Genomic DNA, 118,215 nt, shown 5'->3' with positions numbered 1-118,215 from the left:
GCTTGATCTACAAAGTGAGCCCAGCACAGCCAAAGCTACACAGAGAAACCCTGTTTTGAAGAACCAACATAAATAAATAAATAAATAAATAAATAAATAAATAAATGAGAATATCCATGTAGGGGCCAGAGAGTTGGTTCAGTGGTCTTGCACAGGATCAAGGTTCAATTACTAGCATCCACATGGCAGCACGCAACCATCTGGAAATCCATTTGCAGTGGATCTGATGCCCTCCTCCGACCTCCTCAGGAACCTGACGCTCACATAGTCCACATAAGTACATGCAGGCAAATACATTGCCTTGGTCATGGGGTTTTGTCAGAGCAATAGAAAAATAATTACTACAGGGAGGTAGAGGCAGGTGGAGCTCTAGGAGTTAGTAGGTTAGCCTGGTCTACAGATCGAGTTCCAGAACAGCAAAGGCTGCACAGAGAAACACTGTCTCAGGGAGAACAAAACAAAGCAAAAGGCCTGGTCTGGGTGTAGGCTTGAAAGAGCTCAGGTGATAAGAGTTTACACCTAGTGTTCATGAGGTCCTGGGTTCCACCCCTGTGCCACATAAATGAGAGCTGATGCAACATGCCCGGGATATCAGAACTTAGGGAGAGGCAGGAGGATCAGAAGTTACAGGTTATTTTTGTTTTCATAGTGAATTTAAGGCCAGCCTGGAATGGGAGAGGAAAATTAAAAGAACTAATGAAAATGGGAGAGAAATTTGGCAATTATTAGCCCTAGAAAATACCAGAAGATATGGAAAAGATGAAGCATAAAAGCACATATATTACACTACCTGTTATTGCTTGTAAATAAGGTGTTTGTAACTAATTCAGGTAAGCTTTACTCTGAGTCAGTTTGGTAGCTGTCTTTTGTTGTTGCTGTTGCTTTAGTTTTTTGGAGACAGGGTTTCTTTGTGCAGCCGCAGCTCTCCTGGAACTTGCTCTATAGACCAGGCTGAATGAACTCAGAGATCCGCCCACAAGTGGGATTAAGGCACGTGCCACCATGCCTGGCTAGTTTGGCATCTTTTTATTACATTGTGTGTGAGTGTGTGCGCGCGCGCAGACGTCAGAGGACACCTTTAGTTCTTCTCTTCTGCCCGGCGGGTCCCTAAGATCTACCCCAAGCGGTCAAGCACTTTTACCCACCGAGCCATCAGAGGGAGCCTACAACCATGTGTACTTATTTTGATCCTGAGGAAGAGGGTCTCGCTGTTTAGTCCGGACTAGCCACGCACTTGCTCTGTATCTGAGGATGATTGTAAACTCTTCATCCTCCATTTCCCAAGTGCTAGGACCGCAGGCGCGAGCCATCATGCTCAAACAAAGCTTTTTGATTTGATGGTAAGAGTAGCGGGACTCCAAAGGCGCTATGCAGGGAGGGTGACCTGATGTGTTTAAAATTTAATATTCAGGCCATCTCGTCGAGAATGGACTGCCAAGGCAAAAAGTCTATTGACAGACAGTAGGAATTGCAGGCCAGGCCAACGATGACCTGGCCTTGCTTGTGGCTCTAGACGCCAGAGAAATGCAGGAATATTTGAAAGGCAGACTGAGGGACGTGGTGACCGAAAGGAAGTGACAGGCAGGGCAGAGTCGAGGATTTTCTTAAGGATTTGTCTTCATCCCTGGGTGGCCCTAATTAGGAACCACTCAATGCTAATCTGAGACCCAGATCAGAGAACTGACAGGAAAGAGCTTTCGGAAGCGGAGGATGAAATCGCGTAGTGCGACCAAGGTACGGCGTTCCGTTTCACAGATGGAGAAACTGAGGCACGCGAGACTAGCGCATGGAGTCTGGGCCCCTAGGTAGGTCTGGGTGTCGGCGTGCGCAGAGAACCTAAAAAGCGCCTCTGCTCACCGGGTCCCGCCCCTCGGCGGCTGTTCGCTCCCGAGGCCCAATAAAGTTATTGAAATTGAAGCGGTTGCTAAGGAAGTGGGTCGCCGAGCCGAGTTGCTAAGGAAGTGAGCGGCCGCGTTCTCTCCCCATCCGGGGCAGCGGGGAATGGCTGAGCCCGGGGTTCGCCGCCGCCGCCCGCTCTCGGCTGCGGCCGCAGGTGAGTTCGGGATGCGGGGTCCCCGCGGGGCGCCCAGCGTTGTCCCTGCGTCGCTGCTCCACGAGGGGCAGCATCCTCTGCCCGGCCTCTGTGGTATCTCTTCCACCCGGCTCCTTCACGGGCGCGGCCGGCACGACCCCCTAAGTCTCGGCCGCCCCTGCTTGGTCCTCACGGCCGGTTTGGGGCCGTAGTCCCCAACCCTGGCTGCAAAGGCAGCCCAGGAAGCAAGTTCGTGAGGGCCGAGCCTCGGGGCCGTGCCTGGCTCGCTGTGTGACCTTGGACAAACCCCTTGCTCTCTCTGGCAGCAGCAGACCTGTCTGTCCAGTGGAGTCCTGACACTTGCTGAGGAGATGTGAACGTCAAAGGGCGCCAAGAGGGAAGAGGGAGGATGGCCAAGGGTACTCTACGTGGGGTCCAAGAGTCCTTTTGAAGTCTGAGTGCTTGAGTTTGAGGCTGCATCGCGTGGCGTTTGAGTCTTCTGCTCATCTATAAAGTGGGATAATGGACAGCCGCGGAAGCAATTGGGGCAGGGCGTCTGAAGTAGCTTGGCTTTCTTTTAAATAACATGTTAATTGCACATAATAACGGGTTTCATTATGTGTTTCATTCGTGTGTATAATGTATTTTGTTTGTGTCCCCCTCCCACTGACCCAGTCCCCTCCTTTTCTATCCCTTCTAGTTCCATGCCGCTAGCAAGAACTTGGTGATGGGTTCTTTTCAGGAGCATGGTGGTTTACCAATAGCTACACTACAGAAAAAAATGCCTCTTACCCCTCGGTCACTATTTACTCGAGTGGAGTGTGGGGGGCGACACACCTCAGGAATGGGCGGGGTCTTGTGAGCCCCTCCCCCTAGGAACCGTTAACTGCCTATAAATCCTCGCGTAGGGGTGGGTCCTTGTGAGCCCCTCCCCCGCCACAAAACACGTGGTTAGTGCTTAACACATTATGGTGAGGTATTTGAGGTATTTGGAATGGGTGGAGCCTTCCAGGATGGGGAAGATGACTTGGGACCAGAAGGGCTTAGGTGTGCGTTGCTTGCCAGCTCATTTAGGTATTCCTGCCACCCTGGTCATCCCCCATCCACAGTTTCCCTTCGTGTTCTGCTCAGGGGATGGGAGTTGTTGACCTCCCAAGGCGCTACGAGGAAGAAACCCAGAGACCAGGTTTTGTAGATGGTGGGAGTCATGGTTTCGTTCTGTGCTTGTGCCTTGTCCATCACCCAGTATGTTTATAACAAGAATAGGGGTGTATTTATCTCTTTCGGGAAGTGCTTAGAGCAGCAGGGATCACCTACAACTTGATGATTAAGAAGTTTTTTTGAGGCGTATTATCTCATTTAAACTTCATAGACTTTGTCAGGCAGCTGGTGATGTCACCTGACTTGTAGATGAGGAGCCTGTGCCTAAGAATCTGAGGTTTGCAGTGTGATGGAGCTGGACATACATTTTATTCCCTGTTCCCAGATGTCTCTGCTTTCTCAACAGTAACTGCTAGAAGGCCACAAGGGTATTTGGGTTGCTTCTAATTGCTTTGGCTAGAGGTGGTTCTCCCAATGGCATGGAAACAAGATCTCAGAAAAAGCTTTGTTTGTTTTAGTTTGTTACTAGCAGATATTCCTTTTATCTAATAAATTTCATTGACATTTAACAATACTTATCATTACTGCAGTTTGTGTGTGTGTGAGTGCCAGCGTGTGCTATGGTATGTGGAAGTGAGAAGTCAGCATTGTGGAGTTGATTCCTTCCACCTTTGGGTGGGTCCTGGGGATCTTACTTGATAAAATCAGGTTGTCAGGCCTGTGTGGCAAATGCTTTAACCTGCTGAGCCATCTCCCCTCCCCCACTGTAACTCTTCCATTCATGTATATAATTTGTTTTGATCATATTCACCCCTATTACCCATCACTCCTGCTGACCTCCTCTCTTTTTCCAAATAGTTCCCTCCTTCCAGATTTCCTCATTTCTTTGATGGCACAGCTAGTCTCATTGGGATTGCTTATAGGAGTGTAAGTGAGGAGTTATTTATAAGAGCACAAGCAATTCTAGCATTTCCACGACTGAAGGAAGTGCCTGTCCTTGAGCAGCCATTAACTGCCTATAGGTCCTTAGGGAGCACTGGGGCTTAGGAAGCCCTTCCCTCTCTGGGCTCAGTGTCATGTCCTTCAGCACAGGTAAGCATAGCTGCTGAGAGTTCATGGGGACACAGCCATGTCCTCCCCAAAGACAGCATTCCACAAATTCCACTCTCCTTCCTCTGCCTTGTAAATTCTTTCTGCTCCCTCTTCTGTGATGTTCTCTGAACCTTGGAGATGGTAATATGTCCCCATTGAAGCTGAACACTCAGCAGTCTCTTACTTTCAGCACCTTGGCCAGTTATGAGTCTCAGTAACCACTGCCCACTTGCAAAAGAAGCTTCTGTGAGCAAGGCTGACTCTGTCACTAATCTGTAGGCATAAACCGAAATGTTTAGAGAGGAGTTTGACAGATACATCATGTCCATTTAGCAGTACAACAACAGTGGCTGCCCCACCAGGGTCTATGTCTTCCCCAGACATGGGGTTTTGACCAGGTTGCAGTGCCAGAGGGGAATTCTTCTCTGTGGAGAAGACCTCAGATCCAAGCAGAAAGCTGTTGGCTGCCCTATAACAGGCATGCCACTATTACTATATTGAGCACATCTTGCTGGACAGGTCATTATTGTAGGATGAAGCATCCACAGCTAAGTGACACTGTTGATGATTCTTCCCTGGCAGGCTGCATAGCACTTTCAGCCCTATGAACACAGCCATCAGGGAAGCTTTCAGCTCGGTTTTAGCTTAGTTTTTCTGTGTCATGAAACTGAAGTTTGTGGTGTCTTTAGCAACAAGTTCTTTTGTTGTTGTTGGTTTGTTTGTTTGTTGTTGTTGTTGTTTTTGAGGCAGGGTTTCTCTGTGTAGACCAATAGGGTACCATTTACCAACAGTGCATGGTGAGGTAGCCTAACTCACATTTTCCTATAATAATGGCCTTTTGAGAAAAGCATCATTGAAATAGATAGCATTGAAAGTATGAATTCTCCCAAAATGCTAGAATGCTTAAAAGTGGCATTTTATATCTCTTGGTCCCTACTTTAGTGAGGGATTTTAGATAGCTGATACTAGCAGCGCCATCAGTGCTGTTTTAGTTAAGTACGTAGTTATGCTGCTGGGTTAAAATCTTGGTGAGCTACTTTCACTGTATGCTGCCCAGCAACTGCTTTACTGTTTGTGTCATAGCTTCTTCACCTACAGAGCAGATTACTCTGTTTTGTAGGGCTATTAGGAAGACTGACTTAAGCCTGATCCATGTGAACTGCCTGGCACATTTGGTAAATGTTGGCTGTCATTCTTTGAGTTTAACCTGGCATGGTACAACATTTCATACTCTGTTTGTGGTTGGTGAATAAGTGCAGTGTGTGGTCATAATTGTGGCATTATGTACATGTTGGTATTCTTGCAGGCTTTCTGGAGGAACCAGGATTTCCATGCCAGGATGGGCTGTAAAGAAAGAACTATGGGATGAGGAAGGTGTAGCTCACTCGGTAGAATGCTTGCCTACCATGCACGAACCCTGGATTTCACCTCTAGTGCCACATAGACACTGGCATGGTGGTGCATGTCTGTAATCCCAGAACCCAGGTGCTAAAGGCAGAAGGATGATAAGTTCAAGGCCACCCTGGCTATATATCAAGTTTGGGGTCAATCTGAGCCACATGAAGCCCCGTTTTTTGTTTCTTTGTTTTAAGGAGGAAACTGGTCTTCAGTAAATGTTTATTACATCTCTCTACCCCAGAGATGTACAGGCTGTTGGACCTCCATGACTTTCAAGGAACCCAGAGCACACTTTGCAAATAACTCCCATTCCGTGTTAGGGATTTACCAGGGCACTGTGCATGCCAGGCAAGCACTCTACTAACCAGCCCCAGCTCCAGCCTCTTGGGCTTTGTTTAAGGTCGCCTTGATGCTCTGGCCAGCTCAAGTGAGCTTGTTGCTTTAGCTTCCTGAGCAAATGAGACGGTAGGTGAATGTCAGCACACCTGACTAAATGGATTCATGTGTTTGTGCTGCCAGAGAAGAAAGCTGCTGCCGTCTTCTGCTGTGTCCTGAGCTTTCTGTTAGGCCCCCAGGGAGTGGGAGCCGGCCGGAGTGGTGGGAGTGGGGAGCCCCAGGCTGCTCCTCTGCCTCTTTCCTTCCTTGTTAGCTTTCCCTTCCCCCTTCTTTTTCTTTTCCTTTCTTGTCTTTCTTTGTTTCCATTTCTTCTTGTCTTTCCAGGGTCTTGTTATGTAGCCCAGGCTGGCCTTGCACCTGCTCTCCTCCTGCATGCCAGGTTCATATACACATTTCATCTATGCATCTTCAGGTCAGTGAGGAAGAGCCTTGTCTTATAGTTGACACACTGCTGTCTGTATGGATCTTGGTGGTTTTGAGTTCTGAAATGGGTCTTTATTTGGTCTTACTGGTACCCTTGAGGAAGGAGGTACAGATTAAGCTCTCCAGCGAACAGTGGGGGAACCTACACCGTGACACCTTCCTCTCAGAAGTGCAACGGGAACCATGGAAAACTTCTGAGAGGAAGGTGTCATGGTGTAGGTGTTTGTGTAGTTGTTGGTTTTTAATGTGTGTGCATGTTTTGCCTGCATGAATGCCTGCGCACCACTTTTGGCGTGCCTGGTGCCTACAGAGGCCAGAGGGGACTGTCACATCTCTTGGAACTGGATTTACAAAGGGTTGTGAGCCACCATGTGGGTTCTGGGACATATAGAAGAACACTTACGGAGTCATCACTCCAACCCCTAGTTGCTGTTTTAATTAGTTAACTTTTTGAGACAGGATCTCATGTAGCCGGGGCTAACCTTAAGCTCTCTATGTGGTCAGCTAAGGATGGACTCGGACTTCTTTTGTGTACGTCTGTGTAATGGGGTTATAGGTGTATGCCACCACAGCAGCTCACGTAGGGACTAAATTCAGAATCTCGAGTACGCTGAATAAGCCCTCTACTAATTGAGCCCATTCCTGGCCCCTAGCCTTTTGTTTTGTTTTTCAATCACTCGGAGGTGGACGGTGAGGCTCAGTGAAGTGTGCTCTTGTAGTGTGGTTATACCCTTTGTTCTGTCTCCAGGATGTGAAATCATTCTGGCCCTGTGGTCATGATTTGAGAGAGCTTTAAGTAGTAGCTAGAAGTCTAGGTAGGAGGTTAGTAGGATGGTGGCAGCCTTCTAGTGTGCTGGCAGGGGGAGGCCATGTTTTGGAGGTGGCCAGCAGGGTGGGATGATTAAGGATGGTTCCTAGGTTTTTGGCCTGAGCAGTTAGGTAGATGTTAGAGGTGTCATCTGCCTCTAAAGGGATTAAGAGGACTTCTTGGTGAGGTGCCCTGAGAGGAACAAATGAACTATTCCAAGAGGCCCATAGTGCAAACAGTACCTGAGGCCCTTGGAAAAGAACCCCCCAGCTTCTTCGGAAGGAAGACAGGCCAGAGGATCTGAGAGAGCTCCACTTTGGGCACCCAGAAGGCCTGATTTTTCCTAGGCTGGCTCTCTGCCAGTCTTTGGACAGTACGTGGGGACTCTGCTAGGGTCGCGCTCACCTGTCTCTGGCTGTTAGTGTTGCCAGCCTGACTTGGAGATCTTGGCTGATGGAGGTTGGAAGGAGCCTGGCCAGCTCTCGGGGAGAGCGTATACTCACTAGCACAGCTCACTTCCAGCACCTCAGATGGTCATGCTCTCCCTGCCAAAATGCCTCTTTCCTGGCTGCTGAATAGTAGGTCTCAAGGTTCAGAGCTTTTTAAACAGGAGAAGGTTTTGAAAAGCTGCTGTATTCTGCCAGAATTCCTAGAGGACTCTTGAAAGTAGTAGCTTGTCCAAGCAAGGGATCCAGGCCTCATTTCGCATGTCTCAGTAAAGACCTTTGTAAAGTTGGCATTCAGTGATACATATTTAGCATCATGGGACTTATGACCGCACTGTCTGCTACGGGTAGCTCTGCTGTTTATGGTACTCCTTCCTGGGCTCCTCATCAGCTGATTCTCACTCAGTGGTAGTCATGTGGAGTGTGGGTTGTCCCCAGTTTTCAGGTAAGGACATTGCGATCCTGAGAAGTCATTCCTGTTTGCGAGTGTATTAAGTAGCTGCTAAGTGTTGAAGTGGGTAGACTCTGTCTGTTCCAAGTGTGTTGTGCATGACAGAATTACTCTTGTTATTAGGTGCTTCTTAAAAAAAAAATCTTAAAAAAATCTGGGTCTGGATTTCACTATGATCCATAGGTCCATTCACTTAAGTGATTGCAAGTAAAACTAGGGTCTTCTTCCATTTCCTTCCAGTCAGGCCATAGTAGCCGAAAGCTGTACAGCCATGGCCAAGAAGAGCTACTGGAAGATCTGAGGGTGGAGACAACAAAACAGCTGGATGAATTGAGGGTGGCGCTGTTCAAACAGCTGGATGATCTGAAGGTGGCGCTGTCCCAGCTGTAGGTCGCTAAAATTAACTCTTGTCACCATCATCTGTATATCCAAGATCTGAGTTGTCAGATCCATCTCCCCAGTGTCATCTTCATTACCCAAACTCAGAGAGAAAACCCTGTAAGGGCAAGAAGTACAGCCCCTGACTTCTAAGGCCCTAGAAGACAAGAGCCATGCACACCCCTCCCACCCCCTTCACCATGCAGAGCTGAAGACAAAGCAGCAGCTGCAGAAGGAGTGGCTGTGCCTGCTCAAGGATGAAGGAGACAGTCAAGGCCTGAGGTCACCTCAACAGTAAAACACAAAGCTGACTTAAAAACAAACAGACAAACACCAAAACGAAACAAAAACCAATTCCTAGGACTTGGTAGTGATAACAGTAAGCTGACAGTATGTAGTAACCGCTATGGTTTGCTGAGCCAAGTGCTTGCAAGCCCTGCTTTCATTTGGTCCTCACAGCAATCTTGCACAGGAACTGTTCCTCCCAGTTCCCAGAAAGGGATGTAGAGACAGTAAGAGTCAGAAACATCTCCACATATGCTGATCTCAAGTCGACTCTCAGCATACAACTTGCTTTTCTCTAAAAAAGTTCTTTGTTTATGTGTGTGTGCGTGCGTGTGTGCACGTGTGCGTGTACATGGTATCTGTATTTATGGGCATGTGTGCCATGGTGAACCTGTGGAAGTCAGAGGACACTTTTTTGGAGTCATTTCTCTCCTTCCACCTTTATATGGGTTTCAGGGTCAAACACCATTAAGCACTGAACCATCCAACTGGCCCTCTCCTACCTCCCTCCCTCCCTTCTGTAGAACCCAGAGCCTCTTTGCATGTAAGCACATGTTCTACTACTGAGCTACATACATCCTTGGCCCCATCTATTTTACAGGTAAGCAGAGACCACAACATCCTTGAGGTTTATCAGAAGATTTTCTCGACCTTACTCAGGCAACTCATTTGAAATGCTAATAGGGGCCAGGTGCAGTGCACTTGGTTATAATCTGAGCATTCAGGAGGTAGAGGCAGAAGGGTCAGGAGTTTGGGGTTAAGGCTACACAACTCCTTTGAGGTCAGCAGGCATTATAAGAGACCTCTAACAAAGAAACAGACCAGAAAGCGACTTCAAAGGATGTTTGATTAGATGGGAAACTCCTTGGGCTGTTTTAGAGTAATGATGAGTCTCAGTGTTTGATGATTGAGGCTGCAGACAGCCCCAACTTTGGGTGAGGTAGGCTAGCCCTCATGCTTGGTAGTAGTCTAGTTGCAGGCCTCACACAGCTGAAGCTGGAGCCTCAAGGTCTCTTCTGAACCACTTAACCCTCAACTCACTCTTGGTCCTGCTGATTACATCTACATGGGAGCGAGGAGGGCCAGGGAGTCCAGTACCTGTAGAAAGCTTTTCAGCCAAGGCTGGTAGATGGCTTAGCGGATGCCTGATGACCTGAGTTCAAGTCCAAAGACACACATGGTGGGCAGAGAGAGCTACATCCTCCCAGTTGTCCTCCAGCCTCCCCAGATGCACTGTAGCGTTTACCTATGCACACACACACAATAGATCAACACAATATTAAAATAAAAAAGCTGTGGTGGTGCATACCTTTTAGCTCAGTACTCAAGGGGCTGAGGCAGGTGGATCTCTTGTGAGTTCAAGGCCATCCTGGTCACATAGTAAGTTTTAGGCCAGCCAGGGCTAAATGGTAAGGCCCTGTCTCAAGCTCATCCCCCCAAATTTAAAAATATGTAAAAAGATCAATTGGCCAACCCTATGGTATCACAGAAAATCTGGCAGGATTTTAGTAGAAATTCTGCCACTTATATTGGGACATGGGCAAAAAAGTCACCTGTCTGGTCCTCAGTGTCTATCTGTTTCTTTGTCTATGTTTATGTATGTATGTTCATAGGTGTATGCACAGACATATGACTGGGCCGTGAGGTAGACATTTTCTTCTCTTTTGGTTCCTCTATAGGCTTTCTTCCAGGTCTTCTGGATGGAAATTTCAGGGCACATTTCTTAGAATATGCAGTCAGTTCCTCTTGTCAGGACCACCCATCTGCAGTGCATCTTGAGATGGGGATGTTTAAGGATCATTTAATCCTGATGGCACATTGTGTCACCTCACTTTGTCACTTCATTGCAGACACTGAGCTCTTCACTGCTGGCAGATCTATCTTTAGTATACTGGTGTATGTAAATCATAATTTGCATTAGTGATCTCTCTTCCTCCCACTGGTGGTAATGGGGTGAGGTTGGTTTGTTTTTAAGGTTTGGGTGGGTGTTTACAGCACTTTCATTTGGTCCAGGCGCAAGAGAAAGATGACTGAGATTTGGGACATTAACTGGGGTTCTGCACAGCACCTTCAGCACTGGCGTCAGTGGGGCTGTGTGGGTTTTGTGTAGCAGACAAGCTGGGCAGAATAGGAGCTCCCAGTCTCTAGCAGCCATTGCTCAGTTGTGATTCAGGACCCTGAGCACAAAGCTCACTGGTAAGTTGTGGAACCTAAGTGTCAGCCCAGGACTGAGGTAACTGGGAGAAGGTGCTCTTCGGTTTTGCAAGGTGAGCAGTAAGGAATGGGAGCCGCTGTGAGAAAGTGTCTCCCCTAGTGAGAGACTCAGCAACCTTTTTAAAAAGGGAAGATTTTCCTGTTTAAGAAAATAAAAGTTGTGGGACAGTAATGGCACACGCCTTTAATCCCAGCTGTTGGGAGGCAGAGGCAGGCGAAACTCTGAATTTTTTTTTTTTTTTTTTTGAAACTCTGAATTTGAGGACAGCCTGGTCTACAGAGGAAGTTTCAGGACAGCCAGGGCTACACAGAGAAACATGTCTCAAAAAGAAAAGGAAGGAAAAGAAAGATTATTTCCATTGAAGAAAAATCAAGAAAATCATGTCCTGCGACCTAGAAATAGCCCATAACATGTTAACTGCCCATGTGCAAATGTGTTCCAAAGTGTATTTTCAAGATGTGCAGATCTTGCCTGCTGCCCCTCTTGTCCATAAGGATGTTTCCAGGGTTTAGAGACTATAAATAGTGCTAGTTGTGATGGCAATCCTCATGTGTTCTTTGCCCACATTTCTGGGTTTGTTTGTTTGTTGTTATGGTGTTGGGAACTGAAACTAGTGCCTCTTGCATACTGGCCCACTGATCTGAGTCCCCAGCCCACTTCTTACTTTTATTTTGAGACAGGGTCTCACCAAATTGCCCTTGAACTCTATCCGGCCTTAACTTTCCAACATTTTTGCCTCAGCTTCCCCAGGAGCTGAGTGTGCTACTGTAACTGGTAGTTAGTGTTTATATTTTCAGCCACAATTAAAATATTTAGGGAAAAGCCACCGGCCAGCCCTTCCCATTTTGGAAACCTCAAACACAGAAGGTAGAACTGTGACCCATCACCTCCAGCCTATGTCATCATTAGGCAGTCCCTTCATCTTCACCCAGCGCTTCTCAGCCTGTGAGTCACGGCCCCTATGGGGGTCAATGACCCTTTCACAGGGGTCACATATAAAAGATCCCACATATCAGATGTTTACATTTTGATTCATAACAGTAGTAAAGTTTCAGTTAGGAAGTAGCAATGAGATAATTGTATGGTTGGGGTCACCACAGCATGAGGAGCTGTATTAAAGGGTGACGGCCTTAGGAAGGATTTAAACAGTGCCTTAGCCCCATCTACTGTACCCTGGTTATTTTGAAACAAATTACAGGTCATAACTTTATAACTTTATCTGAAAATGCTCGTATCTTCAAACTTATTCTTAAAATAATTATTTTTATTTTATGTGTATGTGTGTGTGCTTGCATGCATGTATCACGTGCATACGCATGCCTATGGAGGCCAGACATTGTCAGACCTCCTGAAACTAGAGTTACTGGTGGTTATGAGCCACCTAATGTGGATGTTATGAACCAAATCTGGGTCTTGTGCAAGAGCAGCAAGTACTCTTAACTGCTGAGCTATCTCTCTAGTTCCTCTTTTTAAAAACATTTTGTTTTTATTTTAATATATATATAGTGTGTGTGTGTGTGTGTGTGTGTGTGCGCTGCAGGTGTGTGCAGGTATGGTCAGAGGACAACTTGTAGGGGTTGGATCAAGTTCAAGTTGTCAGGCTTTCAGGGCAAGTTCTTTATACCACCCAGCACCTCCCTGACCCGAGAAACTTCATATCTTTCCTAGAACAGTACATGGAATGAAAAGCTTTTGGAAGAGGCTTTTCCAGAGCAGTGGGGGTTCAGAGGATGATTCCAAATGTCAAGTGACATGGGGAATGGGGTGCGCTGTGAGTGAGAGGACAGATGGTATAGCCTGGAGAAGGGACAGGGCGGTGCCTTCTGTCAAAAAGGAATGTGTTCAACATTTTCTCCTCTAGGAGTGGCTCTTACCGGTTCCTTTTGCCTGTCCTCAAGGTCTATATCCAGAACAGTTGTGACAGCACTGTTGGTATTTAGCTGATGAAGCACTCAGGGCGATCTGTCCAGGGGTGTGTAGTGAGAAGAACTCTATTTGTATACTTCTGCCTGAGTTACTGTTTTTCATAAAGAAGTAGGGTGCTGGGTTGGGAAGCTGGCTAGGTTAATAAAGCACTTGTCATGCAGCCATGAGGACATGTGCTCTGGTCCAGAACCACATACGACCCTGGGCATGCTGGTGTAAGTGCTGCTAATTCCAGTGTTGGGGGTGTGCTGGCCAGCTAGTCTAGCAAATCAGTGAGATGCCTAGATTAAAAAAAAAAAAAAAAAAAAAAAAAGAATAAGATGGAGAAGTACCTGAGGAGACCTCTGGTTTTTATCCTACCCCACGCACCACCCCCTACACACACACACACACACACACACACACACACACACTAAGTAGGGAATAAACCAGGCATAGTGGTGCACACTTGTAATCTTAGCACTTAGAAAAAGAATGTGGGAAGGTCAGGAGTTCAAAGTCATCCTCAGGTACATAGCTTATGATACAGAGCTAGCTGGCCTAGACTACATGAAACTCTGCCTTTAAAAACAGGAGAAAGAAAGGTGAGTTGGATATGAATTGTATGAAATTTATGAGTATTTCACTATTAAATACAAAATGGTTTCTGCTCCACTTCCAAATAAATGCTTCTGTGATAGCAGTCTGGGTTCAGGGCAGGCAAGCATTGCTCATCTCATTGGGCCATGTGCTCTTTAAGTTTGTTCTCTGAGAATGTATCTGTCTTCAGATGCTCAAACCAAAGTCAATGTGCTTGTCTTGTTTTCCCACACAGAGAATGGCTTTATTGCTTCCTCTCACCTTGATTATAAAAAAAAAAAGCACAAACCCACCAAAAAGTCCAAAGAACAGAAAAACATACATATATACATACTTGTAAGCTCACTAACCAGAGAACAGTGTGGCTTCTGGTCCTGTTGCCCCACCCATGGGCACAGTTCTTCAGGGCATGCTTCTTACCAGCCTCACTTGACAGAAGAAATGATGACTTTGCTTTTTAGACAGGGTCTAAAGAGTAACACTGGCTGACCTGTCACTTCCTATTAGACCAGGCTAGCCTCAACCTCCCTGGGATCCACCTGCCTCTTCCTCTGCCTCTGCCTCTGCTGGGATCAAAGGTGTGTGTCAGCCCTTTTCATAGGATACTTAAGACAGCTATTGACCTCTAAAGCTCATGCTTTGATTTTTTTTAAGATTTATTTATTTTATGTATATGAGTACTCTGCATATATGCCTGTAGAAGAGGGCACCAGATCACATTATAGATGGTTGTGAGCCACCACGTGATTGCTGGGGATTGAACTCAGGACCCCTGGAAGAGCAGACAGTGCTCTTAACCACTGAGCCATCTTCCAGCCCCCATGCTTTGATTTTTTTTATTACTGTACACATTTTTTTTAGATTTATTTTTATGTGTTTGAAGGCTTTACCTACATGTATGTTTGTTTACCACGTGTATACTTGGTGCCTGCAGGGGTCAGAAGAGGGTGATGGATCCCCTGGAACTGGGGTTACTTATGGTTGTGAGCTGCTGTGGATGCTGGGAACTGACTTAGCTAATCTGCAAAAACAAGTGCTCTTAACTGCTGAGCCATTTCTCCAAAATCCTGCCTACACTTAAAATTTGTATTTGTATTTGTATTTGTATTTGTGAGTGTATGCCATTTATATTTAGTTGCCCAAAGAGGCCTCAAGAGGGGAGCCAGTCCCCTAAAGCTACAGTTACAGACATTGTAAGTTGTCATTTGGGTCTTGGGAACTGAACTTGGGTCCTCCACAAGAACAGGAAGTGCTCTTTACCCCTGAGGCCTCTCTGTAGGTCCCTAACTTAATTGTTTTAACTGTGTAATATATTAACATTATTAAAAAATGTTTTTGTTTCTGAGATAGGGACTCGTGTATCTTCTGTATCTTAGGCCAGCTTCAAACCCTGTATAACGGAGGATGACTTTGAATTCTTGACCTCCTTGCCGCCACCTCCCCAGTGCTGGCATTAGAGCTGTGTACCATGTCTTGGATTATTTGGTGCTGGGGGTCAAACCAGGCTTTCTTCTATGCTCAGCAAGCTTCTACCGACTGAGCTGCATCCCTAGTTCATGATTTTAAAAGGTTGACTACATAACATATCCCACATGATTTAAAATCCAATAGTATAAACGTGCACACATTGGAGTTCTCCTGCCCTTGACCCACAGCCCCCTGGCTCTTTTCAGGGGAAACCAGCCTTACCTGACAACCGTTATTGCTCTGACTCTTGTATCTCCCTCCTATGTTTGGAGGTTGGGTTTGTTGTTACTGTTGGTATTTTTGAGATAAGATCACCAGGTATAGTCCAGGCTGGCCTTCAACTCACCATCCTGTTGCCTCAGTCTCTTGGGTGTTTCAATTACAGGTGTATGATACTACACACTACACCTGGCTGTCCTCCACATATATTCTATTTACGCATGAGAAAATACAGAACTAGCCAGGTAATGGTGGTATACACCTTTAATCCCAGTACTTGTGGCAGAGGCAGGCGGATCTCTAAGTTTGAGGTCAAAACTACAGAGTGAGTTCTAGGATAGCCAAGGCTATACAAAGAAACCCTGTATTGAAGAGAGAGAAAAGGAAGGAGAGAAAAACAGGGAGAGAGGGAGAGAGAGAATGCAGAACTATTCCCTCAATGCAAATACCATGTTCTTTTAAATATTCTGCAAGGTAGTGATATTTTTTAACTAGAGATGAATAAACTCTTTGTGTGTGTGTGTGTGTGTGTGTGTGTGTGTGTATACCTTTATTTTTCAACCAGTCTTACTACCTTATACTAGTCTCAAATCCCTGGGCCCTGGTGATCCTCCCATGTCACCTCCCTAGTGCTGCAGTCACAGATATGAGTCAATGGTGCCCATCTGGAAATCTTGTAACTCTCATTGTGATAATGTCATCTTGGGAACCAGGGTGAAAAACATAGTTGCCAACTAGTATGCTTCAGGATTTTGGAGTCCTGAGAGAGAAACTGATGCTCACCAGGTGAAGTCTGCACATAGAGGTAGCTTAGGCTGGCTGACAGCACTACTTTTCCCTCCCTGTGGTGCATATGCCCTATGGCACAGGCTGCATTTCAGGTATGCTGTCCTTGAATTCTGGGCTGGGCAGTTTGCAGGCAGTTTCCTGGGCCCTTAGAGGACCCGAGTTGCCGCGTATTGATTAGAGATGAATTAGTATGCACTCTGAGTCTGCAGCTGCTTCTGCCAGGGCTCCTTCTGTGAAGCTGCCAGACACTTATTTTTATCCCCTGAGAGAAAAATTTGGAAAATGCAGATATGTTGAAAGTGGCCAAAGGTGGGCCACTGCTGATGTTTTGATGAATATTTTATTTTTATGTAATCATGATGACATGAAGCCATTCAATTTTATAAATGGCCTTTTTACTTATAATGATTTTCTAGTCATTATAGAACCTTGCTAAATGTCCATTTTTTCTTCTTTAAAATATTTTTAGAATCTTTTTGAAAAAAACAGGTACTTGTGAGACAAAATAAATTTTAAGTCACCATTATCTTTTTGGGGGGTGAGGGGGTGAACTCTCACTGCATTCCCTAACTCTTAAACTCAAGATCAAGAGGCCTCTGGCTCAGCCAGTGCTAAGCGCCTTTTAAAAGATGGAATAGTAGCAGGGCAGTGGTGGTGCACACCTGTAATCCCAGCACTCAGGAGGCAGAGGCAAGAGGATCTCTGAGTTTGAAAGAGGTCTGCAAAGAGTTCCAGGAGAGTCTGGGCTGTTACACAGAGAAACCCTGTCTTGAAAAACAACAACAAAAACAAAAAAAGAATAGTGTGGTGAGCTTTTCTTTCTTTCTTTCTTTTTTTTAAGATTTATTTATTTATTATGTATACAGTGTTTTGTCTGCAGGCCAGAAGAGGACACTAGATCTCATTATAGATGGTTGTGAGCCACATGTGGGTAGTTGCTGGGAATTGAACTCAGGACCTCTTGAAGAGCAAGCAGTGCTCTTAACTGCTGAGCCATCTCTCTAGCCCACAATTTTATTTTATTTTATGTGCATTAGTATGAAGGTTTCAGATTACTTGGAATTGGCATTACAGATGGTTGTGAGCTGCCATGTGAGTGCTGGGAATTGAACTTGGATCCTTTGGAAGAGCAGACAGTGCTCTTAACCACTGAGCCATCTCTCCAGCCTGGTGAGCTTTTTTTAATTTTTTATTTTGGAGACAAGGTTTCACCATGTAGGTGTGGCTATCCTAGAATTTATTCTGTAGATTAGGCTGGCCTGGAACTCATAGTGTTCCCTCCAAGTGCTGGGGTTAAAGACTCTTATTTGCTTACTTCAGTTTTAAAAGAGAATCAAACAATAAACTAATGTAAGTTAAGTTGAATCTGTTTCCCTCTCTAATTGCATTTTCTCACTTGTTTCCTCCATTGTTCCGTTTGGGCAGCTGATAAACATCATCTGGTGTGTATCCTTCTCTACAACCTGATGTCGGTTGCTTGGTTTTTTGGAGACAGGGTCCCACTTTGTAGGTGAGTCTGGACTAAAACTTGCCAATTCAAGGATTGGCTAATTTTTTTCTGCAAAAGTCTACATGGTAAATATTTTGGGTTTGTGGGGGCTTATTTTCTCTGTTGCAGCCACTCCACTCTGCATTTTATAGTCACTGTAAGTTCTAAGCATATGCAAAAAAGGGTTATGGCTATGTTTCAGTTAAATTTTATTTACAGGGATGGATGAGGGCCAGATTTGGGCTGTGGCTTGTTTTGCAGACCTCTTATTTATTGCTTTACTGACTGCTGTACTGGAGTGTCTGCAGTGTGGACATACTATATTTTAATGTTTTATCTCCCCATAAATGGAAGTGTGGGTGTCTATTTTGCTTTCTGTTATAACACTGCTGGGGGCTGGAGATGTAGCTCAGTCGGTGGAGTACCACCTACACTAGGCATGGTGGTGTATGCCTGGGATCCTACAACTTGGGAGGTAGAGGCAGGACAATCGGAAGTTGAAACCAGCCTCAGTTATATAATGAGTTTGAGGCCAGCCTGGGCTATGTGAGACCCTGTCTCAAAAACAAAAAAGAAGCATCTTGCTGTTTGTTTCTGCACATATGCAAGGTTCCATCAGGGACTGAATATGTGGAGAAAGAGCAGTTGCTGGGGGTTTCAATGCTGCAGACTGAGTCTGAAATACCCACATGCTGAGCACAGCGGTAAGGAGCCTTGTCTTTTTATCCTTCTGTTTGTTTGATTTTTTTTTTCTTTTTTCTTTTTTTAAAGACAGGGTCTTACCATGTAGCCCTGGCTGGAGTAGAACTTACTATGTAGACTAGGCTGTCCTTGAACTCACAAGCTTCAGCCTCCTGAAAAAAAAAAAAAAGCTATTAAAAAAATAGTTACATTTATTTTTTGTGTATGGATGTTTGAGTGTGAATGTGTGTGAGTGTATGTATGTGTGCATGCATGTGGCTGCCATTGTGGATGTGTGGAGGTTGAGACAACCTGTGAGAGTCCGTTTTCTCATTCTACAAGAAAGGTTCCAGAAATTAAAACTAATGTTGTCAGACTTGGCAGCAGGCATCTACCTGGTTAGCCATCTCACTGGCCCTCCCTTGTTTTGATTTATTTATTTGAGACAGGTTTTTAACTATGTAGCTCTGGCTGATCTGGAACTCACTATGTAGACTCATAGAAATCTGCCTGCCTCTGCCTCCTGAATTCTGGGAAGAGGTGCATCACCATGACCAGCCTCCCTTGTTTTGTTTCTTATTTATTTGTTTGTTGAAAGTACCACACAGGTCAATAAAATGTAAACTGAGTGCTGGGACTGTGGTTCTGTGATAGAGCACTTCCATAGCATATACAAAGCCATAGTCTCAGTGACCACACATACACTTTAAAACAAACAAATAAAAACATTTCATGTAGAGTGTGACCAGTCTGTGACCTCTCTCCTAGTATCCGATAGTTGTTCAGAATGTAGTCCACACCAAATTCTAGACTTTGAGGTGAATCTCCATGACAACCAGCTTGGGCAACATGAATCAAGAATGAAGTACTCAGCAAAGAGTGTGGAAGACTGTGGCTCCCCTGAGAAATATGTAACTGATCTTCTCAGCAGGCACAAGCCACGAGGTTGGAGAAGTCAGCCTTGCACAGCCAGCCAGCCAGTGGGGGTTGACCTGGGGTGCGGGTTCTAGCAGAAAACGCTCTTGGGATGCAGGCGGCAGGCTGCTGACCAACCTGCTGGATTTCTCTCAAGATTCATCACTCTGTGGTTAGCCTTGCGGGAGAGCAGAAGGAAGGTAATAGAGAGAGTCCAGCATCCCCTGAGAATGCTCTTTTTGCTGAGGAGGGCCCAGAGCAAGGTTTGAAGCCCCGGAGGCAGGAAATTGAGTCGAAATAGAATTAGTCTTCCTGAAGTAAAACATCAGTAATACATGCCTATCAGCCCAGCTGGGTGAGCTCAGGGAAGAAGTGTGTTCAGAGTTGAGGAGATCCAATGAGAGTTTTAAAGATGAATGGCTGCTGGGTGCTGCATCTGAGGCCTTACCAAAGTAGACCCTGGGGCCAATGTTTCCCTTTGTACCCACACTGGCTTTGTTGGAGGAGTTGTGGCATGTCCTAGTCTGCTTTGTGTTGCTGTGATAAAACACCGTGACCAAAGCAACTTGGGGAGGAAGAGAGATTATTTGGCTTACAGGTTACAGCCCAGTTAATGCGGTTCATACACTCACAGGGATAGGACCATCCACTAGAGTGTGGATGACCTACCAGGGGCCGTACACTCCCAGAAAGCCAACTCAGGCTCCCCCAGGAACCGTGAACTGTCTTGTCCAAGATTTTACATTTTCTTTGCCCCTTCCTCCACAATCATCTCTGAACCTTACACAGCGAGTGGTGGTGTAGATATTCCCATCTGTGGCTGAGCACCCCACAGGCACTTATTGTCCACACTTGACCACGTGTGAGTTTCTGCATTAGCCACCACAGAGGAGCTGCTCTGATGAAGTCTGGTTGCTGTACAGATGTATGGGGTAGAGGTGCCAACCCAGAGTGCAGTTGGATATTATGCCATTTATCCAGCAGTAGTAGTAGGTTCACTCCTGGGATCTCTGAGCTCCCTGTCCATGGGTTCTTGGCCAGATTTACAGTACTAGGCATGCATTTCCTCCTGTGGAGTGGGCTTTACATCCTAGCAGAAATCAGCTGGCCATACACATATTAGTCATGGCACTATTGCACAAGCTGCCACACCAGTCATTGTCGTCTGCAGGACTCACAGCTGCGTAAGGCTGTTGCTAACTCCTCATCCCACCTTAGCAGCCTGTATGGCCCCTTGAAGGAAGCCTCCTGATCAGGAGGAAATCAACTTGATTTCTCCATCCCTGTGACCAAAGTGTGTGGTGTCTTCAGCATTATGATCTTACCATTAAGTTCTGGTGGGCAACCAAGAGCAGTGACAATAATATTTAGTATCTAGAGGTCTCTGGGACTCCCCTGACTAACCATGTAAGGGGAGGCGTCCTGCATGTGGCATTGGACTTTTTCATTTGGCAGCTTAGGGCTTCTGGGAGGAACACTGCCTTCAGGCTAGGATAACTACAACTCTACCAAATGCATACACTCATTGATTCAGCAACTCAGCTTCTAAGAATATATTTTTACAGGTATATTTATCCACACATGAAATGATATGTGTCCTGGGTTCTTCACAGTGGACTATCAGTAACAGCTAAAGTTTATCTATTGTTTGAGACAGGTCTTACTATATAGCCCAGCCTGGCCGCAAGCTTCTAATCCTCCTGCCTTCGCTGGGTAAGTGCAGGATTACAGGTATACACCACCACATCCAACAACGCAAGTGCACCTGTAGGAAACAAGTTAAATTAGTTACCATGTAGCTGTACAATGGGACATTATGCTGCTGCCATAAAAGATAAGGCTCTATTTCCTGAGAGAGCAAGCCTCATGATAGGCTGTAGTAAGAACAGTAAGACACAAGCCATTGTGTACTACCGCGCATGACATCACATTATTAAAATTATTAGATTCAGCATCTAATAATGGAACTAGAGAGATGGCTCAGTGCTTTAAGAGAAGTGACTGCTCTTTCAGTGGACCTGGGTTCAATTTCCAGCACCCATATGGCAGCTCCTAACCATAAGAAGTAATTCCAGTCCCTGGAGATCCAGTGGTGCCTTCCAGCCTCTTCAGGCACTGCATGCATGGGATGCATAGACATATGTGCAGGCAAAACACCATATACACACAATAGAACAAACAGGGAAAAGATCTAATAACGTCTGTCTGTGAACAGGAGAGCTGGGCAGCTGGAGAATGGCAAAGGAGAGATGTCTGTCTCTTAAGAGGGCTTTAGAATAATTTTTTTTTTTTTTTTTCTGAGACAGGGTTTCTCTGTTTAGCCCTGGCTGTCCTGGACGTACTTTGTAGACTAGGCTGGCCTTGAAGTCACAGAGATCCACATGTCTCTGCCTCCCTGAGTTCTGGGATTACAGGTGTGCACCACCATACCTAGCTGATAATAATTTTTAAAACATAATCACCTATTTAAAAAACATTTCCTACACTGAGGTTATCGGGAGCTTGAGGTCCTTGTGTCCCTTGGCTTTGATCTAGTCTCTCCTAAGAACACATCCACTCACCTGTTCTTTGCCTCCTGGGTTTCCCAGCAGCAAGTGAGCTGTTTTTTTCTTTTTTTAATTTTTAACCTTTTACTCTTTGTACTCAGAATCTATCAACTCGATGGCTAAATTCAGTGCACTATTCCACATCCTCACTTATGAGCACATTTTGCATAAGCCATCTGTCTCTTATTGATCCTTTCACACTGAGAAGTATCCCCACGCAAGCTAAGGTATTCAAGCATCAGTGCACAAGGGGTCTCCTCTAGACTAAAGTGCCCTGTGGCCACATAGCTCCTCATCAAGGCTATGTGATACTGAATGTACAGCAAACGTATTACAGGTATGCTCCTATTTTGTGGTGCTGGAGGTACAGTGGTAGCTTGCCATGTACCCTGAGCTACCTTAAATGAGGTCTTGTTCTGAAACACAGACTGGCCTATAACTCAGAGTCATCCTTCCTGAGCCTCTCAAATGCTCAGAGCACAGGCTGCCACTGTAACCAGTGTCTCCCTCTCTCCTGTTTGCTTCTTTACCTGCTCATTCTCTTGTGTGCCACTCATGTGCTTATTGTTGGTGCTAGGTTTGATCACGGCCTTCGTTTGCTAACATGTGCACTATGGTTGAGCTGCCCTTCAGCGGGCAGTTTTCATTAGGGTTACCCACGTCCTTTGAGAAGCTCACACTGTGTAACCCACACGCTCTGCTTTGCTTATTTACTTCATAGGTCTTTGTGTGAATTTGCTTAGATAAACATTAAAACTATTCCAGAAGCCAGGCATGGTGGTGCACACTTTTAATCCTAGCACTTGGGAGGCAGAGGCAGGCAGATCTCTGAGTTCAAGGCCAGTCTGGTCTACAGAGTGAGTTCCACAACAGCCAGGGCTACACAGGGAAACCCTGTCTTGAAAAAACAACAACCACAAAAATTTACTGTAATCCTCTGTGTAGGAATATATTTAATCACTCATCTCTTGATCTGAACTGGAGTTAATCCCTTCTCTCTTGCTATCACTGTGTCACAACAAATAACCTAGGAGAGATATGTCTCTATAAAGACCTTTATTTGTTGGGTGAATTCTTAGGATTGTTAGGTCAAAAGGTCTATACAATGAAAGGTTGAAACAGTTTTTATTACATTTTATTTGTTTGTATGTATGTGTGCACAAGTTATGGAGTATATTAAGGTCAAAGGACAACTTACTGGAATTCTCTCCTTCTACCATATGGGTCTTGGGGACTGAACTCAGACCCTTAAGTTTGGTGACAAATACCTTTACCCACTGAACCATCTTCCTGGCTCTTGTACATTTAAAATTTTGATAATTTCAAGTTGCTGTCCTTACAGATTTAGGAGTTTATAGACTATAAGGTCACCTAGGATCTTAAAAGATATCCAGTAAGGGCTGGAGAGATGGCACAGTGGTTAAGTCATTGATGTTCTTCCAGTGGAGTGGAGTTGAGTTTCCAGCACCCCTGTGGGGTGGCTCAGAGCCATCTGTAAGTATAGCTTCACAGGATCTTACATCCTCTTCTGGCCTCCATGGTTATCTGTACTTGTGTACTTCACCGCACAGAGACACACATACACATAATTTAAAAGTAAAATAAATCCTCCAGGGTGCTGGTGGTTAATGTCTTTAATCCCAGCACTGGGGAGGCAGAGGCAGAGGCAGGCAGAACTCTGTGAGTGTGAGGCCAGTCTGGTTTGGAGAGTGAGTCCCAGGACAGTCAGGGCTACACAGAGAAACCCTGCTTTGAAAAGCCAAAATCAAACCAAAACAATAACAACAACAAAAGCAAGGTATGGTACTTCATGGTTGTAATCCTAAAACACAGGAGATGGAGGAAGATTAAGAGATGAGGCTAAGTTCTTTTCTCTAAAAAAAAAAAAAAGAAAGAAAGAAAAGCAAGCAAGAAAGCAAAGGTAAAAGCTTCCTGTAGCTTCCGCCTAGAGTATAAAATCAAATATTGATTGAGGGTAGATAAGAATTAATATTAGTGGACTAGAGTCTTTCTACTACTGAAGCTGGTTAAGGTCCCATGAGGAGAGAAAACTCAGTGTACTAAAATGATTAAAAATGGCTGTTGGAAGGTTAGCAAGTAAAGAAGACTTTTGTGCCTACTGCTATACCGTGTCAACTGTACCGTGCTCACTACTTTTGTCTTTTTTCTAGGACCATAGCATCCTGAGCCATTTTGGATTCATATCCCTCAAGACTAAGCTAGTCAGTTCATCATGTCCAAGTTAAAAAGCTCAGAGTCAGTCCGGGTAGTTGTTCGCTGTCGGCCTATGAATGGCAAAGAAAAGGCCGCGTCCTATGACAAAGTGGTAGATGTGGATGTGAAGCTGGGACAGGTGTCTGTGAAAAACCCCAAAGGCACCTCCCATGAGATGCCCAAGACCTTCACCTTTGATGCTGTCTATGACTGGAATGCCAAGCAGTTTGAACTCTATGATGAGACGTTCCGGCCGCTTGTGGATTCTGTCCTGCAGGGCTTCAATGGCACAATTTTTGCCTATGGACAAACGGGAACTGGGAAAACCTATACCATGGAGGGAGTCCGTGGTGACCCTGAGAAAAGAGGTGTCATCCCCAACTCATTCGATCACATCTTCACCCACATCTCTCGATCGCAGAATCAGCAGTACCTGGTCAGGGCATCTTACTTAGAGATCTATCAGGAAGAGATCCGAGACTTGCTCTCAAAGGATCAGACCAAAAGGCTGGAGCTCAAAGAGAGACCTGACACAGGAGTATATGTGAAGGATTTGTCCTCCTTTGTCACCAAGAGTGTGAAGGAGATAGAACATGTGATGAATGTGGGAAACCAAAACCGGTCTGTCGGTGCTACCAACATGAATGAGCACAGCTCACGGTCGCACGCAATCTTTGTCATCACGATCGAATGCAGCGAGGTGGGCCTGGATGGGGAAAACCACATCCGAGTAGGAAAACTGAACCTTGTAGATCTTGCTGGCAGTGAGCGGCAAGCCAAGACCGGAGCTCAAGGGGAAAGACTGAAGGAAGCAACCAAGATCAACCTGTCCCTTTCAGCTTTGGGTAATGTTATCTCTGCCCTGGTAGATGGCAAAAGCACCCATATTCCATATAGAGACTCAAAGCTGACCAGGCTTCTCCAAGATTCCCTTGGTGGCAATGCCAAAACTGTGATGGTAGCCAATGTGGGGCCTGCCTCTTACAATGTAGAAGAGACTCTGACCACTTTGAGATATGCCAACCGTGCCAAAAACATTAAGAACAAGCCAAGGGTCAATGAGGACCCAAAGGACGCTCTGCTCCGAGAATTCCAAGAAGAAATTGCTCGGCTCAAGGCCCAGCTGGAAAAACGTTCCATTGGCAGGAGGAAGAGGCGAGAGAAGCGGAGGGAAGGTGGTGGCAGTGGTGGGGGTGGGGAAGAGGAGGAGGAGGAGGGAGAAGAGGGTGAGGAGGAAGGGGATGATAAGGATGATTACTGGCGGGAACAGCAAGAAAAGCTGGAGATTGAGAAGCGGGCCATTGTAGAGGACCACAGCTTGGTTGCAGAGGAGAAGATGAGGCTGCTGAAGGAGAAGGAGAAAAAGATGGAGGACCTGCGGCGGGAGAAGGATGCTGCGGAGATGCTGGGCGCCAAGATCAAGGTACTATCCCCTTCCGTAGGCCCTTTGCCTTTTAGTGCCTTTTCTTTGATCAGGACATTACATAGTGGGGGCTTGGCATGGTGACAAATGCCTTTAGTCCCTGTACCTGGGAGGCAGAGGCAGCTGGATCTCTTATGAGGCCTACATAGTAAGTTCTAGGACCGCCAACTACAGAGTGAAACCTGTCTCTCCTCCCCCAATAAAAGCCAAAACCAAATAATTGCCATGTATGTGCACTGAATGAAGATCAGCAATAAAACTAATAACCCGGTATTATTGCTGCCAGTAAGGAATAAGAAGCCCTTTTTCTTCTCTCTGTCTGTCTGTCTGTCTCTCTCTCTCATAGGTTCTGGTTTTAAAAGTATTTTCTTTGGGGTTCCTTAAGCCCCTCCTTACATTCCAACCCCCAACCCTAGGTTAGAAGAGAAAGAAGGTTATAAGGGAAAGGGGACATAGACCTCTTTAGACTTAGTTCTGGCTGGTTAGGGTCATCGTCAGGTTCTTTGGGAGAATACTAATCTCAGTCTTCAGGATATCTAGTGGTTCAGCAATGGCAAACAGCAAATGCAGCGTACAAGCAGCCTTCTTCCTCTGACAGTTTGCTCTAAGCCCCTCTGTGGGCTCTTGTATTTATACCCTCTCAGAGTCCTCAGAATTCTACTATCTGCAGCTGGCAAAAACCACACCCCTCACAAGGCAGTTACCAGCTGTGGATAAACTAAGGCCATCCCATATCCCACACTTAGGATTAAAACAAAAACATTTACATAACATAACTGAGTTTTTAAAGAAACCAAAACTTCCACTACACATTCTCTCTCGTAGAAAGTATGAGTTTTTAAAATTATTTGTTATTTCTGCTTGTTGGTGTTTTTGAGTCAAGGTCGTCCTGTGTAGTCCAGTTTGGCCCTGACGGACAGTACTTCTCTTGCCTTGGCCTACTAGGTAGTAGGATTCCAAGTGAGCACCACTATTCCCATGGTTTGTTTTTTTTTTTTTTTAAGGCAGGGTGTCATATAGACCATGCTGGCCTTGATAGTAGCCAAGAATGAGCACAGGCATGTGCTACCATGCGTGTTTTATGGGATTGGGATCAATGCCCTGTATTGTTGCATGTGGGACAAACACTCTACCAATTAAGCCACAACCTCAGCTGCCATTTCCTTAGCTGCTCCTGTGTTCACTCCCCCAAGGGTAACCATCTTTAAGCCAGTGTTTGTTCTGTTGGTTGTCTTTGTTTTAGCTCATCTGTCTAGTTTCACATGGGTGTTGCTGTCACAGTTTGCTTTTATTTACCAGTGTTTTGTTCCCAAGAGTCTGTACTGATGCCTGTATTTGTGTCCGTCACTGTTAACTGTTCTGAATCTTCTGTGACGTTCCATTCTCCTCCTAATGTTTCCTGTGGCCATTTCTTGTGCTTGACTCAGGAGACTATGTGCATGCTTCTTGCTGGCACCCTTAGGTTCTAGAGTGAATCTTTTGAAGCACCCACTTTACTTCTCATCCTAACACAGTCTAGCTTTTGAATCCTGGTGGGAGTAAAGCAGTGTTGTGGTGTGATTTTAGCTCAGTACCCTGGTTGTATAAACTCAGGTTGTACTGTGGCCCAGACTGCTGGTTGGTTCTACCAGCCCCAACACTCCTCCCCACCTAAGTTCTCTGTGTTGCTTTTCTCCAAGGGGTCTCTGAAGCCTATGTGCTGATAAGCCTCCTAGTGTCTGGCTTTCTTTTCTTTGGGCTGGTTGACATTCCAGAGTGTGAAGACTTTTCATCGTCATTTGTCTCCATCTAGTGCACTGTACTGTTTCCTTGGGTGCCCAGCTTTGGGCTGCCAGTGGGCTTTAATGGCCAAGGAGACTGAAGAGGTAGTCCCGGAGGTCTGAGATGGTCATCAAATTGCCACAAGCCAGAATTCCCCTGAAGTATTCGGTTCTTTTCTTACTGAATTTATACAAACTTTAATTCCTTCTCTAAAATATATCCACATTTTCTCCCCTTCCACATAGAGATATGGTCTTACTGTGTAGCTCTGGTTGGCCTGGAGCTCCCTATGTAGATCAAGCTGGCCTTGAGCTCACAGCCCACCTCTGCCTAATGAGTGCTGAGATTAAAGGTGTGTGCCACCACACACCCAGTCCCAGTTGGGGTTTCTTAAGAGCAAGGCCATGAAGGTTTGGGGTTGTGGCCTTTGTTCCCCGGCCTCAGCTGCATCCACCTGCTGATGCTCTCAGAATGTACAGCCCATATCTGTTTTCTCACACTCAGGCCCAAAGCCTTCTGCCCTCAGCACAGGCTTCAACTGTCCTTGCCTCAGTGACACTGGATCCCTAGGAGTTGTCCCTGCTTGCTCTTCTTCCCTTGCTTTTTATTGTCTCCTGAGTCCCAAGGCCTTTTGCTCTTGCCTCATGGGGCCTTTCTACTTTACCCTCCCCAACTTCCTGCTGCTCAGCAGCCTCTTGCCTGGGGTTTATCAGCTGCCCTCTTCCAGGAATTCCTCCTGTTGCTGGGGTGTGATCTTAAACAGTCTGACTATGCACTCACTTGTCTGTGCTCCCTGAGGCTCTCGGGATCAAGCATGCTTTCCTAACACAGCTATGAGGCTTTTGCACCAACTTCTACTGGCTTTGTCAACCTCCTTCTCCCACCTCCTTGCTAAAAAAGAGAGTAGGATTTTTTTTTCTTAGCAAATTCTTATTTTTTACTTTAGCTTTTTGTGTAGCTGTCTGTCCCTTCAGACAGGAAGCTGTCTCCAGCTTCCTATGAAAGTTTGACTCCTCTCTCTTTGGTATGCCTCTCCCATTAATTCTTCAAACTTTCCTCATGATGGCATCCCACACCATCTGGTTAAAGCCTGTTTACCTGCCTGTGTCCCTTTGTGGACTCTGAGCCTTGTAATCCTCATTGATAGTAATATCTCTGATATATATATACCAGATATGTTTAGTATGGCTAGAGTGGGATTAATGCTCTGGATAAACAACCCAGTAAAAAACCCTGAAAGCCACATATGTCTCAAGCAGCCAGGCCTTCAGTATCCTCAGAGTAACGTCCCATTCCTCTGTGGCCAGAGTGCATTCATTTTCCCCCAGAGGGGTTTATGTTTCTTTGTTTTGGGGGAAAAAATCTTTTTTTGACAGGTCTCAATATGTAGCCCAAGCTAGTCCATAACTGATAATCCTCCAGCCTCAGTGTCAAGAATGTTGGGACCACAGGCATACACCATCATGCTGGCTAAGCATGAGTCTGTCCTCCAGGTCTTCCTGTGAGGGGTTATGTTCTGGGAGAGACCCCAGGATGGATTTTGCTTTGTTTTTCACCCAGGCCATGGAGAGTAAACTGCTTGTCGGAGGGAAAAATATAGTAGATCATACAAACGAGCAGCAGAAGATATTGGAGCAGAAACGCCAGGAGATTGCAGAGCAGGTAACTTTGTGTTCTTTTATGGGAGGAAGGCGTGGACTGACATGACTGAGGCCACAGAGCAGACACCTGTGGTATGAGAGCAGCTCCGGAGGGAGCGGACAGGAGCTGTCAGCCCCATGCTAGCCGGAGACCGACTGGGATCATCCAGACCCATATTGTGTAGACATGGTCAATAGGGCAAGCTGATGAATTTTGTGGTATCGCTCAGAAACGCCGAGAAAGAGAAATCCAGCAGCAAATGGAAAGTCGAGATGAGGAGACCTTGGAACTGAAAGAGACTTACACCTCATTGCAGCAGGAGGTAGACATCAAGACCAAAAAGCTCAAAAAGGTAGGAGACAGAGGTGCTGGGAGCCATGGCGGGGAGCGGGAGAGGCACACCTTCTTTGGATGGCCTTTCTTATCCTCTCTTCCCTTGCTGCAGCTATTTTCCAAGCTCCAGGCTGTGAAGGCTGAGATCCACGACCTCCAAGAAGAACATATCAAGGAGCGTCAGGAGTTGGAGCAGACACAGAATGAGCTCACTAGGGAGCTCAAGCTCAAGTGAGTACCTGGCAGATAGATCCCTGCCATTGATGCCATTGACTACGTCCAGGAAGGACCATCCTGTGGACAACCTGCCTGCTTCCTGCCAGCTCACTCTGCTCCTCCTCTGTCCCCTGCTTGCTCCTGACAAGGGCACTTTTCACTTCAGTCTGTTTCTGTGAGGTCACCACACAATCTCCCCATTTCTTCACCCTTAACTTCTTATCTTTTTGAGAGGTTTTGGGCTCACCTGTCACTCAAGAGAGAATCTTTTATTGCCTTTTTGTAAACTTTTTTTGATTGAGCAAATGAACACTTGAGTACTCATCAACCAGAGTATTTGTTCTCATGAAGTCTAGGCATCTTTTTAAAAATACATTTATTTATTTGTTTAATTTTGAAATGGGGTTTCATGTAGCCCATTCTGTCTCAGATTTGTTGTGTATCGAAGGATGGCCTTGAACTCTGGATGATATGTGCCATCATGCCTACTTTATGTGGTGCTAGAGATAAAACGTAAGGCCTCATGCAAGCACTCCAATTGAGCTGTGTCCCCAGGCCCCTGAGCAATGTATTTTTTTAATGCTCTATAGGTGATGAAGTGTACCAACATATGTCTGTCATCTCAGCACTTGGAAGGTTGATGCAGGAGGATTACAAGCTCAGCCCAGACTATATAGTGAGCTCTTGTCTTAGAAGCCAATAACAATGAAAAACCAGCTCTGTAGGTGATATTACTGTTTCAGTCAACCAACAAGCCTTTCCTTCTTTCTCTTCTGAAACACAGTCTTATGATGTACTCCTGGCTGATCTGGAATTCACTGGGTAGACCAGATCAAACTCACAGAGATCCACTTGCCTCTGCTTCTGCCTCCTTAGTGCTGGGATTAAAGAGATTTTCAAAAGGTTCTTTTTTTGATCAAGTTTTAAGTTTAGAAAGGAGCACTTAAAATTCAGTGTGTATAAGGAAGCTGGAAAGATGGCTCAGTGGTTAAGAGAACTTGTTGCTCCTACAGAAGACCCACTATGGTAGTTTACAACTGTAACTCCAGTTCCAGGAAGTCTGACACCCTCTTCTGGCTTCTGTGGGTACCACAGTGGTGCCTAGACATATATACAGGCCAAATAAAGAAATAAATAAACAAATAAATAAAATCTCATACACATAAAATAATCTAAAAAACCTCTGTGTGGGGGGCTACTGAGATGGCCCATCAGGCAAAGGTACTCCCTGTGCAGCCGTAGTGACCTGAGTTTGATCATTAGAATGCATGTAGAGGTGGAAGGAGTGAATTTACTCCACAAAGTTGTTCTCTGACCTCCACACATGCACTGTTGCATTAGTGCACACACACACACACACACACACACACACACACACACACACACAAATAAAATTGAAATTTCACTATAGCAGTCCGCTTTGTAGGCACGTACTCCTAGAAAAAAGACAAAAGAACAAGAATTGTCAAAATACTAGTAACAGTCATCACTAAATACTGGAATTATGAATAATTATATTTTCTAATACATAAGTAGAACCTTTGTAATCATGTTGTGAAAAATAGTTCTTAAAATACCAAACAAAAGAAAGAGAAAATGTCACATCCTCAAACTGTTTGAGGAAGCCATTTTCACTGTTATAATCTCCCTCTCTTTTTTAAACATCTTCTTTAGCACCCTGTACTTTCTGAGGCATTTGGCCTATTCCATCCCATAGTAACATCTCTTTGGCATTGTTTTTCCTGAGGCTTTGGAATAACAGAGGCAGATTCAGAGCAATCACAACCATAGAAATAACCTAATGGGTTCCCATTTCCTGTTTAATATTTTTCTTTTTATTAATTTTGCTTAGTAGCCCAGGTTGGCCTGTAACTCATTGCATAGCCCTGGCTGATCTTGAATTGATGATCCCCCAGCTTCAGCCTCCGAGTCCTAGGACTGCAGCGTATATAACCTGCCAGGCTGTCTGATGCTCTTCCTGGCCACTGCTTAGTCAGAGGCTCTTCTCTTTATTTTTGGTGTTCAAAGAACTTCTATTCAATCTTCTTACTAACCTGGATGCTTAGAATACACAGTATTCCAGCTTGGGCAGCAAGCCATAGGTCTGAGTGAGCCATCTGGGTGAGCCATTTCATCTCTAACCTACATTCAGCAGTAATAAGAGATACTTTGGGTAGCAAATGTTTGCCCAAGGATGGTTTCGGTCACCCCCTCACACCACACACACAAAAACTTTGTTCACTCACATCTTTATTCTGCTCGAGCCTGGGTAGGATTGACATTTATATTCCTGGGACAGACCATTGTTAGCACCTATTAGTGCTGTACTAGTATCTCTTTCTCAGGTGAGGAACAGGTGTCTTTCATGTTTGTATATCTGTGTATGATATTGGCCTATAGTACTTGCGCAATAAATGTTTGCTGAGTGACTTGACTCTTATCTATTTTCTCCATACACTCATGTTCACTGATAAACAACACTGATTTATTTTGTTGTTGTTTCTGAAGAAAGGATCTCATTCTAGCCCAGGATGGCATCATAGACTCAAGGGAACATCCTGCCTCAGCTTCCCAGGTAGCTGAGATTATAGGTGTATGCCACTGCCTGGCTCTGTGTACATTCTTCATCTGTATTCATCTATGTGTATTCTTACAGGCATCTTATTATAGAAAATTTTATTCCATTGGAAGAGAAGAATAAAATTATGAATAGATCCTTTTTTGATGATGAAGAAGACCATTGGAAATTACATCCTATAACCAGACTGGAGTAAGTCACTGTTGACCTGAAGTAGACTTCAGAAAGAATATTGCAGGATCTAACTGAGTCACTGGGATCTGGGGAGAGTGCATTGAAACTTGGAGCTGGCCTACCTGATTTTGTGGCAGGCACAGGCCCAGGGGTTACAAGCTGGGTACCAGATATGATGCTAGAAACTGGGAGGCTTCATCACCTGTGAACTAGTCAGTTATAGCCTTTCCCATGATCTCAAATGTTTCTTTTCCCTATCAAGTGAGGTATGTTAGGCCACAGACAAAGCAGTTATTTTGTATGTCTGTCTAAACCTGGGCCATTCTGGGGATATAGAGCTGTCTGTCAAGGATACAGGAGTAGTAGCGCTGGTACCTATGTTTGTTGGCTGTCTGAGAACAAGACAGTGATTGGGATCCCTTCCAGGTTAAAAGAAGTGTGGGGCCCACATTTGAATCAGATGTCACCTCCAGCAAAAAGCCTAAGCATTTAGCACCCAGCTCCTGTCAGCCTTAGTCCAGGAGTTACTGTCTTGAGTTCTCTCTCTGGCTTGAAGTACTTATTAGAGTGTTCTCTGAATACTTATCCCATTAGCCTCTCCCTGGGCCGTGGGGTATATTCCACCAGGGCCTTAACCACTTTAATTCCTTCTCTAAAATATATCCACAACTGTCATCTGTTTTCAGGAACCAGCAGATGATGAAGCGGCCAGTCTCGGCTGTAGGATACAAGAGGCCACTGAGCCAGCATGCACGGATGTCCATGATGATTCGGCCGGAGCCCCGATACAGGGTGAGAAGGCCGTTTGTGAACTTTATTACATTCAGTTTTTAAATGTGTGCCTGTATGGTGGTAGGGCAAGGAGGCATATATGCACACGCCATAGCAGGTATCAGAAGAGAACTAGTGGAAGTTGGTTTTCTTTTCCACCGTGTGGGTCCCAAGGATCAAAGTCAGGATGTCAGGCTTGGCAGCAAACATTTTAAGCCTCAGAGTCATGTCACCAGACCCAATGTTTCTTTTGTGTGATATTTTTTCTTTCAGAGGAGTTTAGGTTTGAGAAATCCTCAGACAACATTATGCTGAGTCAAAAGGTGTATACATGTACAATAATTAAACAAATAATACATGAAATAACAAATGGATGATGACAACTAAGTGGAAAGTCAGGGCTTGCAGGTGGCCTACTTGGTAAAGTACTTGTCTTTTGAGCAGGAGGACCTGAGTTCAAGCCCCCAAAACCACATTAAAAAGCCAGGTGTCGGGGCTGGAGAGATGGCTCAGTAGTTAAGAGCACTGACTGCTCTTCCAGAGGACCAGAGTTCAATTCCCAGCACCCACATGGCAGCTCACAACTGTCTGTAACTCCTGTTTCAGAGGACCAGACATCCTCACATAGACATACATGCAGCCAACCACCAACATATATAAAAAAAAGAAAAAAGAAAAGCCAGGCATGGTGACAAACATGTTCTTATTACATTTTATTTTGAGTAAAATGTACACACTTAGAGGTCAGAGGACAGCTTGCAGAAGTCTGTTCTTTCCGTCTACCATGCTCATCCTGTGCATGAAGTTGACAGGCTTGCTGGCATGCTCCCTTCCTCACAAGCTATCTTGCCATCTCTGGTGTTGTGCCCTTGTAACCCCAATACTGGGGTCTCACTGGCCAGCCAGTTAGCCTAATTGGTGAGCTCTAGGCCAGTGAAAGATCCTGTTTCAAAGGAGAGGGGGAGCATTCCTGAGGATAATGCCTGCGTGTGTTCTCTGCCCTCCATGTACATACACCTGCATTCTCACACACAGATTGAAAACAAGAAAGGTAGAGTGAGATACAGACCTTTAGAACAGGCAGGAGTGGGGAACACACGCTCTGTCCACGAAGACCAGTAGACATTAATAGCTAAGGAAGTGCAGACAGTTCTGTGGGAACTTCAGAAAGATACAGATATTTAGTGGTTGGATATGGACCTTTCCTAGGAAACTACTACTCCCATTTAACATGTGTGTCAGTTGCATAATCACTTAAGATGACAAAATTGAGCACTGTCTAAGTACCCAAAATACCTTGCAATAAAATGCTGTAGATTTTCTGTTTGTCAATACTTCCTGAGTGCTGGGCCTGTACCTGATGTCTGATTGCCCTCTCTGATTAAACTCTCCCATCTTATCTTCCCTGTGCAGTCAGTCCTGTTGTTTAGAGGGCAGGTAGCTGGTAAGTGATGGACTGGGAGACATTATGTATTACTAAGTTCTAAAACAGATGACACACATCTGCAATTCAGCATGCAGAAAGTAACTAAAGGACCAGCCTGGTCTATATAACATGTTCTAGGCTTGCCAAGTTTACATATAAAAACCTTATCTCAACAAATACACAAAACAAACAAAATTTTAAAAAGTTTGTACGGTGTATGAAATACATGAAAACATGAACTGCTTACCTCTTATTGGTAAAGGTATACTCAATTTAAAGTTCCTTCACTTTATATAATTGTATTTTGCAACTATGAGCAACCTGTATTATTTTTGTACTGAAAGATTTTCACTGGATCATATTCTATAGCTCAACCTGGCCTAGAACCTGTATGTAGCCCAAAATATCTTCAAACCTAGGCAGTCCTCCTACTTTAGTCTCTCAAGCACTGAGATTACAGGTGTGAGCCATCATAACTGGGTTCAGTTAAAAAATTTTTTTTAAAGTTCATCTCCCTTCAAGCGAGGGCCAGATGAACTGGGTACTCAGTCATGTAAAATAGAGAAAGAAGAGCAAAAACTGCTGTTGTGCGGGGTTTACAGGGAGGAAGAAGGGCGGGGGTCAGGCAGAAGCCTCAGAAGCATTTTCTAGCAGTTTCAGATGGTGCATAACTTGTAATTAAGTAAAAAAAAAAAAAAAAAAGTTTTAAAAAAAAATGCACAAATAAATTGTGTGGCTTTCCAGGGGACAGACATGACCAAAAGTGGAATTGAAAGCAGTAAGTCTTAATGCTTAGTAATCAGCCTGTCTCAGTGGAGAAATTCTGTGCCCTGTCTGGATATTTAAACTAATAAATGGGCCCCTCCTGGCCTCTGGAGCCCTGGGGCTAGGCTTCCTGGAGGCGGTGGCCAGGGACTGTGGAGTGGTGCTGCTGCTCTCTCTGCACACTTGCCTTAGGAGGTAGGAAGGGCTCTTTCATGATGTTCCATGATGGAGGCAATTCACAAACCAGGTATGAAGCAGGCCCAAAAACTGCTCCTTCAAATGAAGCACAAGCGTATACTTGCCCTGCACCTGCTGCCAGGAGCACACAGAAGCTGCTGCCTCCCAAAGCGCTGGAACAACTGTGTCAACTATTGATGACAACTGTTTTCTTCTTTATATCTTGTACGAGACATATTTATTGCAAAACAAACAAAAAAAAAAAAGCAGAAAAATTCATAAACTCAGGATAGAGAATTAAAATCACCTGTCTTGAGTGTGATGACTCACACCTGGGAGGATGAGGCTGGAGGACTGCCATGAGTTTCAGGCCACCTAGAAGGAGAACACAACCCCCCAACACACACACACACACACACACACACACACACACACACACACAGAAAGAGAAAGGGAGAAACAGAGAATTTAAGACAGCTAAAATGATCTGTAAATAGCATAGAAAATGAGGGGAAATTGTTCTTTGATAAAGAACATTATATAATCATAAAGGTTCCCATAAGATACTAGCACTTACTTACAATCACGTGTACTGCAAAGCCTAGAAACATGAACCAGACTCAGTGAATTGAGGAGAGAAACAGGTCATATAGTAATTGGCGGTTTCACTACTACAGTTTCAAGTAATTAACAAGGAAATAGATTTGAGCAATGTAAGACAAATCTAACACACATCTGTAAAACACTCCATCCACCAAATAATTCAAAACATGCATTACCTTAAGTACACACTGGATGCTGTGTTTACACCAAAGAATTGAAAATATATGTTTTCTGAGTTAGCTCCAGCCTAGCATCATCTGAGAGGAAAGCTTTGACCGAAGAATTGTCAAATTGGTCTGTGGGGATTTATCATGATTATTAATTGATGCAAGAGGGCCCAGCCCACCGTCATTGGCATTATCCCTAGGTAGGTATTCCTGGGCTGTATAAGAAAGCTAGCCAAGTATGTGCCAGTGAGTGAGCTGACTGGCCAGCAACATTTCTCCATGGTTCCCACTATACTGCCCTGCTGTTAATGTGTTCCCTGGTCAGAGCTAATACTGCATGGAATAGTAAGCAGGCCTGCCTTCAGGTTCTTGCCTCAACTTTTTGCTTTGATAGACTTCCCTCCATGATAAACTATAATCTGAAGTATAATATAAAATCTCCCCTCCCCTGACCTCGAGATTGTTTTTGATCATGGCATTTGTTGCAGCAACAGAAAAGAAACTAGGACACATGTTTACACAAAACCTTGTATATGATGATTGTAATTGTGGCTTTTTGTTCAATATTCAAAAGTCAGAACCAATCAAATGCCCATCAACTGATGAATGACCATGAAATGGGGTATTTATGCAGTAACTTTTATTGGCCATAAAAAAGGGAATGAAGAATTGGTCTAGATTGCAATACAGATGACTAATAAACATAATATTAAGTGAAACATCTGAGTTTGAGGCTAGTCCCATCTCCATGGTGAGTTCCAGAACAGTAGGGCTACACAGAGAAGCCACCAAACAAAAAATTAAGTGAAAATACCAGACATCAATGGCCATATGTGACACATCTTGAATGGACCAACCCATAGACACAGAAAGCAAGCTGGTGCTTGTCATGGGCTGAGTGAAGGAGAGATTTGGGTAAATATGTCAAGATACAAGATTTTTCTTTAGGAGGCGATAAAATATTCTGGAAGTATCTTGTGATAATTGTACAGAATTATGAACATACTAAATACCACATTTTAAGATGGCTAATAGCAAGTAGCATGTTTAAAAGTAAAGCCAGGCAGTGATTTCCCAGGCCTTTAATCCCAGCACTCAGAAGGCAAAGGCAGTTGAGTCTCTTGAAATTAAGGCCAGCCTGGTCTACAGAACGAGTTTCAGGACAGCCAAGGCTACACAAAGAAACACTGGGGGGACCAGAGGGAACTCAACCAAACAAAACCCAAAACATCACTTTCAATCCCATCAGGAAAAAAATCATAAGAGATATTTTCTGGGGCTGTGGAATTGGTTCAGTTGGTATCCATACAACCATGAGGTCTTGAATTCAAATCCCAAGTACTCATATGAAAAGCTGGGAGCTGTAGCATGCACCAGCAGTCCCAGTGTTGAGGTAGGCAGGAGGATTTTCAAGGCCTAAAGCTCAGCTAGTCTAGCTGAATTAGTCAATTCGGGTTCACATAGATAAACCTGTCCCAAAAAATAAGGTGAAGCTTGCCATTGTGGTGCATTCCTTTAACCCCAGCCCCTGGGAGGCACAGGAAGTTGGATCTCTGTGAGTTTGAGGTTAGCCTGGTCTACATAATGAGTCCTAGCTGAGCTAGAAATTTACAGGGAGACCCTGTCTTAAAACAAAACAAAACACAAGAGCTGGAGAGATGGCTCAGTGATTAAGAGCACTGGCTGCTCTTCCAGAGAACCCTGGTTCAATTCTCAGAACCTACATGGTAGCTCATACCTGCCTGTAACTTTGGTTCCAGGGCATTTGAAATACATACATGCAGGCAAAACACCAATGGCACATAAAAAGTGAGCAATAGAAAACATTTGGCTTCCATACACATATGTACAAATACAAATATATATACACACAACTATTCTAGATAGGCTTCTTTTAAACTTTTTTCTATTACATTTATGTGTGTGTGTGTGTGTGTGTGTGTGTGTGTGTGTGTACGCAGATCAGAGGACTTGTGCGAGTCAGTTCTCTTTCTACTATGTGTGCTCCAAGGACTGAACGCAGGTCATCAGGCTTAATAGCAGGCACCTTTAATTGCCAAGCCATCTCACCAGCCCTCCTGGGAGGCTCTTAATATCGAGTAGCTTGCAATTCTGTTTCAGAGGGTGTGTGGCTTCCTTGTACTTGCTGATGTCTGCTGTGCTTCCGCAGGCGGAGAACATCATGCTCTTGGAGTTAGATATGCCCAGCCGGACGACCAGAGACTATGAGGGCCCAGCCATTTCACCCAAGGTCCAGGCTGCACTGGATGCAGCTCTGCAGGATGAAGATGAGATTCAAGTGGATGCATCATCCTTTGAAAGCACGGCAAACAGAAAACCCAAGGGCAGGTGAGTGGCTTCTGGTAACCTGTGTTTGAAAGGACATTTGAGCCAGGTGTAATATTGAATACTTTAATCCCAGCACCCAGGGGGCCATGGTCCCAGCCCTTGTTTATTTTGGCCTGCACTTGCTGAGCACCCAAGCCCCTCCTTTCAGGTCTCACACATCTCCTGGCAGGTGGGTTAGCTAGGCCCAGTGGGTCATGCTAGTCTAGTCTAATGGGTTTATACAGTTCAAAGAATTCTGGTTTTCAGGCTATTGAAGAAAGGCCACCTTCAGATGTGCATGCCACTTGGTAATGTCCACATGCATTTGACTTTTGCAGGCCCAAGAGTGGCAGGAAATCAGGATCTGCCTCGTCCTCCTCAGGAAACCCTGCATCTCAGTTTTACCCGCAGTCTCGGGGGCTGGTTCCCAAGTAATCCAGCACCCCCTCCCAGGGTGGGAACAGCATTGTCTTCTGAGAGAAGAGCGAGCACAATACTGCAGAGATGATGAGCCTAAACCCTGAACCATCCCCCCGAGGAGGAGTGATGGCCTTTTGCAGAATTGCCAACTTAATCTGCCCGAACACGCTGGTCCTGGTCTGGCACTAGCTCCTCTGGGAAGTGCCCTTTAATTAGCATCTCAGAAATGCATGGGTAAGGTAAAGTGCAAAGTTCAAGTGGACAGCAAGAGAATGACCATGACCTTGCTTTCCTTCTTTCTCCCCTCCCCACTCTCCCTCCCTCTCCTTGCCTCTAGCTTTGTCTTCACAACCAAGCTCCCTTCTTGTTAAACAATGTGGAGTCGAGGTCTCCTTAGGACCATGTGTGTGGAGCCTCAGTGTAAAGTGACAATGGAGCTGAGACGTGAAACCCTAGAACTCTAATAGGTGCCTGCTTTTTTGTCAGGTGAAATGAGAGATCTCACGTGGAGCCAAGCCCCAGGATGGCACAATCAGTGGTCCATCTTCCCGGCTCCTCAGCAGGGGTAGATCTGCCTGTGGAACCTGTTGAATGGGGCAATGGCTCCTACTCCAGAAGGACTTGATGTTAGAAGCAATAGAAAAGACATTCCCTTTGTGTCCTGGGAGAGTTTGGGGAAACAGCTTTTTTAAAACCTCAAAACCATGACCATCTTTGTTAAAGACCTAAGTCTATAAACCAGTGCCATGTCCATCTACCACGTCACTTTACTCTTCATTTATCACCGTCCTTCCCCAAGTACACATGCTCTGAGTGGACTCATGTAGACCCACCTGCAGTGTGTGCCTACAGAGTGTGCTTTGAGGTGGGCCTTTGTGTGGGAGAAGGGAAGCTGGCTCTGCCTCTTCTGATGGGACTAGCATTGGGGGAGGCATCCGGAAGGGCACTTCTGAATTCCCCATTGGGTCCATACTATCACGGGAGCAGAAGAATGAGCAGGCATATGTAGAGAAGGAGGAAAGAGAACACAGAAATGGCAGCCAAGGAAGCCTGTCTGCCTGGAGCAGAAACCCACTGACTCCTAGAAGTATGACTCCGTGAGGAGAGCCCTGGGTGCTGACAAGAAGAGGCTGTGAGTGCAGAGGGTCAGACTAGAGTTCACGCTTCCCGTTTACATAGAGTAGTTTGGTTTGTGAGTTTTGGTTCTTCATAGTATGGCACCTCCAGCTTTGTTTATGTTGGACATTAGGTGATAGTTAACTCATTTTCCTCAAGAGAAATGCATGAGTGTGTGGGACTGTGCGCGCACAGCAGCACCTGTGCTCTGGATGTAAGAGAGACTGAAAACCTTCGCAGTTTGAGAAATACGCCAATGTTCAGTCTTTGCCTTTGTCTATGTTAAAGGCCGACAGAATGACTAATCCAAGCTAGCAGCATGCCCCATGTTGTGTCTGAGTCCATGATCCAAGCCTGAGGGGACAGTCTGAGTCCCCAAGTCTGTCACACTGGCGCACCTTGCTGGCATGGTGCCTCAGGAAGATGGCAACTCAGGTGGGCCTTGAGATATGTTTTAACTCAGCTGCTTGTCCTCCAAGTACATTTCTTGATCAGAACCCATGGGAAGATGGGGGTACTAGGTGCAATGCCTTGACATTCTGTAGAATGGAGATCTGTGGTGGTAAGCATTCTTTCTGAGCCCAGAGCCCTACTCAGCAGTTCCTTGGATGTCATGGAACTAGTCCTCATCTTTTCTTGGGCTCAAACCCTGCTTCTTCCTTATGTACTAAGAACTTGCCGTTTTGAATTGGAACCAAATGATGAGATGTATGGTCCAAGATGGCTGTCTGCTGGTGATACTGGTCTCTCTTGCCACATTTCCTCACAGCTAAGCTGAATTCTATAGGCCGAAACATTTGTGCAGCAAAGAGAAGGATTGCAAACTTCAGGTAATGTCATACCTTCATACTAGTCTCTGATGTTGGGGGCGGGTGTTAAGTGACACTTAGCTTAGAACTTTTCCAAGAAGACAAAAAGAAAAAAAAGCCAGCCAGCAGACATGTTATTAAAGCAAGCTTGCCCTATTCTCAGCTGTGTTCCTGAAGTGGTCTGTGGACACCAAGTAGAAGGCTGCCCATGTGGCGATGAAGCTGTCCCTCCCCAGGCAGCCTCTGGTGCTTTCTTCTCAACATGGATCCGATACTGAAGATAGCAAATGGTAAAAATGTCTTGCTGCCCCCAGAATGCTGCTGTTTTGAGTTCTGAATTGAGCCAAGAATATAGAGGACATATCAAGCTCATTAAAGGACCAAAGCTTTATGTTGATAGTTTTCTAGAGTGTTCTGGGATGCTGGAAGAACTTCATGCCTGCAGTAGCTACTGTAGTCTAGAAGCAAGTCTTTTGAAGGATCTAAGAAGCCCATCTGGGAAGAGTTTGAGGTTGCACATACAATCCTCATCGGACATTTTTCCTCTGATCAGTAGAATGTATCTGGCTTCAAATGATAAGTTTCCAGACCCTTACAGTCAGAATCAGAGGCCACCAACCATAGGCATGAAGCACTTTCTTAAGACTGACATACATTGAATTGCTCCCTGTCTGATGCCTGCATGCTGCTTGACTTGCTCCACCTCCACCTCCGTGACCAAGGAGTACGGTACAGCTCGGGCACGGGCCATTGTCTGCTCTTCCTGACTCTTATTAAGTCCTCCCTCACTGAATGTAGACTCTGCCAAGTTTCTGAGAAGTGTCGATTCCCTGCTAACATAGGCTATAAGTTCTGCCTCACTTTTGCCTCTTGAGTTTGAGGGGTACTGTGAACACCTTGGACCATCCAGACGCCATATGTGGACGAAATGGGGCTACTAATGTACTCTAAAAGCCATAATGACACAGCTCAGAGGGAACTAGGTGAGAATAGCATGCCCCCACAGTTACAAGTCTTGGTCTGGTACTTTCGATTGTAGCACCTTCCTCTCTGCCCATCTCTTGAATGAGATGCTTCTGAGGTTATTTATGAAAGGAGTGATGTAGGCAAGCAGGAGCCGGGGGCTTGATGGCTCTTTGGAGTTACTATTGATCTTGACCTTCTCTTTGGCTGTCTTTAGATAAAGGATATGCCAATACTTGGGACTCTTTAAGTTTTACAACTGATATTTATTTGTATTATCTCTTTGTCTAGCGTTGTAAAAGTGATTCTAAATAAGATGTGTAATAAAAATCAATCAGATTTATTGTATCTACAAAAAGGTGTCCTTGTAAATGATTAGTGCCTTTCAAAATGACTTGCCCATAGCTGATATGCTGTGGTTTTCTTTCAACATTTAGACTGTTCCTAGTTAGAGGAGAACATCAACATTGGATTATAATACCGACATTTAAAAACACAGCTAGGAGAGTGACAAAATGAGGACAGGGCTGGAGGCATGCCTACCGTGTGCAAGGCCCTGTCTTTGATCCCCTGCATCACCAAAAGGAGGGAAGGACAGAAGAAAATAAAGACAAAAAAGGTGTGTCATGTTTGTAGCAGTTCCTGACCTGAGGTACTTGGACCTGAGCAAGAGGCATGGACATTTTCAACTTTGTATTTTGTTTTTTAAAGTTCTTTTAAAGGTATTATAACATTATGCAATTTACTTTAAGATATACCTGTGTCTTATCTGTATACCATCAGGAAGCCAAAATATTACAAATGGGCCTTATGTCTTCTGGATTCTCACATTCCAAGGCATGCTAGGTGAACCTCAGCAGGTTGAGCACCTCCTCCAGAGAAATGGAACCAACAAGAGGAACCTCAGATTGTTCCTCATCTGTTGCTATGATAAAATTCAATGGCCAAACACAACTTATAGAAGAAAGAGTTTATTTTGGCTCACAGTTTCAGAGGGTAGGAGTTCATCATGGCAGGGAGGCATGGCAGCAAGCAGCAGAAAGCTCAGAGATCATATCTCAACCACTCGGGAAGCAGAGAGGAAGAACCGGAAGTGGGCAAGCTATATCCTTGTAAAGCCCGCCCCCAGTGATGTAACTTCTTTCAGCAAGCCTCAAAGTTCCACAACCTAAACAGCTGCCAACTGGGGACCAAGTTTTAAATTTATGTGCCTATGGGGGATGGCTCTCATTTAAACCACCAAAACCCCAGTGCTTGGACTCTGAGCTGGGTTTGAATTCTACCACTGACTTGGTTCTCTAGCACTGCAAATATAAGGAATTTAATTTACTTCTCTAGATTTTGGAGCCTCTATCTGTCAGGTGAGTGAGAATACCCTTTCAGAGCCCTTCTGAGGATTAGCAATATAGTGAAAGCAATCAGCATGGTGTGTGCCAGAGCAACGTTCAACAATGTCACTGCTACTACGATAAGGCTGTGTGTTTATGAAGATGTGATGAACAATCTGTATCACAGGAAAACAGGAGTCAGTACTGAGCAAAACAGCTTTACATTTGATATTAGCCAAAAGGCTCAGAAGCCATCTGGAGCAGGCTCTAAAGAAAAGCAGATAGGGCCAGAAAGATGGCTCCATGGTTAAGATCACTGTCTGCTCTTTAAGAAGTCCTGAATTAAATTCCCAGCAACCACATGGTTTACAAACGTATATACTGGGATCTGATGGCCTCTTCTGGCATGCAGGTGTACATGCAGACAGAGAACTCACATATATAAAATAAATCTTACAAAGAAAGGAAAGAAAGAGAAAATCCTGCTAATCATTTAACAATTATCATGTGCCTGCTATGTACCAAGCCATTTAGGTACTGATGTAACAACACTGAGATTGTTCCTGGCACATGGAAAAGGGACAGTGCTTGCACTTTAAAGGGGAAGTGTTAAGCAAAAGCATATAAATATAGGCTCTAATCTGAGTGCTCAAGAAGCAGAAGCAGGTAGATCTCTGTGCTATTAAGGCCAGCCTGGTCTACATAGGAAGTTCCAGGCCAGCTGAGGCTGCTTAGAGACTGTCTCAAAAACAATAAAACCCAAAGTATATAAATACAGAGTTTTCATAAATCCCACGAAGTAGTATGATAATATAAGAATAGTGAGTTAAAGCTGGGCGTGGTGGCGCACACCTGTAATCCCAGCACTCTGGGAGGCAGAGGCAGCTGGATCACTGTGAGTGCAAGGCCAGCCTGGTCTACAAAGCAAGTCCAAGACAGCCAAAGCTACACAGGAAATCCTGACTAAAAAAAAATAAATAAATAAATATAAATAATACTGGGTTAGTAAATAAAGAAATGGCACCGACTGTGAGATCTAGAGTACAGAGTGAGCTGGATAAGGGAAGAAGTTTGTGACAAGCTGGGAAGCACCTGTGAAGGCCTTGTAGGAGAGACTCACGCGCAGTCCTGTACCCTCACTGGAGGGAAGTATGCAGAACTTCTGCAGAAAGGTTATATAGTATTGGGTTCTTAAAATACCAACAAGAAATTCACACATCAGCTGGAGAAGTGGCTCAGCAACTGAGAACACTGGGTTTGATTCCCATCACTCAAATGGCGGCTCAGAACTGTAACTCTAGTTCTGGGGGATCCAATGCCCTCTTTTGGCCTCCATGGCCACTAGGCACACAGACATATATGCAAGCAAAACACCTATTCAGTAAATAAAGTAAATAAAAAATTCCCACAGCACCAATGACTTGAGTGACTTAGGCAAAGTTTTTGTTCATAAAGTATACTCAAACTATGTGTAGTATGCCTTTCCTTCCCACCCCGTTCTACCAGGAAACTAGAAGCCTGCCTCGACTTAATAAGTATTAGTGGAAAACAGTCAGAATCCTTTAACTGGAAACCAACTACTTAAAGAGTGATTTGGATTGTGTTTTATTAAAATATATTAGAACTCTTGAGTTGGACCAGGGACTATCTCAATGATGGTATAGATCCAGGATAGGGGAACCAAGTGGATATTCATGCCAATTTAGTTGTATTTTCTTTTTCCCTTTTTTCTTTTGGTTTTTCGAGGCAGGTTCCTCTGAGTAGCCCTGGCAGTCCTGGAACTCTCTCTGTAGACCAGGCTGGCCTTGAACTCCCAAGTGCTGGGATTAAAGGTGTGTGCCACTACTGCCTAGCTCAGTATAGTTGTATTTTCATCTTTGGTATTATTTTTAAAAAATATTTGAGAAAATCCTAAATCTTGGAAACTGCTTTGAACTTCACACTGAACATTTAATCTTGGGACCTGTGATTTTGGCAGGTCCTCTTGAACTAGAGTTGCCATTTGGTTGAAGTTTACTCTGAGCATGTTGTATCCAAGAATCATGTGGTGGTCACATCTGCCAGTGGAGTTGTCGGTGACATTTGTCGAGGACCTAACTGTAGTTCTTGCAGCTGTTATCATTGCAGCCTTGGTTTGTATCACTGGGTTTGTGGTTAACTGGTCCCCGGGTACTTCAGTTACGCGAGCCAACTGGGGACTTGCTGGCAGAGTGGTCATGTGCAGGGGCAGAGGTCTCTTGCTGCAGCTCTGGGGATTGTGACCCTCTGTACCTGTGTATACCTGTGTGCTAGGGGTCGTGTTGCCCAGGACACAGGGAGAGGAAGTGAGATATATTATGACCCTTCTGAGCAGGGGTGTGTGTGTGTGAAAAGTAAAGGGCTTTGAGTACTTGGTACCTTTGCGGTCTGTCCCTTGCTTCACACTGCCTCCTTAGACCTTTGAGACCAGGTGGCACAGCCTCCATTTGGCTCCTTTCCTGCTGGCAGTTTCATACATGTGCTCTCTGCCTAAAACCATTCTTTCCACCCTACATGGATAAATTCTGGTGGGTTTTTTTTTCTCCAGACCTTTTAAGTGTGGGTATGTAGCCCAGGCTGGCCTTAACTTGAGAGCCACGCCTCGGTTTTTAAGTACTGGGACCTCAGGTGTGTGCAACAATGACTGGCCCTCAGGAACCATGCTTAGTAACTTTCACAGTCGTCTTGGTTTTCTCCCATTTCCTCTTGGCTGGAGGGTCTCTCATAACTTGTGCCCTTCTTTGTCCTTTTCCAATTTTGCATCTGTGTATTTCTTGGCCACATTCCTTGAAGAGACGACCTGAGTGACTTAGGCAAAGTTCGTTTTTGTTCATAAAATATTCTCCATGTTTGTACCCCAGTATGCTCTCCTAATGAGCCTTGAATACCATTATTTCCCTTTGAGGTTACAGAAAGCAATTCTGTTAAGTGTCTGCAGTAAGCCTATCTGCCATTCATGCGTATTTGGGGGGGCTTGGTTGGCAAATTCTCTACCAGGCATTTTCTCTGGCACTGTTCACTTTCCAAGGACTGTCTCAGCTTGACACTATGGTCTTGGAACGGGGCCAAACTACTGTAGAGCAGGGCCTGGGAGGTAAGTCCCTTGCTGGGATTGAGAGCAGGCCATTGGCTTTGAAATGTTCCTTGTCCAGGCAAACAAGATTTCCAGCTGCCATTGATAACTGTCCTGGGCTCCAGCCATGGACCATGCCCTTCCCAAGCTGACGGCTGAGAGTAGTAGCACTGATACAATCTCAGGTTTACATAAAGGGCATTCTTTTTGCTTCTTTAGGTTTTCTTACATAGTCCTGGATGGCCCAGAGCTCATGGTGTAGACCAAGCTGGTCTTGAACTTACTATGTATCCCATGCCAGTTCTGACTGTGATCTTTCTGCCTCACACCACCATGCTTGGCTCTAAAGGGATCACAGAGTGATTGCTGCCTTTGCAAGTTTACCCCAGCAGTAATGAGAGCAGTCAGGGCTTGGAGGCAGGCTCATGTATTCACAGTGAGCAGTGTTCTATGCTCTGGCACACAGGATGAAGCTTCTGCACAGAGTGTGTCACATCGTGGTGAAGCTTGGCAAAGTCAGTTGCAGAACTGTGCTAAGTGGTCAGGAGCTGGAGGGGAGGCCCCAGGGCCCCTCACAGTCAGGCTCATGAGAGCTTGACTGAAGTGCAGGACTGCCAAGTGATGGCTTTACTCTGCCAGATGCAACGTGAAGGTGGCAAATCTGTGTAAAAAGTTGGCGGATAAGACGTAACAACATTCTCATTTACATACTACATAGTATGTATGCTTAAATGTACAATCTATATTTAAACACTGCAATCAGGCCAAATGCTTACAAGATGGAGATGTCAGGCCATGCTGAGGAGCAAAGACTCAATAAAGGTAGTATGGCACTAGATCAGCTGTGCCATTAACAGGGAGTTCTGAAGCCACAGAAGCCTGGGTTCATATTATTACCCTCAATAAGCCATAGCACCCCTCTAGGTAGAACAGATCCTGCAGAGATGCTGAAGGGATTAGGCAGCCATCCTTCAGGCATGAAAGAGGAGGCATATAATACTAAATAGCATATGGTGTGGTAGTGATGCCACATTGGTAAAGTTCCTGTGTACCCAGGTCTGTGTCCAGATACTGATATGCCCAGAGTAGTCTAACTTCCTGATTCTCGGGGATGTCTCATCTCTATAGTATTGAGGGAGTGTCCAGATGTGGTCCTCTGCACCAGTGTATCAAAATAGTGTACATATGTGAGGCTCTGGCCTCATATATCCTGGGCTCCACCTGGAACACCCAAAACAAAACAAACACATGTTATGTTCACAGTACATTATTGCTTTCTGTAATAAGCTAATGTAAACTTACTTTGTTTTCCTTCCCACCACTGTAAACTTATTTTTAATAGACACCTTACAACACCTGATTGCCAGAATTTAACAGGCTTGCTGGTCACTGAAAGGGTTACCAGTTTTTAAACTATTTTATGCAATGCTGTATTAGCAACCTCAGGCACAGACTACTATTTATTTATATTCCCTGGGGTTAATCCTAAGCATACATCACAGGATATCTGTTAGCTGTATCTATCTTCCAATCCCATTCTCCCCAAACAAGCATCATTCTGTTACAGATTGTCAAACTGCCTCCCAAAACAACTACATAAGCTTTGGCACCCAGCAGTAATTTATGGTCATCTTCATATATCCTTGATAAAAACTGAATTCTGCCAATACTTCTAACCCTTGTCGTCTGACCCATCACCATTTGAGCTATTTCTATTAAACTTTAAGAATTACTAAGGCAAAAAATGTGGGTGGTGGCAGCACATGCCTTCAGTCTCAGCAGTGGGGAAGCCGAGGTAGGTAGATCCTTATGAGTTCGAGGCCAGCCGGTCTCCAGGGTGAGTTTCAGGACAGCCATGGCTATAGAAAAATGCCCTGTCTTGAAAAAAAAAAAGTTTATTTCTATGCTTATATGTGTATCTCGGGGGATAGGGGGGCATGTGTGTAGGTGCCCATTGAGGCCAGAGAGGACTTTGGATCCCCTGGAGCTGGAGTTCCATGTAGTTGTGAGCTGCCGCAAGTAGGTGCTGAGAACACAATGGGTCCCTACAAGAACAAGAACAGCGAGCACTCTTAAACCATCTTCAGCTCCTCCTCCAGTTTAGCATGTCACTCTCATTGTGCACTACATTACTTCCACACCAGCCACTTATCTGTTCAATAGTTCTGTCTGCCCTTGCTGAAACTGCTCCGTTGTAGCTACCTAATATAGTTTAGTATCTGGCTGAAAGAAGCAAATCGTTAATCTTGACGCTTTTCTTGGCAGTAGAGCAGAATGGCTGAGCTTATGGAGCTTATGCTCGACCTCTGGGCCCTTGAGCTGGTTTGTTTTCTTAATCTTCGTGTTAGTAATGATGGCCCTTAAATCTTATGATAGTTTTCTTGGTAGAGTTTCTTAGATGGCACCTGGTTAGGTCATTTTGGAATAAAAGTGATGCATCTATTTTCCCAGTTGAACTTTTTTAGGATCATTTTGAGAGTAAAACCACTTGGGGTCTTCGCTGGACTGCATTTATGTGGCAGGCAAGTTTTGGGAGTTAGAGGAGTTTTCATTTGAAGGCAAGTGCCAATCTCCACTGACTCAAGGTTTTATCTTTTTTTTTTTTTTTTCCAGTGGGGTCTCACATAGCCCAGGCTGGTTTCCAACTTTCTATATAGCTAAGGATGATCTTGAATTTCTGTTTATTAATTTACTTTCTGACCATAAACTTCTGATCATCGTTCATCACTCTCATGAATACAGGAATTACACACTTGTGCCACCACATCCAGTTTCTTCATTGCTGGTGATCAAACCCAGGACTTTATTTTCACTAGGCAACTATCAAGTGAACCACATCCTGGGATAGCTCATGTCCCCATTATTTTCTAAAGGAATTATTAGTACTATAAGGGAGTTATTAATATTAGTATTATGAAAAGGTGATTGCTTTTTATTTGGGGTTGGGGAGTCTTACTAAAATGCCTAGGCTGGCCTTGAACTTGAGATTCTCCTGCCATTGCATCCTAAGTATCTGGGGTTATAGGAATGTACCACTTCTGGTTTGGAAATTAATTTTCAGATGTTTATTTTGCCCCCAACGTAATGTAACTGTTAAGTTAGGAGATAATTCCTCTCTCACCCATACTGGCCACGAGAAGTCTCAACTCCAGCAGCAGGGCAGATTTCTATAAACAAAGTGCTACATGAGCTTGCAATCACTTTTCCTATGTCCATGCACTGCAAGGATTGTGTCCACATGTGCTGCAGGTCCCCAGGGTTCAGCACTCTGCTCCCATCCCAGGAGAAGGTTATCAGTGGTTCATGTTGTACTCCTGCTGTTTTGTGGGATGGGGCAGCCCTTGCTAGGAGGGGGAGAACAAGGCAATGACTAAGTCAGTTTCTGGCTTCATCAGGCTGACAAGTCTCATTTGCAGCAGACAATGAAATCATCAATGTTAAGAGTAAATTGGGTTTCCCTAATTATATCTTGAATGGAGGCTTTAGAGAAGGCAAAACACAGTAAAAATTCAGCTAGAAAAATATTCCAGGAGCCATCTTGGATAACTCTACAACGTAATATTGCTTTTTCCTCCACACTGCAGACCAGCGTCAGCACCCAGGGTTGTGTCAATGATCATTCAGCAAAGGCACCTGCTGTGGGCTGGGGAAGAACACCTATCTGAGCTGTAGGTTCCTGGGTGTTACAAGGGATGCTTTCCTCTACTTTTCAGGGCTCAGAGGTAGAACATTTATTTTTAGTTTGGTTCCCAGCACCACACACGCACACTAGCCACAGTGCTTCCACTAGACTGCTGGCCCTGCTCCAACGTTTGCACTTTCACATGTATAAACCACTCCATTGTGCTCCTGTTCCTAGAATTTCCCAAGTCACTCTCTTGTGAAGCTTGCAAGGCCCAGGATAAAGTATCAGCTCCTCATGAAGGTCATCTGTGTTTGTCACTACTTCCTTTTTGTTGTTCTCTAAAGAAACATTTTTGAGACAGGGTTTCTTGTATCACAGGCATTATGTGCCCAAGAATACCCTGAATTTATCCCCTGCCTCCTCGTCCCAAGTGCTGGCCTTATAGGTCTGTGCTACCACATCTGGCTTTTTGTGATACTTTCAATATGCAGTTAAAGACAGCCTTAAATTCATGGCAATCTTCCTACCAAAGTGCAGGGATTACACAAAGTGCTATTATGTGCAGAGTTACCAGTTTCCATCTCTTAGGAGCCTATTAGACCAGGAGGCCCTTGAGGTAGTGCCCTTATTTATTTTATTTAGTCTTTGTGAGCCCATAGAAATTACAATAAAAATGGGACCACAGAAATGTAGACTATATGATTAAAGTGCAGGGCAGGGCAGTGCAGTGCAGAGCTTTAGCTAAAGCACTCTGGAAGTAGGCAGATATCATTGAGTTTAGGGCCATCCAGGGCTACCTGATGAGATCCTGTTCTAACCAAAACCAAAACCAAAACCAAAACAAAAACAAAAAACAATATGGCAGACAGATGGAAGGAAGGGGTACAGATTACTCACCTGAGAGCAGTGGTTTGGACCTTTCAGCTAACATGGAAGCAGAGCAGGAAGGTGGGCAAACAGTTTAAATCCCGGATCAGGACGGAATCCTGGAACAGAGACAGGTGGGATATGTCTTGTTACAGCACTAGGGAACAAAGCCTGGCCTTTAAAAGGCAAATGCAAATAAATGTTCTGCCTCTGAGAGACACTCCTAGGTCTGGACAGTGCTCCTCTTTCCTTGAACTCCAAGATAAAATAAAGCACCATGCTGTGGCTTGCTACTCTCATCCACAGGAGCTCCAAAGGATCTGGGAACACTCAGTTACGAAATTGTGTGTAAGCCCTTGCCCAGGGGGCAGTCACAGTAACAACAGGGTGTTACTAGGTATCAGCTGGTATGTAACAAATCACCTCAGTACTCTTATGACATTGAAAAAAACCATTATCTCCCAAATGACGTTAACTAAGTATCTCTGATTCTGTAGGCTCAGGAGCTAGCTTATTTGGGTAATTCTGCTCTAGGCTTCACATGAGTTTGCAGTAAGCATTGTTGGTCAAGGCTGAACTCATCTGAAACTTGTCCTGGGTGACTGACTGTAGCTCTAAGGCTCTTGGAGTGTTCTTGTGTACATGGTGGCAGGCTTCCCTGAGTGTGCAACCCCACAGGGCAAAGAGCTGTGATCTATCTAACTATAGGAGCCACAGTAATCACACCTGGAATCCCAGGAGTTGGAGGCTGAAGCAGAGGGATTGCTAAGCCAGCCTGTGCTACTGAGTGGGATTCTATCTTCAAAAAGCAAAACAGCCGGGCATGGTGGCACATGCCCTCAGGACACAGAGGCAGATGAATCTCTGAATTTGAGGCCAGTCTGGTCTTCAGTAAGTTCCAGGACAGCCAGGACTACACAGAGAAACCCTGTCTCAAAAAACAAACAACAGAAAAGGCAAAACAACATAAGCAGCCCCAAACAACAAAATCACTTAAAGTGGCCCCCCATCATTATAGAGGAAAGGGCTTAAATATGATCAAAAGGATCTATGTAATTCTAAACATCTTTTATTCAAGCATTAAGAGAGATTAAAAACTGGAATGAGCCTTTAATGAAGTAATTTCTACCAGAAAACCTTAATCAGTTAGGTAGCTGTCATTTCCCACAATTTTGATAAAAACTGGCTTAAATCTCCCTTCAGGGCCATTCTAAGGGGCCCTACAATGCTAACCAAAGTGGGAAGAGGGATTTATTACTAAAGATGTTCGTCCACTATTGACTGATATTAATGAAAATTTTACTTTTCCAACATAAAGGAGTATACATTCCAGATTTGGAAAATGTAAAGGAAAAATTACCATATTCACTATGATATCACTATTATCAAACTGCCACCTTAATATAAATGTTCTATTTTGGTTTTGAAATGAAAAACTTTTTAAATTAAAATGTAATGTTTTGTATGAAAAAATTACCAGTAAACTTCCTGATCTTACACAACCTAGAGATAACTACTGTAAACATTTTGGTAATGTAATTTTAATTACCCTTCCCAGAGTCATGGGAGACTGAACAGTAGACTTTAGAGATGGTTAATGGCACTTGAATTCAGATTTGACAACTCAGTGACAGTGGGAATGCCAGGAAGTCTCTACTTACCACTCGTATCAATCTGTTTGGGTAAGATCTTGTCTTAGTCCCCATCTGTCTGTCTGTCTCCCTTTCTCCCCCTCCCCCCGCAGCACCCCTATGAGTAAGTTCCAGAAACTGTTTGAGAGCATTCAATAAGGAGTCATTCCTCAGACTTTATACAGCAAAGGAGTTATTGAGATTGGCTTATATACCAATAGTTTGGTCGCCTACTACATGCCAGAGACTATGGCTGGTATTTGGGGACGCAGGAAACAAATCCAAACAGCACCGAATGCAGTCACCAAGCAAAAGTCACACAAGTAAATGCAGTATGTGAAGGGGTGGCAGAGCCCCACCTTAGCTGGCCGCCTGCAAAGCTGAAGCTGGACAACTGTCACCTCATTTATCCTTTAGAGATGGGGTCTCCCTGTGTTATCCAGGCTCTTCTCAAACTTCCGGGTTCAAGCGCTTCTCCTGCCTCAGCCTCCCAAATAAGCAAGTATGCACCACTCTGTCCAGATCACCCTCTGAATTTTTCCTGTACCCTCTTGTACAATGACAGTGTTGTGTTACTGAAGTTTTGTAACTTGTTCAAGGCCACACAGCTGAAGATAGGCTACAGAATTTCAAACTCAGGCCCACTGGAGTCCAGAACCAGTGTTTTTCAACTAAAAAAAAAACAAACAAAACAAACAAACAAACAAAAAACCACACACAAAAAACTTGTATACAATCTTGGTGTTCTGCCTGCATATATGTCTATACAGCATATGAGAGAGCTGTGAGCTACCATTTAGGCTCTAAGAACTGAACCCAGATTCTCTGTAAGAGAACTTAGTGCCCTGCTCCAGCCCAGAACTAGTGCTCATATATCACACGGAGGATCAGGGACTCTCTGTCCTTTTGTGTGTCTCTGGTGTTTGTTGTTTCAGTTATTCTTACTTATGTACTTTGTTCATTAATGTAAAAACAATGACTCATCCCCAAACTGGCAGGGTTGAACAGCAGTTCTGTTTATCTTACTAAGCCCATAGCACCAATGTTAACTTTCAAAGGTGACTTATAATAAAAGTACTGTGATAAAAACGACTTAAAAGCACACTAAAGCAGAGCTTGGATGGGCCTGCTGCTTCTGGTAATAAACGCTTGTGATTATTAACCTGGGAAAAAAGCCCACCACCTCCAAAGTCTCTTGAGGCTTAATAATCAAATTTAACCTTCAAATATTTCTCCTCTCCTTTCTCTTGTAGAGTAAATCTCATTGTGTATTGACTGGGCTTCACACACATTATGTAGCCCAGTTTGGCTCTGAGTTCAAAACCTTCCTGCTTTCACCTCCCAAGTGATGAAATTAGACATGAGCTGCCTCACCCATTTCCAGTTCCCTTATACAGTTCTTTCTTATGCTTAACGATGACACTATCATTAGTTTGATTCTACTAGGGTAGGGATCTTGAAATATCCACATGTGGATTTTTCCCACAGCCTGACTCACTTGTGAGAAGTAGACAGTGTTTGCTGAGACAAGCTAATGGAGTTGCCAGTGTCTGTTAGTCTTTGTTAGCTCTAAGAAGTGAACAAAGAAATTGTAGCTTGAAGCACACATTCAGAAATGCCTCATACTTCTCTGGGCCAGAAATCCAAATACTGAGTGGGTTCCAGTAGTTCACTGCTTCAACCTGAGGCTGAAGTCAAGGTTTGTATTTTCCCTTTGTGGAGACTCTTGTTTCTTAGTTCAGTTCCAATGGGTTGAATGACTAAGGTCCCTAATTCCTTTTTGCTGTTCGCAGTTTTCTTAGTCCAGAGGCTGTTACGGTTCTTTGCTTTCTGCTGCTTCAAAGCCAGCAACACTGAATTGTTTCATGTCTCCAAAACACCTATACTTTCAGGGACCCGTGAAGTACAGTGGCTCACTCACAGAGTCTAGGACAATCTTCCTATGGTCCTAAATTTGACCTGCAAATCTCCCTTTTCCAGTGAACAGAATGGAGTTCTGCCAAGAGTAGTGTTCATGAATGAAGAGTTGGATACTTTTGGGTAGGAACTGCTTTCCACAGTGTCCATACTCTAACCACGAATATTCAGTCAGATCTGGTGGCACAGTAGGGTTGGGGCAGAGTGACTGACTTGTCAAGGCAGCCTTCGTGACTTACTAAGAATCTGTCACAAGCTAAAAAGGGCTTGGAAGGTAGATTAGTGGAAAAACATCCAACACACATACAGTGCTGAGCTCAATTCCCAGCACAGCAACACAAAGCCTGCATTTTAGAGTGGATCATACCTATTCACTCCTCCCAGTGTGTGTGTGTTTTGGAGATATGGAGCACGTTGCAAGATCTGAAGCAAGTTTCATTATCCTCTCAGAGGTGACTGTTTCAGCTGCACACTGAAAAAATATTTATAAACAAAACAACTAAAGGCCAGGGGTAGTGGGGAGTGTATTTTAATCCCTGGCGTATTAATTGCAGACAGAGGAAAGAGAATAGTAGCCTGTCTGAGGCCAACCTGTCTATATTGTAAGATTTTTGTTTCAAAATAAAAAAATAAAGGGTGCTAGGACATAGCCCAGTGATTGTGTGAGGCCCTCATTTCTATCCCCAGCACACAACCACCCCCCAACAAAAATCCTAATATATACCTTTAATCCCAGCATTCAGAAGGCAGTGGATCTCTGTGAGTTCAGGCATAACCTAGTCTACATTGTGAGTTCCAGGACAGCCACAAGTACATAGTGAGATCCTATCTCAAAAAGCAAAACCTAAAATGTCAAAACCAGTAACATTTTAGAAGTTATTCCTTCTCTCCCTGTTATGATAAAATCAGAAGGGGTGGTGGTGGCGTAAAAATGTCTAAATTTCACCTATAGTCTATTCACTATAGACTTTTGCTTACTGGATTTGCGTCTTGGGTAAAAGGACTGCTGAGGTGGAAGGGTTAGACTGCTCGTGATGGCTTTGTCTCAGTACTGGCTGCACATGTTGCTAACACCAGAGAACATAGGGTGTTTCCTCACCCACAGAAACCTTTCAAAGACTGTAAAACCCAGCTCTTTAAAGTTTCAAAAAAGGTCCACTAATCCAGTTCAAGACTGATTGTAGAAATATTTCTGGACCTTGGTCCAACAAATACATAAAACTACTTTATGTTCTGGGTGCTCCAAATCTCATTCCATCTAACACTGCAATCAAGGCTGAGAGGCTCCATTGCTCACTGTCTGTGAGCCTGTAATAACAGCTATCATTCTATGCCAGAAGCCACATTAACATGAACCTAAAAATATCAGGATCCTCCACCTTCTGTCTCAATCTTCTAGATACTTCATGCTAATTTGTACCCCATCAATGTTGCAGGGTACTAATGCTAACATGGATCAAACTGAGGCTCAGTGGGGGGGTTAAGAGGCATCAGGGAGTGACATCAGGACATTACTCTCTCTAGGGCATTCCCTCTAAAAATACACTCAAGTGCATTTTGATTTAAATGGATGGCCCTTAAACCTTTACCTACCACCAGATCACCAAATTCACCTGGCAGCAATTCGGCTGTGGACTGCAGGTGCACCCTCTAAATACAAAGCGGCATGAAAGTACAAGAGGAAATGGGTAACCGTCTAGGGCAGTCAGCCGTGCAATAACCGTTTTACTGATATGAGTGTTTCTTTGCTTATGACTACGCGCCAGTTGAGTCATTTAGGGGTAGGCCAAAAGGGAAAGTCCTGCTTCTTGTCACCCATCATACGTGCAGATGAAAGCTGTTTATTTAGGGGGGGAGTGCCAAAAGTGGAAGCGGGTAGCGGACTACCAACTCAGGATCTTCACCCTCACTGGACCCGCCCCTAGTACCCAAAAAGCATGGAACGGGTTAACCGCGGCCAGAGGGAGTCCAGCCACCGCCCCTTCCCAGCAACACCTCCCAGAAACCCTCAGGCCTCCGATAGTTCCCGAACCTCGCGAGACCCCGCCCCAACCCTTCCTTACCAACTTCCCGCCCCCCCTTTTTTCTTTTTCTTTTTTTTTTACCGAGCTGGAGCTCAGCGGGGTACGGAAGAGAGTGGGCGGAAAATACGGTCCCGGGGCACGCCGGGAAATGTGGTCCAAGCCCTTCAGGCAGCCATTTTCTTCCGGAGCGGGAGAGGCTAAGGCTCCAGTAAGGACTACAAATCCCAGCCGTCCTTTCGGTTTGTTTTTGTTCAAAAAAAAAAAAAACCCCACACTCCCCCTCCTCACTCTTCTTTCTCACACACACGCGGGCACACACATACACACACATACCCACGGCAGACACGCACGCATCCGAGCGTCGAAGGGGAAGCCGCGTCTCGCCATCCCGGCACGCCACTAGTCCGGTCTCGGTTCCCCTGCAGCGCGGGAAAGCGGAGGCCGGAGCCGTGACCTCTGACCCCGTGGTTATGCGGAGCCGCCGCATTCCTTAGCCATCGCGGGGGTGCTGCCGCCGCCGCTGCCACCGTGGGCGACTGACGCAGCGCGGGCGCGTGGAGCCGCCGCCCCTCCCCCACCGCCGCCCTCGCGCCGGGTCTCGCGCCAGCCGGTCCCGGTGCGCCCGCCCTCCCCGGCCGCGCCCGAGTCCTCGCACGCGCCGCCGCCACGCGCCCCCCGCCGCTGCCGCCTCCGCCCCAGCCCGGCGCCGCCACCGCCCCAGTCCGCCCCGCCCGGAGGTCCCGCGTGGAGCCGCCGCCGCCGCGGAGGAGGATGAAGGACAAACAGAAGAGGAAGAAGGAGCGCACGTGGGCCGAGGCCGCGCGCCTGGTGAGGCGGGCCGCCCGGGGGGCCGCGGCGGGGGGCCTGGGGGGTGGGCTCCCGCGCCGCTCCGGGGCGGGGGAGGGGTGAGGCCCTGCCCATCGCGGCAGGGGGCGGGGCCGCCTGGGTGTCGGGCGCCGGCGGCGGGCCCGGGTGGGCCGGGGCGCCGTTCCTTCGCACCCCCCTGAATTCCTGCGGAGGGGCGAGCTGGCAGGCGGCTCCACCCCTCGGAGCGCCGGGGCTCCAGGCTCCCCTCCCCCACGTTGGCAGCAGCAGGGGGTCCCGGGAAGCGCCGTTTGTTCTTTTGCGGGAGTTAGGTTTCCGGGAAGAGTCGGAAGGGCTTCCCTCTCCGTGGGCAGTGGAGTGGGTCACTGGACACCGCGGGGGTGGCAAGGCACCCCTGCTTTCAAGGACATGGGAAGCATTTAGAGCGTTGGCAATTTAAACCAGGTGTGTGTCGGGAAGCAATTGTTAAGGGCCAGTCTAAACCCTGAGTAGTGCTTCTCAAAGTTGAGTGCCCAGTGGGAGTATATCTGGGGACTTTGTTTAAAGCGGTGTTTCTAGGGCTCATTTAAACACACTGAACCTGCCTTGGAAACAGTACTTTTGCCAGCTGCGTAAGTGATTATTATGCAGGTGGCCCATGGACATTCAAATCACACTGAACCGCCGTGACTGCCATAGAGGTAGGCGCTTTGCAGAGGAACTGGATAATGTCTGTTTGCAAAGAATATCTGTTGAGGCTCCTTTCAGAGGGTTAGCCAAAAAAAAGGAAGGAAGGAAAGAAAAAGTAAATTGATTGTGCTAGCTGCCTGCCCAGAGGATTTCTGATTTTCTGTTTTCCAAGCTTCAGTGGACTTGTGAGAGAGCTTCCTTTTGGACTCAAAAATACAAAGCCAAAAGCCTTGAGGCATGTTCTTATAAAATGTTGCTGATGACAGTCCTAATAGGTTATACTTCTCAGAAATGTCACGTCCTCAGGCGGCCACCGTGCAGGGTTATGGTGCTTAGTACTTGTCTGTTGACGCCCTGTATTTTATGTGTAGGTTTTAATGATGGAGTGAAGCTTAGCTTTCTAATTGTTCCTTTTACTGGAAAGTGACTTCTGCCTCCGAAGTGTTCGAGGCTGATAAGAATCTAGAGTGCACCCTTTCCTAGGAGTCTGAGAAAGCTTGTTATTGATTTACCCGGGCTGTCTGAGCCACCACGGTTTGAATTTCTACTGGTGTTCCCATCCTCTTGTTACCGGGGGAACAGAAACGGAGGTTGTTTGTGTGAAGGTTGTAGTTTGGTTCCTTTTTTGCTTGGCGTGTAGGAATTTGAAACTCCAAGGTGGTCTATTTTTCCTTCTGTGAGTCAATCAAAACTAGAACCTTTGGCTAGTTTTTTATGATCTTGGAACTTGGGATGTCTTCATTGATGCTTCACCTGGAGTCAAATTGAGGTCTGAAGGCGTCTAGGAGAGAGCTGAAATGCAGCGTGTTTTATTATGGAGGTCGAGTCTTGATGTACATTGAAATTCTGAGTTTCTGTGTGCAGGTTAAGGCTCTGGGCACCCAAAGAAACTTTGCTTTCCAGAACCTGCTTGTTAGAGGTAGGTGAAAGCGCCTTCAATCCTGTGTTATGTCCTGACAGTTATAGAAGCTTCTTGTCTCAAAGCTTTTTGGCTCTTATTAGTTGAAAGGCTCTAGCAGTTTGGAATCCACTGTTATTTTAAGCCTCTTTAGATTCTTAAATTTACTGTGGCTTCCATTCTAAGGTTAAGGTTGCTATTTCTATTTTATCATTGGCTCACCTTCAAGCACAGTTATCTAAGTAAGTTATTTCTCTTTTTCTTCTGTGGCTCTTCAGTTAAAAATAGTAATCTGAACAGAAAATTTTTTTTTTGTGGTGTAGTTGTATGTTTGAAAGAGGACGTGTGGGAATGTGGTATGCAATTTTGCACATCTTTTATGTGGTTTGTGTTTTAGAATTTTCTGTGCTTGTGGGGGTGGGAGACTGGAGTCTTCCCATTTAAAAAAAAATTGTGTCACATTGAGTGCTGGCGAGATTATTAGCCTCTACTGCACAGAGGGATACCTGGCAAGCAGTGAGCTACAGTGTCAGGGCAGTTAATTTTGTCACAGGATTATTATCCTTAACTACCTTTGGACAGTTGAATTTAGATTGCTTGTAGTGGTGACTGCATGTGCTTGTCAGGTGGAAGTTTCTAATTGCTCCTGGCCTCACTCAAATTGGTGAGTAAATAATCACCTTCTACACAGCATTTTGGTGTAGGAAAGTGGAGCGAATTCTGGAGAATTCCAGTAGAGTAGCATACTCTGGAGATGGGTTTTTACAGTTGTTTAAGAAATGGACAGTCTTCTCTCAGATGCCTTAGAGTGTGTTGGTGTTTCTATCTGTCTAGAGGAGAGGGTTAAATCTGCCAGCTGGTTAGGAACAAGTTGGGAGAAAATTCTTAAATAGATTCCTCTGGCTTTTGAGAAACACTACATTGCATGCTTTATTTTTGCTCTGATTCTCTCTGGCCATTCTATATCAAACTCTTTTTTTTTTTTTTTTTTGTCCTTTCAAGTAGTAGAGATACTTTTTTCTTTCCTTCAGAAATGTGCCATCTAGAAAGACTGGGCCTATAACAGTGCTGGATTGTTCTGAAAGCCAGCAATTTATATACAATTTTAATGAAAATGAATACTTTGTCTCTTTGGATGTAACTTCACTTTAGAAATTTTCTTCTGTTTTAAGATTTTCCAGCTCCTTACTATTTAAATAATTGGTAGATATTTTTTCAGTCGCACTTTATTTTTGCAGATTTGCTAACTCAGATGGTGTCTGTGACAATGAAGATCAGTAACCCGCTCACTGTAGGTTTGTTGACTAACCTTGTCTGTCTTGGCACTTGGGTTACCTCAGAGTATGAAGAGGAGGAGCTGCTGGTCTTCTGGGGAAGCTGTGGGGTTCAGATGGATGAAGAGAACTATAGGCTTACATGTCACTGGAGATGCACAGTTTCTGTCTTTTGTTTAGAAATAAGGATGATGAATTAGTTCCTCACTTCTCTTTTAAGTATCCTGGTTTGGGAGAGAATTCCTTTTACTGTGGGACAGTGGGAACATTGAAAAAGAGATTTGATTCTGCTTGGCGTAGTTCAGGGAGTGCTTCCAGAGGAAGGTGCTTTCTGAACTGAGTCTTGAAGGGTTAATGGGATGTAAGTAGGTCTCACAGAGGAGGCCATACATGCAGAAACTGATGAAAAAAGAATGGCTGAGGGAGAGAGAAGAAAGCTACGTGGATTCTAATATATTTGCAGAATGCCAATGGTGTGGAACAAAGAGCAATGGCTGGGACAGAAGTGAGCGGTGCCAGTGAGGCTGTGTGGTGGGGAGATGGAGAGGTGATTGAGAGGCCCTGGGTGCCCAGCTCTTAGCGCCCACAGGTGCCTATTCATGTTCTGTTTGATCTGAAAAGTGACTCGGGAGGAAGATCTCCAGATACTTGCAGAATGAGGTCTCCTTTGGCTCAGTTTGGATCAGTACTTGCTTCACTTTGGGAGCGTAGAATTTGAACCTTGTCCTGTGGCTCGAGAGCCTGTGCTTTAGTGCTGGGTGGGTGGGTTCTGGAAACTTACTTTCTGCTGCATAGAGAAACAGGCAGAGTTGCTGAGCATGATTTTGAAATAGGAACAAACGTGATGTAGACAGACTCTGGATTTCTAGATTTGGGCTTGGCACAACGCAGGTGTTCCTAGTGGTTTTAAATGAGGGATAACCGCAAGTAGGAATGGATTTGAGGAGAACAGAGCTGGACTTAAGGGTATAATTGATGGTGCTGTTATGTTGTGTCACTGGCTTTGGTAGTGAACCAGGTAGGTGAGAGTGAAAGATGCCACTTATGTGTTGCTAAATCAGGTGATTAGAAAGGTAGAAAGGTTCCGACCAAGGTAGGGAATATAGGGGAAAGGGATGAGGTTGGAGAGGAGATAGACTAGAGTTGCTGAGATAAATTAGAGAACAAATTAAGAATGGACAGTTAGACAGGTTGAGTCCTACAGAACTGCTTGAATCTGAATGAAGCTTAGAAGTCAGATCTAGTGGTAAATAGGATTGCAGTGTCTGTAACTGACATAATCCAAGCAGAGGCTAAGGAGGAAAAATGGGAGTTTTGTTTTAGTATTTTTTCTTCTCCAAACATTGATTTCCTTCAGTGACAAGGTCTTTTGTAGCCTTACTTGGGAACTTTCTGCTCCCCCACCCCCCTTTTTAAATGCCAGGGAGGACTTGGGTGTTGGACTTGTTAGCTTGAAGTACCCACAGCTGCAGCAGAGGTTAGGGAGTAAGAGAATGACCTCTTTCTTTTCCTTCCTTAGAGGAGGAACATTACCGAGACAGCTCAGCTTCCTAGAGTGAGAACTGCAGTTGCAGAGGAAGTGCTGACTTCGTTATAGATGAGCTAACACAAGCAGGACATTGGTTTCCTCAGTGTTCTAAGTTAGTCACAAAAAGAATGTAGCATGAGCCAGGCAGCGGTGGCGCACACCTGTAATTCCAGCACTGCAGAGGCAGAGGCAGAGGCAGGTGGATCTCTGCGAGTTCGAGGCTAGCCTGTTCTGTAGTGTGAGTTCCAGGACAGCCAGAGCTATTACACAAAGAAAGCCTGTCTCAAACAAAAGAACGGTGGCACGATGTTGTCAGGTGGCAAAATGTAATGTGGCAGTTGACCCCAGAATTTCAGGGTAAAAAGGAAAAGAACTGAAGCTGGGCATGACGCACACACTCTTGTAATCCCAGCACTTGGGAGGTAGAGACAGTGGGGTCAGGAGTCCCAGTTCATCCTGAGCTACGTGGCAAGTTCAGAGGTGGCCTCAGTTGTCTCAGAACAGAACTGAACATTCAACTGGCTGACAATAGTCTACATGATGAGTTCTGTGCCAGCTGGGGCTTGCTTAGTTAGACTGTATCAAAACAAAAAACTACACCTAAACACACATACCCAACCCAATATGGGTACTAGTAAAAAAAAAATTTTTTTTTTGAGACAGGGTTTTACTATGTGGCTTGGCTGGTCTTGAGCTCAATATATAAACCAGACTGGCCTTGAACCCACAGAAATCTGTCGGTTTCTGTTGAGATTAAAAGCTTGTGTCACCACACTTAGCCTGAAAGTTCCTTGAATTTCCATTTTATGTATTCTGAAGCAGTATTTTGTTGTTAGTTGTTTTTATTTTTTGAGATGGGAATCACAAGAGGTTCACCTGCCTCCCAAATGCTGGGATTTAAGACCTGCACCATCACTTCTGGTCTATATTTATTATGTATAGGTTTGTTTTTCCAGACAGGGTTTCTCTGTGTAGCCCTGGCTGTTCTGAAACTCTGTAGACCAGACTGGCCTCAAACTAAGAGATCCGCCTGCCTCTGCCTTTTGAGTGCTGGGATCAAAGGTGTGCGTCACCACTACCCAGCTGTGTTCTATATTTTAACATTAAATTACCAAGTTATCAGAACTGCTAAAGTCTTGTATTATTACATGCAGATGTTAAGATAGCTGTCCATAGAACTGAGGTAGGTAGAATATTTTACCTAATTGTGGTATTTTTATCTAAATGCAGTTAACTTTCAAAATACAGATCAGAGTGTGATTTGGTATCTGAAGTAATTGTTTTAATGCTGTGCTGGGGCCATACCCCTGACTGGAAAGTCACTTTGATTATGGTGAATCCCGTCTGGTACTGTTAACTCCTCATAGCAGAGTACAGTCCCCGGTACAGACTGGGTATAATGAAAGTTTTCACACTGAAGTCAGGATCTTTATGTTTTTTTCAGGTGTTAGAAAACTACTCAGATGCTCCAATGACACCAAAACAGATTCTTCAGGTCATAGAGGCAGAAGGACTAAAGGAAATGAGGTTTGTATTGCTCTTGTTGCTTAAATGGGGGCGTCACATGACATGCTGTGGTATGCAGTAGTAAATCCCCATGTTGGTCTGTCTGTGCTTGTGCATCTGAAGGTTGTGTTTTCTGAGGCTGGAAGTGGAATGAATGAACATCCATTTATTTTCATCAGAAATACAGTGTCTTTCACAAGACCTTACAGAGGTCTTGACCTCTAGCCAGAATTAGGTTTGTTTAATGGACTCAGGTAAATTTTCTAGTGTACTTTTTTTTAATAAGGCCTTGCTGCAGTGCTGGCTTCTCATGCAGTCTTGTTTTACAAGTTGTAGCAATAGAGAAGGAGCAAGCTCATGTGTATGCTCTTTCCTGTATACTTTTCTGTCATAGTACTGAAATCGTTTCCTTTTGATCCAAGAAGAATGGTCTCAGTGGCATAACACCTTCTGGCTGCCCACTGATTTAGCCATTCTTTCTTGTTTTAAGGCAGTCTTGCAGCCCAGTGTGGCTTCCAGTTTGCTGCACAGGTGAGGGCTTACCTTGAACTCTGCTGGGATTATATCCACATACCATCCACAGCTGCCTGATTTAGTCAGTTGTGATACAAATGGCCTAAGAAGTAATTTGTTAAATTTGTTTTAATTTGTTTAATGTAGTTTTCCTGGAGAACACACCAAAGTAGTTGGAGCATGAAAACCAGAGAGGGGCTGTTTTTAATTTAATTCTCCTCTCTTCCCACCATTGTACCAGCCTCCCCTTTTAAAATATCATTATTATTAGGTTTTCTTGTTTTGTTTTTTCTTTTGAGACAGGGTTTCCCTGTGTAGCCCTGGCTGTCCTGGAACTTGCTCTGTAGACCAGGCTGCCTAGAAATTTTCCTGCTTCTACCTCTGAGTGCCAGAATTAAAGGCATGTGCCACCACTGCCTTTATGTTACACGTTTTGTGTGTGTTAACACTGTTGCATGTCTGTGCATTTAGTGTCTACGGAGGCAAGAAGGGGGTGTTGGAACCAATGGAATTGGTGTTATATATAGTTGTTAGCTTCTATGTGGGTGTTGGGAATTAAACTCAGGTCCTATGGAAGAGCAGCCAGAGCTTTTGACCCCTGAGCCACTACCAGCCACACCCCCTCTTCTATTTTTTTAAATTAAGTGAAGGAGGAGTCTGTATAACAGCAGTCCCATTTTGGGACTTGGAACAAACAGTATTTGCCTATGGGGCATATTTCATATATGTTTATGTATGTGCAGATTCATGGTATGTGTTAGGTCAGAGGACAACCTTCATTGTCATTCTACCTTGCTTTTTGAGAAAAGGGGTCTCTCACTGGAACCTGCTGCTTGCAAGTTGTTTGCTACCAAGTCTGTCTCTTTCTCCCCAACGCGATTACAAGTACCTGCCTAGCATGTCTGCCTTTATTTATTTATTTATTTTACATGTGGTTTCTGGGGTGTGAAGTCTGGTCTGAGTGCTTGCTTGACAAGCACTTTATTGAATAAGCTTTTCTCCTTAGCCCTGAGTTATATTATATGACTAATCACACTGCAGCCGTTTGAAAGGATAAAAGTTGTTCACTTCCCTTAGATCACATGTTCTTTAATGGGAAGGGATGCTTTGAGTTGCCTACAGTCAGTCTAGTTGTCTTGTACCTGTATACTTCACAGTGTGGTAATTGTGCTTTTTGTCTCCATCATGCTGATTGACGTCTGTCCTGCTGTTGGATCACTATGCCTGTAGAAGGTAAGTTAGTACCTCGTCTCTTCTTTTTGCTGTTGTAGGAATTGTAGCACGCAGGATAAGTGAGCAAGTCTGTCACTGTAGATAGGAGTAGTATGTAGGAGTCACAGAAGGACTTCCCCAGTATGCTCTCCCTTCATAGGAGATGTTAGTACAACTCTTCTCAGTGTTGGAGATTCTGGACCCACATGCTTTCAGTGACTGCTTTTTGTTGAAAGTTATTTTTAGCATCCAGTGTGTGTCAAAGTAGAATAGTTGTTTTTTAATGGCCTTTTTACATGCAGTTTATTTTTTAACACTATGTAAATTGGGGCTGCCAGTTTTTAAAAGATAGGGGCTTAAGATACGTGTTTTGTTTTTTTTTTTTTTTTTAACATACCAAGAAGAGTAAAGAAAGCTTGCACAGGTAAATCCTAGTACTAACACTCTAGTAACAAATTTAATAGTAACAGGCATTTGTCTATTTTTGACACCTTTTTCTGTTTTAAAATTAGTAAATGTCCTCTGTCACAGGAAGTAATTTTTTAACCTACTATTGTGGCAGGGACCCTGGAACTTAATATACTATCTAGCTGGATGTTTAAACATTAGACTAGCTCCATTTGATGTCCTTTTTCTTTGTAAATGAAGTCTGTAGATGAGACTCCTCCATTGTACCTCACAATAAAGGAAAACCAGATACTGGTTTTTGTGTGCTTTTATTAGAAAATATTCAAGTACAGAAATAAAGTGTGGCCGTTGATGGGGTTATAGTGCCATTAAGTCTCATATTTTCATAAAGCTATGTGGTGGTGTCTGGGCATGATATGAATATTACAGTGTAAATAACTACCTATTTTTTGTTTTTTATTCAAAATGTTTATTACATTTGACATATTTTGTGTGAATATTGGGGGAGTGGTTAGAGGTAAGAGGACACCTTACAGGAGTTAGATCAGGTCTTCTACCGTATAGGTCCTGGAGGATAGAACTTAGGTCTTCAGGCTGGTTGGCAGGAGCCTTTACTGCTTAGTCATCTCACTGACCAAGAACACTTGCTGATTTATTTGTGTATGTGTGCGTGAGTGTACTCATGGAGGCCAGAAGAAAGTGTCAGATCTCCTGGAACTGGAGTGACTGACAACTGTTAATGAGCTGCCTGATGTGGGCCCTGAAAACTGAACCTTGGTCCTCTGCAAGAACAGCAAGTACTGTTAACTACTGAGTTATCTCCCCAGCCCCAATAACCAAAATATTTACTTTTTATTTATTTATTTTATTATTTTATTATTTTTTTTAAATCTGGGGCCTCTGTTATGCAGCTCTGGCTGCCCTGGAGCTTGCTATGTACAAGCTGACCTTAAAACTCACAGAGATCCACCTTGCCTCTGCCTCACATGTGCTGAAGGTAAAGGCATACAGCACTACTCCTAGCTGAGAAAACTTATATGTAATAGTACAAAAAAATTATTATTTTTTGGTATTGTTTTTCAAGATAGGCTTTCTCTCTGTAGTCCTGGCTCTCCTGGAACATGCTTTATAGACCAGGCTGGCCTCAAACACGGAGATCTGCCTGTCTCTGCCTTCTGAGTGCTGTGATTAAAGGCGTGCACCGCCACTGCCTGGTATAAGATTTTAAGTTATATCTCGTTTCTGTTTTTGAGCAGATCCTCATAATATAGACCAACATGGCATGGAACTGACTGTATACCCAGGCTCTAAGGAAGGCCTCCCAGCTCAGCTTCCTGAGTGCTGAGGTTGTACGATTGAGCCAGCATGTCTGGCTAAGATACGTGGTTTTCCTTTTTAATTTGTGTGCACAGCACGTCTGTGTGGTTGCCCTTGAAGTCCATAAGAGAGCATAGGGTTCCCTGTAGCTAAGTACTACAGCTTGTGAGCAGCCAGCCTGCTCTTTTTTTCAAGACAGGAGATAGGCTTCTTCACTGTGTACATCAGGTTGGCCTTGAATTCAGAGATCTACTTGCTCTGCCTCCCAAGAGCTGGGATTAAAGGTGTGAGCTACCATACTTGGCTCAAAGCAAGTACTGTTAACTGCTGAACTATCTCTAAGTTTTTTGAGAATTTGGTTTGTATTATCAGGAAATATTAACGATGTGCCTAATAGGTGTTCCGAGTTACTATGCACCACAGCCTAGACCCTCTGAGTGGGGATTTCCATGAACTTCTTTCATAGTAGATGTGTGAACTCATTGCTTCTCTGCATTGCTTGCTTTGCTTCTTGGTTTGGAAATGAATTAGAAGAGCTGGATGTTGGTTAGGTAGATACAGATTTTTATGACCCATTTTTATCCTTTCATCTTTTACAGTGGGACATCCCCTCTTGCCTGCCTCAATGCCATGCTACATTCCAACTCAAGAGGAGGAGAAGGGCTATTTTATAAATTACCTGGCCGAATTAGTCTTTTCACACTCAAGGTAAAAATATCTTTCAGTGCAATGGTCCTCGAAACTTTGAATGTGCATAAGAGGAACTTGGTGGGTTTGGAATGGTGCTGATGTTGAACGTCTTTCCTAACACGAAATGAGGTAAAACTGACGTTTTGGACCTTGATAGAAATCTTAGATGTTGTACATCCCAATAGAGTATTAGGAGTTATTAAGTTATATCAAGTTTTGTTTCTGTGTTCAGCTTTGCTTGTCTTATGCCTTAGTAGCTGAAAGATAAGTGTATGTAGTGATGATTACAAATGTACCTTAGTGAGGATTTTGTTTGTAATAATATTATGAAGGATAAATTACTGGGTGACTAATGTGCTTATTCTATGGAAAGTAACCCAAACGTGAGTATCAGTAGTTACTAAGTAACATTAATATAAAGGAAGAGGAGTTCATAATAAACCTTAAGTAATTGGGCTGAAATGAACAAGCAATATTTTTCTACCATTTCTGATATATTTGACTATTATTTAGATCACAGTCTGAAAATTTTTGTATAAAGGCTGGTAATAAATTAGATTTTGTTGGTCTAGTGGCTCTGTCATAACTATACAGCTCCTCTGTAATAGCAAGAATGCAGCCATGGACCATATACAAATTGACAAGCTATTTTCCTTTTTTGTTTGTTTGTTTTTTGAGATAGGGTTTCTCTGTGTAGCCCTGGCTGTCCTAGAACTCACTCTGTAGACCAGCCTGGCCTCAAACTCAGAGATCCACCTGCCTCTGCCTCCTGGGTGCTGGGATTAAAGGCATGTACCACCACTGTTCGGCTTCTTTTGTTTTTTAAATACTTATTTAATTTTGATTTGAGACAGGTTCCTGTTTTATTATGTAGCTCTCCTGTATTATGTAGCTCACACTCGTTGTGTAGATTAGGCTGGCCTTGTACTCTGCCTCCGCCTCCTGAGTGCTGGGATTAAAGGAGTGCACCACCATATCTTGTGAGATTTATTTTTAATTTATGTGTATGAGTGGTTTGTCTGCATATACATCAGTACACTGTGCTGGCAGAGACCAGAAGAGGGCATTGGAACTGAAGTTACGTCGTTGTCATCTGCCTTGTGCATGCTGGAAACCAAACCCTTGTCCCTGCAAGAGCACTTGTAAGTGCTCTTAAGTTCTGAGCCATCTCTCTTGCCTGTTATACCTTTAGCAAGTACTTAATTTATTTACAAGTGTTTATTTACAAAAACAGGTAGCATTTAGACATAAGATGACTTGGTGACTATAGGGAAACTAAAATTTTAATGCTGATCCCCATATTGTATTTTTAAATTCCCATATACAGATTTTCTTCCTGTGAGTTTTATTTACTTGATAAGCAGTTAATTAAATATTAAAATCCTGAATAAATACAAACTATATAATCTATTTTAATGTCAGTAGGTTTGTGTGCATGAACTCTTTATTAAGAGGGCAGGGATTTGCTTTGTGCTCAGCCTCAAACTAACAGGCTCCACTGATACTCTTTCAAGTGATTCTCTCTGTTCAGCCTTCTAAGTAGCCAGGCAACTTCTCTTTTGTTTTGATTCTGTAGGGCTAATAATTGACTCTGGGACTGTGTATAACTTGACAGGTAGGCTTTACCTGAGCTATATCTTCTAGCCCCGCTAGTATTTGTGGTTAGGTTTTGTTGTTTTAGAAATATTTATTACTAGTAGTTTTGACTTTTTTGTTTGTTTTGTTTTTGTTTTATTTTTGAGAAAGAGTATATCTAGCCCATGCCACATCTTTTTGCCTTCACTTCCTGAATGTTAAGATTATAGCTATGTACCATTTTGTGACTTGGATTTTTTTTTCTTGTTCTGTTGTTTACAGTTTTTATTTGTTTTGTTTCCCTTTCCTGGTGCTAGAGATCAGTCCCAGGGCCCAGGTTAGCCATACTATCTATCCGTCCGTCCGTCTGTCTGTGTCTGTCTGTCTTTATCTATCTATCCATCTGTCTTTGAGGCTGGTTTGTTCTCATTTTGTACTCCCTGCTGTGCTAGAACTCTATACATAGACTAGGCTGGTCCTGAAGCCTTTTTATTTGTTTGTTTATGAGTCTGGGTCTTATGTAGTTCCTGCTAGTCCCAAACTCCCAGATAATCTGCCTATGTCTACCAGTATTAAAGGCATGTATGCTCCCGTACAGCATACATATGGAGGTCAAAGGACCTTATAGAGTCAGGTTGCTAGGCTTGTAGCAAGCCTTTACCCACTGAACAATCTTGTGGTCCTCTGGTTTGTTTTTGTTTTTGTTTGTTTTTAGGACAAGGTCTCTCTCTCTGAAGCCCAGCCTGTCTTGAACTTGGGGCTATACCTGTCCTATCCTTTAAGTGCTGGGATTACAGAGGTAAATACTCTGTCTAGCTTCTTTTTTTTTTTCAGATAGAGGTCTCCCTATGAGTATAATTTAGAGGTCTGAAAACTAGCCTAGGTTGCTGAAAGTCCTATGTTTGGTCCCCATAGGCACATCTTTTTTTGATGTGTGATAATAAGTAAGTGCCCCCCCCCCCTTTTTTTTTCTTCTCTTTTTTTTTTTAAATTTGAGGCAGGTTCTCACTGTGTAGTTTTGGCTAGCCTGAAACTCACTATGTAGACAAGGCTGGCTTTAAACTCACAGAGATCTGTCTGCTTCTGTTTCCAGAGTGCTGATGTTAAAGTTGTGTGCCACTATGCCTAGCTGCTCATAATTTTAACAAAACTGCCTCAGGTTGTTAAAAGTTATTTTTATAAAACCGAGTTTGTTTCTCAGTTTCTCTTTTAACCTAGCTTTCACACAAATAATTGAGACTCTTACATTTGTTTGATAATAATAATATTCACAATACAATAACTGAGCAGTTATTACTCCACCCTCTAAGCTAATCTGGTTTCCTCCCAGTGAATGTCCCAGAGATGCTTGCACTTCGTAGCTTAGTTGTTCCAGCTCCTTCTGATGTTTCTTGGACCTCTCCTGTGGCTCAGCTTCTTACTTCCTCCTCTTAACTCCTTCTTTCCTGGCTGACAGGAAATGCAGCCCTATTCTCTCCTTGGCTATAAGGGGACACATTGGGGAGCAGTGTTTACACAACATTGACACAGGAGAGTCTTAGAACAAGGACTGCAACCAGAAAAGGGGGTACAGAAATCGGCATTTGAATTATACAGTAACCTTATGCCTATATGAGGTATAGAGCTCATATCTTGTGATTTTGATACAATTCCAGTTTGACATAATACAAGAGCAATGCATGTAATAGAAAATACAACAAAGTGGGTGAAATTCTCCTTGTAACCAAAAAAATAATAATTTATATTAATATTTGAAAGTAGATGAGCACAGTGGAGGTAGGAATCCAAAGTTGGGGGTTACATGAGATCCTGTCTTAAAAAGAAAAACAACCTAAAAGCTGTGGAGTATATTTAGACTTTCGCTGCTTGTTTAATGCAGTTAATAGATTTTGCTGTGGGGTGTGTGTGTGCATATCTATATCTCCTAAAAAGAGTTTGAATGTATAGTAGTTTTTATTACTTTGTCTTCTATCTCATAGAATATTCTTGTTTTGGAGACAATGTCTTTCTTTGTAACCTGTGCTGGCCCTGAACTATTTCAGTTGTCCAAACTGGCCTGGAACATGTGATCTTTCTGCTTTTTCCATACAAGTGCTGGGATTACATGGGATTATCACCATGCCCAGTCTTACTATGTTGCAAATATTGAAAAACACCTTAGAAAGAGTAGCTGGAGGGATGCCTCAGTGGTTAAAAACACTGCCTGCTCTTGCAGAGGACCAACTTTTGATTCTCAGCACCTATGTGGTCTCTCACAACCTTCTGTAACTCAGTTCCAGGGGTTCTAGCATGCACATAAAATAAAATGAATAAATAATAATAAAACATTAAAATAATAGAGGACTACACTTATATATCCTTACATTTAAAAAAGTACCTGTTTGGGAAGCTGAGGAGATAGCTCAGTGGGTAAGAGCATTTATTGTGCAATCATGAAGTCCTAACTTCAAATCCCCAGCACTCACGTAAAAAGCTAGGCACGTGTGGTAGAGAAAGCTGGCCCTGAGGGCAAGAGAGCAGACCCCACACCTCACCAGCACAGTAGAGCTGTCTCTGGTGGCATGATGGATGAGCTGGCCCCCAGGGACGGTAGAACAGTTGAATTGGCTCCACCCCTTGCCAGCTGCAGCTCTTGGATGAACCAGTCAGAGCTCTGCAGAAGGGCAGCATTGCCCCCATGGCTTGAGTGAGAGAGAGCCTGTCCCTTGCCTGTGCAAAATGGGCGAATTGGCCCTGGTGTAAGTGGTGCAGGAATTCTGGTGGGGTAACCAACTTGGTTACCACCCAGACCTAGATGCAGGGCTTTGAGTTGTCCTACTTCAATATCTATCCCATCTGTGAACTGCTGGAACTTGTGAAGTGTCCCATCATGCAGACCCAAAGCTGCAGGATCTCCTATGACACAAGGCAATAACAGGATATCTGAGAGGAGTCCCAGTGAGGATCCAGTATTGATAGTGTAGAAGAAGCCAGAGGCCTTGAACCAGACCAGTGACTCATTGCAGTGAGCATATGCAAGTAAAGCTGTGTGGACAAAGGATAGTGTGTGAGACCCTGAAGCTTCCACAAGATTTTGTTTGTTTATTTTTTATTTTCTTCTGTGGGGGGAGGTTGCAGTGGTGGAGGGAGTGGGAAATGAGTGGAATTGGTGTATATTATGTAAAATTCACAAAAAAAAATCAAGTTCAGTGAGAGACTCAAGAGAATGAGACAGTGATAGAGCAGAACACCTGCTGTTCCCCCTTGGCCTCCCGTGGGCTCACCTGCACACATGTGTTTTTATACTGTGTATGAGCATAACACACAGTGAGCAATTTGGGATGGACATATAGTTCATGGTCCTAACCTAGAATGTGTAAGGTTCTTTGTCAATCCCTATTAGGGCTAACACAAGTAAAAGTAGCAATTTCCATTAGAGGGAAAAGCAAAGGGAGAAATTGAAAGATATAATTGTTGCATTCTTTGTTTTTTTTGGGTATTTTTGTTGTTGTTGTTGTTTTGTTTTTTGAGACAAGGTTTCTCTGTGGAGCCCTGACAACTGCTTTCCAGGTGCTGGGATGCCCCTGCTACCACTTAATTGTTGCATTCTTAAAATAAAATATTATATAACTACACTTGAAATGTTTATGCATAGAGCTATAATAGCAGTTCAGAGCTGTTTATATATAATTAAATGTAAAGGAAAGAATGACTATAGAGTAAGTCTATATTTAGATAGGATGAAGTCGAAGTCTAGTCACTGCCATTTGAAAGGCAGAGTTCATTTTGAGTTTTAATGGGTACATGACAAGCAGTGGTCTCTTTAAACTGCAGATCAGATGACAGTGTTCTCCTAGCTGTTTCTTGACTGCTCCGCTGCTCTCCTAGCACTTCTGCTTGATCACTAACCCTCCATGAGATAACCATGCTCTAAGTTTGTTTCTCAAGTGCCTCAGACCTGGCTTTCCCCTTGCTAGTGCCATTGCTCTGAAAACTGGTCATATGTTGCCACTTGGTGTCTAGTCCCATGGTGTCTTTCTGAAGGGAGAGTAGCACAGTCTTGAGCTGGTTCATGTATTTTCTCCTGCTTGTTTCTATGTGATAAACAATGTGGTTTTATGTTTTGTTTTGTGGGTTTTGTTTTGTTTCTGTTCAGCAAGTTAGTATCAATTTTTTTTTTTTTTTTTGCCTTTGGAGCAGTTCTACCAAAATCTGTTCAAGAATCTGCTGACATTAGAAGTCAGTCTTTCTTCCCCAGTCTGTGGCCATATATCTGGTGTCTTTTAATTGCTAAAGGAAGATAAACATTATGCCAATATAATGGATTATCAGGTAGAAGGTGCTTGGCACCATTCTTCATCAGCATGGTGAGAATTGACTCCTGCAAGTTGCCCTCTGATCTCTACAGGGTGCTGTAGAGTAGGTATGGCATGCACATGCAGACACCCTCTCCCCCAGTAAATAAATATCTTTAAAGTATAATAATAATAAAGAGCTTAAACGTTTTAAATATTTTTAAAGATATATTTCTCCTTTGTAGAGTTTGAACTATATAATCATTTTGATGGGGGGAAAACTCATTTAAAATACATCAACATATTTAGGCAGTGGGGGAAAAGGAGACATTCTTTCCAATGCTTAAAACCCTACAATTTTTAATGAAGGAAGAAATGTCAAGTCATCCAGGTATTTTTGCTTTACAGATTGAAAATGGAGCTCCCAGCAGATGGAATTTTGGATCTGTAATCATCTCTGTTTGCATGACAATGCATATAACTGAGTTAGGGACTAGAATCCAGGTCTCATTCTGCCAGTTTAAAAGAAAGAGTTTTTATTTACGTTTTACAACCTTTGGCCACTTAATTTTTATTTATTTATTTATTGAATACAGTATTCTGTCTGCATTTGCACCTGCAGGCAAGAACAGGGCACCAAATTTCATTATAGATGGTTATGAGCCACCATGTGGTTGCTGGGAATTGAATTCAGGACCTTTGGAAGAACAGCCAGTTGCACTTAACCTCTGAGCCATCTCTCAAGCCCCACCATTTCATCTTTTGAAGTGTCTTGAGTTTCTTGGTGTTTCTCAAAATGTCAATTTTATTTAAAATGCAAGATTTTGGGGTTTTTTTTTTTTTTTTGGTTGTTTTTCTTTTTTTCTTTTTTCTTTGGCTTTTTTGAGACAGGGTTCCTCCATGTAGCCCTGGCTGTACTGGAATTCACTCTGTAGACCATAAACTCACAGAGATCTGCCTGCCTCTGCCTCCCAAGTTCTGGGAGTTACCACCATTTGGCTGATTTTTCTCTTTTTAAGATTTATTTTTATTATATGTGTATAGGCATTTGTCTACATGTATGTAAGGAGACTACCTATATGCCTGGTGCTTATAGTAGTTAGAAGGGGGCAGAATCTCCTAAAACTATAGTTACAGGTGGTTGTGAGCTGACATGTGGTCCCTGGGAACTGAACTTGGGTCCTTTGTGTTTTCTTTTATTTCACTTTATTTTATAGTGTTTTGCATGCATGCTTGTCTGTGCACTAATGCAGAGGACATTGGATCCTCTAGAACTAGAGTTAAAGACACTGAATTGCCATTTGTGTGCTGGGAATTGAAATGGAGTCCTCTCCAAGATCAGTAAGTGCTTGTATCTGCTGAGTCATCTCTCTAGTTCTAAGATTGATTTTCTTTTCTTTTTCTTTCTTTCTTTCTTTCTTTCTTTCTTTCTTTCTTTCTTTCTTTTTTTTTTTTTTCCTTTTTTCATGTGAGCAGATTCTTTTCATAACTTTAGGTAGAACTACAATGGGGGCAAGAAAAAAAATACTTTGATAGTAACTTGCTGAACATGAAGAAAAAAATAACCCAAATTATGCACATTATATTTATAACAGAAATGGAAAGAAGCAAGAGGAAATACACAAATCAGCTGACTTGAGTGTGGTAACATGTTAGAGGTTTTAAGATCATGAGATAGGAACTTTTGTTGTGCCTGCTTTGTGTGAATTTTATAGAGTCTTATTGTAGGCTTCCTTTCTGTTAGAAAGGTGGTTGGTGCACGGTAGAACCAGAACACTGGAAACAGGCATGGTGATGCACACTCTTCTTGATCTCCTGATCAGTGCTTGGGCATTGGAAGAGAAGTCCATTACGGTCAGGGTTGCAGCCAAGCACTTTCTGTGTTATTTCCTCTTTTAACAGTACAGAGCTAAAATTGATAGCTCAAAAATACACAAAGCCCTTTTATGTCATAAAATGGATATATAGATGGAGACCTAAGTGACTGTGATTGAAACAACACTGAGGGACTGGCATCTTCTCTTGTGGTTCTATCATTGCCATAAGCTCCTAAGGCATCTTCTGTGAACCTTAGAGCTCTTTTGAATACTTTATAGGTTAAACACCAGTTAGTCTGCCTGCCATTTTAGCATCTAGAATAGGCTGTACTGGATGATAAGTAAGCTATCTATGGCTATTTTCTTTCCTGTTGTGATATATTTGGCATATTGGCTACTGACTTCTTTCTAAAAATTGTTTTTATTATTTTTTATTACTATTAGTATTTGAGAGAGAGAGTAACTCGAGGTGAGAGGACAATTTTGTGGACTTGGTTCTTTCTTTTCACTTTTACATGGGTTCTAGGGGACAAACCTAGGAGGTTGGTGTCTTATTTTTCTTTTGCTATGATAAGACACCATGACTGTGACAACTTATAGAAGAAAGACTTTGGGGCTTACAGTTTCAGAGGATTGGAGCCCATGACCGTCATTGGCAGCCAGCATTGCAACAGGTAAGCAGGCAGGCATGACTGGAGCAGGAGCTAAAAGCGCATGTCTGAATTGACAAGTGAGGAGGCAAGACATTTTGGAATGACATGAATCTTTTGAAACTCAAAGCCCACCCCCAGTGTGACTCATCTCCTCCAACAAGGCCACACCTTCTAATCCTTTCCAAATAGTTCTAACAACTGTTGGCCAAGTATTCAAATATCTGAGCCTATAGGGTTCGTTCTTATTCAGACCACTACAGTTGGGCTTGTACATCAAATATTCAACTTGCTCAGAGACCTCACCAGTCCTTCTGACACTTCTTACCATAAACCTGCTCTGCTGTAGGAGGTCTGATTAGAATGCTGTTTAGATTGGTACCATTTGTTCTGGTTAGCTAAAGTAGCAGCTCAGTTTTGATGGGGTTTTTGACTCCCTCCTCAGTTGAGTTCCTAGGTGAATAATCTACCTTTGAGAAGAGGTATGTACTGGATTTTCGGCCTACTCCTAATAGTAAGAGCAAACTTGACTGTTTTCAGAGTCTTGGTCCAGAATCTGTCTTATGCCTAAGAGGTGAACTGCCTATGGTTTTTCTAATTTCAGATTTTATTTTTATTTTTAAATTCTGTGTGTTTGTGTGTCTGTATATGCGTCATGAGTTCAGGTACCCATAGAGAGCCAGAGTTGTCAGAGTCTGTGAAACTGGATTTATAAGTGGTTATGAGCTGACCAGTATGGGTGCTGAGACTCATTTGAGCTCTTCAATTACTCAGCCATCTCTGCAGCTCCTGAACTGCCTGTATCCACCTACCTATCCACCCATCTGCATAATATTATTTATTTATATGTGTATGTGTGTAGGAGTGGTCTTACTACAGGGTACATGTATGGATGTCAGAGGATAACTTACAGAGGTGGAATTTCAGAATTCTGGGACTCAAATTTATATTGTCAGGCTGGGTGATATGCCTTTAACTGCTGAACTGTCTCACCAGCTGCCCTTTTTTTTCTCCTTTTCTTTTCTTTTCGTTTCTTTTCTTTTCGTTTCGTTTCGTTTCTTTTCTTTTCAGGTTGTATCTTGCTTAGTATAGGCTGGTCTTGAACCATACCATCAGCCAAGGATGGTCTTGAACTGTTGATTCTTCTGCCTCTACTTTCAGAATGCTGAAATTATGGATACACAGTGTCATATCCTGTTTATGCCATGTTAGGGGTAGAACCCAGGACTCCATTCATTCTATACAAGTATTCTCTATATTAACCTGTACCTGCAACACCAGAAAAGAACTGAATTTTCTCAGGAAAATGAGATGGTAAAGGTAGTAGTTAAGAAAACACTCGTATATGGACTGTTTGGTGGTAGGTTGAGGTAGAAATGGAGTCGTTTAAAGAGATGCTTATTTTTAAAAAAAATAAAAGTATAGTTCTGTTGTGATACTATTTTTTAAAGTACTAGGTTCTGGGAGAAGGATTTTGTTTAGTGTATGCTTAAGATTGTGTTTGGGAAAGTGCTTAAAATTAATTCTTGATATCAGCAAGCATTAGAACTGAATTTGATGTTTTGGTTCTTCAGATCAGACTTTAAGGGAGAAGGATTTGTTTATTCTGAGAAAATTACTGCTTCTTGCTTAGATAAATCTAGAAGGAAAGATGGTAACTGATATATTTTAATCATGAAGATAAGTATCATGTTCTTTGAAGTGGTTCTTGTGACATACAGCTACTCAGATTGGACTGCCAATCTGACAAGCTTTGAGGACTGCAGTCACTTTTGTTGTTGTTGTTAATTCAGAGATTCACGTGAACAAACAGTGATAGTTATTGTTGTCAATTTGATAGCTTTGAGAAGTATTAGGGATGGATTTCAGTAAAGCACAGTTGGGGAGAAGTGTTTGTCGTGGTATTTCCAGAGGTAGGTAGATCATGAGACCTTTACCAAGTGAATGAATTAATCATTTAATGTATTCATAGTATGGTGGCATTATTAGGATGTGGTCAGTGGAAGTAATAGGGGAACGAAATGGGCTCTCTTCTTTGTGGGGCTAAATCTTGCTCTGCCCTCTCTTCCTGTGCTTTCTCTCTCAGCTTCTGACATGAGAGGTAAGCAGCTTTCCTCTGCCATATGCTCTCAGCACCATACTGCTCTGCTCAAATACATGGCTGTGCAACCAGGCATTAAGCTCTCTGAAACATTGAATCAAAATCTTGTAGTTGTTTGTGTCAGGTATTTTGGTCACAATGATAGAAAGGTAACTTACATAGAAAATTGGTACCAGAGACGTAAGATATGGTGGTTAGTGTTAATTTGACAGGGTCTGGAATTTCCTCAGAGACAAACTTCAGGCACATCTGGAAAAGATTATTTTTCATCTGGACATGCTTATGAAGAATTATGTTAATTGAGGTGGGAAGAGCCACCCTAAAAGTAGATCTTAACATTTTGGGGGCTATGGGTCCTAACCTGCCAGTACAGTGGCTGTCAGTAAAGACCCTTGCCAGCAAGCCCAATGACCTGAATTTGACCCCCAAAAACCTGAGTGGTGGAAGGTGAGGTCAGAACCAACTCCTTTTGAAGGGGATGGGTGGAGAGAGAGAAAGCTCCCTGAGCACCAGCATTCTCTGTTCTCTTCTGACTGGATGCAACGTGACCAGCTGCTTCATCCTTCTGCCTTGTGTTGCGTTGCCGTGATTACCTGTGAGCCAAAATAAGAATAAATCTTAGGAAGAAAGGAAAGTGCCACCACATTCACACCAAGGCATCCCTCTTTCACTGTTGTCTGCATTTCACCCTGTTGTCTCCTTTCTTCTCCAGGAATCCCTCTGCCTCTTTTATGTCTCAGCGCTTCTGTGGGCCTTCCCTCTCACGAAAGCATGTCCAAGACATTATAGTGTTCAGGAATTGGTATGGTTTTTGTTAACAGTTTTTGGCCAGATTTACAGTGAGAATTAGCAGAAAGCAGAGCAGAAAGATTTGAGAAACATTAGTTTAGAAAGTGTTCATATTTAAAGTTGTAAGCAAGAAAGGGATTGTTAGAGAAATTAGTGCCATTAAAAAGATGCCAAGTGTTCAGGGGAGATGTCTCAGCAAGTAACGGTACCTGCTACCAGGTACTATAGTACTATAACCTAAGTCTGACCTCCCCCCCCCCCAGCACCCACATTGTAAAGGGAGAACAAGTGATTCTCCTACAGTTCTCGTCACGTGTGCACACAGGTAATGTGATTAATTTTACTAGAGAAAAGACAAGCAGTTTATATTGGGACAATAGGGGAGATGCCATTGAGGACAACTTGGGGTTTGGCCAGATCTCACGTTTTGCAGGCTCCAGAGTATACCAGGGTAAGCTCATTGGAGAGAAGTGTCTCTTGGGCAGAAAGAGCTCTTGGAGCTTCCGGAGTATGGAGGGCCTCCTGGGGAAGCATTTCCTCAGGATCACCTATCCAGGCATTTAGAAGTTACTACTACTTTGTAGTCGGAAGGGGCACAGATGCTAATGAACTGGCAGCAGACCTTTATATTTTTCACATGATGCTGTTGGCAGCCATGCAGGTGTAAGAGTAAGAGAGTCATGGAGGCTTTGAGCGAGATCTTAGAGGAAGGGCTGGCAGTGCATCGGCATCCATGCTGGGAGCCGAAGATAGTAATGCATGAAACTGGGCATAAGACCTCAGCTGTAGTGGACTCCTAGGAGTGTGAAGTATGAAGCTTTAGTTGATCATGTCAGCTCTCAAATGCTTGACAGAAGCAAGTTCAAGGTGTGGCAAGAACAATTTCAAATTATTTGGGCATCATGAGGCAGTAGAATCTTAAGAATAGAAAAGGGCATTTTGTTTAGAAAGATACTGTCTTGTGAGCCAGTGGCTTTAGAAATGTATGCCTTAAAATCAACTGATCATTTGTTTCAGTCTTCTCTTTTGTTCTACAGATGATTCTTTATGCTAGTTTTTCTCTGGAAAGTATGACTTGAATTCTGTCTTTAAAACAGGTGTGATGTTGCATGCCTTTAGTCTTAGCACTTGGGATTACAAAGGCAGGAGGATCTCTACATTAAGTGCCAGCCTGGTCTGTGTAGTGAGTTCCAGGCCTACCAGAGCCACATAGTGAGACCCTGTCTCAAAAAAACAAAGCAGCCCCCCCAACAAAGCAAAACAACAGCAACAAAAAACCCAACTTAAAAACAACAGAGGAGCCCTTGTCATACACTAAATACTAAAGCAGCTCCTGTCTAGGCGCCTACTTTCATTTTGCCCTTTGAGAAACAATCGCTTTGCACCTTTTCAATCCACATGACAGTCAAAAGGGATGCTTTTTTTCCCCAAAACATCTTATCATCATGACATGTTTTTGTTTGACACTTGTCAGTGGTTCTCATGGCATTGATAAATATCCAACCCCCATTTAACACTTCCTGTCTTTCAGTTCTCTGGATGTCTCAAACTTCTAGGTTTAGGTTTTCCCATTTCAAACTCTTCATTTTGTTTGGCTATATAGTTTAGAACTGACAATTTAGGTTGTTTCCCAGAATCTTCTCTGGCCTCTAAATTGGATTTTTTCCCCCAGGGTCTAAGCTACTTTTTTTTAAAAACTAGCTTTATTCATTTTCTTTTATGTGTGAGTGTTTTACTTGAATGTATATGTGCACACCACATCTGTGATTGGCGCCCTCAGAGATCAGAAGGGCGGCGTCACTCTCTGGAACTGGAGTTATGGATGGATGTGAGCCACCCTGTTGGTGCTAGGGATTGACCCTGGTCCTGTGCAAGAGCAACACGTTTTTTTTGTTGTTGTTGTTGTTTGTTTTTAACCTTTGAGTCACTCTCCAGCCCCCTGGTCTGAACTTCTTACCAGTTACATAATACAGAAGTCCTAATTATTCACCTGTTACAGTCCATAACTCTTCTTTTCTTACACTATTTCTTTGATGTCACAGACTTCCTCAAATGACAGTGGCTCTTGGTTGAGGCTTAACACTTGGGAGTCAGGCTCTTAGATATTGGCACAGAATTCATTGCCTCGTAATTTTTGTAATCTTGGTGTATCTTGCAGAAGTAGGGAAGTGGTTGCTACATAGGTGCATGGTATTCTTAATGTGGTCTGTGTATTCAGGTACATGTTCTGGATCTGTTTGTGTATCTTACAGCATCTCAGAATTCACATGTACAAAACTAATATGATTGTTTTTCCCACAGCTATTTCCATCCCTGTCTTGACTATACAGTAATGGAATTCTATCTTTTAAGTTACAAATTCACTTATTATGAAGCTGACTGTGAGGATTTAGGCCTGAAGTGATGCACAGATTCTCCCTCTGAGGAGCCTTGGGGTAGCACTGTCTATTCTCTGTCTTGAGCATTTCCTTTCGTAGACTTCATGGTAGATAGTGAAAGACAAAGTGGTGGTAGAAAAGTGGCTTTTTTATTTTTTATAGGAAAAAGTACAGTTACAGTCTTAGTTTTGTTTGTTTGTCTTCTTTAAGAATTGTTTATTTATTTGACACAGTGTCTCGGTGTGTTTCCATGGCTGGTTTATGTTGACCAGGTTGGCCTCAATCTCAGAGATCCCATACTCTGCCTTCAGAGTGTTGGGATTACAGGTGTGCACAGCCACTTCCCATTGTATATGGTGCTGGGGCTCAAACCCAGGACACTGCATTTTAAGCAAACATGTATCAGTTGAACTGCATCTATAACCTTTGGATTTGTTTTTCTCAGTCACACTGAGAGTGGTTTAAGTTTTAACTGAGCCGGTCATGTTTGCTTGTGATCCACCTGCCTTTCAGCTAATCTCTTGTGTCATCTTCCTGAACCGCTTTGGTAGAGTGACCTTAGAATCCACACTTTTGAAGTGGAAGTTTAGTTTTTAGAGGTGATCTAAAACCTTGACTTCTAAAAGACAACAAACTTTTTTGTGGGCTGTAGATTGGTGTTCGTTTTTCTCCTGTGTTGTGGGGCTGTTTGTTTTTGTTGCCTTCTGAGAGTGTGTGTGCGTGTGCATGGATGTGTATGTGTGATACTTTTTTTTTTTTTAAATAATTTCTGCTTGAGGTGTTGTTGTTTCCCCAGAGCTGAGGACCAAACCCAGAGCCTTGTGCTTGCTAGCAAGCGCTCTACCACTGAGCTAAATCCCCAACCCTGTGATAACACTTTTAAAAAACTTTGTGTTTTACTAGTATGTATGTTTTTACTGCACGTGTACTTGGTGCCCTCCGAGACCAGATCTTTTCAGACCTGAGTTACAGTTATGAGCCACTGTGTACGTGCTATGAATTGAACTTGTGTCCTCTGGAAGTGCAGCAAGTGCTCTAACTGCTGAACTGTCGAGCCAACCGCAGTGGCTTCTGATACGAATCTAATTCATTTCAGTTTGTTTCTCATTCTCTGATGGGCATTGGGATAGCTCTCCCTCCTGAATCCTCTGGCTTTCATAGCTCTTTGAGGTATTTGGCTTTGAGTAGCTTCTTTGTTTTTAGCATCAAGGAATTTTTTGCTTTGCTTTTGGGGCTGCCCCTGTGTATGTATTTTGCACAGCTTTTTAATGTATTTGGGTATAGGAAGCTTTATGTCAGGCCTGTCTGCTATATTCAGTCTATGATCTATTCCACATTTGTTCACATCTTGTAAAACTGGTGAAACTCACCGAGGCAGGAAAGTTTCTGAGTCATATTAGGCTCATGAGCTGTGGGTGACAGCACTTTGTATGTCATGGAAATTTTTTTGTAGCAGGTGCTACATCAGTGGTATCACTTTCTATATGTGTTTGTCAGGTTTCTGTCACTATAGTGAAATAAATCAACTTTATAAGTTACACACACACACATATATGTATGAGAAGTCAGAAAAGTATTGAAAGGCAGTGATGACATATGTACAAACAGTGATCACGGGAGACAGTGTGGTGTTATGTGCCTATAAACTCAGTACTCAAATCAGCCAGCATTGGTTAGCCCCATTCTTTGGGCCTGTGATGAGGCACATCTCTGCATGTTGGCAGGCAAAACCACTTAGTTCATGTCTTATATTCAAATTATAATAATACAGTAAATATTAACAGAGTGTACCTTCCACATTCTTCAGGGCCTCAAACCTCTTATTAGAACCTGTTTTTGTTTCCATTCTAGTAGCACCAATACTAAGGACCAACCCTTTAACAATACTGCTGTTAGAGGGAGTCCCAAGTTCTCAACTGTGGTACAAAGCAGTCCTGATTTCTAATGTTTCCATGACAATACCAGAGTGACAAAATTGCAGATCAAAATCTCTGTGTCTTATATTTCTCTTATATGTGCCTCTCTGCTTTGTCTACTTTGTTCAAACTAATGTACCCTTGTAATACCCACCCCCATTTTTTTTTCTTCTTTTTTAGGGTCTTACTAAGGCTGGTCTTAACTCGAGGTTCCTGTTTCAGCCTTCTTGAATGCTGAGATTACTGTGCCCACTTTCATCCTACATTTTTAGTGAAATTTCATGAACTATATTGTTGCGACTTTTTAAAAAGTTTTATCTGTTTACTTACTGGTATATATATGTGGTAATCAGGACAATTTATGGAAATCAGTTCTCTCTTTCCGTCCTGTGGGTCCTTGAGATTGATCTTGGTTCCTTGGGCTCAGCACCCTTATTAAGCCAATACCTGGCCAATGCGTGTGTGCATGCATGTGTGTGATGTTTTTGTTGGGGGGTTGGGTGAGTAATTTTCTTAGCCACAACTTAGAGGAGAATCAAGTATATTTGCCGTTTTGTTTCTGTTTTTAATGGAACTATTATTAAATTACATGTATAGTGGCTCTAGAGATTTTGTTTGGTCAAAAATTGACAGAATGGCCAGGCAGTGGTGGCACGTGCCTTTAATCCCAGCAGAGAAAGGCAGATCTCTTGAGTTAGAGGCCAGACTGAAACTGGTGAGTTTCAGGACAGCCAAGGCTACACAGAGAAACCGTGTCTCAGAAAAAAAAGGCAGAATGACTCTTTACATAAACTTGTCTCTGAACCTAGATCTATGAAGTGATTACTATAGCTGATAGTTAACTGAGCTGTTACCAGACTTGAATTCAGCTTTCCATGTATTGTCACTTTTAAAAAGACATTCAATTTGGGAGCCTTTAATCCTAGCACCTGGGGAGACAGAAGCAGGCCTCTGTGAGGTTCGAGGCCAGCCTGGTCTACAAAGAGAGTCCAGGACATCAAAGGCTACACAGAGAAATCCTGTCTTGAAAAACCAAAAAAAAAAAAAAGAAAAGAAAAGAAAGAAGGAAGGAAGACATTCAGTTGTGGAAATAGTTCTAAACTTACCCAAAAAGTGGCATCTGTAGGTTAAGTGGTACAAAACAGAACCTTAGCCCAGTTACCTAGACTAATCTGTTAACAGTTCGTTATTGCTGGGACTGACATTTTCAAATGTTTCTGTATTTGCTGAGATATATGACGGTTTTTAAAATTTAGACAGAATGTCAACCTCTTTGTATTTCTATGACAAAACTTACTTGATTGTGATCTATTTTCCTTTTATATGTTGTTGGACTGAGTTACCAAAATCTGTTAACAGTTCCTGTGTCAGTCTTACAAGACTTGTCGGCCCATAGATCTTGTGATGTATTTGTCTGATTTTCAGATAAGGTTAATGATATCATGCTATTCTTAGAAGAACTGCAAAGTATTTCCTGCTTCAGTGTTTGGTAGAATTCTCTAGTAGAACCATCTGAGCTTGGAGTGAGTAGCTTACTTTTTTATTTGTTTGTTTGTTTATGAGATAGGTTCTCATGTAACCCTAGCTGATGTGAAACTCACTTTGTAAGTAATGACCTTGAATTTCTGGTCCTCCTGCCTCTACCTCCCAATTGCTTCTATCACAGCTGTGTGCTACCATACTGGTTTTAGGTGGTTCTAGGCATCAAACCAGGGGCTTTATTTTCTGAATGCTAGGCAGGTATTCTACAGCTGAGCTACAACTACAACACATTTAAAATTTTATTTTTAGACAGTCTTTTATTGTAATCTTGGTGCCCTCCAGCCTGGTAGATAGACCAGCGTGGTCTTTAACTTGAGAGCCTGAGGACTTACTTAGTAATTTGCATCAGCTGGGTGCGCTGGCTCATGCCTACAACAGCAGTGTGTGGGAGGCTGAGCAGTAGGATTGTCCAGAGTTTAAACCCGTTTGTGTTGCAGGTGTCGGCGTGTATGCTGCAACCTCTCAAATTCCTGAGGTTGGTGATTTGACTCTTGACAGCTCAGGCTAATCCCAGTGGTTCCTTTGTTTTAGTGCTCTTCTCACAGAATGAGCAGTTGGTTTCATTGTTTCACTTGCTTTGTTCTGGTTGACTCTTATTTTTCTTTCTTCCTTAGGCTTGGTTTGAGTTTAGCTTGTTCTTTGTCCTTCCCCAGTGTTTCATGTTGGAAGTTGGATCATTTATTTAAGAATTTGCCTTTTTCTAAGAAATATATTTAATGATAGACAAAATCTTTCTAAGTTTCTTTGATTTGATTTAACTTATTTAGAAGTCTCCTATTTGGTTTCCTAATATTTGGGGACTCTCCAGGGGTCTTTTGATGGGGCTGTGTAAATTGATTGTGGTGTGAGAGCATATCAGTTTATTGAGGCTTGTTTGTAGCTGGTAATGTCTGTTGAGATAAGTACCTCATGGCCACCAGCACATGTGCCACTGTTAGGGTATTCTGTGTTTACAGGTTTGGCGTTAACAGTGTTGTTCAGGTCTTTTTTTTATTGTCACAGACCGTATCAGTTTATCAAATTTTCATTGATAATTTGAATTATGAAGTTGGGAATAATGATGCATGCCTAGCTATTCTGATGTTGAAGCCTGAAAGTTGTGAGTTAAAGACCTGGATTACATAATGGATTTGAAGTCTCCCTGGAAAGGAAAACACAAAAGGACTGGCATATAGGTCAGTGGTACAGTGCTTGCCCAGCATGCGAGACCTTAGATTCAATCCCTAGTACTGCAGAAATAAAGTCATAAAAATAAATTTTATTATGAGTCTGTATTTCTTCTGGATACTTTTGAATCTCTTGCTGTGTAGATTTTTATATTTGCTTATAATGCACATAAACACTTTGACAGATTAACATTTTGAAATGAATGCCTTTGTATCTGGCAATAGTGTTGGATGTAAAATGTGTGTGTGTGTGTGTGTATAGTTCACATGTGTACACACACTCATGAGCACTGTCAGAGGTCAGTATTGGTTATCTCAATGTTACAATGCTGAGGTCCAGGTTGCATGTTTCTAGGTTCTTGGCCTCCTACTTAAGACATTAAAAAGGGCTCACACAGATTTGCAAAAGAAGTAAGTTAATTTTATTGGGAGCCAAATCAAAGTACAGATTAAAGAGGTAGATGCTATCAAGATTAACAGTGGACCATAAGTGAAAGTATCAGTGGCTTGGGTGATTGTCCGGGGCTTCCTTTTATGGGGTTCAAGAAAAGGAAGAGTTAACTACTAAGGAGTAAAGTTTGGATAATTCTCTTTGGAATGATAGATTATGTAATAATTCCTACTGTGCATGCTCCTTCCTATAATCATACTACTTTAATCATATGCCTACCTAGTTATGCGCGTCTACGTAGGGATTCTCCTGGAAAGGTTACTAGAGGACATGATTTGGCCTTTCTACGCACTCACCAGAAACTAGGTCAGGCCAGACTGTATGCTTTGTACTCCAGTTTTCTGAGAATGCACTTGATTAGAAACTGTCCAAATGTGATTGTTAATGGGGATATGGGAAAACTCAGTATTGTTTAGAGGTGAGAGTAGGGGTAGCCCCATGCAAATAGAGGGTGGAGAGGTTCTGAGGTTGCTGGGTATATTGTTTGAAGAGGGGTGTGTGCAGGTGAAGGAACGAGGCTGCCACGTGCATTGTTAAGAGGGGAGCACGCATAAACAAATCAAATGGGCTAAACTGTCTCAGCTATGCTCGGCTTCCCAGTTACAGGATTGCTGTTCATTACCTTTTGAAACAGTTTCCCTTTTGAACCTGCTGCTCACTGACTGTCTAGAATGGCTGACCAGCTAGTTGTAAGGATCTGCCTGTTGCCAGCAGCACTGGGCTCTGCTTATAGATGCGCATGAGTATGCTGGGCTTTTTCATGGGGCCAGGGGCATCTGAACTCAGGTTTTCATGCTTGTGCGGTGGTCAGTTTACTAAATCTATACCTTTTCCGGTATCTTGTAACCAGCACTCTTGCTTTTATGCAATAAGTATTTACTTGGCATATATTTTTCTCTCCTTTTACTTTATATTTAAAATGAATGGATCCACAGATACCATGTATTGTTAGAATTTGTTTTTAACTAAAAAAAAATTTTTTGACACTTGTTTTTTTACAAGATAAGGTCTCATGTAGCTCAGGCTGGTTTCAAACTTGTAGTTGAGAGTGGCCTTAAATAAGGCTCTTATGCCTCTGCCTACCAAGTACAAAGACTGACAGGTTTTTCTTCTCCTCTTTTTAAAAGAAATTTATGTGTATGTTTTTGGGTCTGATTGTATGCCACGTGTGTGCAGGTGATGGCAAAGGCCAGAAGAGTCTGTCAGTCCCCTGGGGCTGGAGTTCAAGGGACTTGTGAGCCGTCTGATACTGTTGCTAGGAACTGAACTCAGAACTTCTAGAGCAGCAGCAAGTAATCTTAACAGCTGGCAAAGTCTTTCATGTTTGCCCATATATTTATGACGATGATCTTTCTTTCTGTATGTAGTCTTCTGGTATCGTTTTCTTTCTGCTAGAGGACTTTTAGTTTGTTGTAGCATAGATCTATAACTATATTTTTAAGCTTTTGGTAGTTGAGAAAAATGGTTTCCCTTCTTTATAAGCTAATTTTGCTTGGTAGAGAATTTTTAGGTGGATTTTTTTTTTTTAAAGACTTTTGCACCATTGTCTCTGGCTTCTATAATCTTTAAAGAGAATTCTGCTGTCATTTTAATTGTTCTCAATAAGTAACATCTTTTTGCTCTTCCTGGTTGAATTTTAAGATTAAAAAAAATTAGGCTCAGCAGTGAAGAGTGCTTGTTCTTCTAGAGGACTCAAGTTCAATTTCCAATACCCACATAGTAGCTCATAACCATCTGTAACTTCAGCTCCAGGAGATTTGACACTCTCTTCTGTCCTCCGTGAACACCAGGTGTATGCATGGGACACAGGCTTCATCACATAAAATAAAATAATACAATTTTGAAGTGTGTGGAAGGGCTGGTGTTGGCACATGCATACCACTTTGCCTGTGTGGGGGCTGGAGAGATGGCTAAATGATTAAGAGTGCTGTCTGCTCTTCCAAAGGACCCGGGTTCAATTCCCAGCACCCACATGGAAGCTTACAACTGTCTGTACTGCCACTTCTAAGGGATCTGACACCCTCACGCTAATGTACATAAAAAATAAATCATAAAAAGATTTATTTAAGAAAGGGGGGCTGGAGAGATGGCTCAGATTTTAAGAGCACTGGCTGCTCTTCCACGTCACATGTGTGTAGGTTAGAGACAGCATGAGGGATTTGTGTCTGTCATATGAATTCTAGGATGCTACACAGGCTGTTGTGCGCATGGCAGATGACTTTTTATGGAGGCTCAGCTGTTTCATCCTACCTCACAAGATTTTCTTATTTATTTTTACAATTTGGGTGTAATGCACTTTAAGCATAGTTTGCTTCCTATTTCTTGTGCTAGATTTTGTTTTCCTCCTTGGATCACATTTGGTAAATATTCAGTCAAAATAATTCAGTCAAAAATTAATTCTTGATAATATTCTTCTATATCGTTCCATTGGAGACTTAATTACATATATATTGGCTCCTGGAAATTGTCCCTCAACTCCTTGGTCTACTGTAATTTTATTTTAAACTTTTGGGGGGTGGTAATATTCCTACCAGTAGTGAATTTTTTTTTTTTTTAACCCGTGGTGTTAAATCTGTTAACTCCATTCATGTTGTACTTTGTGTCTTTGCCCAGGTACAGTTGTGTGCCTGTGGAGGCCAAAGAAGAAATTTGGGCATCTTTCTCTAGTGCCACCCACACCTCAACCCCACATCCCTACCCTGGGCCTGGAACTCACCAAATGGAATTAGCCTGGCTAGCCAGTGAGTCCCAGGGATCTCCTCTCTTCACCTCCCAGAACTGAGATTTTAAGTGCATGACACCTTGCCTAGCTTAGTGTTTGTTCTGTCTTGAGTCTCACTGTGTATCTTTTACTAGCCTGAACTCTCCATGTAGATCAGGCTGGCCTCTAACAGATCTGGGAGCCACTGCTGAGTTTAAAGTTGTATCCTGGAAGCCTAGTTAGGCTTTTTTTGTTTTGCTTTAATATGTATCCTTATGATAGTGTTCAGGACTTTACTGAGTTGTCTTTCAAATCCCCAGTTTAAAAAATATTTTTTTCCCTAGAAATTCAGTTTATTGTTTACTTGTCTCTGTTCAGTGGTTCAGTGCTGACCACCTGAAATACAGTTAGAGTTATATTGTTTCCTCCTCTCCTCCTGTCTTATTTTCTTTGGCAGCAGGGGTAGATAGGTGGGGTGGGACCTCATATCCAGGCTGCCCTCTTAAGTTGCTAAGTAGTTGAGAATGACCTTGAGTTTCATATTTTCCTTCTTCTAGAGTACTGGCATTTTAAACAAATGTGCCACCCTGGCCAGTTAATGTGGTGCCGATACATAAACCCAGGGCTTTTCAGGCTAGGCAAGTACTTTGGCAGCTGAGCTACACCCCAGCCCTAAAATTATATCATATGCTTTTTGCAGTGTGTTTGATGAGGAATTTTACATTCAGTTTAAAATTGTCAGCTCTGCTGTTTCCTTAGTGTTCTTTGCGTATGCCTTCTCAGTGGGAAAACCAAATTACCTTTGTGCTCATGTTTTTAAGTTTGGCTAAAACTAAAGTCTGTTCATCTGTCTAACTTTGTGAAACATCCTTGAAAGGAAAAATGACTTCAGAATGTTGGCTGTGGTGTAGGATTGATACAGTCATTGAAAAAGTCCATCTGCTAGTTGAAGCTTCATGTTTTATCTTTAGATTTAAAATGTGCTCTCTGACATTTCACTTGGGAATTGTTGGTACACTGCTAGAGATACCTGGCCTGATGTTTGACTCTCTCCTGTCTGTATGTGGTGAAAGGTTTTGTGTGTGTTATTAGCCTCCCAGCCCTCTCTACCCCCATGTTTTTTTTTTGGGGGGGGGTAGTTGTTTATTTTGGTATATGTGTGTTTTGAGATAGTTTTAAGCTACATAGCCCAAATTATTATAGGATTAAAGATGCTCCTGCCTCAACTTCTCCAGTGGTGGGAACACAGTGCAGGCACATGCCACCACACTTCGTTCTTGTGTCTTAGAGAAGCCTGTTATTTTACTTACAGGTTTTGGATTGCATGGTCTGGTTCCCTAGCAGAACAGATTAGCTGGAGGCTAGATGTGGCAGATCTCTCAGAGAATCTCTGATAACCCTTGTCCTTGTGTAACCTCTTTCCTGTGTGGGGATAGCAGTTGTAATTTGTTCTCAGCAGTAGGATAAGCAAAGATGAAGAGATTCTCCACACACACACCCACCCCAGATCTGGCTGACTGTAACCCAAAGTTATTTTTCTGGGTAGGCCTGAACCAGTTAGATGTGGGTCTGATGTTCAGAGGTGGAAGATAAGAGCAAATCTGCTGGCTTTGAAGATGCATTTTGGCATGTCTGACGCCACGTGGCAGGTAGCCCTGGGAGCAGAATGTCAAGTCCACACTGACAGTGCTGGGAGTGACCTTAGTCCTATAAAAGAAAGTGTTTTGCAATAACTGTGGGGGAAAAATGAGCCTGGTAGGAGCTGGAGAGATGGCCTAGCTGGTAAGAGCACTATCTGCTCTTCCAAAGGTCCTGAGTTCAATTCCCAGCAACCGCATGGTGGCTCACAACCATCTATACTGGAATCTGATGCTCTCTACTGGCATCCAGGTGTACGTGCAGATAAAGCACCCACCCACCCATACATAAAATAAATAAATAAAATCTTTTTTAAAAAATGGGCCTGGCACCTGATTTGAACTTTGTGCACCCCTCCGTAGGAGATTCAGCCATTCCTGTACTCCAATCCTTACCTCCTAGAGAACTGAGTTTGTGGTAATGAGTCATGCAAGAAAATAAACAAATCCACCATAGCATAGGATGGCCCTCTTCCCTTGTATGCTGTTGGCTGGAGCTACTGGGAGATGACCACATGAGTCACGAAAAGGTTCCCAGAAGCAGCAAAAGGGCCTAAGTGTCTTTAAGCCTCCATGTCATACAGTGTAGTTAACAGCCAACAATTTGATTTTCTATATTTGGCAGCTCAGTGACTTTAGTTCTCACTGTGGATGTGGGGAGTGGAGAGAGATCTTTGCCAGTGAGTGGAGATAGGCCAGTGATACTAGAGCATCTTGTAGTGTGCAGTGCCTCTGCAGCAAGGAATTAGTCATCTGGTCCAAAAGGCAAAGATAGTTAAGGTTGAGCAGTTCTCCATCAGTCTGTTGGTCACACCAACTCCCAAAAACAGCAAGGCATTTCTCTTACTGAGAGAAATTGCAAAGTCATATTATAGAGTGGAAAGTTGACATAACCATTTTTATAATCTATCACATATTTTAACAGATTTACAAAAAGCAACCTGGAAAATGGGTACTACTACAGGGCATTCTTTTCTTTCTTTTTTTTTTTTTTTAAAGGCAGGTTTTTTCTGTGTAGCTGTGGTTGTTTTGGAACTTGTTTTGTTGAGTTGGCCTGCTTTGAACTCAACAGGGATCCACCTGCCTCTGCTTCCCAAGCGCTGGGATTAAAGGCGTATGCCACCACCTGGAAAAACTTTACTAGCAGTCTTTAGATTTAGAAAACAAGCACAAAGATGAGGGTTGAGGTTGTGGCTCAGTGGTAGAGTACTTTCTTAATGTATATAAGGTCCTAGGTTTGATCCCTAACACCACACACTATTATTTTCTGGATAACTGTTAGGTTTTGTTACTATAAAAAAAAAAAAACCCAACGCCAAAACTGAAGGCTGGTAGTGTAGATAGAACAGTTGCCTTGTACATATGAAGCCCTGCTTTTAATTCCTAGCACCACATAAATCAACCAAACATACAGTAGTGCATGCCTCTAATTCTAGCACTTGGTGATGGGGGTGGGGTTGTGTGCAGCAGGATCAGAAGTTCGAAAGCAACTGAGTTCAAGGCCAGTCTGGGATACAGGAGGGAAATACCTTCTTCCCATTGCCCAGCAGGACAAACCCTCTGGAATAATCAACTAAAAAGGGTTTGTTGGAGGGTTTGGAGGATTGTGTCCATGGTCAGTTGGTTCTGCTGCTCTTGAGACTGTGGTGAGGTGGTGCAGAAGGCAGTTTACCTCATGTCCAAGGGTTGAAAGAGTAACAGAAAAGCCCCTTCAGGGGCACCACTCCATCCACGACCAGAAGACGTCCCATTTGATCCCATCTCCTCACTGTTCACTAGGTCTAAGCTGGACTATTAGGTCTGCTTTAGCTTAAGAGCCTGTCTTGACCAGTGTTCTACTGCTGTGAAGAGACACCATGACCAAGGCAACTCTTATAAAACATTTGATTGGGGCTGGCTTACACTTCAGAGGTTTAGTCCGTTATCATGGCAGGGAGCATGGTGGCAGGCAGGCCTTGTGGTAGAGAAGTGGCTGAGAGCCACATCCAGATCTGCAGGCAACAAGAAGAGAGAGCCACTGAGCCTGGCTTGGGTTTTTGAAAATCTCAAAGCCAGAGTTTGGTAGTGGTGGTGGTGAATGCTTTTAATCCCATTATTCAAGAGACAGAGGCAGGCAAATCTGTAACATTACTTTTTAAATCTATTTTAAAAATAGATTTTATTTTAGTTTCTTATGTCTCTCTTCCTATTCCACTTAAGTCCCTTTCAACACCACAATACCAGTAGGAGAGAAAGTGGGAGAGGGGGCGCAGTACTTTCTGCTGGTTAGGCCCCTCAGGCTCCTTGTGGAAAGTCCAGTCCTAGTTTAGGATTGCTCCAACGGCCTCTTGTTAAACTGCATCATCAACAATCAGGAATACAAGGGGGAAGCACCAGCTCTTCAACACTCTGGGCTCTGGCATTTATTCCCTCTCCAGAGTCCTCAGGGTTAAGCTATCTGCAGCTGGCAAAGGGCCCCTCCCAGAGCCTGCACCAGGCAAATAGTTGCTTGCTGTGGACAGTCTGAATCAGTCCCATATCCTCCACCTGGGATCAAAACAAAAACTTGTTTACATCCACAATATTAATCTCTGAGTTCAAGGACAGCCTGATCTACATAGTAGGTTCTAGGACAGCCAGGGCTACACAGAGAAACCCTGTTAAAAATATATATATATTAAAAAAAATTAAAAACAAACCAGAAAGCTCCCCCCCCCCCGAAAACCTCAAAGCCTGCATTCAGTGACACACTTTCTCCAACAAGGCTACACCTCCAAATCCTTACAAATAGTGCCACTCTTGGGGACCAAGAATTCAAATCTATGAGCCTATGGTGGCCATTCTCATTCAAACCACCTTCAAGGGGAGAGCTTCAGGTCTGAACTATTGCAACAACCAGAATGAATATATATATATATATATACACACACACACACACACATATATATATATATAGCAATCAATACACACTTATGAAGCCGCCACCTGGAATTGAGCATGATGGCTATGATCCTAGTTTGCTTTCTGTTGCTATGATAAATACATGACCAAAAGCTACGTCAGCTTAGATTGGTTATTATAGTGTCCTAGAGAGAAGCCAGGGCAGACGCTTCAAACAGTAACTGAAGCAGAGACTCTTAAGGACTGCTGCTTACTGACTTGTTTCTCTGGCTTGCTCCGCTAACTTTTTATGTACCCATGCTCTGCTGCCCATGAATGTACTACCCACAATGGGCTGGGCCTTTTTATATCATTTTGCGGCCAAAAAAAAATTCGCCACAGACAAACATACATAAAGGTCAATCTGATGGAGGCAATTTCTCAGTTGAAATTCCCTCTTCCCAAGATGACGAAGAATAGCTACTACAGATATTTTTCATGCCTTTAATTTTTAAGGTGTGGAAGTTGAACTCAGAACCAAACGTGCTAGACAAACACTATTATCTCTTAACCACACTCCCAGTGCTATCAATTTTATTATTCAAATGTAAGGAATAGGCATGATAGCACATACCTGTAAGCCCAGCGCCCAGAAGGCTAAAGCAGTAGGATTGCTGTGAGTTTCAAACAAGCCTGTTATGTATAGTAAGTTCTGGGCCAGCTAGGGTGACGTAGCTAGATCCTATCTCAAACAAAAAGAACAATCTGGAACATAAAGTAGTATAAGCAATGTCAAATAGCAGCCGTGGTTCATCCCCACCCTTTACTCCTGTAACTGCCATTTGGCTAACAGCACACATTTTTTTATTACCTCAAACCTTTTTCCTTTGCTTCTTCACAGTCTGTTCTACCCATCACCCCCATCTCCGTGTAGTCATTGAATTGTCCTCTGTCATCCTGAAAGCTTTCTTTTCTCCGTAGTTCACATAAATGTGCTTCTTTTCTGTGTTCGTGGGGGGAACTTTTGTCACTCAGTGTGCTGAATGTGAGATTATTTACTGCTGTTAGATATAATAGTTTACTGTCACTGTTTAGTAGGGTTCTGCTATAATCACTTGATAGGTATTGATCCACTCACCCAGGGAAGAACATTCGGGTTTTCTAGCTTTGGATTATTACAAATAAAATTTTATGATTATCTTTGTATGGAAATGCTTTTGATTTTCCTAGAACAAAGTGATTTTAAATGGCCACTTGTGTGATAGAGATACATGTAAATGGTTTCTGTATGTGAGTATATATGTCTGTGTGTGTGTGTGTGTGTGCACATGTTCAAACAGGTGCAGTGCTTCCGTGTATGCATGTAGGGCCAGAGGTCTGTGTCAAGTGTCTTTGGCCATGACTCTCTACCCCAGTGTGGAACTCACTGATTTCAGGTAGGCTGCTAGGTTAGTAAGCTCCAGGAATCCGCTCGTTTTTGCTTCCCAAGCTATGAGACTCAGGCCTGCATTTTGTTTTGTTTGGTTGTTTTATGTTGTTTTCACATGGGTACTGGGGAGCCAAACTTAGGCGCTCGTGCCTGCAAAAGGAGCCGCCTCTCCAGTCCCTGCCCTTTAACTTAAAACTATTTCTGTAGGGATCAGAAAGACGCAACATCTCCTGGCCCAGAGACTGTATCCCAGCATAACTATTAAATGATATCTAAGAATTTGTAAACCAGGGCCTTCTCACAGTGTCTTACATAGTTGTAGTACATTTAAAACTAAGAATTTCATACTGGTACCAACTGCTGCTGCCAGAGAGGCATTGTGTAGTCACTTCCATCTGTTTTAAGAACACAGTGTTGGGGGCTGGAGAGATGGCTCAGTGGTTAAGAGCACTAGCTGCATTTCTAAAGGACCTGGGTTCAATTCCCAGCAACCACATGGCAGCTCACAAGTGTCTATAACTCCAGTCCCATGTATTCTGACACCTTCATGCCAATGCACAGAGAATTAAATGTTGTTTTTTTGTTTGTTTTTTTTTTTTTTGAAGAACGCGGTGGTGGATGCAGCACTGCATTCGATTGTCCTGTCTCCTTACCTAAGAGATCTTGCCTATGAGTCTTATACCCATTATTTACTAGTTATATGTCCTTTTATTTGTAGTCTTACAGTAATCAAAACTTAAAAAAAAATTATTATGGGCCACTTCAGTGTGTCCCAGTGTGTCCCAGTGTGCCCCAGTGCACTTGTGGAAGTCAGAAGACAGCTTGAAGGAGCCGCGTCTCTCCACAGTGTGTGACCAGGTTGTCAGGCTGGCTTGGCAAGTGCCCTACTTACTGATCTATCTCACTGGTTCTCAAAACTTTTTTAAATTTGCTAATTTTAGGTTTTGTGTCTGGTTTCTTACTTACAAAAAGACTTTTATGATTCACTTACTGTAGGTTGAGTGTGAAGGTACACCCCTGTGATTCCAGTTCTTCAGGGGTTGAAATTAGTGTGGGCTTCATAGTGAGTTCCAGGCTGGCCTGGTATATATAATGAGACCCACCCTATCTTAACATCAAAACAAATGTATTTATGTTGTAGGAATTATTTTTGTTTTTTTAAATAAATAGATTGGATGGGTAGGTAGGTAGGTTTTGGGACTAGAGAGATGGTTAAGAATGCATTCTATTATTGCATAGGACCCGAGTTATGTCCCTAGTACCCATTGCTTATAAGTACAGATTCAAGGGGCCTGACACCCTCCTTTTACCTCTTCCATGAGCATTGTACACTCATGTACAAACACACTCATAATTGAAAATAAAAAATAACTTGTTTTCTTTTTTTCTTTTTCTTTTGAGACATGGTTTCTCTGTGTAGCCCTGGCTGTCCTAGAACTCGCTCTGTAGACAAGGCTGGCCTCAAATTCACTGAGATCCACCTGCCTCTGCCTCTGAGTGCCAGGATCAAAAGCAGGTACTACCACTGCCCAGCATTAAAAGGTGACTTTAAATATGCGTATTTAAAAAGTCAAAATGAAATTATAAAGAACTGGCATTTACTACATTGATACTAACCCTCCCTTTTGTGGCTCTCAGGTTATGTATTTTTTCCTCTGTTCTTCCCAGTTATTGTGACAAAAACACTAGTCTGATTTCTGTTTCTGTTATTTTTTATGATCTGAATATTTCATATAAATACAGCTTTGTGTGTGTGTCTAAGTGTATAAACACACATAATCTTTGCTAACTTAAAGACTAGAGCGTAACGTTTCTTTGACAATGTCTTCCTTTAGTATTTTGCTCACCTTGCTTCTTAAAAGGAACTTGATTCGGTCCTTACTTTTTTGTCTATGTTCAGGGTGCCGCTCTGTACACTTACTGGTGGCTTGTTTTGTTTTTTTTTTTTGCATTCTCTTTTTGACTAGTTTTGTACAGTTCTATGAGATTGGTTGATGGTCTTTCTTGTTCCTTATGCTAATGTTTTAAATTGTTTTCTATTTCTTCCTTTTTGTCAGGTTCTCAGATAATCCACAATTACACGCATTAGGTTGCTCAAAGTTGTCCCTCTTTTACTCTTTAGTCTTTTAGTCTTGTTTTCTATTCTCCTCTGACTCATGTGAAAGGCTCTCCTTTTTTTTTTTTTTTTTTTTTTTGCCTCCAGATTCACTGTCACCTGATGTCGTATCTAGACTGATTTTTTTATCATTTTAAGGTTTTCACATATTTTAGTTTTGTGAGACATTTTCTTTGTGTAATCCTGGCTATTCTAGAACTCACAGTATAGACCGGCCTGGCATTGAACTCACAGAGACCTGCCTGCTGAGTACTGGGATTAAAGGTGTGCACTACCAGCCCAGTTTATTCTTAGAATTTTGATTTGGCCTTTAAGTAGCATCTAAAGCTTGGTGTGATTCATACCTAATTCCAGCTGAAAAGAAGACTAAGGCAGAAAGAGGATTGTGTATTTAAAGTCAGCTTGGGTTATATAGGGAGACCCTATCTCAAAAACAAAAACCAGGACCTGGAGAGGTGGTTTAGAAGTTAGGAGCACTTGTTAATCTGCAGAACATTATGTTCACTGTCCAGCATCCACACGGTAGATCCTTTTTAACCCCAATCGGATCTGATGCCCTCTGCTGACTCCTTTCTCTGGGCACTGTAGGAAGGGAATGCACAGACATACATGCGGACAAATGCCCATAACATAAAATAAAAATAAATTTTCAGAAAAAAAACCCAAACCCTTACATATTCTTACATATTCATTCTGAGTATAAGAAAGTAGTGTTGTGATTCTGTACATCCCTTTTCTTCTGTCTCTAGCATTTGTGTCATCTATGTTGGTTCAAGGATAATTTTTTTAATATACATCTTTGTATGCCGGTTTTTTTTTTTATTGAATATCATATAACGAATTTACCTTTTTCTATAAGAAAAAAAGCACCTTTGTTATTGGGAAGTTGGAAATAGCTCACATCTGCCTTTAATTTCACTTCTGAAAGGTTGGATGCCTTCTTTTGGCCTCCACAGGCAGCAGGCATGCACACAGTATATAGACTGTACATGTAAAGAAAACACTCATTAAACTTTTAAAATCTTAAAAACAAAAAATGAAAGATGTGTTATGTGGAAACCTCTGCAGGTTTTGTTTGTAAGACCTTTAGCTAAGAAACAGTGTGCTTAAAGCTCAATTAAGGTCAGGATTTTTCTTGCTACTGAGATTAGTTCCTTTTGTGAATTTTGAGGCTGTTTTGACACTTCTTATCTGTGTGGTAGGAATAGCCCTCTGTAAGGGCCAGACAGTGCTCCGACAGGCATAACTGTGTCGTCTTGAGTAGTTTCAGCACACTTGTGGCTGAACAGCAGCACAAGCCGACAGCCCTCTGCAGCTGTCTGCTGTGTGGTGCCCTGTCCTACAAACTATGGCTACCTGAGTGTTCTGCTTTCCCAGCTGTCTCGCTTCCAGTCAGCATCCAACACCCTTCGGCATGGTGCCTTTGAAAGCCTTTCCAGACAGTAATTGGCAGTCACAGATTTATGCCAAGCCAAGATCTATCTGATTTTTATATCTATATAAAAATGCTGGTGATGTGGTTAAAGGTATATGGCGCTGTACATGTCCCAAGCCTTTGTTTTTGAGAACTGTCATAGCCATACCATTCACAAAATGCAGAGGTTGAGTAACACAGTTAGATGTGTATTTCTGAAGAAGTTTTTTAAACCTCTTGTAGCTTTTTTCTTTTATTACATCTGATACATTGCCTATAAATTATAGTAATGTTACGAGAGTATAAAAAATAAAGGAACTTAACCCATATTAAAAAGCTGATGGTGGCAGTTCCTGTTTGTAATTCCAGCACTGGGGAGGTTGAGACTGAGTGCTTGCAGCCAGCTGACCACCTAGCCAGCCTAACAAATGGATAAGCTCCAGATTGGAAAGAGCTGGCCTTCCCTCTCACACACATGCACACAAAATTAAAGGGGAGAGCCAGTGAGATGGCTTAGTGGGGGTGGGATGTAAAAGCACTTGCTACACAAACCTTATGACCTGACTTTTATCCCTAGAACTCCAATGCTCCTCTGACTTCTGCATGTTCCATGGCATGCATGTGTATACACTCACATACATATGTACTTTCACACTTTGCATGAGGGGAGGGAAGGGGAAATGCAAACAATCAGTGGAGAGCAACTTGTGCATATACACAAACTTAAAAGACATGAACAACAATACTAATGTGTTTGTTGTTTAGTCCACCCACCCACCTGCTGTAACTATTCCTGGAAGTACCCCACTATCCTTCAGGACCCTCTTTAGCCCTCGCGAACTCCTAAGCTGGGCAGCACTCCTCTTCTGTGGATGGTCACCTCACCTGTTTAAGTTCTGTCCTCCTCTATAAAAGACCTCCTTGAGACGCTTGTTTAGGCCTTTCGTCCTTTCTGCACTTTGACTTCTTCATAATGTCATTCACATACACTTTTGCTCTGTGTCCCCTAATAGAAGTGAGGACTGATTTAGGGAAGAAAATAGCAAGTGTTCACAATTTAAATTTTGATTTATCTTTTTGGTTTTTGTTCGTGGAAATGAAATTTATAGACACTCACATGCTCTCTGGGCTGTATTGTACCACAGCAGAGTTTGACTGAGATGTTTCCGTCTGTGGCTCTCAGGAAGAAGTTGGATGGCCCCTTGCACTGTCTGACTCTTGAGATAGTCTGTCACTGAGCTGGGAGCTAGGCTGGAGGCCAGCAAGCTCCAGCAAGCCATTCTAAGTCACCCTCTCTCAATGCCTGGGTTACAGGTGCGCATATAGGCTTTCAACTCAGGTCCCCATTCTCACACAAATGCTCTTACCCACTGAGCTGTCTCTTGCTCAAGCCTATAATACTGTTTCTGTTTGTTAACGTTAATGTTCATCTGAGTGCCGTTGTGCTGGGGAGTGGTTATATAAACATGATGTGGAGTATTATGCAACTGAGAAGAAGATCAGGAAGCTGCTGAAGAAATCACAGTGTAGGTGCATGATGTAAAGGAAAAATGTGTGCCCAGACTGATGGGTTGTTTTTGCTGGGGTAGAACTTTTCAGTGCTGACCCAGGCAAATTGGGGCTCCTTTTTTGGCATTCTCATAGCTGTGTTCTGTGTATTACATTTTTATTGTTTTATTTATGTGTACAGGTGTTGTGCCTCCATACACATCTGTGTGCTGCTTCACATTCCTGCTGCCTATAGATGCCAGAAGAGAACATCATATCATCTGAAATTAGAGCAGACAGTTGTAAGCTGTCATTTGGGTGCTGGGAATCAAATCTGAGTCCTGTAGAACAAGCAGCCAGTGCTCTTAACCATGCAGCCTTCTCTCCAGCCCTCACATAACAGTTTTCCTAGAGCTTCCTTTATCTGCATCTTGAATTCTCTTCACTTTTCTCTTTGTCTCTCCTAGATCTCATATGACTCAGTTTGTTGTAGTTTATGTGCACATTCTCCATGTAATTCATTTATGTATAGCACATTTGAATAGAGTTGCTTTTTTGAGAAACAGGCATGTTGGGGGTAAATTAGATTATACCCATTTATTCTATGTTCTGTATTGTTAGTAGTTTGAGACAGAGGCCTAGAATTTTACCTTTGCTAACTTTTTAAGATGAATTAGATTTTTAAATTATGGGTCTGTGTACATGAGCATGCATATCAACAGAAGCCAAAGGCATCAAGCAGCTCCCTGGAGCTGGAGATTGGTCCTCTGCTAGAGCAGTATGCACTGACCAGTGAGCCCTGGTTTTATTCTCCAAAACTGCTTTTGAGAGGTACAGTGTTCATAGTCTACCTATGTATGATGTGTTCTCTGTATTCTGAAGTTGAATAATCTGATGTGAAATATCTTTGATTCATTAGGCTGAACCTCTTGCCATAATTGTAAAACCTGGAAACTTGGGTCTTTTCTTCATTTGGGTACAGTTTTGGTTCTTTTGTTGTTTGTTTGTTTGTTTGTTTGTTTGGGGGGGAGTGTTTTTAGTGCGTGCACAAAGGTCAGAGGACACCTTGTGGGAGTCAGTTCTTTCCTTCTAGCATGTGGGTCTCAGAAATTAAACTCAGGACATCGGGCTTGCAGCGGCCCTTACCCACTAAGCCATCTCCTTGGCCTTTGAATACAATTTCTTGGGGTTTTTTTGTTTTGTTTTGTTTTGTTTCTTTCTGGGCCTTCTGTTTGTTTAACCAGTACCTGTTTGTTTTTGTTTTTTTTTTTCTTCCTTTTAGGCATTTCTTTCTTAGTTTTACTTATTTCATGTGAATGAGTGTTCTGCTCACATGTATGTATATCATGTGCATCCTGAGACTGGAGTTATACACAGCTGAGAACTCTCATGTGAATGCCAGGGATGAACCAGGGTCCTTTGCAAGAACAAGTGCTTTTTAATCACTGAGTCATCTATTTAGTCAGTTCTCTGAGAAATAATACATGTTTTTGGTAACTGATAACATCCTTTTAGATTCCAGCAGTGTGTGTGTGTGTGTGTGTGTGTGTGTGTGTGTGTGTGTTCTTGCATCTTTGTGATTTTTAAAAGCACCCTGTGCTTGTTGGTGCTCTTGGAGTGTTTACTTTGATGATTTATCTTCTTCCAGTTTCTACTCTATGTAATTTTGGACATCTTTCATGTAATGGCTGTGCTTAGATATCTACTAGTCCTTGATGGGTCCTCCATATTGGGAGAACTAATGGGTTCTGGCTGTGAGCACTGGGTGATCAGGGTGGGAAGATGGAAATCCACATGTTGGGGGGGGTGTTTTTGGTTATCTTGCTTGAAGATGTGTTCTGTTTTGTTCACTGTTTTCAAGAGGAGGAACATTTTGGTACCTTGCTGCTGGTTCTCTCCCTCTCTGTCTTTGGTACTGGGCATTGAACCAAGGGTCTTGAGATTCCCCCCAGCCTTTATAGTAGTGGGGAATACAGGCTTAGGCCACTACAGTTCTTCCAGAGCTGGAAGAGTATTGCTGTCTGAAGTAATAGCAAGTTCTCCTGTGTGAAGCCCTGTTTTTCACTTCTGTCCACAGTGGTTCATGATACTTTCCCAACTCCTGTACCCTGTGGTTTTGCACTTCTTTCTGGCTTACTCTTTTCCTCTGTAGCATTAGATTTTGACTTTCTTTCCCCGCCGTCTTCTAGATGTGTTCATATATTCACTTTGCTGTCTTTTACCTCCTTTGTGTCCTTACATGTTTATTTTTCTGTATCCATTCTATTGATGCTTCAGGGGATGAAGAGAATCATGTGTTTCAGGAGTTAAGCCTTCCTGCAGAGAAGATGTGGAGTGACCTTGACTTCTGCACCTCTTCTCCCCCACTCCCCAAACGCCCCTCCCCCTTGTTAGCTGGTTTCTCCCTATATGTGGTCATGAAAAATGTGTACTATTTTGTCACTATAGAAGTGTTTGTACTTTTTTAACTGTTGTTTAATATTGTACCATATCTGTACCTCCAGGACAGGTTATAAAGGCTTTTTAAGGGTGCTTCTGGTTTCTCACTATTAAAGCCTGGGGCTGGAGGGAGGCTCATCAGTAAAGAGCACTGGCTGCTCTTGTAGAGGACCTGAGTTGGGTTCCCAGCACCCACTTGGCAGCTCACAGCCCTCTGTAACTCCTGTTACAGGGGATCTGCTGCCCTCTTCTTGCCTTTTAGGGTACTGCAAGCACATGATGTGCAGGCATATATAATGTCAATGGACCAATGCACATAAGATTAAAGTAAATGATTCTTTAAATTTTTTAAATATAATTTTTATGAAAACAATTAATTGTTTTTGCACAACAGTTCTTTTTATTATAATATATATGAGTTTCTCTACTGAAATATTCTTATTTTTTTCACATTGTGGCATGCTCAAGCATTTAGAGTCTGGGCTTTGAGAAATTAGTTTGATAAAATTTTCTTCACGTTTTATAATTGGTGAGAAAAGTGAGGTTGTAAAACTTAAAAATTTTTTGGTTTTGTTCTTGATAGCTCTGGTGTTCTTGGTGTAGCTCAGGATGACCTGCAAATCAGTTATCCTCCTACCTCAGCCTTCCAAGTGCTGGGATTATAGGTGTGTGCCAACTTGCCCATCTTCTTTCAAATATTTTACTGAGGGGTGTGTGCATGTCTGTCTGTCTCAGAAGTCAGCTTCCTTCTGATGGATACTGGGACTTGAACTTGGATCATTAGGTTTGGCAGAAAATGCTGAGTCATCTCTCCAGTCCTGTTTTTAGCCTGTTTATTTCATTTGGTATGTTACATATTAAAAAGTGTTTGATTATGTATTGTTGGCAGTGCTAATATGGTACTAATAATACTATTCTGTTACCATTCTACAGTTCAAGAAATTATGAATTCTAAAGAACATCTAGACTCCAGGGTTTCAGAGGGATAGTGGGCCATGGTTACCATTAACTACAAACCTGGCCTGCAGCGGTGGGTGGCAAATCACAGAGCAGAGTTATTTTTTGGTTGATAGAAACTCCTTTTTATCACTGATGAGAATTCACAAATTTTCTTTCTTTACACTGTTACAAGAGTCCACTCACTTTAAAAGTAGCAGTACAGTACTTCCTTTTCTCTGACTGCTGTAATGTTGAAAATAGAGCTGTTCTATATCAAACTTAAGAGAATGACCATGTCTCCCAGCTGGCTGCTGAGATGTGCCCGTGGTTAAGATCGCTGACTACATTTGCAGCGGACCTAGGTGTAGTTCCCAGGCCCCACTTGGAAGTTCCCAGCTGTGTGGATACTTCAGTCCCAGGGAATCTGAAGCCGCCTCCAGACTTCGTGGGTAGTAGGCACACTTGCAGAGCACAGACATGCATGCAAATAAAACACTCATCTACACTAAGTAAAATAAAAATTCTTTAAAAACAGTGAAGTTCGGGGGCTGGTGAGATGGCTCGGTGGTTAGAGCACTTACTATTACATTCAGAGGATCTGAGTTTGAGTCCCAGTACCCACAGGCAGTTCATAATCGTCTACAACTCTGGTACCAGTATCCTGTGCTCTCTGCTGAACTCTGGTGCACAAACATGCATACAGGCAAAACACTCACATACATAAAATAAAATAGATAACTCTCAAATAATGACATTTTAACATATGAAGTTTGGCTTAATAATTTTAATTCTTAATGATTTCTGTAACAAAATTAAAACGTCTTTGGACATTTTAGATGAAGGTTTACTGGGACCATAGTTCAACAGAGCATATAATTTTTCCCTTTAAAGTGACCAATTTGGTAGCTTTTTAGTATATTCATAAAGTTATACAACAGTTACTGTGGTGGAATTCTAGAACATTTTCATCACCCCTAAAAGAAACCCCTTAGCAGTGTCGTTCATGTCCCCTCCTTTCAGCCCCTAGCAACTTCCCTTTTCTCCTTCCAGATCCTTCCATGTACCTCCCCTTTGCTCTCTTTTAAATTCATGGCCTTTTTTCTTTCATTGCTGTATGTATGTTTGTGTGTATGTATTCCCAAATACATAAATACAACCTACTCAGTCTCTCTAAATTGCTTGTTTTCAGAGCTGACCATTTGATAACTAGTGAATGTGCTCTTCTCTGGGAAAGACTGTTTCTTAGTTGCTTGTAGTCCTTTGTCTAGGGGTGAGGCCTTCTGAGCTTTCCCCTCTCCATTTTAGCTAATCTTTTAGTGTCATCTTTGTTCAAGTCATGTTTAGGCAGTCATGTTGAGACTTCATGTTGCAGCTTCTGACACATCAAAGAAAACCACATGATCTGTAGGACAGCCAGGGCCACACAGAAAAACCCTGTTTTTTTAAAAAAAAAAAAAAAAAGAGTTGACTAGCTATCCTAAACACTCCCCACAGCGCTCACTGTACGAACACTCGAGTCCCCCACAGCACCATAGGGTTAGTGTTGCTATCCTGTGGGCAGAGCAGTGGCACTTCATAATTTAACCAGTAGTACTAATCATGCACTACTAAAGATGCACCAACCTCCCAGCTGTGCTGCTGGTGACACCCGACATCTCTACCACTGGCCAGTGTCTTAACCATGGTGGAATTTACTTACTTACTTACTTACTTACTTACTTATTTATTTATTTATTTTTAATGTCATTTGGGTGGCTGCACCAGCCAGCCCTTTTACCACATTGTGGTTGCTCACAGTGCCCCAGAGATGGCTGCTTCAAGGGGCAGTTGGTCTCCTGTGATCACTGTTGAACAGTAATGGAGAAAAACTGGTTGCTGTCAGTCTGGACAGGATCCAGTGTTGGATTGTCAATGGGGCTTATCTCTAAGCCTATGGAAAAATTCAGTGTTTTTCTGGCCTGTTCTCTCTACATCCTACAATAATTGTAAGTGCTGAGAGACATCAGCGGAAATGAACATGAGGCTCCTCTTAGCTTCTTAGAAAACAGAGTCAGAGCCCACAGAATCAGAAATAAGCTGACTTCAATGAACACAGCAGTGGTTGAAAGGTCAGGGGACTCTAAAATTCTTATGTAGAACTCTTTTTTGGATTTGAGGGTCCAAAAAAAATATATTTAGGAATGTCTACTCTACTTGTTGGGTTTGAAAGGTTTTGTTCATCTGAGTTTTAACTCTCTGTCACAGAAGGATGCTGTGCAGTGGTCTAGAAATGTAGCTGCTGTGGATGGAGAAGAGCCAGAGGACTCAGCTGATGTGGAAAGCTGTGGATCTAATGAAGCCAGCACTGTGAGTGGTGAAAATGATGGTAAGTGCTGGAATAGGAGGTGGGAAGAGACCAAGCAGTTCTTAACGGACTAAACCTGTGTTTGCTTGTCTTCAGTATCTCTGGATGAAACCTCTTCAAATGCATCCTGTTCTACAGAGTCTCACGGCCGGCCTCTTTCCAATCCTAGGGACAGCCACAGGGCTTCCTCACAGGTAATAAGGCTCACTAGTGCCAGGATAGGAGAGCGGGTGGATGAGAGCAGGCGCATGACAGGGTTTGTCTTTAGGAGATGGTCATGAGATGTGTTTGAAGAGTGGGTAGAATAAAATTGGTTGTTATCTCGTACCATTTTTATTTTATTTGCTTATTTATTTTGGGACAGGGTCTTACTGTGTAGTTTTGGCTAGCCTGGACTAAGCCAGTCTTGAACTCAGAGTGATATACTTGCCTCTGCCTTCCCAGTGTTAGAGTTACAGATATATGCCACATACCCTACTCCTGGTAACATTTTAGAAGCAGGCTGTAGGAAACTGCGTAGTATGCCTGAGAACATAGAGGGTTTGTTTGGTTGTAGGTTTTTTTTTTGTTGTTTGTTTTGGTTTTTTTTTTTTTTTCTCTTTCTGTGCCTAGGTAATTGTTTTTCCTTCTTTAATTTCTCCTTTATTTTCCTCAGCCTTCATATTGCCCAGGCTAGCCTCTGACTTGCTATATAGCTAACGATGGTCTTCAACTCCTGATCCTCATGTCTCTGTCTCCTAGATATTCTTAAGTACTTTGATTACAAGTGTGTGCCACCACATTTACCTCATCACACACCACATATGCAAATGTGCAGGAAGGAGTTCAGAGTATGAGAACATGCGCCTGAGGGGCAGCAGTTTAAAGGATGACTTTGTCTGTAGGATGGGGCAGCAGTGTGTGACTCCTTTTTCTGCAGCTGAGGGGAATGCATTAGTGTGTTGACGTTGCTCCCTACCTGTACTAGTACGAGCATTGCCTGGGAGATCTCTGCACACATGTGAATTGTTTTTAAAGATTTCTTTTTCTTTCATGCGTTTGAAGTTTTGCTTGCATGTTTGTCTGTTTGCCGTATGCATGGTGTGGGGTAGGGCCTTGGAACTGGAGTTACAGATGTTGTAGGCTGCCATGTGAGTGTAGGGAACCAAACCCAGGTCCTCTAAAAGGGTAGACAGTGTTCCACCGTACATGAACTTTAAAAAACTGTGTGTGTGCGCTAACTTGCCTTAGTTGTGGAGATCAAAGGACAACTTTGGAGAGTCAGTTTTCTTGTTCCCCTACCGAATTTTGGAGTTGAACAAAGGTCATCAGGTTTGTGCAGCAAGTACCTTTAGCCATGGTGCCACATTGCTAGCCCTTGACATGAACTCTTAGTAGCAAGTGAATAGGGCAGGGCTGAAGGAGTGCTGTAGCGGCCCTGCAGTGACTCCTTCTTTTTTTTAAATCCGTCCCGGAATACAGGCAAACAAACAAAAGAAAAAGACTGGGGTCATGCTGCCTCGTGTTGTCCTGACTCCTTTGAAGGTAAACGGGGCCCACGTGGAATCTGCATCAGGTATGTACAGACTCAGTGATTGTGCTACTTTTTCTTAGAGTCCTGGGGAGCTGGCTCTGTCAGCAGCCTTTGACCTAGCAGTATGAAGCCATGAGAACCCAGGAAGGCAGTGTATTGTGCTGGTGAGGGCTTTGTGTTGGGTTCTGCCATGTGCCCTCCTCTTGCCTCCAGGGTCAGCTGTGAACATCTGATGATGACTCTGTCAGTGCTTTCTAAAAGGTGCAGTTTGGTATAAAAGCTGTGGTTTGACATTCTTTAGTGATATTTTTAAACCAGACCACGAGGTGGTGGTCCCTGCCAGCCAATGTCTGGGAGCCAGAAACACCCTTGAATTGATAACATGTTGGAGAGAGCTGGGAGACTTGCGCTTGTTTGAGAGAAATGGGTAAAGTTTGTGATGCTTTTGACCAGTGGAATGCTGTGCCTTCAGGGTTCTCAGGCCGACATGCGGATGGTGAGAGTGGCAGTCCATCCAGCAGCAGCAACAGCTCTCTGGCCTTAGGCAGCACTGCCATTCGAGGCCAGACTGAAGTCACCCGGGACCCTGCCCCTCTCTTGAGAGGCTTCCGAAAGCCAGCCACAGGTGAGTGGGTGGCACCGATTTCTCTGCCTGTAAAAGGCCCCCTTTAGGGACTGAAGGTGAAAATATGGTGTCTTTTCTAGTTCCTTTTTCAGTTTAATTTTAATTATTTTTCCTTATATTTTGATTATTTCATGAAACTAAGCTCCTATAGGTAGAAACGTTATCACATAGCTCCTTGTCCATCTCTGTGGGGCCTGGCCTGTACCTGCCTTGATACTGCTTCATAAGTATTTGAATGATTGAGTGAGAATTGCTCTCTTCTTCTTAAAGGATCCCCATGTCCATTTTGGGGGGCTATAGTATCCTGCTATGCTTACATTCAACATAAATAGTTTTAATCTAGGAAGTGTGTTAAATGGGAGCATGTGTTGAATTTGGGGCATGAAAAAAAAAAACTGAGTAGGACTTTGTGGAAGGCTAGTGTGCTGTTTGCTATTTCAGAATTGATTTCTTAGTGTAGGGATCTGTGTAGCCCTGGCTGTTCTGGAGCTCACTCAGTAGACCAGGCTGGCCTTGAACTCAAGAGATCTGCCTGCCTCTGTCTCCTAAGTGCTGGGAGTAAAGACTTGCACCACTACTCGCCAGCTTCACTTGGCTTTAGTAACCCTTTTATATGCCCGCATCTAGAGCACACCTCATTCACAAAGGCCTTCTGTGTAGGTGTTAATGTAGTACTCTTAACTAGATTTTCTTCCCCGGTTCAGCTTTGTGGAGCTTTTCCTCCAGCCTTGGTGGGAACCTGTTCTGTCTGGTTTTCTTGGGAAAAGTATCTTCCTCAGGCTTTGACCTCAGGGGAAGCCAGCCTCTGAGTGTTTTCTCAGGACTTTTTTTTCCCCCTTAAGCTGAAAAAAATCTATATCCTTACTTCTTCTTGCTTCCAAAAACCACAGGTCAGATGAAGCGCAACAGAGGGGAAGAGGTAGATTTTGAGACGCCTGGGTCCATTCTTGTTAACACCAACCTTCGTGCTCTGATAAACTCTCGGACCTTCCATGCCCTGCCATCACACTTCCAGCAGCAACTCCTCTTCCTCCTGCCTGAAGTGGACAGACAGGTGCCAGTGCACAACTCCTCTTGGTCTCTGTCTAGGCGGGCTCCTGTTCTCTCAAGTTCCCTTATTGTTTTCATTTTATCCCTTGCCCGTCCTAGGTGGGGACAGATGGCCTGTTGCGCCTCAGCAGCAGTGCACTCAATAATGAGTTTTTCACCCATGCAGCTCAGAGCTGGCGGGAACGCCTTGCTGACGGTGAGTAGATGCCATCATCATGGCTTGAGATGCCTATTGTGTATGCTTTTTTGTAGTTCTGAGGTTAAGAGTGTCACCTGCACTTCCACAGGACCCAGGTTCACTTCTCAGCACCTACATAGGAACTCAGGATTGTCTTGTTAATCTAGTTCTAGGGGATCCGATGCCTTCTTCTGGCCTCCTAGGGTACCAGGTATGCACATGGCGCATGGCCTTACATGTAGTTAGACACCCATACACATCAAAGAAAAAACAGCCTAAGCACTAACTACTTCTCAGGCTTTTGCTAATAAGATCAAGTGTAAAATCCAAGTGCTTATTTATAACATGTTTTTTTTCCCCCCTCAAAGCATATTAATATAAGGCAGCCTTTGCTCATGCTGCCAAGACATGCTAGCTATTAATAGGACACACTGCTCTGAAAATACGCTCTATCAGGGATATCCATTCTACATGTTTTTTATTACTAAAAGTATATATGCCTATTCCTTGTGGCAATGGCTTTGTGTGGATGTGTGAAAGAGAGCCCTCCAAGATGACATATTTCGTGCTGCCATGCTCTCTCCTTGTCACAGTCACTTAGAGTAAATGCTAGCTTCTCTGAATTTAGTTTTCTATAGTAGCTTCATGATGAATGTCTGGAGAGGATCCCAAGACTACGCCTGGGCCTCATTAGTATTGCCAGTTTATTATAGAGTTAGGGTTTGTTATAGCAAAATAATATAAAGTAAAATCAGCAATGGGAGAAGACACAGGTAAGATTCAGGGGACAGCCGGGCACAGGTTTCTGAAGTCAAGAAAGCAGAAATGATTATCTCAGAAAAAAACTGTGGCTCTGTGAAAATGTCTACCAGGGAAGTTTGGTAAAGGCTTAACATCCAGGGTTTTTCTTTGCGTACATGTGCCTGTGGGTACGTACACATGAATTCAGGTGCCTGCAGAAGCCAGAGGTGTTTGATCCCCAGGTTCTGGAGTTATAGGCAATTGTAAGCTACCTGACATGGATTCTTGGAACCAAACTCTTAACCACTGAGCCCCGGTCCTCAGGATTTTATTGTGGTTTGATTCTTTTGGAAACAGTTGCTAGTCCTGAAAGGAAACGTGGCACTCGTTTTTCACCAGTTTCTTAATCAAGGGGTATTAATATAAGGCATTGGTTTCTAAAAAGAAAGCAGGTGTCTTTAGCATGAGTAATACGATTGGCATCACGAGAAGCATAATGAGTCGCTCATCGGTTAGGTTGCTGAAAGTTCTTGAAATCCAAGTTCCCACATGTCCTGGGCAGCCTCAGAGATAAGCATACTGTGCTGGCTTTTTCTACAAAAGAAGTAAGAAGGTCTTTTGTTTGTTCGTTGTCTTGGTCAGTGTGTTGCTTGCTCTTGACTGATTATGGAAGAAGCCATCTCTTTTATAGTAGAAGTGTTCTGTTCTGGGGTAGGAACATGCTCTGAGAAGTACACTGATAGAGACAGGAGTTGTGTTCCTTTTAAAACTGCTTGGTAGGAGCTGGGGGAGGTGGGCCCATTGGTAACAGGTTTACTGTGTAAGCATGAAGACCTGGTTTTGATCACAGAATCCACACACAAAGAAACTGTATTGTAGCCTATTGCACCTCAGCAGCAGTCGTCAGTCCAGCACCAAGGAGGTGGACATAGGCAGGTTCCTGGGGCTCACTGGCTAGACAGCCTAGCCTAAGTGGGGAGTCCCAGGCAGTGAAAGGCCTTATTCAAACAAAATACCCCACATTTGGGTAGAGGTGGCACAGCAGTTGAAAGTACGCCCTGTTCTTCCAGAGGACACATTTGCTCTGGGACCCCATGTTGAACGCCCCAGCTCCAGGGCATGTCACAGCCTTCTGGCCTCAGCAGGCATACCTATGTGGCATACACTCACAGACACATAAATAAAAGTAAATCTTTAAAACAAACCGAGTTTGAGAACTCGCAAGGTTGTCCTCGGCCTTTATATGCACACATGGGCACATGGATGCACATGCACATGGGGATGCACAGAAGTCTTGCTTTCTGTAGGACAAACATGTTAATATCCAGAATTCAGTAACTGGAAGTCATTTCTCTCCAGGTGAATTCACTCATGAGATGCAAGTCAGAATAAGACAGGAAATGGAAAAGGAGAAGAAGGTGGAACAATGGAAGGAAAAGTTCTTCGAAGACTACTATGGACAGAAGTAAGGCACTGAGCATTATGAGTTCTGGTCTGGGCATTTTGTGGGAACAAAGGCAGTTGGCATCCAAATATAACTGGCCATTCATGGCTGCAGTTCTGGAGGCGCAGACTGAATAGACTAGCTCAGGATTGTTTAGGGAGAAGCCGTGACTTCATGCACTGAGCACCACGGACTAAAGTGCTGAGGTTCACGTCAGTGAGACTGGCCCTGTAGACCCGGCTGCTGACACTGAGGTGGACTTAGAGCCGAGCATGCGAGGCACACCTGGGCAATATAAAGAAAGCTTGTGGTTTCTTAAAAAGCCTCTGGGGAGAAGATGTGATAGAGTGCTTATTTGGCATGTGGGGGGTCATGGATTGGATTAAGTTATCTGAGTGCATATTATTTTAGAAAGAAAAGATAATGCACTCTGGCCAGTAGTTGATGATGTGAGTTTGATTTTCAGATTGGGTTTGACCAAAGAAGAATCACTGCAGCAGAAAGAAGGCCAGGATGAGGCCAAAATCAAGAGTGGCTTGTGTGTCCCAGGAGAATCAGTACGGCCACAGCGTGGGCCCACCACCCGTCAACGGGATGGGCATTTTAAGAAACGTTCTCGACCAGATCTCCGAACCAGATCCAGAAGGAATCTGCACAAAAAACAGGAGCCAGAACAAACAGGGGTTTCTAAGGATGCAAACTCTGCACCAGATGTTTTACTCTCCAAAGATGGGGTTGCTAAGACCGATTCAGCAGGGGTGAGCTGTCCCTCTGGGCCAGATGTCTCCTCTGCAGCATCTGGACAGGAGGGACCCAAGCGTCCCAGGGAACCTGTGGCTTCCCGGATCCAAGCAGAAACAGACAACTTGGCATGTGCCTCTGCATCTCCAGACAGAATCCCTACCTTACCTCAGGACACTGCGGATCACGAGACAAAGGAGCAGAAGAGGAAATCCTTTGAGCAGGCAGCCTCTGCATCCTTTCCCGAAAAGAAGCCACGGCTTGAAGATCGTCAGTCCTTTCGTAACACAATTGAAAGTGTTCACACCGAAAAGCCACAGCCCACTAAAGAGGAGCCCAAAGTCCCGCCCATCCGGGTAAGTTTTTTTTTTTTTTAAACCTTTGGCTGGGACAAGGGCAAGAGCAGAGGTCCTTGAATTACATGGGGCACATAACTTTCTGTAAGAAAGCTTTTCTTGAACAACTTAGGGTGATGCACGTCTTTTTTTTTTTCCGGTTGGTTGGTGTTTTGAGAAAAGGTTTCTTTGTGTAGCCTTAGCTGTCCTGGAAATCTCTCTGTAAACCAGGCTAGCCTCGAACTCCTGGCAGTCCGCCTGCCTCTGCTTCTCCAGTGCTGGGATTGAAGGCATGTGTTACCACTCCCTGACAGATGATATAGTTTTTTTGTTAAAATTATCTTAAGGTTAAAATCCTCTGGGATTTTTACTTTATTAGGTGTTACGTTGTTTCATGACCCACAAGGTCCAATTAGAAATTAAACTTGAAAGGTGGGTTAGGATGCTTATCCATACAGTGCCAGCACTCTGGAGAGTAATGCAGGAGGAGAGTTGTCATCAGGTCAAAGTGATACTATTGTATCAGTGGATAAAGAGCTGAAGGCCCAACCTAATGACCTGAATTTGGGGCTCACGTGGTGGAAAGAGAGCTGACTTCCTACAAGTTGTCCTCTTGACCATGGTCCACTAGATGAATCTAATAATTACTTTTTCAAGGAGAGAAAAAGGGAAATTGTGATGCAGCATAAAATGCCCTTTGGTGTTGTGGGTTAGCTAGTTTACGATGATTAATTTTTAGGAAAATTAGTTTTCTAGGCCATGACCTCTACGACAACTTATTCCAGTTTTGCTCTGTAGTTCCTAGGTCAGGTCACCCTGTTAAAACTGATGTTTATGCTTTTCTTGCAGATTCAACTTTCACGTATCAAACCACCCTGGGTGGCTAAAGGTCGGCCCACTTACCAGATATGCCCCCGGATTGTCTCCATCACAGAGCCCTCCTGCCGGGCTTGGACTGGTGCCAGGACCCTCGCAGACATTAAAGCCCGTGCTTTGCAGGCCCGAGGGGCAAGAGGCCACCACTGCCATCGAGAGGCGGCCACCACTGCCATCGGAGGGGGGGGTGGCCCGGGTGGAGGTGGCAGTGGGGCCATCGATGAGGGAGGTGGCAGAGACAGCGGCAGTGGTGATGGTGGTGAGGCCTGTGGCCACTCTGAGCCCAGGGGAACCCCAAGCACCCCTGGAGAGAGTGCGTCAGATCTACAGCGAACACAACTACTGCCGCCTTGTCCATTGAATGGAAAGCACACTCCGGCTGAAGCTGCCATACCCAGAACCAGAGGAGAAGACCCGGCTTCTCTCAGAAAAGAAGAGAGCTGCCTGTTGCAAAGGGTCCCAGCTGTGCTTACAAGTGGGCTGGAAGATGCCTCCCAACCCCCTATTGCTCCCACTGGAGACCAGCCATGCCAGGCTTTGCCCCCTCTGTCCTCCCAAACTCCAGTAGCTGAGATGTTAGCAGAGCAGCACAAGTTGCTTCTAGCTGGTAGAACTGAGTGCGAGTCTGCTACCACCTCCCAGGAGAGGGTTAGTGAGGATCAAGGATCCAGTGTTTCCTCAGAGAGCGCTTCTCTTCCGTCTCCATTGGGAGACATGTTAGGAGGAGGAAATAACCAGGCCTTTGATAGTAATCCCAGTATGAAAGAGCCTATAAATGTCACACCTGCTTTTATATCTGAATTACCGTTGGCTACCTACCTACAGGATAGACCTGCTGATGATGGGTTAGGACTTGGTGCCACAGGCACCCTCGTAAGGAAAAGTGGTAGACAAGAAACTTTGAAAACTGAGGCTTTTGCATCTGACAGTGCTGCCTCCTGGGTACCCATTCTGTCAAATTACGAGGTAATAAAAGAATCTGAGCCAGAATCCAGAAAAGATGCACCATGCCTGGAGCCCCAGGACGGAGAAGAGTGGGAGAGAGCTGTTCCCCTCACTGCTGCCATGCCCGGGGAGTTGGCAGCCACAGAAGGTATGCCCCACCCTGAGAGCTGTGCTTCACTCTGGACAGCACCTCCTCCAGGAGTCACGAGCATCACTGGCAGTGATGGTGAGCAGGTGGGCCTTGAAAGACTGGAAATGAATGGCATCTCTGAAGCACCGAGTCCTCACAGTGAATCCACAGATACAGCCTCTGACTCTGAAGTCCACCTTGCTGAGGACAGCAGTGAGGCTGATGCAAGTATAGCCACAGTGGCAAGGGCGTTGTTGGGCAGGAGTGAAAAGCAGGACTGGGACCCCTCTTCCTCACTCTCCAAGGCAAGCAGTGACCTAAGTGTCCTCACAAGGACAGAAGGGGTGGCTGCTTCTCAGAGCTGGGTGTCTAGAGTGTGTGCAGTCCCCCACAAGATCCCAGATTCCCTGTTGCTGTCCAGTTCTGAGTGCGCACCCAGGTCTGTGTGCCCACCTAGGCCTGGTTCTTCAGTGGAGGTTACCAACCCACTCGTGATGCACCTGCTGCATGGTAGCTTGCCCCTGGAGAAGGTGCTTGCTCCAGGTCACAGAGGCAGCAGGCCAGAGTCCCCACAGCTGCCACTCGGAGAGCAGAGCCAGGATAGAGGCACTCTACAAGGTTCTGGGGACGACAATCACCTAGTTGCCAGAAGCAGCCCCAGTTCTGCACAGGCACTGCAAGAGTCTCTTATGGCCCAGAGCTATGCATCAAGTGCTACTCTTGGCAGGGCAAAGGCCTCCCAGGCTCCTGGAGTGCCCCAGAAGATTGCTAAGATGGTTCCAAGTTTAGACTCCCAGCATCCAATGACAGAACTGATACCTTCCTCTGGCAACCTGGAAGAAATAGATTCCAAAGAGCATTTCTCTTCCTCCCTTTGTGAAGAGCAGAAAGAAGCCCATTCCCTGTCCCAAGGCAGTGCTGCAGGTGCTGCCCCAGGCCAGTGTCCAGGAGATCACTCTACCTCCAAAGCGCCGTGTTTCTCCTCTGCAGATGTGAGCCTCTCCTTTGGTCCTGAGCAGACAGAAAGGACCCGGAGTGACCAGAGCAGTGCCGGTGGTCAAGAGAAGAAACTGTTCGGTTCTAGGAATTCGGTTGCCATCCTTCAGTGCCCCAGATCTGAAGAGCAGACACCGCCACCTGCTGAGGTCCCTCCAGTGTTTCCCAGTCGGAAGACAGAACCAAGCAAAGACTCTGATGGTGTGCAGACTGTAAGGGAAGACTGGACACCCAAACCACCGCCTGTCTCTGCTGGCAGCATCAAGACAGAGCAGACATTCTCAAGGGGCCCCATTAAGGCAGATGCAGAGAACAGGAAAGCCGCTGGGTACAGTCCCCTGGAGCTAGTGGGTCACTTGCCAGGGATGCCTTTCGTTGTGGACCTGCCTTTCTGGAAGTTCCCCAGAGAGCCAGGGAAAGGGCTCAGCCAGCCACCAGAGCCTTCCTCCATCCCCTCCCAACTCAGCATCAAGCAGGCGTTGTATGGGAAGTTTTCTAAACTCCAGCTGAGTCCCACCAGCTTTAATTATTCCTCCAGCTCTGCCACCTTTCCCAAAGGCCTTGCTGGCAGTGTGGTGCAGCTGAGCCACAAAGCCAGCTTTGGTGCGGGCCATACCGCATCAGTCTCCCTGCAGATGTTCGCTGACAGCAGTGCAGTGGAAAGCATCTCTCTGCAGTGTGCGTGCAGCCTCAAAGCCATGATCATGTGCCAAGGCTGCGGGGCGTTCTGCCATGACGACTGCATTGGACCCTCAAAGCTCTGTGTATTGTGCCTTGTGGTGAGATAATAAATTATGGCCATTGGAAACATTGTACATTTAGTGTGTGTATTTTAATAATGGTTGATTTAAGTCTGTATACAGAATATCATTGATATAATGAACTCTATATGTAGGTGAGATTAATCTTGCCTCCTAAAATTTATAGTGCTGAAACCCTCTGTCTTGAGACCCTTCTAGTCTTGCTAGAAGGGTGTTTCAGGGGATCGGGGGACTGTGGTTGCCCAAGACCATCCAGCCTGAACCCTCTTGCAGTCAGTCAGGCAGTACAGTGTGGCAGGGCAACCTGTCTTGCACCCAAATGGACTTGAAATTGGAGCAGGAAGGTTGAGTTCTCACGGATGCAGCTTACCTGCCTGAAGTACGCAGGAATGTCAGTCTTCCACTGCCCCTCCCTGCCATCTGCTACTTTGCTTGGGGAATTGGTGGTTGCCGAAGCCACACAGGGTTAAAGTAGCTTCTTTCATCATTGCCCACCAGGGGATCAAACACCCGCTGACCTTGACGTCATGTTTTTGTCATTTGCCAGTGATGGAGCCAAGTTGACCTTTGGTTCTGGTGCTTCACCCAGTTTGGAACTTTTAATTTGTCTGTAACCCACGGATCCACAGATTCTCTTGGAAGCTTGAATAGCCCTTCTTGGACAATGGGGTCTGGAAATAGGGCTGTCTGCTACGGAAATGCTGTCTGTAGACCTTGGGTCAACGTGCAGATGTTTGCAGGTGACCCCTGCTTGCCGCCCACCCCGTTGCATCTGACTCAGTGGGAGTGGGCACCCATGCACCTGTGTATGTGAAAGTCATTTGACATTTCCGAGCAGTCTGTTTCTTATTTTTATATTTTTAACTCTATTCTTGGATGTATAAAGTGAACTTTTTGGCTTCTGTAAGTATGCTCTATGCACCTCTAATGTTTTATCCTGTATTTATATGTTGTACACAGTACTGGCCAATTCTGTAAATGGATGTATTGTACAGAGAACATGAGCGTCTCTTCCTTATTTTACGTCTTCAGCACCCTTGATTAAAATGGTGTCATACACTTCTGTGCGCCAGTTGTCAACGCCACTGAGCGCTGTGCTGCCTGATGTGAGAAGGAAGTTACTGACTAGTGACCTATGGTTGGCCCTGTGCCTTGTCACCTGTCACCAGGGAGTCCACCACAGCCTGCAGCGCCACAGACAGCTGCCCACATACCACTGAGTGAACATGTCTTGTTCCTTGTATCTATTCTCTTCCAGCCTTGGGTGGCTGCTCTGCAGCCATATGTGACAAATCGCCATCACCAGTGTTGAGTGCTTCTGGATTCATGGGTGAGTTCCTTGGCCGGCCCCCAGACAGGCCTTCTGGATCTGGCTCCAGGGTCGTCACCTGTCAAAGCAATATTGGGGATCGCTAGGCTCCTTTTGACTTACTTACAGTAGGTTTCAGGGGAACAAAGCCATGCCTGCTGCCTGCCTCTCTCCTACCACAGTTCCATCAAGTAGACACTCTTGTGTTTGTCTGACCTCATCCCAGTTCCTGCCCTGTTTCTTGTATCTTTACTTGAAAGTTGGGAGCCCTTGTCTAATTTAGGTCTGTCTCCTTGTGTGTCTGTTTCTGTATGAAGTATAGAAATTGGTGTGCCTTGAGCGAGTCTCATTTTCTCTGTAAGCTACCTCTTTCACCATTTCATCTGAGGTGGCTGTCTTTATTTTTATTTTTGTGGGGGGGGTCATCCATCAAGTGTGAGTGAGGAGTTGGTAGTGATGTGATTTCAATTCAGTATTGGCCAAGTCCATGTTGTGTGCTCAGAAGTCTCTACCAAAGACCAGGAGCAGGAGCCACGCATGTCCAGTCCTCCTCTTCTGAAACCACTGAGGTCTCAGAGGTGAAACTTGACAATGGTCTGGTCCATCGGGCTGCTCAGAAAAGCGCTGCTCTTGTTTGTCTCATTGGTATTGGAAAAATAAACCTGTACAACCTGCATTTGTCTCCTTGTCATCTGTGGCTGCCTGTGAATGTGGGGAGACTGTTGAGTGCAAAGCTGCACGGGCCCTTTTGACTGGGGCTCCTGTGCACACTGAATTGGCAGCTCCCCTGGGTCTTTGGACTCTTGATTTGGCGAATGTTTCTACTGGTTAGAGTATAAAGCCGGAAACCCAATGGGAGGGATGGGAGCTGTAAAGGTAAGGCATCGTCCTTCCAGGAGGTCATCCACACCACCTGCCTCAGATGGAGCTTGCCACGTGGGTTCACAGAATTGGTGGCCTTCTGGCAGCCGCTGCTTGTGGCCTTGTCTTGGTGTGAGGCAGATTGAGGGTCACTGCTGCTTGAACAAGCCTGAATGGATGCCTGTTGTTTCCAGGACAAGTACTAAGGGAGCGCTTAGTGCACAGTTTATGGTTGAATTCAGACGTGACTAAGCAGAATGGGTGTGATGGAAGGGAGACGTAAGCAAAGCGCCTCAAGTGGGAGGGTGTCCTATGGGCGCTTTGAGCAGTTTTGCAGGGCTACATTGAGGAGGATACAGCCCCTGCTGTTGAAGATTGCTTCCTGCGCTCCGTAGCCCCACATCTAATCGTCCTGTCTTCGGGAGCGTGGCCCCTTGGCTGGAGCCAGCGTCTTGCCACTTGAATTGTATCTAAGGCAGAATGAGGCAGTGCTTAAGAGGACAGGCTGCATCCCATGCCACTCTGTGGGCTTGCTTGGGCGTAGCTCTTTGCCAGTCTTGTCCACACGTGGGTGCTAGTTGCATTGACCTGGAGTGACTGGAACATTTGCCGCCTGGGAGGTACTTAGGCCAGGACAGAACTAATAGCTCCGCAAGACTGGCTTGGAGTAGCTGCTGCTTCTTGTCACCCTTGCCCCAGAGGAGCTCAGGGTGCAGGTCTGTGGACTATCCTGAGGTGGTAGTGCCAGGCAAGCGATAAAGACACCTGGCCTTTAGCCTCACTCGACAGCTGTTGGGTGCAGGGTGGGGATGGAGAGGGGAAGGATTAGATCAAGCTACGG

At 43.8% G+C, this 118,215-nt stretch overlaps 2 protein-coding genes and 1 long non-coding RNA gene across 10 annotated transcripts; 2 read left to right on the top strand and 1 right to left on the bottom strand.

Annotated features, from left to right (window-relative positions):
• The first annotated feature begins 1,908 nt into the window (after positions 1-1,908).
• On the top strand, positions 1,909-41,879 carry Kif3b (kinesin family member 3B). Of its 4 annotated transcripts, XM_021639694.2 has the most exons (11): positions 1,943-2,053; positions 8,388-8,533; positions 17,431-17,515; positions 23,808-25,273; positions 28,595-28,696; positions 28,905-29,027; positions 29,121-29,239; positions 31,881-31,994; positions 32,663-32,768; positions 38,056-38,234; positions 38,552-41,879. In XM_021639694.2, the coding sequence occupies exons 4-11, from the start codon at positions 23,870-23,872 to the stop codon at positions 38,646-38,648; spliced, it is 2,244 nt and encodes a 747-aa protein (XP_021495369.1). In that variant the 5' UTR covers positions 1,943-2,053; positions 8,388-8,533; positions 17,431-17,515; positions 23,808-23,869; the 3' UTR covers positions 38,649-41,879. The 4 variants fall into 4 exon arrangements, with proteins under 4 accessions (XP_021495368.1, XP_021495370.1, XP_021495369.1 ...); XM_021639693.2 differs by lacking the exon at positions 8,388-8,533 and having other exon boundaries at positions 1,909-2,053; XM_060383056.1 differs by lacking the exon at positions 17,431-17,515.
• On the bottom strand, positions 36,504-56,477 carry LOC110550078 (uncharacterized). 2 transcript variants are annotated; one of them, XR_002476500.2, is made up of 3 exons: positions 56,338-56,477; positions 50,463-50,551; positions 36,504-38,253 (listed from the first exon to the last, which is right to left on the bottom strand). It is a non-coding gene; the product is annotated as an uncharacterized LOC110550078 (long non-coding RNA). The 2 variants fall into 2 exon arrangements; XR_002476499.2 differs by lacking the exon at positions 36,504-38,253 and adding an exon at positions 42,477-47,161.
• A 131-nt stretch (positions 56,478-56,608) lies between these two features.
• Positions 56,609-117,187, top strand: Asxl1 (ASXL transcriptional regulator 1). 4 transcript variants are annotated; one of them, XM_021639690.2, is made up of 12 exons: positions 56,609-56,832; positions 62,643-62,725; positions 66,754-66,862; positions 104,770-104,890; positions 104,966-105,063; positions 106,331-106,424; positions 106,855-107,007; positions 107,898-108,061; positions 108,157-108,253; positions 110,336-110,441; positions 110,887-111,517; positions 112,346-117,187. In XM_021639690.2, exons 1-12 carry the CDS (start codon positions 56,776-56,778, stop codon positions 115,229-115,231), a joined length of 4,599 nt encoding a protein of 1,532 aa, XP_021495365.1. In that variant the 5' UTR covers positions 56,609-56,775; the 3' UTR covers positions 115,232-117,187. The 4 variants fall into 4 exon arrangements, with proteins under 4 accessions (XP_021495365.1, XP_060239037.1, XP_060239038.1 ...); XM_060383052.1 differs by lacking the exon at positions 56,609-56,832 and adding an exon at positions 57,027-57,273; XM_060383054.1 differs by lacking the exons at positions 104,770-104,890; positions 104,966-105,063; positions 106,331-106,424; ... (4 more) ...; positions 110,887-111,517; positions 112,346-117,187 and adding an exon at positions 88,117-90,851.
• Positions 117,188-118,215: the final 1,028 nt, after the last annotated feature.

This window comes from Meriones unguiculatus, chromosome 4 (genome assembly GCF_030254825.1).
Source record: "Meriones unguiculatus strain TT.TT164.6M chromosome 4, Bangor_MerUng_6.1, whole genome shotgun sequence".
Lineage (NCBI taxonomy): Eukaryota > Metazoa > Chordata > Mammalia > Rodentia > Muridae > Meriones > Meriones unguiculatus.
This window is presented reverse-complemented; position numbering and strand designations above follow the sequence as displayed.

What these genes read in the sequence shown, in the direction of transcription:
- Kif3b (XM_021639693.2), top strand. Translation starts at nt 23,870, where the DNA reads ATGTCCAAGTTAAAAAGCTCAGAGTCAGTCCGGGTAGTTGTTCGCTGT. An exon ending in TGCTGGGCGCCAAGATCAAG is followed by an intron (nt 25,274 to 28,594) that starts GTACTATCCCCT and finishes TTTTTCACCCAG; the next exon opens with GCCATGGAGAGTAAACTGCT. An exon ending in AGACCAAAAAGCTCAAAAAG is followed by an intron (nt 29,028 to 29,120) that starts GTAGGAGACAGA and finishes CCCTTGCTGCAG; the next exon opens with CTATTTTCCAAGCTCCAGGC.
- Asxl1 (XM_021639690.2), top strand. Translation starts at nt 56,776, where the DNA reads ATGAAGGACAAACAGAAGAGGAAGAAGGAGCGCACGTGGGCCGAGGCC. An exon ending in CCACGTGGAATCTGCATCAG is followed by an intron (nt 106,425 to 106,854) that starts GTATGTACAGAC and finishes CTGTGCCTTCAG; the next exon opens with GGTTCTCAGGCCGACATGCG. An exon ending in CTTCCGAAAGCCAGCCACAG is followed by an intron (nt 107,008 to 107,897) that starts GTGAGTGGGTGG and finishes CAAAAACCACAG; the next exon opens with GTCAGATGAAGCGCAACAGA.